This window comes from Podarcis muralis, chromosome 1, assembly GCF_964188315.1.
Source record: "Podarcis muralis chromosome 1, rPodMur119.hap1.1, whole genome shotgun sequence".
Lineage (NCBI taxonomy): Eukaryota > Metazoa > Chordata > Lepidosauria > Squamata > Lacertidae > Podarcis > Podarcis muralis.
In genome coordinates, this window is record NC_135655.1 from 72359576 (window position 1) to 72461775 (window position 102200).

The following is a 102200-nucleotide window of genomic DNA, read 5'->3' on the forward strand; positions in this document are numbered from 1 at the left end:
GCTACATCCGTGTGCTGCTTCAGGGAATTGAGAGCCCACCAGTGCCTAATGGCACTTGCTAAGGAAGCAGGTACTCCGCTCCATACGGATGGTGCTCCAAGCTCTAGATGGCTGACAATGTCAACCTGACTTTGGCCAGAAAGAAAAGCTGGAAGGCTCCTGTGCACGAGTTCCTTCAGGGCTGCAAATTCAGAGGACGTGACTGTGATGACTCACTATGTGTTTTCCCAGTTTACTGCACTGGCCTTCTGTTGGTTCCACCTGCTGCTTGTTTTTCACTCCACTCCTTTTCATTTGAATTTGTACAAAAGTATCAGATGATCCCCACGCTTACTTAGATCTATATATGAGCTATATATCTATATATGGCATCTCGGAAGCAAGCCACGTTGCGTTTCAGCAGGGTTTGCTCCCAAGGAAGTGGGAACAGCCCTCAGTAAGCTTTACTGGCAACTTAAGCCCTGTTGGATCAGACCAAATGCCCATCTAGTCCAGCATCCAGTTCTCAAAGGGACCAACCAGCTTCCTCTGGGAACCCCACAAGTAGGATCTGAGCCCAAGAGCACTCAACCCAATTGTGTTCTCCAGCAATTGGTATTTAGAGACATGCATACTCTGATAGTGGAGGTAGTACACAGCCATCATGGCTGGTAGCTATTGATAGCCTTATGCTCCACAAATAAGGTCTGCTTCTGCAGATAAAGACATGAGCTTCAGAGGTGTCCATGTTTAATTAGAACTGTAGAATTCAAAAACCGATGTAGGAAGGAGGCTGCAGGCAGAGGTATAGTATGAAGTACATTCCAGAGGCCATAAAGATGGCTGCTGTGTTCTGCTTTTCACCATCAGATCCTGAGGGTGAATTTGGCTACAGAAATCTGATCCCCTTTCTTTAGTACCCTTTACCAGGCTATGAGGTGCTGAATAAAGGGCACCATTGTTCCTTTTGTATATTCCTCCTCTATTATTCAGGACCTTTATTCATACCACCTTTCTGAAAGGAACTCAAAGACCTTTTCTTGCGTATAGGACTCTATGGGGCAGATTAGGGTATACAGTGGTACCTCGGGTTAAGAACTTAATTCGTTCTGGAGGTCCGTTCTTAACCTGAAACTGTTCTTAATCTGAAGCACCACTTTAGCTAATGGGGCCTCCCGCTGCCACCGCGCCGCCGGAGCACGATTTCTGTTCTCAACCTGAAGCAAAGTTCTTAACCCGAGGTACTATTTCTGGGTTAGCGGAGTCTGTAACCTGAAGCGTCTGTAACCTGAGGTACCACTGTAATGTAACCTATTGCCCTGCAGGTTTTTCATTCCAAGACTGTTTCTATAAGTATGCCACCTATTTGACGGCTTCTGTGGCATCGCAGGACTTTCACCAGCTGCAATCCTTCCTGGACAGAGTTCGTGGGCCACTCTTGTCTGTGCTCTTCACTCTCGTAACCTCTACATTAAGAGTACTACAGTGCATTGCGTGCCTTTGGAAGACTTATTGGGAACTTCAGTTAGTTTAAAATTCAGCAGCTAGGTTATTAACTGGGCCAGCTGTATGAAACAAACAAACAAACACTACTGGCCACTCATCTGTTTCTGGGAACAATCCAGAGTGATGGTGCTTTCCATGGAAGCCAACTTACCACAGAAAAGCCTAAGCTGCTTGGGATCTGGGTACCTAAGGACCACCTTTTGTCACATCAGCCTGGCTGACCACTTTGTTATCAGAGACTGTCCTCTCAATTCCCCCACCTGCATCTGAAATTAGCTGTGGTAAGAGAGGAGGCTAGGACCTAAACCAATGGCTTCAGGTTACAAGAAAGAAGATTGCGATTAAACATCAGGAAGAACTTAGTGACAGCAAGAGCTATTTCAACAGTGGAACAGATTCCTATGAGAGGGGGTGGACTCTCCTTCCTTGGAGGTTTTTAAGCAGAGGTCGGATAGCTACCTGTCATGGATGCTTTAGTTGAGATTCCTGTGCTGCACGAGGTTGGACTAGATGACCCTTGGGGTCCCTTCCAACTCTACAATTCTACGATTCTCAGTCTTCTTCTTCTTTTTAAAAAACCTTTTTATTTAATTAAGAACATATAATTTAATATGAAAATAAAGAAGAAAAACCAATACAATAGAATAAAAATGAAAAGTAAGTGCGCGCACACACAGAGAGAAACAAATACAAATTTGGGTTATTTCAGTCACAATCTCTGAGATAAACAACAATAATTATTAAGGTAGTAACATATTAGATAGATAGATATAGATATAGATATGCTTTATTCAAAAATATCAGGATCTTGTCCTTGAGGTGATATTCGCAGTTGAAGCTGAAAATTTACTAATAATTCCAAATAGTAGCATATTTCACAGGAGGCATTTAAACATTGTTTTCATCATATGTATCTGCAAGGGCAGGGAGGAGTGAAGTGGCTGCTGTCTCCACTCCATGACATGCGAACCACTATGCATTGCACGATTAACATATGTAGCGCAATTCTATTAATAGCTTTTATCATTGTTAGTATTCTATAAATGAGTGTGCATTTCACATGGAATGCAAACCACCCCATCATGCCATTATCACAGTGGCCTTTCTACAATGATTACATATATGAATATAATTGAATATAATTGAAAAACCATTTATTATTATTTTTAAAAATGAAGTGCTCCTTTTTTAGGTACAGGTCCACTTAACTGGTAATTTTGACTAAAGTTCAGCTCTTGAAAGCTTCAATGTAGGATCACCCCCCCCCCCCCCACCTTTTACCGCATCAAGGAACATGCACTCCATAGATAAATCAGGCAACTTTATAGGACAGAAAATATTCTGCACCAATGAAGGGAAACCTCTGGCCCTCCAGGAGTTTGAACTCCAATTCCCACCCACCCCAGCATGGCCAATGGTCCGGGATGCTGAGAGTTGCAGAGCCACAACATCATCCTTCCTGTTTGACAATGTATCAGTGTCCTTCCAGTATTATTTCATGGCCTGAGTTCATGTGATCCAGATGGTAAACTGTCATGGCATTAGTACAGCCACATCCTCACTGCCAATGCTAGTGTTAGAGCACTGCATGGTTCTCCTACATTAGGGATGGAGGAATCTTTGGCCCTCTAGATGATGCTAGGTGTTGTACAACTCCCATCAGCCCCAGCAACCATGGCCAATGGTCAGGGATGATGGGAGTTGTAGTTATGGAATATCTGAAGGGCCAAAGATTCCCCACACTTGCCCTAACTTGCCCTTCCTCCTCTTTGAGGAACCCTGTGGAGTCCTCCCACTCTCTGGATCAGCTGAAAGCCCTGATATGTGGACATTCACACATCAGTTCACCAAGGAGTTAAAACACCTGAAATTGTTAGCAGCACACTGACATTTATACCTCTTCATGTTCAGCCATTTGGCCCTGATCAGACTGGACAGCTGAATATAAATAGGAGGCAATCCCCTTCGGTGTAATTAATTGCATCCACAGCAATAATTTCATAACCAAAGGAGGATGAAAGCAGATTGATTATTGATTCACTTTCTGTAATTGTTGTTTTGGCTTGTACATTTTCAGCGATGCTATTAGCATAGATGTTGTGTTCTGTGTTTATGATAAAACATCTTCTATGCTGATGTAATCCGCTCTTTTTCCTATGCTTATGAATAGAAAAAAAGTGGACTCTCAAATTCTATCAAAAATGATCAATATTACCCCAAAGATGTTAAGCATTACAAATATAGGGATCTCTAGGTGGGACAGCAGAGGAGAAGAATGTTCCACTGTGAAAGCAGAAACCCATGCGCTGATGCAACGTTCGCCTTAGCGCTATGTTTGATTTAATGGCAGTGTAATTGCACAGAAAATGAGTCTTTTCTTGTAGGTAATTCTCACATATCATGGTTAACACAGGTGACTTAGTTTTTGGGATGTGAGACATTTTCTATAGGGAGCAACTGTAGCAGTTTCACATCTGAACCTTTAAGTCAAGGGCTCTAGTTTGTTACTTTTTTTTGCCAAATTAATTTATTATGCCTTTGTAGCATGATCACATTTTAGGTGGCTCTGCCACAAAGCTTTAACTTGACTGGGCCCTCCATTCTGGATCAAGTGCAAAGGAATCCCCACATAGAGCACATTGCAGTAATACAATCTTGAAGTAAACAACACATAAACTACTGTAGCCAAGTTTTCTCAGTCCAGGAACCATTGTAGCATTGTCGCAGCTGGTAAAAGGCGCTTTAAGCCATTGAAGTGACCTGGGCCTCCAGAGACAAAACTGGATTCAGAAGCACCCCCAAACTTTTGAGGCACCTCCAAGCACTTGACCTTTTTTCAGACACGGGAACCACTCACCCACAGAGCCTCTGACTTGCCAGGATTCAAGCTCAGCTTGTCTTTCCTCTTCCATTTCACCACTGTGTCCTCTCCTGATTCAGATGTTGTGAAGAAACACAGGTGAATGTTCTCAGCAGACTATTGGCACCTTGCCCCAAAGCTCCTAATGACTACTTCCAGCGGCTTCACATGGATATTAAAGAGCATGGAATGTTCTCTTACAGATAGCAAATTCCATAATCCGACTTGTTCTGGTGTGGCAAGAGCCTCAGTTAAGTGCTTCCACCCAAGGTATCTCAGGTATTGATCCACCCTAGGTATCTCAGCTGGTGAAGTCTGCTAAGTTAATGTGAAATGGTTGGAGACAGACTTTATTAAAGCTCCACAATGGTGCCACAGTTCTCTGTTGCTATGGAAACCAAGCTGTGGGAATTCAAAAAAATAAAATAATAAATGGAGACCCAAAGCATCAGCTCTCTTCTTCTTTCTCTTTTTCATGTGATGTTCCCATGGGGACGGCTGAAAGCCTCATGGATGTATAACCATGAGAAAAGTCTAGCAAGGCTCCACGGAAAAGAGCAAGTCTCGGATCTCTTTGTCAGTCACCCACAGCTGAACAATCAGCAGTATTCTTTGATGACAGTGAGGGGGGGGGGAGAGAAGTGTCACACAAAAGCCATTAAGTCAGGCGGGACAGACTTTGTGTGCTGAAATGATACTAATAACGACAGAATGGCTTCTAATAAGACTAGCTTCACCATAGCCCTAAAGAAGCTTGGTGCAGTTTGTTCCTGCATCAATTATCATATCTGGCAAGAAGTCCTGATCTTAGCAGATTTATGGCTAGTTCCTGGAATGTTGCTGGAGCAGCATTAAGTTAGAAGAAATGCAAAGGAAGTTGGTAGCTCTGCTAGGCTTGTTTTGTATTGTGCCATCATGGAGTGCCAAGGGACAGACACAAAGGAAGGGCAGATTAGATTTCAAGTCAAAGAAATGGAAATAGTAAATAATAATAATAATTAATGATAGCTCTTTTTGAAAGCCTAGGTGAGCTGCTCCTGGAAACCTATATTCATGCACATGTGCTTTGAGCAGACCTTGAAAGGCCATTTCAGATCCAGCCAAAGCTAAAGAAATCAAGAGTCTTTTCCTCCTGACTGCATGGCAGTAAAAGGCCCTCTTCAAAACGGCTCTGTTTCTCTCTGTCTCAAAAACACCCCTATCCCTGCACAGCTGAAAGGATTTTGATGCTGAGCACAGACTCTGGCAAAGAGCCTGAAGCTCATCTTCTATCGCCACTCTTTTCTAAAAAGTGCTCCTCCCCGATATTTCCTTTCCCCTCAAAAAGCCCAGTGACTGAGGCAGAGTTATATACCAGGCTCTGGAAGGCCACATAAAGATGTCAACTCAGGCAGTTTCAAAAGAAGATCAGACCAATTCATGGAGGCCAAGGCTCCTGTTGGAGGCAATATATGCTTCTGAATGCCAGTTGGTGGAAACTGCAGGAAGGGGAGAGCACTGCTGGCACTCAGGTCTTTGCTTGTGGGTTTCCCATGGGCATCTGGTTGGGCACACTGAGAACAGGATGCCGGACTAGATGGGCCATTGGCTTGATGCAGCTGGGCTCTTCTGACATTCACAGAGAGCCAGTGTGGTGTAGTGGTTAAGAGTGGTAGTCTCGTAACCCGGGGAACCGGGTTCGCATCTCCGTTCCTCCACATGCAGCTGCTGGGTGACCTTGGGCCAGTCACACTTCTCTGAAGTCTCTCAGCCCCACTCACCTCACAGAGTGTTTGTTGTGGGGGAGGAAGGGAAAAGGAGAATGTTAGCCGCTTTGAGACTCCTTCGGGTAGGATAAAGCGGAATATCAAATCCAAACTCTTCTTCTTTTTCTTCACAGAAGGAGCCAGTTGGTACCCCTGTTCTCTCCCTCCTCCCATCCCACAAAGTGTATGGCATTTTAACATTACACTGAAAGTGAGGGCTGAGCTGGTGCGGTGGCACTGGGAGGCCCCATTAGCGGTACCTCAGGTTAAGAACAGTTTCAGGTTAAGAACAAACCTCCAGAATGAATTAAGTTCTTAACCTGAGGTACCACTGTATAATGGGAGTGGGCATTATGATCTTGGAAGATGTTCATGAGGGCCAGTTCTGGGGTGAGTCCTAGTACCTGTTTAGTTATTTTGCATATATCTTATAGGACTGCTGTCCAGAAGGGTTGAAGGGCATTCCCACCACATGTGGAGGTATGTGCCTGTGGAGGTGCAGACTTTCTAACATCTTGGTGAGGTTCCTGGGTGCATCAGCGCCAGTTTCCATGGTGTTAAGGAGCACCTGTAGGTAAGTTTCAGAGTGAGTTCCCTTCTTTTGGCTAATACGGACTTAAAGGGAGGTTTGGAACACATTCTAGTCCACTGAGTGGGGTGAATTGCAAAGCCTATGCTCCCATTGTTCTTTGATTGTGTCAAAGGGGTTTGTGGGATTTTGGAACAGTATTTTCTATATTGTGGATACCATCCCTTTACCGTGTCCCTTTGCTGTCAAGAAAAGGTTTTCAAGGTGGACAAGGGCCTAGTGGCTGCTGATTTTACTGCTGGATTGTTTAAGAAGGCATGTAGTTGAATGGTGTGTTAGCCAAGGTATTTGGGTGTCCCCTAGTTTGTGTTGTATTTCTTGTTTGTTGTTTTTATAGAAGTCTTTTAGACAGTGTAGGCCTTTAGCTTGCCAGGTTTTTACCTGGATATTTTGTGCTGCGTGTTGGAATAGTGGGTGATAGGTCAGGAGGGTTAGCGGGGAGGGGGATAGGTTGCCTACTTTTCCCTTCTGTGTGAACCTGTTCAGTGTTTAGTTTGTTTTGGAGAAATGGGTGTGCTGTTGAGGGGATGTTTTTGATGGTTTCTCTCTCCCAGTGGACCCATTGTTTCATCTCATCTTCTCGAGCATAGGGAGTTATGTGGAGTACTTGGTTGGCGATGTCATATGATCCTATGTTGAGGATTCCCCATCCTCCTTCTGAGGAGGGGAGGTGCAGGTATTTGGGGCTCATTCCTGGCTTTTTGTGTGAGCAAATAAACAAGTATAGTTTTTTCTGCCACTTCTGGAGTTGGGTTGGGGGGATCCAGATTGGGGTTGGGAGTTTGGAATAAATAGGTTAGTTTTGGAAGGGGTATCATTTTGAACACAGCATACTTTTGTGATTATGATGATGAAGTCTAATTGCATCACAAAGGGCTGCCACCTTTGGCTCTAGAAAAGGGAATAATTATATCCACAATTAATCATTTACATGACGTAGGAGGATGATTAGACAAGTTCATGAAGGATCAGGCTGTCGTTGACTGTTGGCCATTATGGCCAAGCTCTGCCTCCACAGCTGGAAGCAGAAATGCTTCTGAATGCCAGTTGCTGGAAACTGCCAGAAGGGGGCGTGTTCTTGTGCTTGGACCCTTCATCTATGTTTCCCACAGACATCTGTTGGGACACTATGATAACAGGATTCACTGGCCTGATCCAGCAGGATCTTATGTTTTTAGATTGGAGGATGGGTGAACATATTTGCTTGGGTGACTCCTAGATCTGTCAGTCATGGAGGAAGTTAAAAGGCTGTGCCTCAATTGGCCAATTAAGTTCTCCTCACTCAAGAGCTTCAGAAGAAGGAATATGTGTCCAAAAGAGGAAATATGTGATTTAACATTCAAGGGCTGATTTTACATTTGTCACTTGTATTTTATTCTAACTTCACAACGTTCATGGCTAATACATTTTGCATCTTGCACCAAATACATTAAATATGATGTAAATATCAAACATCCAGATAAGTTCTAGAGAGGTAGCCCTGTTAGTTAGTTGCAACAAAAGCAAGACAGAGTCTTGTGGTACATTAAGGACTATCACATATTATTTCATAAGGTTTAGTGGGTGCTTCCAGACAGGGCTTTTTTGCCACAAATGGAACATTCAGGTCCAGTTCTTCTGTGAGCATGACTGGCACACAATCATCCTTCCACTTTGTTTTTTCAGCTTTAGATTATTATTTCCCCCCATAGGTATTCCACTGTTTCCCTCCCATACTAGTGGGAGGTCCTTTTCTTTCTGTGCTCAATTTTCTGGCCCTTCCCCCCAGTCCAGTGGCGTAGCGTGGGGGGTGCAGGGGGGGCCGGCCGCACTGGGCGCAACATCTGGGGTTAGGGCAAATGCACGGGTTAGGGGGCGCAAAACCACGGGTTAGGGGGCGCAAATTACTTGCCTTGCCCCGGGTGCTGACAACCCACGCTACGCCACTGCCCCAGTCATTACTCTTCCACCCTCCACTACCTGTTCCTGGTCTGGGCATGCATGCAGGTAATTCTGTATCTGTGCACATAGACATTTATTTCCCACAAAAAGTTGGCAAGAGCAAATATTTCAAGCTTCTTGGCTATCATGTTTCACAATGGGCAAAATGGAATCTTGTACTTTTGTGGGAGGGGGGCAACACCCATTTCCATTGTAATAATACAGAAGTCTTGCACAAGACTGATGTTGACCTATACTGAAATCCTGATCAAAGTGCCTTGCGCACGAACTCTATATTAATTTTTTCTAAGTCTCTATGTACTGCTTTTACAGCCTCTAAGCTAATCCTCCCTGTGTGCTGAGATATTGCACGAATAGGTCCTCTGAACTGGGGCAGCATCCACAACATGCCTTAAAAGCATGTTTAAAGCAAACGCCTTCCTGCAAAGAACCCCGGGACCTGTAACTTGCTTAGGGTCCTGGGGATTGTAGCTCATTGAGTAAACTACAGTTCACATGATTACTTGGGAGGTGAAGCTATGACTATTAAAATTGTATAAATGTGGTTTAACTGTATGGTGCAGATGCACCTTTAGGTACCAGGTGAAAATGTTCCTATTCATCCAGGCCTTTGGCTGATTAGCATCTGATACCCTTGTGTGTGTGTGTGTGGGGGGGAATTATTGGTTTGTTTTTGTTCTTCTTCTTATATACAGTGGTACCTCGCAAGGCGAATGCCTTGCAAGACGGAAAACTCGCAAGACGAAAGGGTTTTTTGTTTTTTTAGCTGTTTCGCAAGACGATTTTCCCTATGGGCTTGCTTCGCAAGACGGAAACGTCTTGCAAGTTTGTTTCCTTTTTCTTAACACCGTTAATATAGTTGCGACTTGACTTCGAGGAGCAACTCATAGAACGCGGTGTGGTAGCCTTTTTTGAGGTTTTTAAAGACTTTGGTGATTTTTGAAGCTTTTCCAAAACTTTCCTGACACCGTGCTTCGCAAGACGAAAAAAATCGCAAGACAACAAAACTCGCGGAACAAATTAATTTCGTCTTGCGAGGCACCACTGTATTTTGTGTTTTTTATATTGTATTTTTGTGAACCGTCCTGAGATCTAGATGTGAAGGGTGGTATACAAATTTAATTAATAATCAATAATAATAATAATACTAGTAATAATAATAATAATAATACTGGTGTGCCTTCAGCATATGGCATTTGGTGGGAATAGGCAGACTCATGCTGTTTGGGTTGCCAGAAGCACAATAGCTAAGTTGTGTGTTCACGTGAGGAGTAAATGGATGCATGGGCATGGCCAAGGGGGTGGGGCAGGGAGGGGCAGCGGGCCCCCCATCAATAAAAATACATAGCTAACTGAGGTTCTGCCACCACCCAACAAAAGACCTGCCCTCCCAACAAAAGGCCTGCCCACCCCCACCCCCACCCCCCGCAAAAAAATCCTGGCTAAGCCCATGAATGGAAGTAGGGATAATGTCGCTAGGTACTGCCCATCAAAATGTCACACCACCCTGCAAAAAATGTGATAATGAGCTTCAACAAACTAATAACTGTGGATGTGTAAAGGGTTATTACTTAGCTAATTTTCCAAAGTAAGAGAAAATCTGTATGAAATGTAAAAAAAAGAAGAAAAAGTAAAAGATGGCCTTCTGATGCTGACAGTGCAAAAAGCTTGTGTGCCTGAGCAGCACTGATTTCACAATAAACCTCCACCTGGAAGCACCCTCTGTTGTAACCAATGCCAGAAACTTAGAGATATCAATCACAACAGAGTTGCTGAAACCTAATGCCACAATGAAGGGACGCGGGTGGCGCTGTGGGTAAAAGCCTCAGCGCCTAGGGCTTGCCAATCGAAAGGTCAGCGGTTCGAATCCCTGCGCTCCCGTTGCTCGGTCCCAGCGCCTGCCAACCTAGCAGTTCGAAAGCACCCCTGGGTGCAAGTAGATAAATAGGAACCGCTTACTGGCGGGAAGGTAAAGGGCATTTCCGTGTGCTGCGCTGGCTCGCCAGATGCAGCTTTGTCTCCGGAAGTGTCTTCCGGAAGTGTCTCCGGACAGCGCTGGCCCCCGGCCTCTTAAGTGAGATGGGCGTACAACCCTAGAGTCTGTCAAGACTGGCCCGTACGGGCAGGGGTACCTTTACCTTTACTTTTTAATGCCACAATGAATCTGTGAGTCTTGAAGATGCCAGATATGAATTCATATCAGGACATGAATGCAAACAAAGCAGATAGCTATAGACACCTAGAACAATCTGGATACTACAGCTCAGCACAGGACCATAGCACATGTATGATTATGATTTATTGGAAGCAATTCTGAGTTCAATAGGACAAACTCTTCAGAAGGCATGCATAGGGTTACAGCTTTAATACAGCACTTGCTATGTGACATGTTGCACCATTCCTAAATGTATTCCCAGTACTGGGTCAGATGAAAGCATAAGAAGCAAACAATTAGTAGATTATGGAAATTGTCAGGGAAAATGTGCAATTGTAACGCCAACTTTCTGAAATTTAATTTGGGAGCGAGCTCCTCGATCTCAGAGGAGCGTGAGTAAACATGCTGAGTTGGGAAATGAAGATGGGGAGACAAAATATTATTCTCTCTCTGCCCCCAAGTTTATCCTAGGATTTAGTACGGATACGTACTAAACAGCATACAGATAGGCGCCGTTCCATCGTGACCCTCACTCGTGGATCAGACCTCAGTGACTGTTGCATTTTCCAAACTCGTAGATTGACTTTCCTTCCCCACAGCCTGTCACCTGCTTGTTCTGTTGCTGATTTTGTCATGGTACTCGCCAACTTTGGATAAATTTAGGACATACACTGCCGCTGAAGGGACGATGGGAGAAATTTGGAGCCAGTGAAAAAGAAAGTCGATTTTGCTGGGTATGTGTGTGTATGTGTGAGAGAGAGGGGGGGGGAGAGGCGGGTTTCACATAGGGACAGCCCCCTGCCCGGGGTCTGCTCACCAGCAAGTTATCTCTCCGGAGGAGGGGAGGGAACGCGCACGCTGAGGTGCCGCCCCCAGCTCCCTTCTCTCCGCGCATTCGCTCCAGCTATTGCGACGTCACTGCGTTCTAAAAAAGAACCGAGAAAACAATCTGCATTGAGAGAAATAGATACAGTCCGGGTCCTATTTAAAGGGGAAGCTCTGGGCACCCCGGAGTCAGATCCAGCTTCATAAACAAAGGCGAAGGAAGGATTGCGGGAGAAGCCTCCTCAGCAAATATGGTGTCGCCGGTGACAGTGGTGAGTTCCAACAGCCAGCTTTTTAGTAACTGCAAGGCGGGTGGGGAGAGCAAAGGGGGACCACACACACACACACACACACACACACACACAGCAAGTATAAAATCAAGTGTCAAGATTGCAATAATTGCTGCCTCGGGAAGCGAGCCCTGCAGATTCGCGGCTGACGACTTCACAATCGCTTCGGGGTTTTTATTTGGACAGGTAGCCGCTGCCAGAGAGCATCTGACCTACGCTGGGAATCCTGTCCCCATCATCTGTGCCGGCTCCTAGAGTGGTCCCCCGCCACCCCGTAGGACTTCCATCTCCTTGCCCTTTTTCTTTTTTACTCTCTCCTCCCGCCTCCCTCCGTTGCTGGTAGCAAAATGTGGCTGTGATGGCGGTGGAAGAAGGGGGGGGGGGTAGAGATTGGAAAGGGGGAAGAGAGACATCACGACCGGATCGGTCGTTGCTTTACATAGCAAGCGGTGTGGGGGCGTGGGGAAGAGGAGGAAACCCTGCCAAAAGTCAATAGGATGAAAACATTGGGCATGTGACTAGGAAGCGTGACTTTGTTGATTTCTCTCCTTGGGGCTTGCCGGCAAGGCACCGTTTGATTGATGGAGAAGATTGCGGGTGGGAGGGATTCCAGTTCACCTCCCCCTTTCTCTGGCGCTTTCCCCCCTCGCCGCCCCCCCCCCCCCGACTTGCTTTGCTCCGGAATTGCTGGAGGATGGCACCATGCTGCCAATCTGCCTGCCTGTGTGTGCTTGCATGGCCCATATATATGCGCGTGTGTAAGGCATGTGCCCTTCCCATTACGGATTTCTGATCCCCGGGTGGGTGCCCTCTGGGATCGAGGAACAACAGTGCAGAGAAATCAGCAAGCTTTATTTTTGCTTCTCCCCGCCCCCTGCCCACTCCGCAGCTAATAAACATCTTTGTCCGAATGCCATTTAGACTGCTGAAGATGTTTTGAAAATAAAATAAAAATAGGTAGATCTGTAGGTATATCTAAATCTTTCTCTCTCACTCACTCACTCTCTCTACATATATATATGTGTGTGTGTGTGTGTGTGTGTGTATATATATATATATATATATGTAGCAGAATTTTAATCTGGAATGAACGCAGCTATGACTGACTGATAGATAGGTTGCTGAAGCAGAGTGATGTAGTCAAAAGCATGCTAGAAGGACGCAGGAGACCTGGGTTCAAATCCATTGCTACCCATGATGCTTACTGGATTTCTAGTACACACAGCTGTTGTGAGGATAAAATAGAATAATCCTTTGCAGTGCTATTATTCTAGAAAAAAAGGTGCCAGAGCTCACCATGAACACCTCCCTTGTTCTCTTATAATGGCAATAGTGCCCACCATGGGTGTAGCCAAGGGGAGGCAGCTGCTCCCCTCGAATCAATAAAAATACATAGCAAACTGAGGTTCTGTCCCCCCCCCAAATCCTGGCTACGCCCATGGTACCCACCTGGAGCAGAGTTCCATTGAGTTCCAGCTGAAAAAAACCCTGATCCTATGTAGGAACATAGGAAGCATCAAGAGCAGTATTTCCTACACTGACCACCAGCATCTCTCCAAGGTGTTAGGCAAGAGCCTCTCCCAGCCTTATCTGGGACCTTCTGCATGCATCCACCTAGTTTGTCTGTCCTAACCGCAATACGGGACACAGGTGGCGCTGTGGGTTAAACCACAGAACCTAGGACTTGCCGATCAGAAGGTTGGCAGTTCGAATCCCTGTGACGGGGTGAGCTCCCGTTGCCCAGTCCCTGCTCCTGCCAACCTAGCAGTTCGAAAGCACATCAAAGTGCAAGTAGATAAATAGGTACCACTCCGGCGGGAAGGTAAACGGCATTTCCGTGTGCTGCTCTGGTTCGCCAGAAGTGGCTTAGTCATGCTGGCCACATGACCCGGAAGCTGTACGCCGGCTCCCTCGGCCAATAAAGCGAGATGAGCGCCACAATCCCAGAGTCGGCCACCACTGGACCTAATGGTCAGGGGTCCCTTTACCTTTACCTAACCGCAATACAACAGGCATTTCATTCCAAATGAAATTAAAACAGGTATTGTAGTGACTTCACTCATTGGGCACTTGAGGATGTGTGCTGTTGTGGTGAGAGCAGACTTTCCCAACCCTGGATCACCAGATGTTGTGGGACTACAACTCCCATCATCCATGACCAGCAGGGGAATGATGGAAATAGTAGTCCAACAACATCTGGGAGCACAAGGTTGAGAAAGGCTGAGCTAGAGTGTTGGGCCTTGGGAGACCAGGGTTCAATTCTCTGCTTAGCCACGAAGTTCACTGGCTTGATATTGGGCCAGTCACTGCCCTTCAGACCAGCCTACCTCACAGGGTTGCCCTGAGGATAAAATGAGAGCAGGAGAACCATGTACACTTCCTTGAGGTTCTTGGAGGAAAAGTGGGATAGGAATGAAATAAAATTGTGATTAATACCTTCTTCAAAGTCACGTGCCTCACTTTCTGATCTTGATGCTCTTTAATTCCAGATGAGTGGTTTGGAGGTCAGCAGGGAAATGTTCTCCGCGTGTGAAAGACTTTATTTTTATTACTTTATATATTCAAGGGCTGATCTTTGCCACAAAAGCAGGTTGTGGGACTGAGATCTGGTGAAGTTACTGCAGGGGGTTGCACAGGGATAATATTTATCTCTGCAAAGAAACAAAGTGTTACCTCTTTGTCCTTGGGTACTGGTAAGAAGATCGAAAGATAATGTTGTTTTCATGTTACCTTGATTAATTTAATTATAAGACTCAGTGATTATCATCTGCATTACTTTTATACCAGGAGGACAAAAGTGACAAATTTAAAATTTAGGAAGATTTTGAAAATTAGGAAAGTATTTTTACTGTTGGGATAGTGTAACATATAAGTAAACGTTTTAAGCACAATTTGGTGTTTCCTTCACTGGAGTATTTCAAGGAAAAGCTGAACAGGTGTTTGCCTTAATTATAAGGCTTGTTTTGTTCACTTCAGCAGCACATATACTAAAATTGGAACGATACAGAGAAGATAAGGCAATTTATTTATTTATTTATTTATTTATTTATTATGCCGCCCTTTGTCCAAATATCTCAGGGCAGCTCACAATATAAAAATACAAAATGAGAACACAAAATACATAATAAAACAAAAACTAACCAATGACCCCCCTCCCCCAAAACACATTTAATAGGCCACAAATATTAATCAGCCAAAGGCTTGGTTATAGAGAAACATTTTTGCCTGTTGCCTAAAGAGATGTAATGAAGGCACCAGGCGAGACTCTCTGGGGAGAGCATTTCACAAATGAGGAATGAGGAGCCGCTGCAGAAAAGGCCTATTCTCATGTTGCCACCCTCCAGACGCCTTGTGAAGGAGGAACACGAGGAAAGGCCTTAGATGATGATCACAAGGTCTGGGTCTGTTCATATGTAGAGGGGTAGTCCTAGTGGTATTGCAGTCCTTAAATGAACTTTTGTTGTTGTACAAACTGAAGCACATACATAGCTCCTACTTTAACGTCCCCCCCCCCCCCATTCAGCACTGCCAAAACCTGATATTATGAAAATCATGGGCCAGACTGCTGACTGGCCCCTTTAATTGGGTTTGTTTTAAAGGGAAAGATAAATAGACAGCACCCGTCCTGTATTATGAAACTGTATTATGAAATTGGGAACCCTAACCAGATCCTTCTGGTTAGTTTAATGCCCTCTATTCCGTCTGTGTATTGGAAGGAGATAATACTTTTTCTTTAACTGAATACACGGTGATGTTTTTTAATGTGGGAATGAAGTGAAATGCAGCCTATTTTACTGGTGAAGCTTCAGGCCAATATTTGGCCCTTGTGAGCCTGAAAAGCCTTTTCTGTGTCTTTACCTCATTGCCAATCTTCTTTTAGAACCAATAGAAGATTGTGCCAAAAAAAATACTGTCTGGTAAAGGAAAGGTACAGATTATCTCTATTTGACCTTTCACTTGCCTGAAGCAGCTTGAATTCTTTTTTCTCTTTTCCTCTGGACATGAAACACCTGGTTATAAAACATTCTATTCTGTGAACATGACTTATGTAGGCTGGAACTGGAGTTTTTTGCAGGTAGATTTTTGTGGCCGTCTTAGGTATCTATTCTTGTCCCTAATTTTTTCTTCTGTTAGATCTTTTGCTCCTTTTACTGACCAACTTTTAGACCACAAAGACATTTACTAGCTACAGAGCTGGCATCACTGAGCATAAAAGTATGACTTATTTTCGAATAAAGCATACAGAGGACCGCACTGCATATTTTCTGGTAAAACAGATTTGGCAACTGTAATGTCCAAAAGTCCTTGAAGGCTTATTTAATCGTTCATTTTTATTAGGTGTCTGAAAACTGTGCTCAGTACCCCAAATATCTCTAGGGACAGTAGATAGTTAAAATAACTTTTTAGAAAAGCCCTGCTGGAACAATCTAGCCAAACTAAGATACTTTGAAATGTAATGGGACTTACCTCTGGCACTTTGAAAAAAGATAAATATACCTTGTACCATTTTGTGAAGACTAGGGTTGCTTTGAGACTTTGAGTCTTGGGAGGCTATACTATTTTTATAGTATAAAAATACTCTTGATAGTGCTGTATCCTGCCATAGTTCTTTATATCTCAGACCTTGGGCTTTAGTGTGCTGGCACCTGCCCTTCCAATGAACACCAGGCAGGTACCTACACCATTGACATTTAGATACCTGCTTATAATAATAATAATAATAATTTATTATTTATACCCCGCCCATCTGGCTGGGTTTCCCCAGCCACTCTGGGCGGCTTCCAAAAGAATATTAAAATACTGTGATACATCAAACATTAAAAGCTTCCCTAAACAGGGCTGCCTTCAGATGTCTTCTAAAAGTCTGGTAGTTGTTGTTCTCTTTGACATCTGGTGGGAGGGCGTTCCACAGGGAGGGCGCCACTACCGAGAAGGCCCTCTGCCTGGTTTCCTGTAACTTGGCTTCTCGCAGTGAGGGAACCGCCAGAAGGCCCTCGGTGCTGGACCTCAGTGTCCGGGTAGAACGATGGAGGTGGAGACGCTCCTTCAGGTATACTGGACCGAGGCCGTTTAGGGCTTTAAAGGTCAGCACCAACACTTTGAATTGTGCTCGGAAACGTACTGGGAGCCAATGTAGGTCTTTCAAGACCGGTGTTATATGGTCTCGGCGGCCGTTCCCAGTCACCAGTCTGGCTGCTGCATTCTGGATTAGTTGTAGTTTCCGGGTCACCTTCAAAGGTAGCCCCACGTAGAGCGCATTGCAGTAGTCCAAGCGGGAGATAACCAGAGCATGCACCACTCTGGCGAGGCAGTCCGCGGGCAGATAGGGTCTCAGCCTACGTACCAGATGGAGCTGGTACACAGCTGCCCTGGACACGGATTTAACCTGTGCCTCCATGGACAGCTGTGAGTCCAAAATGACTCCCAGGCTGCGCACCTGGTCCTTCAGGGGCACGGTTACCCCATTCAGGACCAGGGAATCCTCCACACCTGCCCGCCTCCTGTCCCCCAGAAACAGTACTTCTGTCTTGTCAGGATTCAATCTCAATCTGTTTGCCGCCATCCATCCTCCAACCGCCTCCAGACACTCACACAGGACCGTCACCGCCTTCACTGGTTCTGATTTGAAAGAAAGGTAGAGCTGGGTATCATCTGCATACTGATGAACACCCAGCCCAAACCCCCTGATGATCTCTCCCAGCGGCTGCATGTAGATGTTGAAAAGCATAGGGGAGAGGACAGAACCCTGAGGCACCCCACAAGTGAGAGCCCAGGGGTCTGAACACTCATCCCCCACCACCACTTTCTGAACACGGCCCAGGAGGAAGGAGCGGAACCACTGTATGACAGTACCCCCAGCTCCCAGCCCCTCAAGACAGTCCAGAAGGATGTTATGGTCGATGGTATCAAATGCCGCTGAGAGATCCAGCAGAACTAGGAAACAGCTCTCACCTTTGTCCCTAGCCCGCCGGAGATCATCAACCAGTGCGACCAAGGCAGTTTCAGTCCTGTGATGAGGCCTGAATCCCGATTGGAAGGGATCCAAATGGTCCGCTTCTTCCAGGCGTGCCTGGAGTTGTTCAGCAACCACTCGCTCAATCACCTTGCCCAAGAATGGAAGATTTGAGACTGGGCGATAGTTGGCCATCGTGGCCGCATCTAAAGATGGTTTTTTAAGAAGCGGTTTAATAACCGCCTCTTTCAACGGGTCTGGGAAGGTTCCCTCACGGAGGGAAGCATTCACCACCCCACGAAGCCCATCGCCCAGCCCTTCCCGGCTAGCTTTTATAAGCCAGGATGGGCAAGGATCCAGGAGACAGGTGGTTGGTTTCACTCGTCCAAGCAGCCTGTCCACATCCTCGGAGGTAACAGATTGGAATTGATCCCACGCAATTTGACTAGACAGGACTCTAGCACTCTCCCGCCCTGGCCCTGCTCCCACGGTGGCGTCTACCTCTTCCCGAATCTGAGCGACTTTATCTGCAAAAAACTTTGCAAAATCATTGCAGGAGATCATGTGGCCCGTACTGGGCCCCGATGTAGCAGGTGGTTCCGCTAAATTGCGGACCACCTGAAAAAGTCTCCTGCTGCTGTTTTCTGCAGATGCAATAGAGGCGGCGAAGAAGGCCTTCTTCGCCGTCGCTACCGCCACTTGGTAGGCTCGACACTGAGCTCTAACCTGTGTCCGGTCAGCTTCAGAATGGGTCATCCGCCACCGGCGCTCTAGCCGTCTCAACGATTGTTTCATTGCCCTCAGATCCGTGGAAAACCACGGGGCTGTCCGGGCTCCATGCAATCGGAGAGGGCGCTTCGGAGCCAAACAGTCAATAGCCCTGGTTAACTCCACATTCCAGCAGGCCACCAGGGAATCAGCTGAAAGGCCATCAACATGGGATAAAGCATCCCCTACCACTCTCTGGAAGCCATTTGGATCCATTAAGTGGCGGGGGCGGACCATCCGAATCGGTCCCACCTCCCTGCAGAGGGGAAGGGTCGCGGAGAAGTCAAGTTGCACCAGGAAGTGGTCTGACCATGGCACTTCTTTTGTTTCGCTTTTATTTAGTGTCAGAACACCAACATCCATGGAGGTAAACACCAGGTCCAAGGCATGTCCGCGGCTATGGGTTGGGCCAAAGTTATTCAGGGACAGCCCCATGGAGGCCATGCTTTCCACGAAGTCCCGAGCGGCCCCTTGTAAGGTCGTGTCGGCATGGATATTAAAATCCCCTAGGACAACCAAACTAGGTGTCTCCAGGAGAACATCCGCCACGACCTGAAGCAGCTCGGGCAGGGAATCCTTGGTGCAGCGGGGAGGTCGGTACACCAAAAGGAATCCTGTACTGCCCCTATTGCCCAACTTCCAGAACATGCACTCAGAGAACTGGGTCTTCCTAACAGGACGCCTGGTGCAAACTAATGACTTCCTAAAAATCACTGCAACCCCCCCTCCCCGCCCACAAGGCCTGGGTTGCTGTGCGTAAGAGAAACCCGGTGGACAAGCAGCGGCAAGAACAGGCCCATCTGCTTCATCCAACCAAGTCTCTGTTACACAAGCCAGGTCAAATCCTCCATCCATGATCAAGTCATGGATGGCAGTGGTCTTATGAATCATTGACCTGGCATTGCACAGCAGCACCTTCAGGCTATGTGGGTATCCCTTGCTGATTCTAGTATCCGTCCGGACAGGACCAGACCCGGAGGCAGGGATAGTCCTCAGACAACAACTAAACCTGCCTCCTCTGTAATGACATGGTCTGGTCTTAGCGTAACTCCTCCTCCTACCCGTGATCACTGAGATCGGTTGTCCCAGTGCATCCCCCTCTGTGGAACATACCCCAGCCATTTTGTTGGCTGGGACCCACTCCTCGGCAGCCCTGACCCTTCCCCTTAAGAACAAAATAAGACCTTAAAACAATAAAAACAAAAACAAACAAACAAACAAAATTCAGAAAACAAAAAGCAATACAAATGAAAAACTATAAAAATTACAAATCCATTAAAATCAAACAAATTCCCAACTAAACATCCATCCCACCCCCATCCCCGTCCCCACATATACAAAAAAATAAAAGGAAAAGGAAAAGGAAAATTTTAAAACATTTTAAAAGGAACTCTGCGCCCCACTGGATCCCCCTGGGCCGCAGCAGCAGTGACAGCAACCGTCCCTGTGAGTCCTTCAGGCCCTGCCCTGGGCCAGATGGTGAGTGGCAGGAAGGAGCAGGGCCCTCAGACACTCACACAGGAGAGTCCTCCTGGGCAGCAGAACGCAGCAGTCCCTGTGAGTCCTTCAGGCCCCGCCCTGGGCCAGATGGTGAGTGGCAGGAAGGAGCAGGGCCCTCAGACACTCACACAGGAGAGTCCTCCTGGGCAGCAGAACGCAGCAGTCCCTGTGAGTCCTTCAGGCCCCGCCCTGGGCCAGATGGTGAGTGGCAGGAAGGAGCAGGGCCCTCAGACACTCACACAGGAGAGTCCTCCTGGGCAGCAGAACGCAGCAGTCCCTGTGAGTCCTTCAGGCCCCGCCCTGGGCCAGATGCTTAAAACTCACCTGTTAAGCCTGGTTTTCCCTGAGACATTGTGTTTCTTTTATGGATGTAATTTTCTTGTTGCGTTTATGTGTGAGTATCTGGAGGCGGTTGGAGGCTGGATGGCAGTTAACAGATTGAGGTTGAATCCTGACAAGACAGAAGTACTGTTTTTGGGGGACAGGGGGAGGGCAGGTGTGGAGGACTCCCTGGTCCTGAATTGGGGAACTGTGCCCCTGAAGGACCAGGTGCACAGCCTGGGAATCATTCTGGAGGTCAATTCTGTGTCCAGGGCAGCTGTCTACCACCTCCATCTAGTACGCAGGCTGAGACCCTACCTACCAGTCTGTCTCACCAGAGTGGTGCATGCTCTGGTTTTCTCCCACATGGACTACTGCAATGCACTCTACATTGGGGCTACCTTTGAAGGTGGCCCGGAAACTACAATTAATCCAGAATGTGGTAGCTAGACTGGTGACTGGGAGTGGCTTCTGAGACCATATAACACTGATCCTGAAAGACCAACATTGGCTCCCAATATGTTTCCGAGCACAGTTGGTGCTGACCTTTAAAGCCCTAAACAGCCTCGGTCCAGTATACCTGAAGGAGCGTCTCCACCCCCATTGTTCAGCCCAAACACTGAGGTCCAGCGCTGAGGGCCTTCTGGCGGTTCCCTCACTGCGAGAAGTGAGGCTACAGGGAACCAGGCAGAGGGCCTTCTTGGTAGTGGCACCTGCCCTGTGGAACGCCCTCCCACCAGATGACAAGGAAATAAACAACTATCTGACTTTTAGAAGACATCTGAAGGCAGCCCTGTTTAGGGAAGCTTTTAATGTTTGATGTTTTACTGTGTTTTCAATATTCTGTTGGGAGCAGCCCAGAGCAGCTGGGGAGGCCTGGCTAGACGGGTGGGGTATAAGTAATAAATGTTGATGATGCTGTTCATGATTTTTTCTATTAGTGTTGGGTGTATAGAAATGTTTGAAACCAGCTAAATAAATAAAACCCTGGCAATACCTTCCCCCTCTTACTATAGGTTTACTCAGGAGTAAGTTATGTTACAGCAAAGTTCCTGCTTATTTCTGCTGCTCTCCATGGTTGTCCTCACCCCCTTTCTTTCAAAGCAATTTCTTCTGCTGCAATAAGTTTCTGGCTGTTCACAATTTCACAACTGCACTCATAACACCCCCCACAAAAATTACAGAACAATCATAACTCCCAGCTGCAGAACAGAATGTAATGGAAGATCCAGCACCGGCTACAAAGTGTGTCCTGTACAGAGCAGGAATGCCAACATCATACTGGTGAACAGCAACAACTAATTTCAGGGGCAGATGTAGCTATATAAGAAATGGGAAAAGAGGGAGCTTTCAACTAAAGGGGCAGTGGCCCCCAAAAGCCATAATGCTTCTTTGCTAATCCACACTGCACTATACATTTATTTTTCAAGACAACAAAATATTCACAAGTTGAGTCCAGAAAAATTGCACATAGACACATTGGAAAGTACAGGAATACAAGAGTTTGTTATCAGGATTCTCCATACAAATGAAAGTAAACAGATTTTGTTCATTCTGAGGATCACAGAAACCTTTGTCTGATGGGTTCCTACATTGTAAGAGAAAGTTCAGAGATGTCCATGCCTTCCCACCTATTCTGCTGCACACTTAATGGAAACCTTTGATCTACTGCAGGAGTTTCAGAAAATGCCTGAGGAAGTAGTAAGCTTCAAGGTCCTTTGAGAAGAGTTAGCTTTATTTTATTTAAAATGAAGTGTGTGTGTGTGTGTGTTTGCTTGCACATTTGGAGTCTGTAGTTTCAGTTCTCCATGTTCTCTAATTCTCAGTAAGCTGACAGTTCCCTTCCTTCCCCAGCAGACGCTAGTGAGGGTTCCCTGTACAAGAAATGCTGCAGTCAGATCTTAGACTGATTCTTCTGGCTCAGAGTATCTCCTTTCATAAGAGGCTAGAGGAGCCAGTCAGAGCATTCAGCAGCACTGCAGGGTTTGGAGCCTAAATCACCATGCTTGTTATTTATACAATTGATGTGAATGTGAATGTACCTTTATAGTATTTTTTAAAACAACAACAACATGAAAGGCTATTATTATCGTAGACTGTGCAGTTTATGACTAGCAGTGCATTTGAAATGCCCAATTCTGCTATTAGAAGAATTGCATTTTGTAAAAATAAGATGTTTATGCATATTTATGTCATTTCCTTTATTTATCCTTTAATAACATATGCTTTAATTCTTCTAATAATGCAGGAAAGCTAAACACTTTAAATTTCCACTAATTTCAACGGGGGGGGATTTTTCCAGAAGCAATTCTATTCATAGAATCATAGAGTTGTAGAATTGGAAGGGATCCCAAGGGTCATCTAGTCCAGCCCCCTGCAATGCATGAATCTCAGCTAAAGCATCCATGACAGATGGCCATCCAACCTCTGCTTAAACCCCCCCCCCCCCAGGAATCAGTCTACCACCTTCCAAGGGAGTCTGTTCTACTGACAAACAGCTCTTACCAACAGAAAGTTCTTCCTCATGTTGAGTTGGAACCTCCTTTAACTAGAATCCACTGGTTCTGGTTTTCCCCTCTGGAGCAAGAGAAAACAAGCTTGCTCCCTCTTCCATGTGACAAACCTTTAGCTGTTTGAAGATGGCTATAATATCTCCTCACAGTCTTCTAAACATATCCAACTCCCTGAACTGTTTTTCGTAAGGCGCAGTTTCCAGACCCATTATCATATTGATCACTCTCCTTTGCGCATGTTCTAGCTTGTCAATCTCCATCTTAAATTGTGGCACCCAGAACACAGGAGTCCAGGCAGAATAGAGCGGTACTATTTCTTCACTTGATCTGGACAATAGACTTCTGTTGATGCAGCCTAGAGTAGCATTAGATTTTTTGTGTTGCTTCATCACACCGTTGACTCATTTTAAGCTTGTGGTCTACTAAGACCCCTAGGTCCTTTTTGCATGTACCTTGGAAGCAGAATGGAATCCGTTGCCTCTTGTACAGTTTTTGCCCATATACTCTCAAATCTGCCTTCCATGCTCTGGGTCATAGATCTCTTCACAAGTGTACACATTCTTTACATATAATGCTATTCCTCTTCTCTCCCTGTTTGGTCTATTCCTTTTGAGCAGGTTGTATACTCCTCAATTTCTACATTCCAGTCATGAGACTCATCCCACTCATCCTACATACCTACTTGGGAATAAGTCCCACTGGACTCAATACTTCTGAGTCAGCATGCGTTGGATTGCACTGTTAAGCATGTGGTTTGTTGCAATAGCAGTTACAAGTAGGATTAGATTAGCATGGAGTCTAATTACTTCTGTGCTATACTCAGACAAAATTGAAGGATATGTGGATCATTGCTCCCTGGCATTAATAACTAAAGATACATCCTGCAGTGTAACATATATATTCTTTCTAACTGTTTATAGCTGGGATGGAGAACCCAAGGCACTCTGAATGTTGTTGACCTGCAGCCCCCATCATCCCTCACCAGTGACTATGTCAGCTGGGATGGATAGAAGTTGGGAGTCGGACAACACCTGGAAGACCACAGGTTCCCCGTCCCTGCTCTCATTAGCTCTCATTTATGCTACAAAAATCTCCAGGCTATTTCTGGCAAGTGTGCAAGTTAAAGCGCAAACAGATACTGTAATTTGTCTCCATAACTTTCCTTTCCGGGTGGGCGGGGGGGGGGGATTTGGGTTTGTTTTTCTGCAAGCAAACCATGAAGAGTAACCAAGCCCTGTTCTTGACTTACTGCTCATGATTTGTTGGGGGAAAGAAATCATGAGCTGGGTTCAGATATCACACGGTGCCAGACCACTGCATTGGGTTGGACTAGATGCCCCTTTGGGGACCCTCCATCTCCACAATTCTTTGATTCTGTGTTTCCCAGCAGTGCTTCAGCATCGAGGCAGGAGCAAAGCACCCTCAATTTCAGAATGCACCAGAATACTGCAAATTCACATTTAACCACAGTTATGGTAATTTGACCAAAGGTTTAATGTGATGTGCAAATGAGGCCACTGAGTGACAAACAGAAGCTGAAATGTGAAAGGAGTTCTGGTGTCATAGCACCCTGCAAGTATCAGGCATTGATTACTACCCAGAGATTTCAAAACCATCAACTAGCCTTTATTGGTGTTGACACTAAATCCATATCTGTTTTTGGTGCATTATGCTGCTTGCTTTTTAGATGATTTCCGTTCAGTGAAAAAGATGGAAGGAAAGTAGATTTCCTTTGAGAGAGGGTTTCAGAAATTCCTTGGGACACAGATTGGGAACAAAGCTGCCCAAAGGCCCCTCTGCTAGAAAGCAGAAAGCAAGGCATCACCACTCAAAGGACACTGGAGAACATCTTTTTAGTGAATAGTTGATGCTTAATTCTATCCTTTCTCAGTAGGCACTGCCTTAAGGTTTCATCACCAGCTGAGTGGCACTGAAAAGGGATTACCCTGCCGGCCTAACCACTTTGTGAAAGGAACTTTTGCTGAAAACAACTGTCCCTTCATATTGTCCTGCTGCTAATTCAGGGGACATGGCTTTAGCTGATTGTAACTAGGGCAGATTTGTTTTTTTGCTTGCAAAAATACATGAGAACAACGAGAGTATCAGTGCTGCACTGCTTCTGCTGCAGTAGGGCAACAGTGTGTTGACACCAAAGAGCTGGCATTCCTACCTGTTATTCCATGGCTAAAGGTGGTGGAATAGTTGGCACACAGGAATGGCTAGTTGGCCTGAGAAAGGAGGTGTGATCTTGTTTAGGTCATCTTAAGATGCTTATCTCCCTGTTACAAAGCACACTGCTTCTCCCATGGTTCTTAGTTTAACTTAAGAGGGGGAAAATACTCTGAAGAATATGGGAACATGTACGTGATGTCCCTAAGTAAAGGGAGTTGAGTGAGAACATAGGCCATTCATCAAGGCCAAAAATGTTGGTTTTTTACTCCCAGCTACTCCAACCCACAGCAGCTCTTGGTGGTTTCAGGCAGAGATCTTCCCCAGCCTTATTTTATTTAATTTATTCTATTTCCTTTACATTCCACCTTCTCCAAGGAGTTCAAGGTGATGGCATACATGGTTCTCTTCCTCCCCCATTTCATCCTCACAACAAACCTGAGAGGTAGGTTAGGCAGTAGCTGGCTTAAGGTCATCCAGTAAGTTTCATGACTGAGGGGGGATTTGAACCCTGGTCTCCCGCGTCCTAGTCTGACACACTAACCACTACACCACACTGGCTCCTGCTATCTGAGCCTCTTCACCTGGAGCACCCAAGGTTGTGGAGCCCGGAATCTTGCACATATAAAACGTGCTGATCTAGGGGGAGACAGCTATGGCATTTGTACCTTCCCTGCCTCGGCAGAACTAATGGCAGCTTCATGCTATTGCTAAGGCTGTTTACACACTAAATCATTAAAGCACATTCAAGTGCACATTCTTCCCCTCAGAGAATTCTGGGTAATGTAGTTTACCCCTCACAGAGTTACAACTCCCAGTGATCCTTAACAACTGGGCCGGCCCACCCATGAGGCAAGCTGAGGCATTGGATGGCAGGACCCACAGGGCAGATCCTGATGCATATATTTATCCCCCACCCCTTATTCCTGGTGATCTTCACTCCTTCCCTGAGAGGAATGGGAGTGCCATTTTGTGGTTTGCCTCAGGTGCCAAAATGTCTTGGGCCAGCCCTGGTTAACAAACAGCAGTGCCCTGAATTCTTGGGGAGAGAATGCACTTCAAATGTGTGTTATAGTGCGCACATAGCCTTAGGCTGGGGAAGGGGACAAGGGAAATCAAGGTTAAACTTCCTCTCTGAAATATACTCAGAGTTGCAAAGTGATTTCATGCTCTTTATTCAGCTCATAGTGGTGAGGAGGAATGAATGAATGTCCCCTCAGAGTATCTGCTTTATATACATTATTTACACAATGGGCTGCACATGATTGGCTAATTCCGGAATTCTACTGTAAGCCAATCAGGTTGTGGATTCACTTCTATCTGGAGCATGATTGGGTGGTTCCTGCCAACCAATCATACTGCTGCATCCTGAATCCTATTGTTCTAGGACCAATCAGACTGCTGCCTTTTGGATCCTATTGTTCTAGGACCAATCAGACTGCTGCAGTTTGGATCCTATTCAACTCAGTACATAACACCCCTCCCCTCTAAGTTCCAGTCCTGCCCGGGAGGTCGCATTCATAGTCCTCAAGGTATGCCGGCGGCCTACGTGTGCGTTGCGGCCTGGGGTGTTCCCTGGTCCGGGGTTCAGGTTCTGGCTCGTGTTCCAAGGATGCTGGCTGTGATGGGGCTGTTTGGTCTGGCGCAACCGGCTCGTTCAGTCGTGGTTCTGGCTCCGGTGTCCTTTCGGCCTCACGGGTCCTCTCTGTATTTACTGATTCTGCCTCTCCTACTTGCCCCTGCTGCTCTATGGGCCTCACTGCCCCCCTGTTCCCTTGGGACTCCTCTGACCTGTCCTCCTCCTCCTGGTTTTCTCCCGGGAATCGTCGCCGTATCTGGTCGCAGTGGCGGCGCCAGCATTGCCCCCCATCTGTTAGCACCTCGTACGACACAGGGCCAGTGACCCTGGTGACTGTGGCGGGTACCCATGCAGGGCCTGCCCCAAAATTCTTTGCGTACACTGGGTCCTGGGCCTCGAAGGTCCGGGGGTTCCTGCCTTCCCCCACCACTACCTCATCCTGAGCTCTATCGGGGTGAAGGCGGTCCAATCTGATTGCAAGGCGCCGACCCATTAGTAGTTCAGCGGGGCTCCGGCCAGTCGTTGAGCTGGGGGTGCTGTGCTGTGCTAGAAGGAATGTGGCAAGGCGGTACTCCCAATCCCCTTGCGTCATGCGGCGAAGGGTGTCCTTGGTGGTCCGCACCATGCGTTCTGCTTGGCCATTGGTGGCAGGGTGGAATGGCGCCGAACGGATGTGGCGGATGGCGTTCTGCGCTGTAAAGGTTTGGAATTCTCCTGACGTAAATGCAGTCCCGTTGTCTGAGACGAGAGTGTCAGGGAGCCCGTGGGTTGCAAACAGCCTGCGTAGTACCCGGATGGCTGCGGACGTAGAAGTGGACGGTACCAGTGCGACTTCCAGCCATTTGGTGTAGGAGTCCACCACTATGAAGAATGTTTTCCCCTGAAAGGGGCCAGCGAAGTCCATATGCAGGCGTGACCATGGTGCTCGGGCGGACTCCCAGGACTGGACTGGGGCCCTTGGGGGATCTGGGCGGGATTCTTGGCAGGCCTGGCAGTGTTTGACCCAGGCCTCTATCTCTCCGTCGATCCCCGGCCACCACACATAACTCCTGGCAAGGGCCTTCATTCTTACTACCCCTGGGTGTGTCTCGTGTAGGGCTGTGAGGACCCTTTTGCGGAGGGGCTGGGGAACAACGACCCTGCTTCCCCATAACAGGCACCCCTTGTGGGCCGACAGTTCATGCTTGCGGGTTGTGTAGCCAGCGAATTCTGGCCCGGGGCTGCTGCTGGGCCATCCCCTCCACACCCAGTCCAGGACCCGGGAGATGACCCTATCTTTCTTGGAATGGTCTGCAACTTCTTGTGCCTGAATGGGGCGGTCGGGAAGCAGCTCCAGGCTCATAACCTCTTGTGCAGGTGCTGGGTCGGGGCCTGTTTCCGGTAGTGGTAGCCTGCTGAGGGCGTCCGCATGGCCCATCGCCTTCCCCGGACGGTGAATCAGTGCATACTGGTAGCTGGCAAGGAAAATTGACCACCTGAGGACGCGAGGAGACAGCACTTGGGGGGTCTGCTTTAGTTTGGGACCCCCAGTAGGACACAGTTTCCTTAAGGTCCTTGCCGAGATTATGGATAGAGTTGAACCCGTGTCAAGCTCCATGCGGCATGGGGCCCCCTCTATCTGTACCTCTACATAAATTTTCTCTACGTTGGGGTGGGGCAACTGGTATACCTGGAAGTCCGTGAGCTCCGTCGAGTTGCCTTGGTGCGTTGGGCCCCGGGACCTGGGGCTCTTGGATTGGTCATCTGATGCCTGGCGTCGGGTGGGCCGAGCCCGACACACCCGGGCGATGTGTCCCAACTTTCTGCACTGCCTGCACTCCGCGTTGCGGAAACGGCAGGTCCTCCTCTCGTGACTTTCTCCACAGCTTGCGCAGTTCCCTCCTTCTCGTCGAGGCAGCTGTGGTATGTGGGCTGCTTGAGTGCGCTGCTGTACTCGGTGCACCTCCTCCCTGTTGGATCCTGAGTCGTTGGTGAGGTCTTCATGGTGGACCCTCGGTTGGGATGGCTGGCTCGGCCGTGCCTCTTGCGTCGACCTTTCGGCAGCTTCCGTTGCCAGGGCCTCCTCCAGAGCGACCTGGAACGTTAGGTTCTTCTTAGCGTAGAGGCGTCGTTGCAGCTTCTCATCCTTCAGGCCACCGACGAGGCGGTCACGAAGCATGTTCTCCAGCTCTGAGAAGTTGCAGAACCGGGCAGCTTGGCGGAGAGAGGTCACAAACCCAGTTATGGTTTCCCCAGGGGCTTGCCGCTTTGCGTAGAAGGCATTTCGACGAGCCACCACTGAGGGCTGTGGCGAAAAGTGCCCCTTCAGCTGTTCCATTATTGTTTTGTATGGAACAGTAGCAACGTCTTCAGGTGCAAGGAGAGCCCGGGCAATTTCAAACGTCTCCTCTCCGCAGACGCTGAAGAATATTGCCCTCTTCTTGGCGTCTTCTTCATCGGTGACCCCTTTGGCTTCTAGGAGGAAGGTGAAACGGGAGGCGTACGCTTCCCAGTCTCCAGATGCTGGGTTGAACGGCGAGAAGCTGCTGTCGGTTGCCATTCTGAGTTCCTTGTGTCCCGGAGCTGAAGCCTGGATACACGGTGCGAGGCAGCGGTGCGGCAGGTGGCGGTGCTGCGGTGCTGTGTGTGGCAGTCAGCTCAGCGGGATCCCACCTTCGTCGCCAGTGAAATATACTCAGAGTTGCAAAGTGATTTCATGCTCTTTATTCAGCTCATAGTGGTGAGGAGGAATGAATGAATGTCCCCTCAGAGTATCTGCTTTATATACATTATTTACACAATGGGCTGCACATGATTGGCTAATTCCGGAATTCTACTGTAAGCCAATCAGGTTGTGGATTCACTTCTATCTGGAGCATGATTGGGTGGTTCCTGCCAACCAATCATACTGCTGCATCCTGAATCCTATTGTTCTAGGACCAATCAGACTGCTGCCTTTTGGATCCTATTGTTCTAGGACCAATCAGACTGCTGCAGTTTGGATCCTATTCAACTCAGTACATAACACTCTCCCAGAGAGTGCTACTTTGCTGATCCTCAAAGCAGCCACATGGGTTTGCAATTTAGTAAGAAAACAAACAAAGCAAGCTCACAGGAAATCTTAATCATGGCTCTTCTGTGTCACACCTAATTTGGCCCTGCAAAACTGCTTAAGCGCAGATGAGCCATCATTGCCCTTGTCAGAATCACAGAACTTTGTTTTTCTTCCTGGAATTGACCAAAGTAGAAAGTATGTTATAAGTTAATTGACACAAGAGATATTTGTGATACAGGTCAACCATAGTCTTGGAACCCTATAACATCTTAAGGGTTCTTGGAGTCATTCAGGTTTTGCATGCCAACTGCGTATCCTGTGCAACTGTATATTAGAGCCCCAGCACTTTTGGTGTTATTTTAATTTTAAAGGAAAACAACTTTGAGAGGAGATAATTTGGAGTAGTTGAGCAGCTGGGTTCTAAGTGATCTCAAACACATGCTTATAATATTAGAAGATCATTCAATGTGTGACTTCAGGTTTAATTCTGATATATAATTCTTATATCTCACTGATAGTATATAAACACTACTTGAAAAGCTCACTTTAAATAACCTCTCTAACAGAATAAGTAACAATCAGTAAGCCAACTAACCAAGAGGGTGGTGGAGGAGGACTTGCTTAGTAACCAGGCAGAGTGACATGATGTTCCTTGAGCTAGCACATGCTCTGGTTGGCTGTGTAGTTCTGAGGAAGTTTTTCCTCTGTATACTTGGTTGTATGTCTCCCTACTATGTACAAGGCTTAAAGTAAGAAAAACAAAAGCTTTGTTTATCTCCCCCCCATGATACAATGGAACCTCATGTTGCGTACCATCCCCCTTGTGAACGCTGTGGGTTACGAGCTCCGCTAACCCGGAAGTAGGTGCTCCCGGTTGCGACCTTTGCCCCGGGATGCGAGTGGCAGTCGCGTGCCGGCAGCAGCGGGAGGTGCCATTAGCAAAAGTGCACCTCATTTTACGAGCGGTTTTGGGTTGAGAACGGACCTCCGGAACAAATTAAGGTCGTAACCGGAGGTACCACTATATACCATTTTGTTCTGTTTCCAGGGGCGCCGACTTATAAAAAATATTGGGGGGGCCCATACCGGGGTCCTGCCCCGGGAAGTTTTCTAAGTTCCAATGTCAGCGGCGCCCGGCAGAGCAGCCCTCTCGGCCACGGCAGCCTGGCTCTCCCAGCCCCCGGGGGCCGCCCTCCTCCCTCGTGCACCCGCAGCGTTCCCGCCCGGGGAGGCGGCGCCCCCAAGGACTCAGGTTCGGTTGTACCTGAGAAGCCGAGCACCTTGGCTCCCAAACAAATCGGCTTCTGAACAATCGAAACCCGGAAGTGAGTGTTCTGGTTTTCAAATGATTTTTGGAGGGCGAACATCCGGTGCGGCTTCCGATTGGCTGCAGGGGGCTCCTCTGGCAGAAGCCGCACTCTGGTTTTCAAATGGTTCCAGGAGTCCAATGGACTCCCGGAACGCATTCTGTTCGAGAACCAAGGTACAGTGGACGCTCGGGTTGCGAACGTGATCCATGTGGGAGGCACGTTCGCAACCTGCAGTGTTCGCAACTCACATTGCTGCGTCTGCGCACACACAGGTTGTGATTTAGCGCTTCTGCTCATGCACAAGTGCCGAAACCTGGAAGTAACCCATTCCGGTACTTCTGGGTTTCAGTGCATCCATAACCTGAAAATGCTTAAGCTGAAGCATCTGTAACCCGAGGTATGACTGTATGTACCAGTCCTAAGGAACTGGCCAAGTAAGGCAATCAGCATCTGCAGGTCCCTTGACAGACAGGAGAGAAGCCACACTCTTGGATTTCTGTTGGTAGATGCCTCTTCCTGAGATGCTTGTATTATGCTAATCATAGAATCATAGAGACAGAAGGGACCCCAAGGTCATCTAGTCCAGCCCCCTGCAATGCAGGAATCTTAGCTCAAGCATCCCTGACAGATGGCCACCTAGCCTCTCCCAGGGAGCAGAGACCGTCTGAACAGCTCTTATTGTCAGAAAGCTCTTCCTGATGTTGAGCCGGAAAAGTCTTTCAAAGCTGCTGCACACCTTTGTTTGGGGTCCTCCCCTCCTTGCAAATGTCAGTGGGAAGGAGGGCTCTGTTTCAACAGAAAAATAAAGATTCCCCCTTTCTTCCAGCTTCCACTCATTCGTCTCCGACTGATAATGGACTTGGGAGGCTTTGAGCCCCTTGGGGAGCTGAGCTGTAAAGGACAACCTCCAATGTTCATGCATCAGAAGGAGCCCAGGAGCCCCATCGGGGCTTACCCTGTGCAGGCTGGTCCCCCCCCCCCCACAAACACACAAACTGGGTTGCAATTTTGTGGGTCAGCTTTGGCTGGGAGAGGCAGCCCCCGTTAAGTCTCTGCCAGCCCAATAGCACAGCCCCCCCCCGCCAAGTCCATGGCAGGAGACAGGCAGCGGCACCCAGACCCCAGAGGCTGCCCTTGGGACTGGCGTTCCCACACTGTCGCCTCCGCAACAAAGGCCAGCGGCCAAGTTCCGCCCCCCCCCCAGCCGCTTCCTTGGTCCCACAGGAAAGCCAGGCAGGGGCTGCACATCCTGCCCTCCGCCTCTTCCTGCTGCCCCCAACAGACAACCAGGCCTGCAAGCTTCCTCTTCTGACATCGCCCAGGCCCCACACAGCCCCCCACCAGCAAAACGCCCAGGAGTTTGAAGGGACCCGAGGGCCACGCAGCCAAGGGGTCTAACTCTGCAGGGAAAAGCTTCCTGTCTTTCCTCTGCCCCCTCCCCACCGAAAAGGGATGGTGGCTGCAGGCTCTGCCCCCCCCTTAACATCTGCAAAATGATTAAGGCTGATACATTGTGTTACAGGATTTTATCTAGGTAACTTCCCTGAGCTGTCAAGTTGAAAGGGTACATTCAGGCATAATATTTGCAACATTTAACAACTTTAAAGATGCCCCCCCCCTGTAATTTCCATAACAGTTGGAAGGACAAAAATATAACCTCCTATGACAACTCCTGCAACCCATGAGCTTTCAGACAAAGATCATGCATGGACAAATGTAAAGATCTTTGGAAAGTATTGATCGAAACCACAGTAACAAACAAATCAATGTATCTTCAAGGGAAAGAATAAGTAGATCCATTTGCATATATAGCTCTGTAGGCTTAATGAGATTCCCACAAAACATTAGGAAGGCCTTTCTGGTGGTGAGAGCAGTCAGACAGGGGAAGGGGCTTTTAGGGAGAGGTCGGGGGGGGGCATCTGCCAGGGATGCTTTAGCTGTGAGTCCTGAATTGCTGGGGGTTGGACTGGATGACCTTTGGGTCCCTTCCACCTCTATGATTCCATGACCTTTAAGGGAAGTCACCTCCATCTTCGTCTCAGAGCAGATGCCCACAAGCCCTGGGCGGGAAGAGCCCGAGAGAGAGAGAGAGAGCCCGAGAGAGAGAGAGAGAGAGAGAGAGAGAGAGAGCCCGAGAGAGAGAGCCCGAGAGAGCCCGAGAGAGAGAGAGAGAGAGAGCCCGAGAGAGAGAGAGAGAAAGAGAGAGAGCGAGAGAGAGAGAGAGCCCGAGAGAGAGAGAGAGAGAGAGAGAGCCCGAGAGAGAGAGAGAGAGCCCGAGAGAGAGAGAGCGAGAGAGAGAGAGAGCCCGAGAGAGAGAGCGAGAGAGAGAGCCCGAGAGAGAGAGAGAGACCGAGAGAGAGAGCCCGAGAGAGAGCGAGCGAGAGAGAGAGAGAGCGCAGCCAAGCCCCCTTCACCGCCTGCCCCCCCCCAGCCCCCTCTCCCCTCCTCCCTAGGCGGCAGCTCCGCCATGACCACAAACGGCGGCGGCAGCAGCAGCAGCCGCGCGCGGCCCGGGCTCCCCTCGCCGGCCGCGGGAGCCAAGGCGCGCGATAATTTGCTTAAATTATGTCAGCGGCGCCCGGCAGAGCAGCCCTCTCGGCCACGGCAGCCCGGCTCTCCCAGCCCCCGGGGGCCGCCCTCCTCCCTCGCGCAACCGCAGCGTTCCCGCCCGGGGAGGCGGCGCCCCCAGGAGAGGCGGCAGCAGCAGCCGCGCGCGGCCCGGGCTCCCCTCGCCGGCCGCGGGAGCCAAGGCGCGCGATAATTTTTTAAATTATTGGGGGGGCGGAGCCCCCCCAATAAAATTTTTGAGGGGGCTCGGGCCCCCTCAGGCCCCATGGGGTCGGCGCCTATGTCTGTTTCTTAAGTAAAGTATTAGAAGGATTTCTTTTTTCTTTGGACTTCTTCTGTATTATTTAAGTGACTTTGCTAACACTGAACCCCATGGCGGTTAAGCTACCTAATCCTGCTGCCTTTCTGCTTCAGGTTTTTCCTTCCTGAAGCTGCTTTTATAAAACCCAAACCAAACCCATGGCTCTGTTTTAGGTTTCCAATTCTAATAAAAAGTTTCAACTGGATAAGATTCCCCCCCCCCAATAAAATAAAATAAATTCCCTAAGGAAACTATTTAACACCTTACATGTTTTGAAACAGTTAAATATAAATTAGAAATAAAACAAATTAACAACTACATTGACTCCAAAGAAGAAACCAGTAATTAAAGTCACCTAAAGCAGAGGACAAGAACTGACTGAATGCCTTGGTCAGGAGGGTGAAGAGGAAGAAATCAATTTAGGAGGGGAAAATCTAAGAAGCAGAACCCACTTCAAGAGAACTGGATAGAGGGGAAACGTCTAATTAAAAGGGCAGTTGCAAGGATAACCTTCAGTCCATCCTGGGAAGGCTGGCACTACAACTTTATTTTTAAGTAAAATCAGGGATGAATATAGCAGTAATGGGAGGGAAACACGGAGAACACTGGAATGCAATGGGTTGAAATAGTAGCACTATCCTGTTGCATGATGTTTTCATGATGGCTTTAATTGCTGCAGATCATTTTATGAGGTTGCTTCGGTTTTTTACTCTGTACCTCACTCTGGGATAGGGGAAATGAAGAAGGGCAGAATATGAATTGAAATAATAAATGACGTAAAAGAAGATTGTAAATGGCCTGGGGAAAGTAGGCATGATGATTGTGTTTTTGTCTACCTTGCTTGCTACGAGTCACCTTGGAGATTGGTGGTGGTCCATAACTGATGGTTCTTTTGAAGAAGAAACACCTGTCAGATGATGCAGACTTATCCAGCACTGAGATGAAAATACAAGAGGCATGATATTCCTTTTCTTTTCTTCATTGCTTATGTCTTGAAAGATACAGTACTGGGCAGGGGGGGGGGAATTCCCCCTCCCCAAACAAACATTTTCTCCATAAACAATAACTGTAAGTTTTTTAAGCAGATGGCTGAGTCCTGAGTTTCCCTTCCTCATAGGAGTTAAGCAATCAAGGAAGTATCCTTGGAAGTGCCTTGTAAATCTTTTATGGGAACGTCATTGCTATATGGTTGGGAGCGATGTAGCCTTGCAGCTGAAACATTCTGTTTGCTTTTGTTGTGCTTTTGTGAGCATGCAGGACAGAAGGGAAGGGGAGAGAATAAATAACATAGCACAGGGCAGGAGGGAGAGCGACTGGGATCTTTCTAAACTGAAAAACACAATCAGATGAAGTACTCCATAGTCTTTTCTTTCAGCTTCCTGTATCATTAAACTCTGACATTTTCTTGGAAGAATGTATCAGAGCCTAAATGAATTCATTACCTTGTGTTTTCCTTATGAATGTGGAACGGCAGAAGGAATGTTTTACCTGGTTATCTTTTCAGCGTTCCATTTTCTTCTCTGCTATAGTTTCCCTTCTCCATCTTTCTGGGTCTAAGCTTTACCCAGTCCCTGTGGTCTCAGTTCCATACCTGGAACATGGAGCGTGTGAGGGTCATGCGTTTATTTTAGGTGCTGATTGCTCTGAACATGGAGAATAAGCAGATACCTGGCAAGGGCATAGTCTGATGCCAGGACCCAGCTATGGTGCATAGAGAGTGTCTCTGAGTCATGCTTTTTCTCACCACTGAAGATACAACTAAACATCACTGGAAAATGCAGGGCCATCACTGAAATGTTCCTCTGTAATGTCTAGGAGCCCACCTCCTTGGCTGGGGTCTGCAGAACCATTTTGAGGAGAATGTGAGACGTTTCACGACATCAATGTAGCTGAAGTAGGAACATTGGGTTAGCTACAGTGCAGTCATGCACAAGTTTATTCTGAAGTAAGGATATAGGGAGGCAACAAATTCCACCCCATCATGTGTTCCTCAAAGTCAGCCATTTTCACACACACCACTGAGGTTTTCACTGAGCTATCCACCATGTTGAACTATTCGCTGTGACCCCAATATCTCTTTCCTTTGGCTCCTAGGCTGTATTTCCTATGGGAGTGTTGTGAGAGTATCATCCATGCCAAAAATGTCTGCCATACTCTTCTAGTGTGAAGTTATTACTGAGCATATTAGAGCTGAATGGGAGGATTTGAATCTCAAATGTGCTTGCTAATTCATTCTCACAACACTGCTGCTAGCGAGTAGTTAACTATTTCTGCTTTGTGGAAGATCCTCCACAAGATCCTCAGTACAAATCTATATTTAGGAAACAAATAGCATTGTGGGTCAAACTGTGGAGAAAAGCAAGGATATCACCAACCTTCCAGCAGCCCTCAGCATGGGGCTGTCAGTGGGCCCAGCATCTGTGTCCCCAATAGCCACAATGATACCATGTTTAATTTTTTTTTATTCAACTGCAATCACCATTACACTACTCGCCACCCTACCTGGTGAGTCTCCAGACAGCCGTTTAGTCACGGGCATGGATCTGTAGGCTAGGTGTTACTGATGTATAAGTAGGCACATTGCATTTGGGGCAAATTACAATACTGGGGAGCCACCATGGATGAGAGTTGAGTTTTGCTCTCATTCAAAAACAGCACCTGCACCCGCCCTCTGCTAAGACAGTGGGAAGGGTAATGACTTGGGGTTTGGCTGGGTCATTCGGGTGAGGGGCCTTTTTGAGCCCTTGAGGACTTCTACTAGTGCCCAGCTGCTGGCACTGAGCATAGTGGAAAGGAAACTGAGAATGCATGCAGGCTGGCATAAGAACTCATGCTACTTTATGTGTTCTAGTAGCAAAGCATGCAAAATGATGTCAAGGGCAATAATAAATGCATTTATTACTTATTAGTATTTATGTTTTATCATTCTTTTATATTTGTAGGAAGCATCCTAGAGTGGTTGGCACAACACAGTCAAATGGGCGGGGTACAAATAATAAAATGGTTCATTTGTTTGTTTATACTGAAATGCTTCAATCCACTGGGAGGAAGTCACCTTAGCTAAGTCCCATTGAACCCATTGCCAAAAGATAGTTGCACTAAACTGAATCCTCTCTGTTTTCAGTGGAGTGTTAATGTTTACTTAGAACTGACTTCTGCTGAATTCCGTAGAAGCCCCTCCAGGCAATAGGCAGAGATAATAGACTCATTCTTCTCCAAGGACTGAAGCCTTGGTCATTACTAATTTTTGCTTGTTGACAAGTGTACACATGGCTTGAGAGTTTATTTATTAGATAAATTTCTATACCACTTTTCATTTGGCCTGTAGCAGTGCTCTGAAACAGCTATTTGAGCAGCTTTGCAGAAGCCCCTCCAGGCAATTCACAGAGATAATAGACTCGTGTCTTCTCCAAGGGAAAGGAGCCTGGCTGGAATCTTAAACAGAACCATCATTTCCTGTTTGCAACGGAGTAGGGTTGCTATTTTTAGTTTTTATGGTCTTATGCAGTTTTCATGCATGCTGGAGCTATCAGAAGCAAAAATCAATTTGCAGTCTGTTAATAATGGCTCTCCTAGATCACCTTGGAAACCCCCATTGATCCTGATGTTAACCTTCACTCCTTCAGTGAATGTACACAAGCAGTTTTGTTGTGTGGTAAGGTATGGTTGCTCACTTATCAGTATTACTACCCATATGGTGTAAATGTTCTTTACTTGATCATTCTCATGCCTGGTGAATTTTGGCATCTTTACCATATAGGAAGCTGTCTGTCTGGAGTCACTCCTGATCTCCAGCTGAAATAACACACCGGATTGCTTTTGCTTCACATCTGTCCCTTGTTGTCCTCCCTCCTCCCACCTTGTTGCCCTTCTCCCTCATCAAAATTTAGAGGGCAAGAGCTTTGGGGGCAAGGTGCTGGTTTCTGTTACTGATAGCCTGTAGAACACTATGTTGTTAATAATAATAAGCCAGAATCAGGGTCTTCTCTAGACCTCCATATTTCTGGACAGAAGTGCTTTTGAAGTTCAGGAGATCCTCTAGAGTAGCTTGTGATGCGTGATAGGAGGAGAACTCCTGATCAGCAGTGTGCAAATGGAAGCACTTCTCATGTGTATTCGGGACTTCTTGGAGGACACAATATTTGCAAAGGACCAAGGTGCATACTCTGTGAGAATGAGCTTTCAAAAACCATCCAACACAACCCATGACTAAGGGTTCACTGTTACTGAAATTTGAGAGGGGATGTGATGTTTGGGAATGAATCTGGGACAGATTAGGCTGTGGCTAGTGAAGTGGATAATTTGTTGCTGGACTAATTTCTCATCTTGATCAGCTAGGACCTGCTGTGACAGATCTGGCAGCTGACCTATTAAGAAGAGTGCATCAGGACGGAGTGAGCAGCTCACAAGACATTTTTCTTGGGTTAGCTGTAGCATGTTCAAGGAAATAGGTGTCTGATTTATCTACCACTAATTAATTCCAGGCGTCTTGGAGTTTCATGATGTAAGAGAGATGTGAGACAGAATAAGGAAGTTTGAGGACCACCTCTTCTTTTTAACAACTCAAGGAATCATTTGTCTCACTAACACTTTATGTGGTGTGGACACCATTTTACAGGGTAGGTACCTTCAACCTCTTCAGACCCAGGATCCACTTTTAACCTAAATGTGCACCTGGGGACCCATTTCTTAATTGTTTAACACACATTTGCGTGGTGGTGGTGCTCCTTTTGCAACTCAACTTGGATCAGGCCACATCCTACTAGTGGGTCTGGACCCAGCAGTTGAACCCACCCAATTATCAAGCCCTCACTTGCCTCTCTAATTCACAGACAGGTAGAAGAAAATTTCGCAAAGGCCAAAGCTGGTACCCTTGTTGCATAAGTAGCTCTTCCCTGAAACTTTTCTCAGCCCAGTTGTTAATGCTCCAGAGTGTGATACGAAACCCAGGGACACAAGGAGATTAAGGAGGTGGTTGTTTTTATGGTCACAGTGTGTAGGCAGGTTAATAAGATAATTGGTACATTTTGACATGTTTCTACACCTAGTAGACCGAAGTCTGTGGATCATTTTGCTTAATGAAATTATTTAAAGTCATACTTACTGGGTCAACCATTCTGTTGTGAGGAAACTGACCCACAGATATAAGCAACCTGTGTTTCGGCCTAATGAAAGTAGTTGCAGGAGGAACAACCAACATGTTCCCTTTAACATTGAATTTGCCGCTTCACCTTTCTGGTTTTCCTGCAGAGCTGGTTTTCTCATAGAGCTGCTGCTGTTTCATGAAGGGCCTGCAGCTGGCTTGAACCGATGGGCTATGTTGTTCAACAACATCTGAAGGACATCACATTGGCAGAGTCAGCTCATCCAGTAGGCAAATTTGAGGTGGCTGCCTCAGCGGTGGCAGCCCCCAATACGGCAGCTTCGCGGGCACCCCGACACCTCTGCAGAAGGGGTGCCGGTATTGGTTGAACTTGTGCCTGAAATTGCTCAAGCATGAGAGATCTCATGCGATTTGGGTGAGATCTCACCCAAATTGGGTGAGTTCTTGCCTGAAATTGTCGCTGATACTGCTGCTGCTTCTCTGCCCATGGCAGAGGCAGCAGGGGGAGTGGAAAGCAGTGTTGGCAGTAGCAGGTATGGCACCAGCGGCAGGAGTGGCAGGGCAGGCAAAGGCGGCACTTTCCATTTTGCCTTAGGTGGTGAAACGGGACGCACTGCCTCTGTGCATTGATTGTCCCTCCTCTATAATAATGGTCTGTACACAATCCTGGTATCTCTACACAGACAAGAATCATGGTCACTTTTCCACAACTCATTTTCCTGCTCATCCAGTGCAAAATGTTCTTGAATTTTTAGCTGTAGTTCCGAGAGATGCCACACTCAGGGTGTTTTTGTATCCAGCTGACTATATTTATATTATATACTGTGCCAAAAAAGTTGTGCTTCTATTCAGCCCGTCTTCTGCGTTATTCAGTTTGGCATAAAGTCTGCCAATGAACCCTTCACGCGAGGATTGCCGATGCACTGTTAAATATATCTATTTGTTACATGTATTTTAAGACCGACACCTCTTGGTGTCGGAGCTTGTTCAAAGGCTGAGTCAGAGCTTTCTGCAGAGGCCTTATCACACCACTGCCTGCTGTTACTCCTGAGCTGCCCCCACAGCACCACTCTGCCTTAATTTGGCTTTAGGCATAACTTAATGGCAACTCTGAGATTCTTTGGATGCCAAATTTGATCATGTGTCATATTATGCACTGGTGCAAGAAACAGTCAGCCTGATATATATTGCGGTTTTGACATGGCCTGTGCTCTTCAAGGGCATAGAGATCATATTGGTCCTCCACCTCATTACCCCTCCGGTTGCTCCCCACCACAAAAGTTCAATATCAGACTAATTGAAGCTGTGGCCTTGAATCTCTGTATCTCATTACCCATTCCTTCAGCCTGCTAGTCTCAGCAAGGCAAAATTTAGAATGTCATGAAACCTGATAAAACAGTGCCTTTTCCTTTTTTTCCTTTGGTAATGTACAATCTGTGTTCTTTTCACAGGAGATTGTGATATAAATAATGAACTGTCTCTGGAGAATATGTGCTGTGAAGCTTGAAAGTCTTCATTAGGTCTCAGTCCCAGAGTCTTCCTTTCGCATTAGAACTTTTCTGTGCTAGCTTGGTTTTCTGGGGAAAAGGACACCGGAGGTGGCTCAATAAGTTTTGGGGCCTGGGGCAGAAAATCAAAATGTGGCAAAGATATAATAATGTTGTGGTAAATAATGAACAAGCTGCTGTTGATGGGCAGCCTCAGCTTTGAGGTGATGGTGTGTGGCCTACTTTACAGAGGACAGTCCTCTATTTGAAGGGCTAACTGCTGAATCTGTTTCAAAGATTTGTTGTTGTTGTTTAGTCGTTTAGTTGTGTCCATGGACCAGAGCACGCCAGGCACGCCTGTCTGCCACTGCCTCCCGCAGTTTGGTCAAACTCATGCTGGTAGCTTCGAGAACACTGTCCAACCATCTCGTCCTCTGCCGTCCCCTTCTCCTTGTGCCCTCCATCTTTCCCAACATCAGGGTCTTTTCTAGGGAGTCTTCTCTTCTCATGAGGTGGCCAAAGTATTGGAGCCTCAGCTTCAGGATCTGTCCTTCCAGTGAGCACTCAGGGCTGATTTCCTTAAGAATGGATAGGTTTGATCTTCTTGCAGTCCACGGGACTCTCAAGAGTCTCCTCCAGCATGCTTTGACTAAATGTGATCCACCTGGAGCAGGAACTGGCAAGCCACTCCAGTATCCCTGCCAAGAAAACTCCATGGACTAAAACAACAGGCATATAAAAGTTTCAAAGATAAGGAACCATAAAAAAACAAGATGGAGGGCCTTGAAGCTGCCCATCAACAGCTTTTGAACACCACAACGCACACGTAACTAGCTGCAAAGTAACATAACATGATATGTAATAAAACTGTAATTTTAATCGTCATATCAAAAAGCACAGTTCCTGATGGCAACATATCATATCTTCTATATGTATTGGTATTGTAAAGTCCAAGGATTGTCAAGTCCAAAGATTACAATGCACAGGTGTACACAAGGGTGTATCCTGAGAACTATTCTACCATTAGCTGCCTTTTGTTACTAATTAGTTTGTTTGTCACACTTTCAGACATAGGACGATGCAGAAGGTGGTTTCGCTTGTTGCATGTTTAAGATGTAGGACGATGCAGAAGGAAGATATCAGCATGAAATGGCATTGCCAACAGAAACTGTGCATTGTAATGTTTAGACTTGACAATCCTTGCACGTTACGATACCAATACATATTGAAGATATTATATGTTGCCATCAGGAACTGTGCTTTTTGATATGATGATTAAAATTACATTTTTATTACATATCATGTTATGTTAAAAAGGTAAAGGGACCCCTGACCATTAGGTCCAGTCGTGGACGACTCTGGGGTTGCAGCGCTCATCTTGCTTTACTGGCCGAGGGAGCCGGCGTACAGCTTCCGGGTCATGTAGCCAGCATGACTAAGCTGCTTCCGGCGAATCAGAGCAGCACACGGAAACGCCGTTTACCTTCCCACCGGAGCGGTACCTATTTATCTACTTGCTCTTTGACGTTCTTTCAAACTGCTAGGTTGGCAGGAGCTGGGACCGAGCAACGGGAGCTCACCCTGTCGCAGGGATTCGAACCACCGACCTTCTGATCGGCAAGTCCTAGGCTCTGTGGTTTAACCCACAGCGCCACCCGCATCCATATCTACTTTACAGCTATTTACGTGTGTGTTGTGGTGTTCAAAAGATGCTTCACGTAATGAGGCAATAGTGGTGTTTGTTGCCCATCAACATCTGGCAGCACCCAGTCAGCAGACTGGGCATCCACACAAATATCCTGGTGGTGCCTTCCACGCCATGGTGAGGTGTGTTTAATTATGCTAATTATTTCTACATTTAATTTAATTATGCTATTTTCCCTACAGGTCTAAAAGCATGCCCAAAATTACAACAACAACAACAACAACAACAACAATTTATTATTTGTACCCTACCCATCTGCAAACTTCATACAAATTAGCACCCTCTTTTGTCCTGTTTTTGGGTGATGCAAACCCTCTTTTTTGGAAATGCAAAACAGTCTACCCTACTTGGCTTGCTTAATTGGTAGGGCTGGGTCTGAGCAGAACAGACTGTGCACAAATAGGAAATGATAGTATGCTAACTTGTTATGGTACTCTCCTTGCTTCGTAATAATTTCAAAAGGTATTGCTAAGTGCAGATATAGTTATGCTGATACCATATTATCTTCCATCCTGATGATGCCCTAAGGAATGCTAGGCAGCAAAGGCATTTATTCCTCATCCTGTTCATATCTCACTGGTGTGATTAACTTCCTGTGAGAAACACTTTTGCTTGCATAACAGTGCATGATCAGATTAATAACTAGAACATGCCCACATTTAGTGCAGGGAAATTGGATCTCAGGAAGAGAATGAGTTCGTTTTTTGTCTCTTTTCATGTTGCTTCCTACATCATCACCAGCCATGAAATCAGGGTTTTAATGCTAATTCAAGCTAAGCAACACCTGAAGCCCATCTATCCATAGTTGCATCTATGACATAGTGACTAAATAAGTGGCAGGGCATAATTTTGTTATCTGGGTTGTTAAATATTTTGAGATGATATGTAGGGATAGATGAATCAGTCAATCTGGGTTCCCCCCCAGTTTCTATTTTTTTCAAGTCTTAATGCAGTTCTGCAGCAATTTGCTTTTTTAAAAATAAAAACAACACTAAAAATCGATCAGTATTCTAATTTCTTCTTATATATACATTTTTGCAAACAATTTTCCCTCAAATTTTGTGTTATTTTCACTAACATATGTCTTTTTACGCACAAATCTCCTAATATATACAGTTTTGAACACATTTTCTGGTTGGAAAACTTCATTGTGAAATTTGGAGGCCTGCAAACTTTGAAGGATGGTGGTGTTTTGATTTATCTCTTGGTTCGCAAAGTGTAAATTGGGTAGTTTCTCATTAAAATGCAAACAACATCAAATTTCTCCCTTGTTCCTAATTATATCTAAGTTGTATGATGAGTTGAAATCTGCCTTTATTGTTGCATAAAGATCCTCTGCAATTGTGGTCATGATCTTTCCTGCATTTTAAGCAGTTTCCTCAATCAATTCAAATCTTTTTTTAGAATCCAGATGGACAGCTAGACAGAGACAACATTTGGTTGTTGCTGCTATACAGCAATATATAAAAAAATAAGGCTCGTTCCAGGGATATCCTTAACCTGCACAACTTGCTAAGGAGTAGGTTATAACAGGTTCTGTGTTAGAGCATTAGAATTTTCTCCACCTTCTTATGACAGACAATGACCATTCTTAGTAGGAAAATGCTGGAGATTTTGAATAATAGCGTTGACAGTTAATTGAATTGTGTGTATGATTTTGCGCAGTTCATATTTGCTTTAGAGTGACTTACCTGGAAATAAATCTCATTGAACTTATTTCTGAGTAGATAGCATCATGCAGTTAAGGCAGTATCCAGATCGCCAGTTTTACACAAATTGCATTAACAGCAGTGCTGACCTAATAATAATAATAATAATAATAATAATAATAATAATAATGTATTATTTTATACCCCGCCCATCTGGCCGGGTTTCCCCAGCTGCTCTGGGCGGCTCCCAACAAAATATTAAAAACACGATAAAACATCAGTCATTAAAAACATCCCTAAACAGGGATGTCAGATGTCTTCTAAAAGTCAGATAGTTGTTTATTTCCTTGGCATCTGATGGGAGGGCGTTCCACAGGGTGGGAGCCACTACCAAGAAGGCCCTCTGCCTGGTTCCCTGTAGCCTCACTTCTCACAGGAAGGGAACCGCCAGAAGGCCCTTAGAGCTGGACCTCAGTGTTCAGGCTGAACGATGCAGGTAGAGATGCTCCTTCAGGTATACTGGGCCGAGGCCATTTAGGGCTTTAAAGGTCAGCACCAACACTTTGAATTGTGCTCGGAAACGTACTGGGAGCCAATATAGGTCTCACTGCTGCTCTGCCACAGCCCCCCTCAGATAAGCAGCAGCAATCCTGGGACTAGGGGTGGGGTGGCTGCATCCCACCCATTGCATCACTACTGATAGATCACTTATCTCCTAGTTCTCCATAGGGACTAAGTTCCGAGAGCAATAACAGCTCCCACCTTTTCTAAACAAGTGCCTCCTTAAACCGCAGAATCCTCTAATAATGATATCCAGCTATTTAAATAATACCCTACTTCATAATATTTTTTCAATAGTCTTTTCATTAAAGCATCTGGGTGCAAAGACTTATTGCAGTGCACAGCTACAAAGGAATTTCTCGCTCCCTTTGATAAGCAGCCACCCCTTTTTAATGCCACTTTGATTAATTCCCTTTCCCTTTCTCTGCACCTCCACTGCAGTACCAGCCCCCCCCCTCCCGGGCCAGTGCCAAATAAACTAAAGCACTAATACATTCAAGTCCAGAATCTCAAGGCCAATTGCCAAGGGTTTAATTATATTCTTCTGGCAAATGACCATTGTTTGCTCTTTAAAAAGTCAAGCCTTACTGGCTGCCAACTCTGCCGCTCCAGTCAGCTGAGGAGGGAGGCTTTGAAGTGTTGCAAAAGTCTTTTATTTTTGCAGAACCAGGAGGTAAGCGTAGAGCTACTTGTAGGCTGTGAGCACGAACAGATCTCGGAGGTAAGGGAGGCATGACTTGTGACCTCATCTAACTGACTGGAAGACTTCAAATGAAATTTGCACACAGTCCAACAGGACACTAAAAAAACCAACAACCGAAAAACCCACCCGTCTTTTGGCAACATTGTTCTGGGGAAAGTTACCTCAGATTATCAAATCCTCTGCAAGTTTTGATGTCTGTCCTTGTTCTCAGTGACAGAGAAGTTAGAGGGAGGATGTTACAGATTGCTCTTTAGAGAGGGGTATAGTCATACCTCATGTTACGTTTGCTTCAGGATACAGTGGTGCCCCGCAAGACGAATGCCTCGCAAGACGGAAAACCCGCTAGACGAAAGGGTTTTCCGTCGCGGAGGCGCTTCACAAGACGAATTTCCCTATGGGCTTGCTTCGCAAGACGAAAACGTCTCGCGAGTCTCGCCATTTCCCCCCCGCTTTCCCCCCCTTTTCAAAGCGGCTAAGCTGTTAATAGCCTTTTAACAGCTTAGCCGCTAAGCCCGCTAAGCCGCTAATAGCGCTAAATCGCTAATAGCGCTAATCCGCTTAGCCGCCAATGGGGTTGCTTCGCAAGACAAAAAAACCGCTAGAAGAAAAGAATCGCGGAACGGATTTTTTTCGTCTTGCGAGGCACCACTGTACGTTTTTTCAGGTTGCGTCCCGCAATGGCCCAGAAGTACCGGAAAGGGTTACTTCTGGGTTTCGCCACTCGCACATGCGCAGAAGCAGCAAATCGCGACCCACGCGTCCACAGACGCACTGCTGCAGGTTGTGTTCTATTCATGTTGCAAACACGCCTCTGGAACGGATCCCGTTCGCAACCAGAGGTACCATTGTATTCCTCCTTCTAACAGAAGACTTTGATGGTGAGTGCTGCTGGGATTTTGCAGCCAAAATGGGGCCATTAAGAAACAAGAGAGAGGCCAAGGCATGCTGTGGGATTCAAGGTTTACAGAAGAGTAGCGAAGTGTGTAAAGTTATGCATACATATTATTGAGAAAGTGGGCAGAGAGAAGTTTTAGCTCAGGGATATCTGATGAAGCTGAATGTCTGAAGAGTCAGAACAGACAAAAGGAATATTTCTTCACACAGGGCCTAGTTAAACTGTGGAATTTGTACTCACAGGAGGCAGTAATGGCAACAACTTTAGAAGAGGTTTAGAAGAGGATTAGACAAATTTATGGAGAATAAGGCTATCTGTGGCTGCTGGCCAGTGCTCTGCCTCCATTGTCAGAGGTAGCATCCTTCTGAATAGTGGGGTGCAGGTGGCACTGCGGTCTAAACCACTGAGCCTCTTGGGCTTGCCGATCAGCGGTTCGAATCCCCATGACGGGGTGAGCTCCTGTTGCTCTGTCCCAGCTCCTGCCAACCTAGCAGTTCGAAAGCATGCCAGTGCAAGTAGATGAAGTAGATGGTACCGCTGCAGCAGGCAGGTAAACGCCGTTTCCATGCTTTCTGGTTTCTGTCACGATGTTCTGTTGTGCCAGAAGCGGTTCAGTCATGCTGGCCACATGACCCAGGAAGCTGTCTGTGGACAAACCGTTAACTCCCTCCTACTAACACACTTAAAAGACCATAGAGTGACACGGGAACTGAGGCCATTGTCTCTGAACTGGATCTTGTGCCAATGAGACATTGCCAATTTGCACCTGCAGCTCAAACATGAGACAAAAAACTGCATTGTATCTCATCTCAATAGCTGTGTTGTTTCATTGAACCCAAGGATCTCCCACCACACTGAAAAGAGCTGGTCAGTTAAACCTTTGCCAATAACCCACCCTTGAATGACAATAGTTACCACTGCTGGGGGGGGGACACGTGTCCAACATTGCATTTTAGTGGGTATTTAAGTGCCATTTAAAATATAGGTTAGATTGCTGTAAATATGTGGGGCTGCCTCTGAAGATGTTTCGGAAACTTCGGCTGGTAAAGAATTTGGCAGCCAGATTGCTCACCAGGACATATGATCCTTGGATGAAGGGGGGGGGGTATATAAATATAATAAATAAATGAAATGAAATATATTGCTTTTGTCATGTCAAGCTTGTGCTTATTTAAGCAGATGCATGGGAAAGGTGAGAAATTCCCAGAGCTCTATTGCTTTTCACAGGGAGCTTTGTCCAGTTCAAACTTTTCCCTCCATGTGATATTTATGGCAGCTTTTCCTGGAAAGCAATTGTTTTCAGTCCATAAAGCCTGGGCCACATGCTTTCTCTCAACATTGAATTGGCTCCTGCCCAGTGTGTGGCTGATAGAAAAACCATTCTGTGGGTGTGCCCCATGTAAGCAAATTAAGTCTGATTCTCTGTGTGCTTTCTCAGAAATTAATCCCACTCCCTATCTATCGAAGGTTGGAATTGAAGTTGGTAGTGAGGCTGACAGCTAAGAAGCAAAATATAATGGGCTAATACAATAGGAGATTAAATATGGTCCTGGGCAGCATGTTTAATGTTATTTCTGAAAGCTTTGTGATGGCATCTGCCAAGCTCCTCTGGTCTGCAACCTTCATTTGTTGTGTTGGGACTTGGACAGAATGATCCCAGGATTTGAATAGCATGTTACAGTGATATAGTTGCCACCTGAAAGCCAAAACCTTATTTGAGTGTGTTGAGTCATTTAAATGTATGCAGGCCTATGTTTATTGACTAAGATTGAGGCCAAGCTAAAAACTAGTGCTTGACCTTGAACTTGGCCTGGAATCTTTTGAATGAGCATAGCTCCGTCAGTAGAGCATGAGATTTTAAATCTCAGGGTCGCAGGTTTGAGCGCCATGCTGGGGAAAAGATTCCTGCATTGTAAGGGGTTGGACTAGAATGGCTGTCATGGTCCCTTCCAATGCTATGATTCTTTGAATGTGCATTGCATGCTCTGAGAATCACCTGTGGCCCCTCGACGGCATGCACCACCACTGGGAGAGCGCACATGGCAGCAGTTCCCAACATATGCACGCAGCAGAATGGGTGTGTGAAATCTTCAAAAAGTGCACTGGGTCTTCCATAAGGGCAGGGCTGGGGCAACATTGGAAACAGCCCTAAGCAGCATTATTCTTTAAAGTCACTTTAATGAATAAGATTGATTTCCAGGGCTTTTGTACTTTACGGGGAATGAACAAAATCTCTTAAGCCCTTATTTTTGGCATGGAGCAGTTTGGAGACTGTGCAGCTGATGACAATGGGGGGGAAAAGAACTATGGTAAAGTTCAAGAAGCCTTTGTTCTTGGAATTGCTGTTGGTCAGCAGGAATCTTGAACGAAAGGGAAGCAGCGAGGGGAGCAATTTGGTAATGTTTACAGGTTCTGTGTAGTCTCTGCGGAATGATTTGATGGATTTCAGGTGGTTGGGGTTTTTTTTAAGCAAACAAACTCACAGCCCATCATCTTGTGTGTGTGTATGTCTTTCCCCACCCCAGGTGAAGAGTGAAGGCCCGAAACTTGTCCCCTTCTTCAAAGCCACTTGCGTCTATTTTGTCCTCTGGCTGCCCACCTCCAGCCCCTCCTGGTTCAGTGCCCTCATCAAGTGTCTGCCCATCTTCTGCTTATGGGTTTTCCTGCTGGCGCACGGGATCAATTTCTTGACGGCCCATCGCAGCGCCTGCAGAATCCTGGCCGGTTTGATATTCTCATCCATAGGAGATGCTTTCCTCATCTGGCAAGAGCAAGGCTACTTCGTTCACGGTCAGTGGGGGACCAGGGTGTGGGCCTGGGCAACTAAGCTTCTGGAGCACGTGTCATGTACTGTCAATGATGAAGTGTGGAAGTAATACAGATGTCTGCCCATGTGTGCTCCTGCACTGGAGCTTTAGCACATAACTGGAAATGCAGGAATCAGCACCAGAAAAGCCTGTCATTTCTCTTGTTGGGGTTAGGTGGCTGAAGTAATATAGCCATGATCTTCATACACTATGAGGCAAATTTACACATCTTTGCTGGTGCAACCCAGTCAGATGGGGGGGGATAATAATAATAATAATAATAATAATAATAAGAAGAAGAAGTTTTAAAAGATATTTTAACACACATATAGGGCTGGCTGGCTATCGGTCTATATTTCAATACCTTAGTGTACAATAATTATTTCTTTTCATGAATATTATTAATATGCTGATTTAAATTTCTCTCCTGCCCTTCCTCTCAAAGGAGCCCAGGATGGCAAACACCAAAATATAAACACAAAGCAAATAAAAATAAAATAAAAACACATGTAGAATGTTTAAAACCATCTAAAAACATTAAGAACATCTAAAAATATTAGCACACCCTCACAGCTAATTATTTCAAGGTTGCTAGGATCAGCATCTTTTAGCTATCAAATGCCTGGAATGTTTTAATTTCCCCCTGAATGTTGTTAATGAGGTGACAGATGCACCTCATCAGGAAGCGCATTGCACAAATGGCAAGCCACCACCGAGAAGGCCCTGTCATGGGTCAATATGTTCCACACTTCTTAGACATCACTTTTAGCCTGTTTTATTTGATTCTCTCATGCAACCCATTACTCTTAATAATGGCAACATGCCTTAGGCTGAGCAATAGTTTAAAGAAGGTCATACAACAGATTTACAAATCTACAAACGGTGTGCATGGAGGGCCAGTCTAGACACTGCTCAAGTTCCAGGGCAGCCCCTAAAAATGACATTCCTCAGGTCTCGTTCTCACCCTCTCCTTATACTGTCTAATATAAGTCATTGCCGATGCAGCATAATCGCAGTGAGTTTTGCCACATGCTCTGGTGCAGGAGGGGAATTTATTTGTGTGTTTATTACAATTAAATACCCTATTTTCTCCAGGAAGCTCAAGGTGCTATGCTTGATTCCCCCTCCCATTCTGTTCTCACCTCTGTGAGGTAGGTGAAGCTGAGAGATGGTGACGGGGTCACCCAGTGAGTTTCGTGACTTAGTGAGGATTTGAACCTGGTTCTTCCCAGTCCTAGTCCAACATTCTAATCACTAAACCAGGAAATTCTTAGTCTGGCGATAATCTCTGGTGAGTTTCACTAGAGATTATGGGGGAGAGAAGAAGAGCTACAAAGAAGTAGATTATCTCATTCTGTCCAGAGACAACAGCGGTGATGATGGTCCAATCATACTATATTTTTTAAAATCAAAGCCATTGCCTGCCTCCAGCCTAGTGTATAAACCAATGCCTCTAAATCTAGATTAGCACATTTAGCTTTCTGCAAATGGAGGAACCACACCTTTAAAAGCAGCATTAGTGAAACTTGGACAGTGTGGATGTATTGGACGGGGGAGAAATTTATTGCCAGAAAAATCAAAAAGCCACATAGGTTCCTTTGTGCCCCTGAAGAAGCAGGAGCTACCTTCTGTCTGACTCCACCTTCTCTCTTGCTGGAGCCCTGATGTTTCCTCCTGCAATCTTCCTTTGAAAGGAGATGGATTGTGACATGTAGCCTGAGGCACAGCATGATTCAGAGAACAAGGGAAGGAGATCCTTTCTGTACTCTTGACAGAGGCACACTTCTTCACCTTGTAGGCAGAGGAGCGAGATGAGATAAGCAGGTGGTCTTTGGGGCTTTGGCTGCCGTAGATGTGCTGACACAGAGCACAGGGTTGACTGTCATGGGAAGAGAGAGTGGTTTGGCAAGCTGTGCCGAGGCTGGGAAGGGAGCACAAGTCCTAAGAAGTCACATTCTGCTGTCTAAGGGGAGCCATCATCTGTGGCTTAATTTGCAGAGGGAAGAAATCTTCCTGCCAATTAAGCCTTTCCGCTTTTTAAAAAAAAAGGTATATGGCCTTGTGTCAATGCTTTGGGCATTTATTTCACCTGCCCCTTAGTTTTCTGTAAAACAGTTCTCTCTGACCTGATGATCTTAAAATGACTTGCAGATAGCTGCTGCTGCAGAAGCAGCTCACACCAGAAAATGTAGGGAGAGCAGATGGCCTTTTCCTGTCAGAAGTGAAAGCTTTTTCACCCTGAACGTAGTCTCCCAGAAAGTCTATCCGTTGCTTGTCTCCATGTATGCCAGTGTTGGCATTCATTCACATTTTGTCTCTCCCCACCTTTCTGTAGGTTTGCTGATGTTTGCCATCACGCACATCTTGTATTCTTCCGCATTTGGGATGAAGCCTCTAGATCTGAAAGCTGGCCTGGTGATGGCTTTGGTGACCAGTTTCTCCTACACTTTCCTGTACTCCTACCTCTCGGGCCCCTTCACCTACCTAGTAGCCGTCTACACTGCCTTGATTGGCTTCATGGGCTGGCGGGCCATGGCCGGCGTGCAGCTGTGCAACGACCTGTGGACTTGGACCAAGCTCTCGGCTTGCATTGGCTCGGTGCTCTTCATGGTGTCCGACCTGACCATTGCCGTCAACAAGTTCTGCTTCCCTGTGCCCTACTCGCGGGTCATCATCATGGCCACGTACTATGCAGCTCAGATGCTCATTGCACTTTCTGCGGTGGAAAGCAGGGAGGAAGACATCTTCAGGAAGAGGAAGTAGACGGGGGTGCCTGTAGGCGCTCAAACTCTGCTGGGAGTGCTGTAACTGCAATTCATCCCGGAGGAGAGTTTTGACTCTAGGTGAACCGGGGATTGCAGATCTTGCTTCATTGAAGCATTACCTTTAGTGTTTAGCTGGCTCTTCTCCAGTCCAGTTTGCCGGAGCCTAGAAGCCACACTGGAAGTTTAGTTCACACAGAACCAACTATCTGACCTTTTCCTCTCTCTCTCTCTCTCTCTCTCTCTCTCTCTCTCTCTCTCTCTGCATCTTGGAAGTTTCGTGGGAGGGAGGGCCTCTCTAACTACTTCATTGTGTTTGTATAATACTGAGGCTGAGGCTGAACATTCCAGAAGGAGAAGATTCGTTTCAGGACGACGTTTCAAAAGAAGGAAAGGGTAGGCAGTGCATTGGCGTTTAAGAGCCTTGCCTTCAACACTCTGAATGTGCAAAAGTCATGTGAAAATGACCCTTGGTGCTGCCTGACCAAGCCCCGTTTTGCGTGCATTGCAGTACAACTGTGAAACAATTGTGTGTCTACACAAGGAACCCCCAGGGCCCAAACGCTACAACAGGACATGGGAGCACTTTGTGGGAGTTTATGTCGGCCGTAAAGCTTGGGCTGCCCCTGGGAGAAACCAGTCTGACGTCCAGATTCGTTACAACCATTTTATTTATGGGCCATTCAAAGCCTTTCTTCTGAATGTGAATCCTGCAGGGCCCATGTTGTTCTGCAGGCTTAAAAGCAACAACAAAATGCAACAGTTTTCTCAGGCGCGGGTGGGCAGGTGGGCGGGAACATGGGAAATGAAAAGATTGCTGTACATGTGCGTGTGAAACGCAGTTAACGGTATATGGTTCGTCAGTTTTTCTAGCAATTTCTAGCTTGCATAATCTCAGATTAGAGCACCAAACAGGAGAACATTGTGAGCGCTCTCAAAATCTAACTCACCAGCTGCTTCTTTGGCTGAATATTTTGGCCAAGGAAACCACCGGCTCATCAGACCTGCTGTCATAGCTACACGACGGGTCTGGGAGGAAAGACTTGGATTAGTGACGATGCGTGGAGCCAGCTTCTCCTTCCAGCCTCCACTCCAGAGTCCAGACAAAATCCCATGTATTGAAAGAGGAAGAATCAGCAGGGTTATATCCTGCGCATGCAGGTGGTCTGGTCACTGTGAACAAGCGCTGTGTGGCGGATCCCTGACAGGCATTAGCAAGTCATTGTTTCTATACAGTGGACTATCAGGGAACAATATTTATTTGAAACTAAGCCAATGGGCTTCCGTGTATTTGCGCATGTGTAATGTGCCTGTTTCCGTGTACATGTTGCACAATAAGAATTGTGTTACTTTCCCACCAACTGTCACCAGGACTGTAGAATCTGCAGGTGCCTTCAGACCAACAGCTGCAGTTGCGGGTCTTGCCGAGAGGTACAGCCTATCACCAAAGTGCTGAGAGACTAATCAATGCGCCACTCTCCTCTCATCCATCTTCACTGGACAGCACTGAGTCACTGTAGATCCAATTGGCAGGGAAGTGCAGTGGGGAAAAGTTATGTGTCAGCAGCTTCCTTGCTGTTTTGTTTCGGTGTCAAGTTGCAAAATGGGTTAGCTTGGCCTGCACTGCAGCGATTGGTGTGAAGACCCCTGGTTGTGTGTGCCCACCTAATTATTTGTGGGGACTTTGAGGGAAACAACATACTTACTGACCGCAATGTATTTTTCTTCGTACAAGCTAGTAAGTGGAGGTCATGGGTAGAGCAATCCTGCAGAGGTTGGAGGAGGAAGAATCTGTGTCAAAGGAGCCACCACTTTCAAAGCCCTGCTGGGTTCTTACCTATATTCTTTTTCCTGGCCCATTTCCTTTTCTCCTGTGAAGAGGGAGGTTTGCAGCCTCTCAGCTGCCTTTCCCGGGAGCTTAAGTGCTGATTTACTTTGAGTCTTTACAGTTAGAACATACAGCACTCCTTTAGGTTCCCTCTACTGTGTTCTTTCAGTAAAATTCTGCCCTTGCTTGCAAAATTACCTGTTCAGATAAGTACCTTTCCCCTTACTTTGCTTATCTGTGTTGTTGTTGTTTTTTTTAAAAAAAACACTATGAAAAGAGCATCCTTAGTCATTCTTAAACAGTGGCATCTTGCCAGAGGTGTACCACATATTCGAGATAGATTGCACACACCTACACCCGGTTAATATCCCAAGATAAAACTTCCACACAGACATTCTGTCATTCAGAAATGAACTACAGCGTATGCTGTTCCTCAGAGTCTAGCTCTGGGGTGCTCTCTCAATTCCCATAATCCCACTGTGTCAGGCACTTCAATTCCTACAATTGCTGGAGAAAGGGCCATAGCTCTGTGGTATCAGACTTAATCCCTGACACATCTTCAGGTGGGGCTAGGAAGGACCCTTGTTTGAAACCCTGGAGAGAGCTCCTCTTCCTTGTCAGTGCAGACAATGCTGAGCTGGATGGGCAAACTGGTCTGACTCAAGATGAGGCCTCTTCCTCTGCTCCTGTGGCTGACATCTTGTAATGGGCATTTCCTTATTACAAGCATTATTATTACAAAGTAATAATTATTACAAAGTACCTACCTTTCCCCAGGGATACTTCCAACATGTTGAATTGTTTGCTACTGGCTCAGTCATTAAGGTAGAAGCTGCTCATGTGACTTTCTGTAATAGTCAGTTCTGGCAACATCCAATCAGTGGAGGAAACTCTGTGTTACAAAAATATTGTTGGTCTTATAGCACTGAAACCATTGTGGCTTCTCCCAACGAATGCCACGTTCACCATATGTTGTGTAATCTTATACACCTTTATCATGTGTCTCCCCCACCACTCCCTTATTCGCCTAAAAAGCCCCAAATGTTGCATCCTTTCCTTACAGAGGAGTTGCTCCAACTCTTTGATCCTTTTGGTTGCCCCTTTCTGAACCTTCTTCAGCACTCCGGTGAGGTGAGGTGAGCAGAAATGTACACAGGGGGTTTGGGGTCCCATGAATCAACATACCCACAGAATCCCCACTTTGCAGTCCAGAAGCGGAAGCAGAAGCAGCAAAACAATGCTGGCAGGGCAGTTACACCTGCAGAGCCCCAGTGGAGAGAGTCCTGCCCTCTGGACGACCCTCCCAGGGAGCAGAATGGCAGCTGGGCTGCTACTTATGGCGCCTCAGCCAACCAAATGCTGGCTGTATGCCAGCTGTTGGATTGCACCCTGCGCTGATTACATCTAGGATTTAGTTGATTAAGTTTTATGTGTGGATGCTGGCTAACACGTGGAATATTTTGTTTTAGGGCAGCATGTTGGGGCAAGTTTCATCGGGAGGCTACTTTGCAATGTTGTACATATTATAAAACCGTAACTCTGTTCATGGAAGGATGATGATGATGACGTACCTGACCCAAGGAGGATTACTTGGCTGACCAATTGTTTTCCATTTGGAATTGGGGTTCTGCTGTCTGAGCCTGGTAAGGCACATAGTTTGAATTAACTTTTTCATATATGGCCTATGAATTTTGGCTTCCCTTGTGCTATTTATGTGAACAGCTAGTTATTGTTAAGGCAGATATGAAAGAGGAGGAGAGCATTTGAAATGTGAATGAGTATTCTGACCAAATGCAGGAATTGCTTTTATGAATGAAACAAGGGGAACTTTACGCCACCTGCGTGAATAAAACATCTGGGTAGGCAATTTGAGTCTGATGCATTCTCCACAATGAGATGCTGTCTTGAGCTCTATCTGTTGGTCGTCTGGAATCCACTATGCCTCTCTTCAATTCAGCACCATGCTTATTTTATGTAACTTAGAGTCATAGAGTTGGAAGGGACCACAAGGGTCATCTAGTCCAACCCCCTGCAATACGGGAATCTTTTTGCCCAACGTGAGGCCCAAACCCACAACCATGATGTTAAGAGACTCATGTTCTACCGGTTGAGCTATCCAAGTGGGCATGGCATGATATGTGGAGACTTCCAGAAGCAACAAATGGAAGACATAAAGTTAAAAGAATTCCTCTTAGCAGTATGAGTAACAGCGATCCTCTGAGAGCCAGTGTGGTGTAGTGGTTAAGAGCGGTAGTCTCGTAATCTGGTGAACCGGGTTCGCGTCTCCGCTCCTCCACATGCAGCTGCTGGGTGACCTTGGGCCACTCACACTTCTTTGAAGTCTCTCAGCCCCACTCACCTCACAGAGTGTTTGTTGGGGGGAGGAAGGGAAAGGAGAATGGTAGCCGCTTTGAGACTCCTGAAGGGGAGTGAAAGGCGGGATATCAAATCCAAACTCTTCTTCTTCTTCTTCCTTAATCCACAGGACTCGAGAGACAGTGGCTTGTTTCAGACTGGCTCTGAAACCACAGAGGCGAGTAAGAAGATTCTGAGCGTAAACACTCTGCTTTGCTCCCACCCCATGTGCTGCTACATTCTGATGACGGACCCCAAGGAACACAGGGTCTTTCCAGAGTGAGGCATTGTGGGAAAGGTGCCTTTGAAAAGGGCCTGCACCACTACTGCTTTGTTGCAGCATCCAGTTTTAGACTTGAGCAGTATACTACTTTTAAGCTTAGACAATATCTGCTGTGGCAAAGGAGCTGCAGCAGGGCTAGCCTGCCCATCAGCCTCAGCGAGGCAGCCACCTCAGGTGGCAAGCTGGGAACAGCTGGGAGGCCCCCAGGGAGCATGCCACCTGCTGCCTACACTTCTTGTCTGTGGCTGCTGCCTGGGAAGAGGGGGGCCACTGTTGCTGCCACCTGCTCCTCTCCAACCTCCTTTAGTCTTTCTTCTGCCTTCAGTGCACCAAGGCTTCCCTGAGGCGGCAGGGGTTGCAGGTGGCAGAGGAGATGGGAGGCGCCATTTTCTATTTTGCCTCAAGCGACAAAATGTCTTGGGCTGACAATCCCCCAAACCTTGAATGCCTTGATCTAAGGAAGGCGGCTTCTGCAGAGTGAGGCATTCTAGCATGGGCAACACTGGAGGAGCAGCACTGAGCATTTTGCTGAAGCAACCGAGTGGCAGGGGCACTTCAAGCGGACAAAGCAGGAGGGTGGGCAGGTGGGCAAGAGTGCACAATTCCCTCACCCGTCACGTTTTGCCACCTGAGGCAGAAGTCTCAGAGTGGCTAACTGGTGGAGCGGCCCTGTGAGGAAGGCTCTTGAGACAAGGGATGGCTGGAAAGTTCTCAGCCTCATTCCATTCCATTCTATTTAGGCTGAGGACTTTTCAGGGTGCCCATTGTAAATGGGCAACCAATGAGCCTTAAAGTCATTGTTAAAAGCCCCTTGGCTGTTCGCTGGCTAGCGCCATCCGCTTCTTTATCCAGACGCTAAGCAGATTTCATACCCGTCGCTTTCCTTGCATTCACTGGTGAAGAGGCTTTTCCTCCCCTTAGAGCAGCCAGACACCCTTACCTTTACTTTGATGGGTGTCTTTTGTTTAGAGAAGAACCAGAATAGAACAGATGGCCTCTTTTTCCCCCTTCATTTCAGGACACCACAATTTCACAAGCCTTGAAAAGTGCCTCCACCACCTCTTCTTCACAGTCTGAGATGGCAGCCAGAAAGGATCCTTGTGATAGATAGCTATCTACAATATAGGTGTGTGTGTATGCCATATATATACAGTGGTACCTCAGGTTACAAACTCCTTGGGTTACAGAAGCTTCAGGTTAGACTCCGCTATCCCACAAGTAGTACCTCGGGTTAAGAACTTTACCTCAGGATGAGGTAAAGGCGCGGTGGCAGTGGGAGGCCCCATTAGCTAAAGTGGTACCTCAGGTTAAAAACAGTTTCACGTTAAGAACGGACCTCCGGAACGAATTAAGTTTGTAACCAGAGGTACCACTGTACACCCATGTTGGCTTTAAATAGTCACTGTGTATATATAAATATTGCCTCCAGTCTTTAGGAATGTCCTGCTGCTGTTAAGACCACAATCAGAAAGAATTTGTTTTATTTCTGTTTGTATTTATGATTGTTTACATTCCTTGAAGCACTGGTTAAAAAGAAAGAAAGAAAAGAAAGCAAGCCTGGGAAGAAATAATGGTAAAACAGGAAAACATGGATAGCATTTTTAGGTATGCTACATTAAAATGGGATACAGAACGATATGTGCAGAAAACTTAAATGTATTCTTATTGGAAACAGCTGTTCTTGAGTTCTAGAGCTAGAGGAGGCATTGGAGATCACATGTCCAAAGTCCGCTTCGGGGGCCTAATTCGGCCCGCTGGCCGGTTTAATCCCCTGTGGCAGTTTATTTCCTGGGGTAAGATCCTAAAAAAAACCCCTCAACAACTTTGGTTTGCCCTTTGGCAATCTGGCCCTCTTTGAAAAAAGTTTGGACACCACTGATTGCAGGATCTGCAGGGCAGGGCACAATTACAGTGTCACTGACAGATGGCTATTCAGATTCTGGATACTTAAATACTCCTCCCAAGCTAGATTGTTCCATTCTTAAGCAGCTCTTACCATTAAGCTTCTCCTAATATTTCCTACAATCTGCTATAAGTCTAGACAGGCATTTGCAATGCATTATATTTCATTAAATTAAAAATTAAAAAATATATGCAGAATATTAAAAAATGTACCGAACTTTTAATTAGAGAAAGGATATGTCTAGGAGCAGAATTATATTTTTTGTGATGTTATAACTCCTGTGACTTTACTATCTGTTGAATTTTTGCCTGTTGTGTTGCTGTCAAAAGGCACCAGGAGCCCTGAGAGGGCAGAAAAAAGGGAGTGATCCAAAAAACCAACATCAAAACACTTGGGGAAACTTGGGCAGTGGTATTGGGAAGCTCTGGTGGTCTTGAAAGAAAGATCTGGTTTAAAAAAACACAGGAGGTATAATCTCTTGCCTTTAATGCTGTTGCATAATATTATCAGCATTTCCTTCATGAGAAAAATTGTGTCTGGTTAGGGTGAAAGAGCAGTAAGGGGATTTAATCAGTTGGCATCTTCATTCATTCAGCCTGCTTAACTTCTAGCTCCACCATGAACCTGCTGCCCTAGAGAATCGCAGGGTGTGACCTGCAATTCTGTGCCTGCACTTTTTGCAAACTTTCCCCTACTTGCAAAATCTAGTTTGGAAGATATATTAACATGTGCTGTTTTGCAGGGTAGGGAGGGATGTAGGAAGATGACTAAAACATTATTTTTTTAAAAAATGTAAGAAGTTTTTATTAGTTTTCAATTACAGTCCAATAACAGCCTCATTATAACAATACTGATTTATAATACAATTATTCATACCAATCATTCAAATACTGAATTATGTAATTTAGTTAATGTGGCCCCCCGCGTGCTAGATTTGATGGTTTGATGGTTTTCTTTATTTCTGCGTTCCAAAATCATCTTAGTTTCAATTGCATTCCTGTCATAATAATAATCCCTTATACAACAACTGCAATATTAGTGACCTATCTGTGTTGACACATTAAATGATTTATAAAACTGCAAGTGAGGAACTCAAACTATATCCTTGTTCTTCTGTGGCAATCATTCTGTCTATGGTGTTTCTTCTTGTCCTTGTAAGATGTCTTTCTTTCCCCCAACTGTTGCTGTTATCCGTCATGCCTTGGGCAGAGCTGATATCCCATTGTTGTTCCGGAAATTTCTGCATCGCTTCGTCCCGCGCTTTGTTGTTTTGCATCCAGAACTTTAACAACAGCTGCAGAAGTCGCTTTGTCTCAGTAAATAAACTGTTGTCACCATTTTTCTTCTCAACCTGGGAGGAAGAGTGGTCTGTCGAACTGCAGATGACTCACTAAAGAACCTTATCAGATCCTTGGCAGTTCACAGACTCCTTTCATCCTTCCTTCCAGCTGAAGATATACTACTAATTAAATTAAATTCCAAGTTCTCTTAGCGTTATTCAGCTTACTTCGTAAATAATAAAGGATGGGGAAGAGTCAGATCTAACCATCCATCATAAACCTTTTGCAAAATAGAGCTTCCCTCCCTTTTTCCTTTTTTTACACACACAGTTCCGTTTGATGTTATATTCCATATTTATAATCCTATTTCTTCTATACTTGCTTGTACAAATATAATTTGAACTAACAGAGGAGGGCTGACGAATCGTAAATGTAGAGAAGAAAACTTTAAATAAAGAAGCCGTAGGCTCCCCTCCCCCGTCTTTTGCACCAAATGAAATCTTATCTCAAGTTCAAACCTCAAAGTCCTTGCAGTTGGTTTGTTCCGCAGTTTACAATCTCATCTCTTCTAGGATTTGGCTGTACTTTAGTTCAATTAAGCTCTAATTAACAGGAGAACCTCTGCTTCTTAATGGCAGTGTAGGAGGGTTTTCGCCAGGTGAAGTGTTTTTGCACTCAGCGCCTCCCTGTCTCCCACATTCCATGCTGGAGCGAGAGCCAGGTACTGAGACAAACTGCGAGTGAAGCCCATTCCTCCCGTCCCTGGGGGGAATTTGCAAGGATGATTTATCCTCTGTCATCCTTGTATTTCCTTTGCCAATGATCTCCCGATGTCATGGGGGCTGCCTATATTAAGGCAGAGTAGAACCAAAATCACATTATTTTAAAATTCTTTGGAATATAGTATTATTTCTTCTTCACCGAATAGTATTATTTCTTCTTCTCTGAACAGAGTTCAGAAAAGCAATTTGCTGCTAGCAGATGGTGAGTTCAAATGGGTTGGCTCTGAGTATTGTACAATTACACTTTCCCTTTTGTGCACAGATATATGTTTCCTTGATTGTTTCTTGTTTTGTGTTTTCATTTTGTTTGTATCATGGAGGGATACTGGGGAGAAAGTGAGCAAGATAGTGCTTTGTTTGTACCCTGGTCATTAGGGAAGAACCAATTTAATGAGAAGCATTACCATCATCCATTTTCAGATTGTGGCAATTTAATTTGGTAGTAGTGTTATCATGGCTCTCTTAAAAGTATAGGCAGTCTTGATAAATGTGCTTGTCAGTTGCTTTTGGGTAAAAGAGTTAGTTACCTTTTTGTTTTTAAAATATTTTTTTAGAAGAAAGCAATCCTCAATAAAAGATTTGTTTTTGTGCATTACTCTATGTCCAGAACCCTCGCTATGGTTCCCAACCTCCTTTGAGGTAGATTAGTTTCTTGCATCTTTACAGATATTGTTATGCATAGCTTGCCTGTTTTAGCGCGCGCGCGCGCGCACACACACACACACACACACACACACACATATCAGACTGTTAGGCGTTTAAGATGAGGTAGGCAATCATTTCTGGCCATTCAGCCATTGTCGTGGAGTTGAAATAAACATGAGAAAAAAGTTCTCAGGCAAAACTCCCCAAGCTCTAAGCTCTATTTAGTTGATGGAATTTGAAGCCCTTCCCCCAAGATTACTATTTAATGACAGTCTTGGATTTGGGATTCAAGGAGAAATCTGGTGGGAAGACAGTCGCTCACTAACACCTTTTTGTCTTACGATTCAATTGTCAGAAATTAACATTCCACAAACTTGTTTCTGCTTGCAAAGCACCCTTTTGGATTGAATCCTAATATGTTCAAAAGGGTGGGCTGGGTAGGTGAGGAAAGGAACGTGTGTGTTTGTGCGCTGTGCACCAGACATTGCTTGTCCTGTGTTTAGGCTGTGCAGGAAACTACTTCCAGGCATGCTTTCCGTTCCCCTTCCTCATCAACAAAACGATTAGAACAGGCAGAGCTGAGACTCTTCAGCATCATTGATGCTTTCCCCCATCTGAACGTATATAACCTCATCCTGGAGACACAAATCTCTCAGCTTAAGATCTGTTTTTACTGTTATTGGTAGGTTAGGAAGTGAATGTGGGGTGGTGGGTGCATGTCAGCTGAAGAAATCATGCCTAAAAAATGTAGATATTTTTAAACCCTCAGGAAAGAAGCAGGTTTCTCTCCTCTTTCATTACTCCTCCTGCCATTTACATGAGCGCTGTTGGGCTCTTAAGTGGTTATGTGTCCTGGGCATCATGGCCATTTGTAAAGTGACCGCTGGCATCTAAGGAGAAAGAGAATTATCTCCATTGTGGAAAGGCACAATGTGAAAAGTGTGCTCAGATCTAGGGTGATCTAATCTCTAGAATGATCAGATCTAATCTTCATTGCCTGAAATCTCCAAAGCTGGCTTTTATTGCTGTTGTTGGCTTGGGCTCTAGTTTGCCTCTGTCTAGTTCCAGCCTTACTGCAGACATTGTGACATCACCCAGCCCTACTCTAGTTGTACACAATGACTTCTGTGTTCCCTGGAGCATGAGAAGACACATTTAGCTGGTTTGATGGGGCTTGAATATTGCAATGGGAATGTGCAGATTTGTACCAACATTTGCACTTGTTAGGCGTGGGGAAGGCTGCTTCTGCTCATTGATTACTGTGACTGGAGTGCCGCTTCAGAAAACTTCATTCATGCCTTTAAATTTAAAGGAACTGTAGTGGCTTGCATCAGTGGAAGACCTGGGTTCTGCGCCCTTTCCTCGGTTAGCAAACACTGAATTAATTGCAATGCTTCTCTACCTCACCGGGGTGGTGTGAGGAAAATTTAATGTTTTTGAATCCCTCGCAAATGGAGCACATTTTCATAAGCACTATTATTATTATATATTAAACCACAGTGTTACTTAAAAGTCACTTTTAGGAGCTTGCATAGTTGTTTTTAAAACCAGCATCAGTGAATACCACTTTGTTTTAGACTGGCGTTTTTTGTTTTGTTTTTGTTCTAAATGAATGTAATGGTCAGTATATAAAAATGTAATGTGTGAATAGGCCCTTGAATATATAATTCAGTGCCTCTGGATTTTGATCAGAGCTGCAAAACTAGTACACCCAGAACACTATACCACAATGGCCAAATACCATAGGAGTTCTATCTCATGCCATTTTAATTTTTTGGTGCATTTTAGTAGGAATATTTACAATTACACTGCATCTCAAGCAGATGAGTAATAGCGGCACTTCCACCCCCACCCCCCAGATTTAGCTGCGTAGACCCTGCAAATTGGACACCCATCATATTGAATTTCAAACCAAAATTGATCTACAGCAGCAAACCCTGAACAATGTGTTCAGAATTATGCTGTTGAAAACTTTGGGGAAAGAGGTAGGGTTGCATTGAATTTATCTGTTACATGAACATGTTATCTAGAAAAGGAAGTTGCAATGGATAACGCTCCACTGGGCTATACAGTGGTACCTCGGGTTACATATGCTTCAGGTTACAGACTCTGCTAATCCACAAACAGTACCTCGGGTTAAGAACTTTGCTTCAGGATGAGAACAGAAATCGTACTCCGGTGGAGCAGCGGCAGCGGGAGGCCCCATTAGCTAAAGTGGTGCTTCAGGTTAAGAACAGTTTCAGGTTAAGAATGGACCTCCGGAACGAATTAAGTACTTAACCCGAGGTACCACTGTATAATTAAGATGAAATATTCTTATGACAGCATTTCTCCAACTTTGAGACAATCCTCTCAAAGGTAGTGCACAAAAGCCAGAAAAACCAGGGACTCTTTCCTTACAGCAGCAGACCAAAACAGCCATGTCGACTATCAAAGCTGCAGAGAAGCAGGGACATAAGGGAGCTTCTCCATATCGTAGCTTCTCCCTTTCCTGATTTCTCATCTGGTTGCAGGCGGGAGACACTCTAATTCTGGTCTATTTTTAATGACAGTGTTTGATTAGCAACACTCCCATCCACAGATTTCCATGCACGTGGCAGCGGACTGTGTGTGTGTGTGTGCACCTGGTTGCGAAAGAGATGGCTGTTGCTGGACTGGAAGTGCAGAGTAGGTTTAGGAAAGGGCCAGAGTCCAACAGACGGAGCAGCATTGCCTTGTGACATCGTGCAGGGCCTTTGGTAATGGCTTGACACCTGTGTACTCTCAAGGGCATTGTAAAGTAGGCACAGGTTGAATGAAAAGCCTCCACAGAATAATATGGAGTGGCATGCGACTGAGGGTGGATGCATATGAATAATTAGAGGTTTTGGATAACAGAAATTGTACATTCTTTAGCATTTATGTGTGGTAATGTAACAGAGGTTGCATGAGGTGCATTTGTACTATTTTATAGAAACCTTCCCCAATAGAATTTTGGCTTCAGAGGGTTACTACTTCCCAGTATCGATCAAGTTGGGCTTGATATACATCAAACTTCATCTGGTGAGTTGCAAATTATTGTTTCCCCCACATGCTAACAATGTTTTCACCATTATGCAAACACAACTCAAATCATTTTATACTAGCTTCAACTGTTTACGCAAAAAAAACAACATAAAAATAGACCGTAGGTTCCAAATAGCTGCAATGAAACCTAAATTGAGCTGAACTCAGAAGCAGATACAATGCAAACACTGGTGTTTTTCTTTTCATGTTCAAATTTATTTTATTTTCAGTTTGTTTCATTGTGTTCTATTGTGTGCATCCCCCCCCCTTAATGTAAAATGCTCTGCGCATATAGATGTACTAAAAGTAAAATAAAAAATCCTCACTGGCCTGAAAGGCTAATATATTTGTGTTTTGTTTGTTTGTTAATTGACATGCTCCTGCTAAAACCATAGAGGCAGAGGAAGTCCAACTTTAATGAAAAACAGCTCATAGTTATGGCTGGCAGGGTGATGCAGCCACCTCTGTCTATTTTGAGTGTCATGAAAGAGCAGCAAATTGTTAATTTGTTTATTGCATTCCTATTGTATATTTCCTTTTGGGGAGTGGCTTTCCTTCCTCAGGTGCCAAGATAACTAGGGCTTTATCTACCTTCATTTGAGGAGGTGTATAATTTGCTCTTCTGCCTCAGGCAGCAAAATGCTATGCATAAGCCCTGCTCACCAGTGGCGTAGCATGGGTTGTCAGCACCCGGGGCAAGGTAAGTAATTTGCGCCCCCTAACCCATGGATTTGCGCCCCCTAACCTGTGGATTTGCCCTAACCCCAGATGTTGCGCCCGGTGCGGCCGGGCCCCCCCTGCACCCCCCACGCTACGCCACTGCTGCTCACAAATGTGGCGCTGTAAAACTGTAAAGTGGGGCTGGAGAACCTCAAGCCTGGAAGCCAATTCTGGCCCTCCAGTCTTCTCTATGTGGCCCTCAGGACTCTTTCCCAGGCCATAACCCTCACCGGCCCCATTCTGGACCCCTCTTGAGTGCTTTGCCAGGCTGGCATTTGTCATTGAACTCTGATAATGCCTTTTGCTTGCCTGGATAGAGCAGGTTTTCCGTGTGTGTGTAAAACTAGCCGCCTATGCAAAGGTGAAATGTAAATTCATTACTCCACTCATTTTCCTCTCTTGCCCCATCAACCACTGTCAAGTTTCCCCACCCCAGGGTTGTCCAGAAGGGAAATATAACTCTCTGAAAGTTTTTTTCTCACCCCTGGTATAAAGGTTTCACCTGCTTTCACCTGCAATTCCCAAGAGCAAGTATATGGTTAGAAGGAAAACTGAGAGAACTGCACAAAGTCGCTGCCTGTCGGGATATTTGTTTACATGGCGCCTGATTAAAAGCTAATCTCTCTGGTCAGCAAGAGATTGAGATAGTTAGCGATTGCTGGGGACACAAGCAGCCTACACTGGCAAGTAAAAGCTTCGTGCCTGACTTCTCTGTTCTGTGCACCTGCAGGAGTCAGACTGGTGTCACATTTTCCCAATATTAGGAAGCTGCAAAATTTGTTCCTGAAGTAGAATAATTCACCTCAGTGACCTTATCCACTGCAGCTTAAAAACCATCAATTTTATTATTGATCCATTGCCCATTTGACTGGGCTCTTGCCCTCCCAGAACAATCTTCACCTCAGAGGGAAAGAGGCAAAGCTGCAAGTCCCAGTCCATCAGCTCAGCTGGGATTTACTGCCATTTGGCTTCTGCTGCTCCCAAAACTGCCTCATAGTTGCTCCTCCAAGGAGAGTTTCATATACAGTCATTGAGGGGAGATCTGTACCCTGCACTGTGTAGCACATATATGCCCAGGCCATTTGGGGAGTGTGGGTGAGTGTGTGAACCAGCCTCAAGACTTTAATGCATACAAATGCTCCACTCAGCAATACTCTACCAGTTCACAGGCATGGTCTGATGTCCATTCTGATTTATGGAAAGCATGTGAAGTGTATGCTAACAAAATGTGCACATTTGCTCTGATTTGCCAGCTCCCATGTCTCCATGGCAACACTCAATGCTCTGCATTTTGTGTATGTGGTTTAATGCACAATGAAGTGAATAGGACTCAGGAGATTAACATTCAGTTCCTGATCTTCCTTTGGACCACTATTAAACCTTTCTCAATCAATTCACTGGCTGGTAAGTGCCTAGTCATCACTAGTTGGCTATCAGTAGTATTGCTATGTGAGAAAAGGTTTATAACTGCAGCTTGGTGTGCTTAAAAGGCAAGGCCATTCAAGTTCTTAAAGAATCTGCTTCAAACATAATTTAAATCAATATGCCCAGACCCTCATACTGTAAGTTAACGATGTCAAGAATTTCATTTAGCTTGGTCCACAAACAAGATAAATTGGTTTGCTATCAGGAATAAGTATTTGGTACTAAATTGGCTCCAATTGCTTAAGCTTAATTTTTTAAATAACAATTATGCAGACACTCTATTTATTCAGATTTGCTTGCACAAAGCTTACACAGAGGTTAGATTAGACATGGTCTTTAATGAGTGTTCATCCTGATTTGTTTGTGAGATGGGTGGGGTGGGAATAAAGAAAAGCAAGCAGTTCTATTGGGATCTTCTTTATTTCCAAGTTCTCTGAAAGGCACTGGCAACCATATCTGCCATCATGAAGCTTTGAAGGCAGCCTTTAATGAATCCTGCAGCAGCATCTTCAGGCTAATGACTACAAGTGATAACACAGTTGTGGTACTTAAAGCCATGCACAGCAACTATAATTATTCCGAGCACTCAGCCGACTTTAAAATTGGGTTTTGTGTGTTGCTCACATGAGGTGTTTTGACTTCTGCAGGCTCTCAGTCACTGATTCCAGGAGGCTTCTATCATCTTTATCTAAAAGAGAAAGGCCGTCAGATATTAACAACTAGTGGATTTTTTGTTACTGAGCTCATGGAAAATTCTGTTCAGGGTTGTGAGGTCAAGAGCTTGTAGCAGGTGTGTACTCCTCCTGAATGTTTATTTAAGAACAGTGCTTGTACTGGAGGGTGGGGGGGCTTAATGAGAGCCACAAGCCCCTCAACCTGGCTTTCTTCTGTTTTAAGCAAATAATCCCCCCCCCAGTCCCCCAGTAACCTTCTAAAATTAATAGCTAAAGAGACTTTGACAAAAGTTAAGGGGAACTCGGCCTCTTATAATTTTAACACCATTTAAATTGACACGTATCAACTGGTGTCAGTATGCACAGATTTTGGAAGGTGAAGTCATGCACATTTGTGAGCTGAAGCAAATCAAAATCAGTCACTCCCATATTTCAGCATGTGCTTGTGACTGATGCTATCACACAATCTTATCTGTCTGAAACTTATTACCTAGTGACTCACCAGCAGGCAGGCTGTCTATTAAACTTTCTGAATTCCATTCATGCCTACTTCTACAGTAAGTTTCAAGTAGCATGGTAAGTTTATCATCATGCAGATAGGTAATTTTACTGTTTAGTCTGAAAATATATTCCTGTTTCTTCCAGATGGTGAGAAATTCGCACTTCCCAACATGATACATGAGCCAAAAAAACAGCTATCCTTCAAAATTGGCACTTCCCCAAATTTTGCAGTGCGGTTCTCTAACCAAAAAATGTGTGCCAAAAATGCATATTAGGAAAACTTATAGGAAAAAAAGCATACAAAGAGTCATTATGTTAGAGGAAATTCCTTGCAAAAAATGTGCGCATCGGTCAAAATTGTACACACAATGTGTGTATTAGGAGAAATCCACATGGAAATGCAGATGGATTGAAACTGATGTGGAGAATTGAAGATAGGACAAATGAGAAATCTGTTCACCCCTAGGTTCCAGAGGTTTAAAAAGTTGGTGGGAGGCAGTTTCACAGGGTGACTTCCAATGAACCATTGTTTTCGCTGAAGTAATGCTGCAGACTGCAGGCTGAAGCTGGATGACTTCTCCATTCTCCAGATGATACTGAACTGAAACTGCAGGCTGTTACTGACTCTCATCAGCCTGTTTTGCTGAAGTAGTAGCCACAGATACAAAAATAAAGCTGAGCAGTATCAGCCAAATATAGATCCCTTCTATTGGTGCTGTATCAGTTTCTTTCTGAGCCGTGCCTGGAAACATCACTCTCAGCTTTCACTTAAAAAGAACAAGCCAGGGATCCTGACCCATGGGGAGGAGAGGAGCAAAGGGGCAGAAGGCAGGCAGGCAGAATAGGCAAGGGCAGGAGATAGGTAGCAAGGACTCCCGACATAGATCACCTGTCCTATATGCCACTTATCTCCCCCTCTCTCCCTTCAACCTGCTCTGTGAAATTTTGACTTAATAATCCCCAAAAGGAAAACTGGGGGGTGATGTTATTCAAGTTTTTATTCCCAGCATGAATGATCTGGCCCAGGCTAGATCAGGGCTAGTACGAGAAAATACCAACTTGGGGAAATTAATTCTTTTAAACACATGTTGGGGTCCTCCAGATGTCCTTTTTATTGCACATTCATGATGATTTGTGCTAGTGATGCTATCAGAACCGTCACATGCAATTCTCTTTTGAATGCTAATTGCTCCAGCCAAAGTTTTGGGGTGGCCATTCTGCTTCATGTCCAATCACATCCTGGGTGAAATCCCATAACTTTTCGTGTCACAAATGTTCTCTTTTTTTTTTTTTTGCCCTCCTTCTGTTGCATCATAGCCCTTCTGGACAGCTAGAATGCCACAGCATTATAGAAACATTGCTGAACAATGAAAAAAATCCACCATGAATTCACTATTATTGTGTGAAGAACATGTTGCAGAGCACACCCGCAATAGAACATCATTCTGGAGGGGGCCTGTCCTGTTTGGCTTTCTCATGCTCAATATAGTTACATTAATAAGCTGGTGCTGTTAACTACACCAACATTCACCAAGAAAGGAATTCAACTTACCATACACCGTCAGTGTGCAACTGCATTTTTCCTGCCCAAGCTCATTCTCAATCTCTATGGTGTACTCTCCCGTGTCCTTGGCAGTGCAAGTGGGGATCATCAGGGTGCAGACGCCACTAGTTGAGTTGTACCAGAACTTGGAATTGGCTGTGATGTTGATTTGACCCTTGTACAACGTAACCACAGGGCGGGGGTTTCCCAGGAAAGCGCAGCTCATGGTGCAATCATGCCCCCGGCGCACGGCATGATTCTTCAGTGGAGTAATGAAACGGGGGGCATGGCGCCAGTCTCGCTCATGATATTCTTTTATCTTGGCATGGAAAAGTTCTGTTGAAGGAATGGCATAATCAATACTGGTTCCAAAGGGGTTTTCTCCTATTCAGATATCCATGTTTGGCTGTCTGTGCCTCCATGGTATGATGATACAAACCTCAAATATTTGATATGGCCTTATGACTTCGCTTTCAGGCCATGGAATTCCTCAAAAGCTGCATGGCATTTATTTGTCACAACTATTCATTTCTTACTGATCTCTTTTATTTACTCATTTGATAAATTTCTATACTGCCCTTCCTGCCAAAGGAGCTCAGGGCAGCAAACATACAAATGATTAAGCAATGGATGGATCTGAAATCAATTCTAATACAGATGCAGAGTGGGAAAAGATCTCTACCTAAAAGACTTGCTGGAATAATAAATGACATTGGAAAGGGGGGTTGGAACAACTGGAGACAACTCAACTCAGCCTCACTTTTAGCAACTGAGATACTTGGGCCAGAAAACAGTAGTTACAAAACTCCATAGACATGTGGATATGAATCAAACTGTCTTCTGTTGTTCTAACCCTATTCTCCAATGCCCATTTACCCTATTTTTTGGAAGGCCATTGAATTCAATGGCTAACTTTCTCCAAGGTAGTTCTGGTAAACTTAATTTTTTGCATGGGATTAAGTGGAAGAAGTTTTTCTTCATTTGTACATTGATGTGACTATGTCACAGGATTTCTAAGTGGTCCTAGGCCTCATTCTTTCAGCATTTATACAACAGAAAAGGGAGGCATGATGTCGTTTGCTTGGGTATTTGCTGACCTGCAATGTGCTTAAGTTGTCAGCATATACATTATATATACCGGTAGCTCTTTTGGGAAAGGAGTACGGCAAGGCTGTATATTGACTCCCTGGTTATTTAACTTATATGCAGAATTCATCATGCGAAAGGCTGGACTGGATGAATCCCAAGCCGGAAGAAAGATTGCCGGAAGAAAGATCAACAACCTCAGATATGCAGATGACACAACCTTGATGGCAGAAAGTGAGGAGGAATTAAAGAACCTTTTAATGAGGGTGAAAGAGGAGAGCACAAAATATGGTCTGAAGCTCAACATAAAAAAAACGAAGATCATGGCCACTGGTCCCATCACCTCATGGCAAATAGAAAAGGGGAGAAATGGAGGCAGTGAGAGATTTTACTTTTTGGGGCTCCATGATCACTGCAGATGGTGACAGCAGTCACGAAATTAAAAGACGCCTGCTTCTTGGGAGAAAGTCGATGGTAAACCTAGACAGCATCTTAAAAAGCAGAGACATCACCTTGTCAACAAAAGGTCCATATAGTTAAAGCCATGATTTTCCCAGTAGTGATGTATGGAAGTGAGAGCTGGACCATCAAGAAGGCTGATCGCCGAAGAATTGATGCTTTTGAATTATGGTGCTGGAGGAGACTCTTGAGAGTCCCATGGACTGCAAGAAGATCAAACGCATCCATTCTTAAGGAAATCGGCCCTGAGTGCTCACTGGAAGGACAGATCGTGAAAGCTGAGGCTCCAATACTTTGGCCACCTCATGAGAAGAGAAGACTCCCTGGAAAAGACCCTGATGTTGGGAAAGATGGAGGGCACAAGGAGAAGGGGACAACAGAGGACGAGATGGTTGGACAGTGTTCTTGAAGCTACAAACATGAGCCTGACCAAACTGCAGGAGGCAGTGGAAGACAGGAGTGCCTGGCGTGCTCTGGTCCATGGGGTCACGAAGAGTCGGACACGACTAAACGACTAAACAACAACATAGCTCTTTTGGAAGGAGCTTTTCCTGAACACAGCTAACAGCTATCATTAAGATAGATTAACTAGTGTGGTTCAGTGACATGGGAGGCACACAAGATATAATTAATATATTAATGGAATTTGCTAAGCCACTGGCTTAGATGGTTTTAAAAGATTAGGCAAATGAATGGAGGGTAGGCCTATGAATGGTTGTTAGCTATAATAGCTGTGTGGAGCTTTTAGGTTTAGGGACAGTGTCTGTGAACCTCAGTTGATAGGGAGTAACAGTGGGTAAGAGGTGTCATGTTTATGTACTACAGATGGGCTTCTTGGAAACATCTGTCCAGCCCTTGTGGGAGAAAGAATGCTGGACTAGATGGGTCTACAGAGAAGCTGTAGCTCTGCATGAAACATATGCAAGAAACAGCTGGAAGTGCTATTTAAAATAGGGAAGTTGCTCTCCAGAGAAAAGGCTGCTTGGCTGGCTCATAGACAGCTGTCTATGACTTAAGAAGAATGGGGCAACTTTAAGGACTTTTGCTCATGTGCCTATAAAGCAGCTACCTCTGTAGTTCACTTACTTTCAGTGCCCAGGGAGGGTTTCCATGGAAAAACTTTTGTGCTTGCACATATAAGGTGCTGTGGCCACCTGAAATACATGACAGCACCTATGAGGAATCTTATTCTACATGCTGAAATGGAGGAGAACTTCCTGGGGAAAAACAACCCTTGTTTCATAAGACATCTAGGCATTTTGAGCTGGACAGATTCTTATTCCAAACCACATAATAATGAACTTTGGCAACACCTACTTTCTGTCCATTTCCAGCTTCAGAAAGCAGGGCAAAATTGCAAACTGAGCCTCAATCTGCTGAGACACAACAAAAACACTATTTGGCTACTTATGCAGACATAGATGCTTACCTTTGTCTTTGTTGATATGCCAGGAATCCTTTGAATCTAGAGGATCACTGTCACCAACTTCATTGCGGGCAATAACCCGGAAGAAATATTTCCTGCCAGGAAGCAGGCCCGTGACAGTGTACTTGTTGCTGTAAACTTTCTCTGCGGCCGTGAACCAGGTGGCTGTGCTAGTGTCACGTTTCAAGATGACGTAATGGGCACCTCCATCCTCCTTTATGTCTGGAGAGTGATCCCATTTCAGTGACACAGTGTTTGGCACCTCTTCATACAGGTTCAGGTTAGTAGGAGGCCTTGGGAAATCTAAGGCAGAAATACTGAGTATGAACCAGTGTTTCATCTTTCTCTGTTTGCGGTCTTCTATCATTTATTTGGAGGGCAGCATCTCCCTCTGGAATGATAGACAGAGTCATGCTATTTCAGCATACACATGATGGTCTTAAGCTTGAAAAGCTAATCTAAGAATGGCTAACATTGCCTGTACTCTGTGATCTGGCAATCAACTGCCTGCATTAGAACCTCTTCTCAAATTGTTGATCGGCTCAGCAATTGTCAAGAGGCTGGCATTCATTCCTCATCTAGTTTCACAGGCTCGCCCCACCCCAAGCCCTTACCACACACTCTTGTACCTGTCACTCGCACATGAATGTCGTAGTGGGCTTCTCCATAGTCATTGCTGAGTACAATACGGTAGAGTCCAGTATCCATGCGTTTGGTGCTGCTGATGAGGAACTGGGAGTGGTTCTTGCCTTTAGTGATGCTCTCTCTTCCCCTTGTGGTATTACCATCCTTTTGCCACACCACATTTGGCGGAGGGGAACCCTGCCAGAAGCAAAACTTGCTGAATATGTCAAACCTAAGCAGGAGACATAGCTTTTGCCATTTGCTCTTCACCCTGGCTCTTAATCTGGCTCTGTTTCATCTGCCATGGGTGGTGCATTTGTTTTTTACTACTTACTTAATTACTACTGTAGCTGCTAAGGCAAGGAGCAGATTAAAGGAATGGGGAAGAAATGGGCAGGAGAAACCATGGCTGATGCTTCGTCTCTCAAGTAATGGTCAGCTTTAGGTCCTCCAGATATTGTAGGACTCCAACTCCCATCAGCCCCAACCAGCATGACCTGTGGGCAGGGATGATGGAAGATGGAGTCTGACAACACATGGAGGGCACCATGAAGGGCTACCCCAGACTTCAAGGGAACTCTCTCGGTTGCAAGCTGTCAACACTAAAAGCTGTAGGAAGGTGGGAACTCTTGAGACAGTGGCAAAAAAATGGGCATGGGAAGCCATGGAAGGAGATAGCTTTTTTTGCTAAGTTATTTATTCCAGTCCCGTGATTCTGTAAGCACTGGCAACAGCTGAAAGATGTGCATGCATGCACACAAACCGGGACAACTTCTTAGACATAAAATCACCCAGAATTAAACCTGAGAATCTTAATGAACCCGCATTCAATAAGCCACTCTTCTTAGCAGCACTGCCTGATCCCCCTTGATAAAGCTTCATGGCACAGATTTGAGCAAAGAGGAGGAGATTATAGGGTTTGCAAAGCCCTGATTAGTCTGGCATCCCAATCAGTATTATTCTGCATTACTGTGAGTACTTTAACAGAGAAGTATACATGTTCCAAATGCTACCTCTCTCCTAGTCATACCTAATTATTCCTAGCCTGGGAAGGTTACCTATGTGATCTCTTAGGGGCAAAGTGTTTTATGTGTCTGATATTTGCTTTGTTTTAAAACCTTTTCCTCCATGAAAAACTGGAGGCCCTTTTAGAAGGTTATAATAGATTTAATAAGAATTATAATAATGTTTTAGACAGTGTCCAGACATCAATGGGATGAACAAGGTTTGTGAGCAAAGAGGAAGTGCAATTAAAGAAATAAGGAAATTCTTGGGACCATAACTTCCCGTTACTGGAAGTCTGGAGCAACCATAACTGATCTGGCAAGGAAATAGATTATTATTACTGATTATGTGTGAGTACAGATTACATATAGAAACTACAGCACATAAACGGAGTACCCAAACAAAAACACAAGCATATCAGAAACTTAAGCCAAACAATAAAAATAAACAAATTCCTTCCAGTAGCACCTTAGAGACCAACTAAGTTTGTTACTGGTATGAGCTTTTGTGTGCATGCACACTTTTTCAGATACACTGAAACAAAAACAGTGCAACAGGTGTATCTGAAGAAGTGTGCATTCACACGAAAGCTCATACCAATAACAAACTTAGTTGGTCTCTAAGGTGCTACTGGAAGGAATTTTTTAACTTTGTTTGGACTACGGCAGATCAACATGGCTACCTACCTGTAATGAAAATAAAATTAAGCAATCAAATTAAATGCCAAAAGTGTGGCATACTTTACCTAGCACCTAAGAGATAACAAGGAAGGAACATCAATGTCATTATGATTATTGCTTCAGCAAACTTGGCACTGGGTATAGTTGCCTAGTGTTGCTGTTTACTTAGATCAAGGTGCCCTGAGTACTACGGCATATGAGTTTGTTAAATAGAATCAATAAACTAAACTTTATTTATTGAAATCCATTTATAAACCAATAGTTTACAAAATCCTTAAGCAGTTAATGTACTATTACAGATATGAAGTAACAGGCTCTTTTGGGGAATAGAAGAAATTAATAAATAGTAGAATTTTAATTATTTGGGATATGAATGAAAAATACAAGCTGCAGAGGAATTCCTGGGCTAGCCTATGCAAAGGAAACAAATTAAGAAACAATACAGGGCCATTGGCAATGCAATAAAACTGTCCTTCATCCCCTGCCTTGAGCTGTGGGGCAGAGACAGGAGATTTGGAAGGCTGCCAGGGTAACCGGGCATGATGTCCCAGGAAGAGTTTGGGGCCTTTGGCACTAGGCTTGGAATACCTGAAAAATGGGTAGAAAGATCTAGGCTGGCTGGCTGAAGAGGTGGGAGAGGTGCCTTCGACTCCAATGCTGCACTGCTATGGGGAATAAGCCCCTCTTGAGATGGCCACACTGTAAGAGCTAGACTCCCTCCATCCAAATTCAGGATGGAGTACATATGTGAATAAATCATATTTTGATCATCTTGATCCTCAAAGGAACACAGACCCTGGGTGAGCGCTGGGAAACCACCACCAAATCTTGCCACAGGTCGGCAGAGATTGGAGGTGGCATCCAACTTTTGTAGCAGTACTTTACTAAGCAATCTAACCAAAACACAGGTCCTTGCTCTTGAAATCTTATAATACAGACATAGATAGAGCGAGTCACACCCACACCATACATTTAAAGCACATGGCTTTCCCCCAGAGCATCCCGGGATCTGCGGTTTGTTATGGGTGCTGGAAAGCTCTACTAGTGAAAAGGCCATTGCAAGTGGGATATAAAAAGCATTCACTGCAATTTTAAGGCAAACGTTCCCTGATGAAATAGCAAGAGCAGCTTACAGTGAAAGAGGCATGAATGCAGAGGGCAGTCCCAGCGCGAACAACCATGTGACTCTTCAGCCTGGCACTCAGATCAAACTTCGGAGCAGCTATAAGACACACCAGGACAACAACAGAGAAATATGGGTGGGAGTGAGTAGTCAAAACTATTAATCAGAAAGCACACATTTCCCTGTTACCTATATTGTCACTTTGGCTCTGTACAGTTAAATTTACAGTGGTACCTCAGGCTATGAACTTAATTCATTCCAGAGGTCCGTTCTTAACCCGAAACCTTTTTTAACCACTAATGGGGCCTCCCGCTGCCGCCGTGCCACCAGTGTGCGATTTCCGTTCTCATCCTGGGGCAAAGTTCTCAACCCACAAAACATACACCAGATGATCCTGCTAGCATTCCTTCCACTTTGGGGGAAAGGGAGCTGAAGGCAAATGCGGGCCCCATGAAGTTGGAGTCTATGCACACTGACTTACCTGGAGGAGGCATGGCCAGAACTCCATCCTTTAACTCAATTGGTTCTCCCACTCCAGCTTCATTCACGGCTCGAATCCGGAAGAAATATTTCTGCCTCTCCTGCAGTCCTCCCACTGTATAGTTGGTGCCAGAAATTGGGATCTTGGTGCACTTGGACCATTCCTTGGTGTCTTCAGCTCGCATCTCCAGGATGTATCCTGACGGCGGATCACCTTCCTCTGGCTGCTGCCAGGCCAAGGAAATGCTGGAGTTGGAAGAATCAGCTACATGCAAACCTCTCACCAGTCCAGGAGGCTCTGGGAGAAATAGCAAAACATCCACTTTAAAGGCACAGCTGCATATACCGTTTTAAACACATTTGCTCTGCCTTGGTGCAACATTCAGTCCCAGCCTTCCAAGGGTGAGCAATGGATGCTTTGGCACCTTAAAGACTAATCATGTGTTGCTGTCTGCATTCATTTAACGATTATTTATTAGATTTATATACCACCTTTCATCACAAGATCTCAGGGTGGTTCACAGGATAAAATACAAGCTAAAACACAAGAAAGAAGTTACGACAAAAACGACAAAACAATAACCCTCTCCTTCCCACAATGTTTTTCGATGCTGGTGATTCCTGAGACTTTGTCCATCCTTAATAATTCTGGATTCTTCTTTTCTAAAATTCAGATATATTATTGGATCTTCTTCTTAAGTTATAGGCCATCTCATGAGGGCTATCCATGTGGGTGTGTGCATGCGCATGGGCTATTGGTTCCAAGAGAAGTCTTTTCCCCCAAGCCAAATTGCACTGGGGGGGGGGCAGCTTAGATTAGACTGAATGTGTGACTGTGGAAAAGAGAGAACATGTCTGAGCACATGTGTGCACAATTTTATGGAACAGATTGGTGTTTTCTTAAACAGTGGGTTGGGATCCACCAGTGGGCCTTGGGCCACTTTTGGGTGGGCCTCAGTGCCACAACCAGCCTGCCCCATGCCTTCTCACTTGCCCATCTCATCCCATAGCTGTTCCATAGCCTTTGGGTTGGACCAGGGCAAGCTCTGGTTAGGCCTTTCATGCTAAATAAAGGTGACCAGGAGACAGAAAAGTTTGGGGGGTGGGGAGAAGGAAGGTCAACCTCCCTACTATGAAAGCACCAGAGTAGGTGTTAAAGGAAACGGGAAAGTGACATAGAAGGTTAAAAATAATAATCAGGGAAAAGAAAGGAAAGGGAGGAAAAAGAAGTCCTGTTTAGAAGACAGAACTGAATGTAAAAGGAGCAGGGAGGAGGGATGAAAGAAACTGGCAGTAGGTTGTGGTGGGTGAAAGGAACATGGAAGACGAAATTGCAGGAGATGGGTAAAAATTACTTTGAGACATGCAAGGTTGGGAAGGGAAACCATAAAACAAGAAGTCTCCACTTACAGCCTCTGAATCAGCAAATTCTGCCCCAAATAATGAGACTGAGTCACAATACCACCAGAGCAAATGCTTGTACTTAGCTTGCGGAAAGCTGAGCTGTGACACTCCTTGTCACAATGAAAACGCCATGGTGAAGAATTTAGCAATTTTCAAAGATGGATCAGATATCAGCAGAGAGTGTTATCAGCTGCTTATATACCAAACTCTGCCTCTGTCTGCCACCGTTTTGTGACTGACTGTGCCCGTGAACCACCATTTTGAAATGCATAGGCTTCAGTAATGACCAGCCATTTCAAGCGGGCAGAAATTAGGTTTGAGAACCTGTGTAATAGATAGTACATGGAAGATCATGGTCCTAATCCATGATATGTGTTGGTCTAATAATTCATAAACAAATGGCAGCAGCTGTGCCTGCTCAGTATTATTTGAAAAAGGGCCACCTTGCTACCTGCTGAAATTGTTATTGAAACTGCTTATGGAAACAAACAGCCAGATAGGGAATGGTTGTTGCAGGAGTCTACCCTGTTTCACTGCATGCACAGCAAACCTTTTGTTTTTTAAACATATTTATGGAACACTAGGAACAGATCAATGTTAGGGACATACTGATGGGATCTCTTGCCACAACTGAGTTTGAAGCACTGCTAGGTTGCCCGGGCCCTGCTCGGTTCACAGCTATGACACGGAACTCGTATTCTGTATCTTCCAATAAGCCATCCACTTTGCATTTCGTATCTAAAGAGAATGCAGAAGAACACAGGTATCATAATTACTAGAGAGGAGGTGTTTTCCAGACAGAAGAATGTTCAAGTGATCATCACCCTTTAGGACTCAAGGGAGACACGATGTTTCTCATTTTACATAACTGGGGGCATCTTGCAGCTTTTTGCTGCCACCTTCTGGCCACAAACACAGCTTCCAGCCGACAAAGAGAAGTCTGCAGTAGTTTCACACTTGGAGCACTTCCCCACCACAGATTTTCAAGCTGACATGCAGCAAATGCATTGGTAACAAAAGCAGGAAATACAGAGCAGTTGTGCACAGAAGAGTCATATTATAAACAAAACAAAACAGGAGCAAATTCAGGAACACAGTAATTGTACACTGTATTTATTTGCCCAACTATTTTACTGCTGCCGTTTGGCTTCAAGGAACCTCCAAGACAGCTTATTAAGCAGAACAACATCATTGGCAAACGAACAATGCCCTCTTCACTTCAGGAACATCCCAAATGCCGTTAAGTTAGTTTGCATATCTGTATTTAGCTTAGATGCATTCTGGATTTCCAAATGGGTAACAGAAGAGGAAAAGAGCTAATCAAGGCCATGCCGTCTTTCGGGAACAGAGGACAAATCAGGTAGTGAGATCAACATTCAGGTGGTTTCCAAGACCAATTGTGTGGCTCAGTTACCATTCGAAAGTTAAGACGAAATGGTTAACTGTGAGCCATCTGTAAAAAAGGAAGTGGGATTGGACAGAGTAAATGTATATACAGGAGATAAACCATTTTGCATGAGGGGTTCCGTTCCCAGCCCCCATGTGCTTCAGTGGAGCATGCATAAGTGTGCCCCCCATTATGCCCCCATTTCCCCCTCTTCCTGGTCCAAAAGGACCTGCATGTTGACAATGACACATCATTTGGACATGCCTAAAATGGTCGCTGCCTGTATTTGGTGAAGTATCTACTGGCAGGTGCTTTGCGCTTAGTAAAAACATAATAGACAGGTATTCTGAGTCCCTAGATTGTGCTCCAGGTTGTGTTTATACTGAACTACATGAATCTTGGTCTGACTGAGCAAGGCCATTTTTTTTTTACACTTTGTTCTTGAGAGACTAATACACCACATCTTGCTTTACATTCTTGACAGTTGCAATTGTGTGTGTGTGTGTGTGTGTGTGTGTGTGTGTCAGTTGGGATACATTTCTGACCTTGAATGAGTTCTTTGGACACTGGGACCCAAAGGTTGCTGCCTTTCTTCCTCCTTTCCACAACATACCCCATTACTGGAGAGCCACCATCTTTAGCTGGAGGACTCCAGGTAATAGTAATTGCGTCTTTGGTAACATCAGTAACTTGAGGTTGAGATGCCTGACCTGGGGGATCTGAAAAGAATTTGAGGACAGAGGAAATCAGAACTACAGTGGAAGCCTTTTCTTTCTTAGCTGCTTTTTTCTATGAAATTATAATCAAGGAAACAGTCACTTCTACTGTTCCCGCCAATTTTGCCTCTGTGCCTACACCCGCCCATGGCAACCACTGGTACGCAGTCCCCAGAAAGTTGTCAATAAGGCTTTCAGGCTGAAAAATGGGTTCTTACCCCCACCAAGGGGAGTTCTAGAAATCGAAGTGACTCAGGCAGGACCATCTCTACCTAGTAAGTCCAAACATACTATCCCATGATATACAGACCAGACGTAGCATTAAGTAGATAAAGGGGCAGGTGATTAAAGTTAAATCAACTTTAAAAACCCCAATGGACAATGGCAAACATCATCATTCAACGCTCTAAGCATGCAACCAGATGGCAATATATCTAACAGAATCAGGCCAGGTACTTACCAATAGGATCCCCAGCGAAGATTTCTTCTGACTCTAGTGGCTCACTCACACCCTCAGAGTTGACAGCCAGGATCCGAAACTGATAGGGTTTCCCCTCTTCTACCTTATCTGTGGCAAAAGTGGTGTGTTTGCTGTCAATCTCTCCAATCTTGGTCCAGGATTTTTTCCCAACCATCTTCCGCTCAATAATGAAGTGGGTCACCTGCTTGCCCCCATTGTCCTTGGGTGCTTTCCACTTCATTTTGACACACTTCCCAGTCTTCTCCAGGAATTCAACTTTCCCTTGTGGTGGTTTTGGTTTGTCTGAAGCACACAGAGAAATTGCAAAGAGAGTGGCAATGGTCACAACCGTTTGGAACTCATCAAGACTTTCTTGAGAGGTGTTTGACAAGCCTGGCCTCATATTCAAAGCAGCCTTAAGTCACTTTACTAATTTCATCTACCAGCAGAAACTAAAGAACTATGGTCCTCAAAAACGGCCACCTGATGATCCTTGAGAAACTAGGAATCTGGAACGCATCTCAAGGTCCCGTCACCTGTTCTATGACACTGTAGCAAATTTCTGAAACTGAGCCTCCAATTCCTGAAGGGTAAGCATGGGTACAGTGAGTGTGGTTATCTCTAAAATAATGGACAAAAATGAAACTCAGCAAAAGCAGAGTTAAGGCTGCAGTCCTACACACACTTGAGACCAAGCCCCTCTGAACATGGTAGGATTTTATTTCCAGGCAGAAGAACACAAGATCAGGTTGTGACAGGCAACTGTCTTTTTAGTGCAGGAAGATTCAGTTCCTTACATTTTGTCTACTCTTTAAGATACCGAAGTGTGATCACACACATACTTACTTTGGACTAAGCCCCATGGTCAACACTACAATCCTAAGTACACTTACTAGGAAGCACCTCCCATTGAGCTCAATGGGACTTCCTCCTGAGAAAATATGTTTAGGATTATAGGCTAAATATGCTTCAGATTGTACTGTGAACTGCCCTAGAGGATCATCCCAGGACCTACCAATAACATTGAGGTGCAGTTGAGCAGTGGCTGTTCCACAATCGCTTTTCAGCCTCAGCAAGATAGCACCGCTGTCTTCCCTCACACAGTTCTTGATTGTGAGCAATGCTTGGTCATTGGTCCTTTCGAATTCTATTCTGTCTTCTTCGGTCACCTCAATGCCATCCTTGAACCAGGTGACTTTGGGCAGGGGCTTGGCCCTGAATGGTACTTTGATGTTGGCTGTCTGCCCTGCTTTCACCGTCACTGGGTGAGCAGCTAAAGCTTCCAGCACAGATGGATCAATAAAAGGGGGATCTGGAGTGGGGAGAGAATGGAAAAATAGGTCTGAAAACTGCAGTCAAAAGGACACGTTAGCAACATTCATACACTTTTATGCCTCATTGTATGGTCTTCATCAATGACAGTTTAAGTCCCTGCAGCCATGCATTCCATTAGCCATAGAATTCCAAGTTTAAGGTGGGCTCAGAAGAGATGTGATACATGTACATATACATACACAGACACACAGACATATGATTTGGGTGTGAAAAACCCTAAATTCCTGGGTCCAATAAAAGTTAGAATTAATCAAGGTTTGGAGAGTTAACTGTGCCTGAACCCTTGGATTCAGAAATGCAAGTCTAGATTCTCAGGAAGCTGAATTCTGTGCCAGCCACTACATTCGGTGTCTTTCTACACACTTGCAGAACTGCAATACACTCACAGCCCTGGTCATGACATCAGGTTGATGTCTAGGATGCCCGGTGTGTTACTGAAATTAAGGCCTAGGGCAGGAGGAGGGAGTGGTCAAAGGAAACGGACAAGCTGAAATTACATGGGTGGGGGTGGGGGGACAGGAGTACTGTACCTGCAATACTGACAGTGGCCTCACTCTCTGCCCCTTTTGCTCTGAAAGTGTACTTTCCTTCAGTGTCCTCTCCCAGCTTGTCAATGATCAGCTTGTGGACAGCCCCTTGCTTGACAATTTGGATTCCTCTCATATCTGTAATCTGAAGGACAGGTTAAAAAGAAAGGTCCTGTTAAAAGTTCAAACGGCAAACAGGAACTCGCATGCTAGTTTAATAGGTAAGAGTCAAGTTCTAAAGCTTCTAAAGGAAGCCTTTTCCTTTTTAAGCAGAGAGTGGATGGCCATTTGTCATAGATGCTTGACCTTTACACTTCTATTATGCTATGACTCCACATATAAGGGGTGTGCTTTTGGGTCTGTATGCATGCACAAGGACCTGCTGTGCTGCAATAGCTGTTCTACCATTGCTGTCTTCATTTAATTTCTTTTTTAAAAAGGGACACACCTGTACTGCTGCATGGTAGAAGGAGGGTGCACAGCCTTCAAATAACCAAATAAAACCTAACAACAACGGAAGATTCAAACGTTTATCACAGCTATAGAGGAAAGCATTGCTAGTGTTTGCCACTTTTAAAGAAAGTAAAATAAGCATGGGTGTGACATAGCAGAAGGGGACTCCAGAGCATGTTTTTCAAAATTCCCTTGAGCCACAATACGCTGTGGCATCGGGAGGAGAGGGAATAGGCAGTCGGTGCATTGACCCCTGCACAATCACATTCTATAAAGCAATGGCATCAAGGATGGAGAATCACATTTTCCTAGGTAGTCACAGGGAGGGATCCAGCATTGTATTCTTCTTCTGATCATTCCATCAGTGCAAGCATTTCGGCTTGCCAGACAGAATGCTCCCTCCCCAAGTTGTCTCCCAACCACTCAGAGTCAATTTCAAGGGGGGCGCATTGGGGAGGAGAGGGTGTCCCCCCTCTCCTCCCCAATGCGCCTTCTGCAGGACTGTCACTGACAAAGAGTCAGTAGTTGAATCCCGCTTGTAGTCACTTTATTTACAAAACATAGCACACCTGCTATTGACAAAATGCAATATCCCTGCATGAGAAATATCAGAAGGGAAGACAGTTGGGACTACAGAAAACAATTGTCTACAACTGCTAAGGCCAGCCTTAGTTTCTTCACTGTCCAAGGAGAAAATGCTGAAGTGACTACACTGTGATGATTGGCTTCCTTGGTCTCTTCCATACTCCCAGCTTCCTATGACTGATATGTTAATGAGAAAACGGCTGCTAATTCTTCTGTGGCTCTACAAACGGTCACAACAATTAACTGGCGTAGATGTGCAGGGGTAGATGTGCAAGTCTCTCTGCTTACACCATAGAAACATACCTCTTTACCATCCTTCAGCCAAACGCCTTCCACCTTCTCATCATTCAGGACAACAGAAAGCTCTACTGGATCCCCTGTTGGAGCCTGGACATCCGATAAGCCACTCTTTACTGTGGCAAATCTCTCTGAAGGGAGAGGAAACACCCTCACTTACAGCAAGCAGGGAACGATGCTGAGCAGATAATGCCAAACAAGATAAGCAGGAACACTTGTTGCAGATTTTGTTAGCTAACTATTCCATAGGAACAAACAAATGTAGGAAGCTGCCTAATTCAAAGTCAGACCCTTGGTCCTAACACAGTATTCTCTACACTGGCTGGCAGAGTTTCAGGCAGGTGATATTCCCAGCCCTACCTGGAGATGCTGGGGATTGAGCATGAGACCTCCTGCATGCTAAGCAGATGCTTTACTGCTGAGCTACAGCACTCTCCCCTTTTTGTTGTAGGGGCACTTGCACCCCCCACCACAACAGATCAGCCTGGAAACTTTTGTCTAGAATCTGCAAGCTGCCGAGTGTGTGTGCTTCTGTGCTTCCTCACCCAGAGATACAAAGTTCCATTCTCATGGGTCTTTAAAGCCAGAAGGGGGCAGCCCCTGCTGCAGCAGTGCTCCTCCAGGTTTTCTTCAACAGTTGCTCACTTCCCCATTCATTTCATTTTAACTACAAGAGAATTTATGTCCTTCCCTTCACCATATGATCTCAGGGCAGGTTGCAAACTTGCAATAAAAGAGTAAAGCAACATTACAATAAGGCCGATTCAGGACAGCTTATAAAGAGAGATAAAAGCACAGCATGTCCTTATTAACATCCAGCGAGTGACAACTTGGGCTCCTCATGTGCAGCAGCATTTGAAATGCAAGTCTACAAACTGAAAAATACAAGGTGCAGATTTGCACCCCTGATCACATGGAAGCCATGTGTGGCTGGAGTTCAGAAACCATGTGATGCCATCTGACAATGCCGCTGAAACTTGCTGTACTAAACTCTCTGGCCACCCTTACCTTCTACAGTAACAACACAAGTGCTGTAGTACTCTGTGGGGTCATTTTCTTGCGTGGCAACCACCATGTAGTCTCCTGAGTCACCAAACTGACAATCATCAATGATCAGCTCTGCCGTCTTCCCTTCATGGGTCATGTTATGCTTGTTAGTCCTTGCAATCACCTGTCCATTCCTCAGCCACTTCAAGGTAACATCTTTAGTGGTCAGCTCACATTCCAAGCAAGCTTTGCCCTTCTCCTTGACTCGAACATTCTTCAAGTTTCTGACGAACTTAATTGGTGTTCCTTGAGAGGAAAGAGGAGATAGAAATTGGACTGTATGGAGTTCGACAGGAAGCAAACCAGATTTCGAGAAGTGAAGGCCAACAACAGTGTGTTGATAGGGGGCTAAGTAAGCTAAAGGAGAGATAACCAAAGCCTGGAATTTTGTGAATGTACTCTGTGGAGGTACAGTACCATTCTCACAAAAAAAAAAAAAAAAAAAAAAAAAGAGGATGAAAATTCAAATTGATTTGCAGTCTAAAAATACCCATATTTCTAACAGTAGGGTATTTACAAAGCCTGGGCTCCAAACAAACCAGGAGCTGTAACCGAGCTTTGTTCTTGGCTTACCATTTGCTCTTTGCTTGGGGGACTCAAACCATGAGCCCAGATTTGGATGCAGCACTAAGCCAGACCATGGCTTTGTCCCCAGCAGCATGGCAGCAACAGGAGGAGGATGGGGTGAGGGAATGAAGCAGCCATGATTTTAGTTCTATACACCAACATGTTACATATTGACCTTTAAACTATAAGTTAAGCTAAAATGTGGATTAAAGTGATGTGGGAACCAACCTAGCCAACACAGTGACAATTCCATCATATGTTAGAACAAATCAAATCTGGGTTGTACAAATGATTTTGCCTCCCTTCGTCGGCCATTTTTCTTCAAACCACCAAACAGCACAGTTAACAGAACATTCTTCTTTTCCATAGCAAAAATCCCTTCAAGTTCTTCCTTTCACATTTTAGATTGAATTTAATTAAGATGAATCAGTAAAGCCAATAGGCTATTTAGTATTTTAGACATAATACTGGAATAGGAATCCAAGACGATGGCAGCAGAGGAAAGCACAATAATTTTTTGCAGCAATAAAAAAAATGTGATGCCTGACTCCAGTTCTTTGTTTGTTTTTTAAAAAATTGGATACCTTGAGCAATAGTTAACATACAGTTTCAGCATCACTTACTCTGAATGGAAAGATCAGCCTTAGTAGCGATATCTCCAGCTTCGAAAGTGACAGCACCCACGTCACTTGGACGGACATCCTTAATTTTCAGTGTGTGAGTTAAGCCATCCTCTGACGAGATGATCTCATACTTGTCATCGCGCTTCAGCTCTCTCCCATTGAACTTCCAAGCAAAGTTGGGTACCTTTTTGGAAAGGCGGATCTCAAACACAGCAGTCTGCCGCTCAGTTACTGTCAAAGGTTTCAGGTCTGCCAAAAACTTCAGGGGTTCATCTGTTAAAAAAAAAACATGACGAGGCTTCACTGTTTGCTTATATGTGTGCTCAGCCACAGAGATGTCTCCACAGTACAGGCCAGATTCTCAGCCTGAGTTCATCAGTGCAACTCTACACAAATAACAAAGACTACTGTGACTTGTACACACTATAAGCATATGATTTATCTTATGCAATTAAAGATCAGATTTACCTATTACTTTCAATCGTGCAGAGAGATGCTTATCTCCCACCTGAAAACTGTATGTGCCCATGTCGGCTTCAGTCACATTACTGATGCACAGCATATACTTAGTGCCCATCTGCTTTGCTTCGTATTTTCCTAGGGAATACTGAAGACGCAAAGGTTCATCACCCTGTAAAAAGGAAATATGGAAAGCTTTGAATGATGAAGTGAAAAGCTACATGCACCCAAAATGCAAATATGGGTTGGGCACTGTATTAAATATGCATTCTGTACTTGGCCTCCTTTGGTAATATTTTATCTTGAATTTTTTTAAGATAGTATATTAGTTTCCTATCAATTATGTTGCTTTGAATGTATACTTTATAGTTGAAGAATATCTGAAGAAATGTGCATGCACACGAAAGCTTATACCTAGAACAAACTTAGTTGGTTTCTAAGGTGGTGGCGCTGTGGGTTAAACCACAGAGCCTAGGGCTTGCCAATCAGAAGAAGAAGAAGAAGAAGAAGAAGAAGAAGAAGAAGAAGAAGAAGAAGAAGAAGAAGAAGAGGAGGAATTTGGATTTTATATCTCGCTTTATCACTCCCCTTCAGGAGTCTCAAAGCGGCTAACAATCTCCTTTCCCTTCCTCCCCCACAACAAAAACTCTGTGGGGTGAGTGAGGCTGAGAGACCTCAAAGAAGTGTGACTAGCCCAAGATCAACCCAAGCAGCTGCATGTGGAGGAACGGGGATGCACACCTGGTTCACCAGATTACGAGTCCACTGCTCTTAACCACTACACCTCAGAAGGTCGGCGGTTTGAATCCCCGTGATGGGGTGAGCTCCCGTTGCTCGGTCCCTGCTCTTGCTAACCTAGCAGTTTGAAATCATGCCAAAGTGCAAGTAGGTACTGCTCCAGCAGGAAGGTAAACAGCGTTTCCGGGCGCTGCTCTGGTTCGCCAGAAAGCAGCTTAGTCATGCTGGCCACATGACCCAGAAGCTGTACGCCGGCTCCCTCAGCCAGTAAAGCGAATTGAGCGCCACAACCCCAGAGTCGGCCACGACTAGACTGAACCATCAGGGGTCCCTTTACCTTTACCTTTAAGGTGCTACTGGACTATTTTTTAGTACTTTATATTTGATATTATTCTATGTTTTATTCTGGATTGTTTTATTTGATGTTTTAATGTTGGTTGTAAATCGCTTTGAGATTTTTTTCCTTAAAAATATAAAGCGGTAGATAAAAGAAACTACTACTACTACTAATAATAATAATAATAATGGAATCATATGTGACAGTGTCAATAGTATCATAGGAACACATCAGGAATACACAATTAAAAAGATATATGGAGGGGCCTACTATTTGTGACATTTATGTACACATGCCAGTCATTAAGTGATAACTACACATTCAAGAACTGGCTGCAACTGTAACAATGGGAAAACAATGCTACAAAGCAGTCAGCATGTATTCATGAATGCATGGATTCAACTGGACATCATAGTGATGTTATGAAATTATTGGAAGTGTGCCATAGCTGGCATATTGGTAGGTAAATGAGGATTAGGAAAATAAATGTATGCAATTTCCTTTTGTCATACATTAATGTGTGGCTAAATTAACAACCCTTCTTTTCTCTCTTGGAATATAAAATGTATTGCATTGAATTAAATGGGCTTATAGAAGTAGCTAGCCAAAAAGACAGCTTTAGAGGAAAACCTGTGACAGATACCCCTCAATTCATTAGTCTGAAAATCTCACACACCGCCTTCCTTTGTTTCAGCCAATATAAAGAAAGGTGTTTACCTACCTTGATCCACGTCCTCTTTGTATTGGCATCCCTCAGTTCTAAAATACAATCAAATACTGCTGTAGAGTCCACCTTAGCAGAAACATCCTCCAGAGGCTTCAGAATTTTTACGGCCTGAATAGAAATTAACCAAAGAAAATCTTTAATAATTTCTTTTAAAAAAGAGAATGAATCACAATTCCAAATGACTTCCTATGCCCTAACCTTATTTTTTTATTATTAAGGATTCTATGTTTTTATGCTGTAACTGCCCTGACCAGCAGGTATAGGGCAGTATACAAATTTAATAAATAAAAATAACAAAAAATATTTTAGCATTCTTCTTAAAAGTCCAATTTTCATTAGTAAATAGGATTGCTGATACCTTCTGCTTCTATCCTTTAGCCGCTGTTTAACTCAACTTTGAATTCTGTTCATTACAATGCTCTCTTGTTGTAGCCTATTATTCATTTTGTTTGTGTGTGTTGAATATTTGTATCTTTTCCAACTCACGTGTTCAGCATGCTCCTCTGCGTACTTCACTCTGCGCAGTGTTGTCAAGCCTTTTGTGGAGACAATCACCAATGCAATAAACTCACTTCACACCCACGGTTCAGACAATAAGGTTTATTGCCGGTTTACAGCTTAATGGTTCTGTACATCAGTAGCCCATGAATCAGTCACTAGCATGCTGCTAGGACAGTTTGCATCTAGATATGGTTCTCATCACCTTCTAAATCCAGCCCACGGATGGTCCAGGTATCAGTGTGTTTTTACATGAGTAGAATGTGTGCTTTTATTTAAAATGCATCTCTGGGTTATTTGTGGGGCATAAGAATTCATTCATCCCCCCCCCCCCAAATAAAATAGTCTGCCCCCCCACAAGGTCTGAGGGACAGTGGACCGGCCTCTGCTGAAAAAGTTTGCTGACCCTTGTTCTAGACTGTTTACATTACACTGCATAGATAAGGAATGACTACTAGTTTCAGTTTCACATATACCAACAGTGTGGAGGTTTGAGTTTGCATGTTTAGGAAGTAGAACCAAGAGTTCTGTGGCATCATAAAGTATCACAAATATACCAAGGCTTATGCCACCCAAAAGTGGTTAGTCATTAAATGGAACAGGACTCTTCAAACTGGATACATAGTTCTGTGAGGGTACTCTTGGCTCTTTTTCCCCACTCCGCCCTCTGAAATCTGCTGTGGAGGTTTGGTCCACCCTCTGGAACAGTGTGGGGTGGAAGTGGAAATAAGTCAAGATTGACACCCTCATCCCAACTTCTGTTTGCAGAAGGCTTCACTGACTCAAAGATTTTTCTGATCATGGAAGGGCACCATTGGATCCAATCTTTTGTTTTTGCATCAACAAACTTTGCATACAAGTGTATCATGGCAATATTTTTCAAGAGGCAGGATTAAAACACACACACACTGTTGTTACTATTATTACTATTTTTCTGTTTTTTTAATGCTCAGAGTCTGAATTCTACTTTTCTTGGATCCAATATTTTCCCCATGACATATAGATAAGACAACACACACCTGAATAAAATAACTGCAGCCGAACTGAAACCGAAGACTTCTTTATGATATACATGGGGGCAGAGATGGAATGTCATTTCAGTGTTCAAAAGCATCACTAACCTCAACTTCTACTTTTTTCTTCATCTCCTTCAGCTTTTTAAGAAGTCCTCGGAAATCTGTGAAGCCATATTCCATGCAGACCTTCTCAAAGTCCTTCTTGGGCACCTTGGAGAGAATCTCCAGCATTTCTTTCTCATTAACCACCCTCTTCTCTTTTTTCTTTTGAGCCGGAGGCCCCCTGTGTGAGCACACACAACAGGTCATGTGGCAGTCATGTGCCATTTATTCATCTACTTCTAACAGGAAATAATCAGTGTCTTTGCAAAACTATAATTCCCAGGGCTCTTGAGAGGGAAACCAGGATAATTAAACCAGCTTGGAGGTCTTAAGACAAATCTTTCCCAAACTATTTTCCTCTATCCATGGGTATGTTTTTCTTCTTCTCCCAGAGAACATTCTGATCTATGTGGTTGGCCTATTTCCTCACTGAGCTCCCTGAGGAAATGTAACAGATTGTTTCTTGGCTCAGATTTAGCTGCTCACTGTGTTTTCTGGCTGACAGGCCACTCCCCACCCATGGCCTGAGACAGAGACAATGAAACAGCTACTTTGGGACTCCTTTTCCCTCCCTGCACCACTCATAATTGTTGTTTAGTCGTGTCCAACTCTTTGTGACCCCATGGACCAGAGCACACCAGGCACTCCTGTCTTCCACTGCCTCCCACAGTTTGGTAAAAAAACTGTGGGAGGCAGTGGAAGACAGGAGTATGTTAGAGAAGTGGCATAAAAAGTTTAAAGCTAACAAACTAACAGAAAAAATGATCTGTACATGGTTTGCAATCCACAGGGACAGCCATGCTCTGGCCTCTCTCATTGCCATGGCCTTTCACTCATGCAAGAGCAGTGCTCATACTGCTTCTTGCTTGGTCACTAGCCCAGCAACCAACCAACCAACCAACCAACCAACCCACAATGATGTTGTAACCAGGACCAGCCCTACCATGAGGCAGTGAGGCAGCTGCCTCAGGAGGCAAATATTGAGGCAGAGAGTGGATGTGCATGTGCTATGCAGCCTATCCTGCATCCACTGATCTAGGCCACTGCCCTTGGGATGCAATGGAGGCTGCTGAGATAAGATTCAGCAGTCTGCTGGGCTTTTGTACATGGAACAGGAGTGGGAGGAGGAAACTTCTTGCCCTTTGCTTCAGGCAGCAAAACTCCTTGGGCTGGTCCTCTTTGTAACCCATGCAGGCGAAAGATCTGGAAACTGACCACAGGTGTATTGGGGGAGGGGGGAAAGAATCTCACCTTTTCTTCAACATTTTTTTGAAATCCAGCTTTTCTTCACCTTTTGGTTCAAAAACGTGAAAGAAAATTAAAAGAAGAGAGTTAGTGCAGACAGTTAAGGTTCTGGAGTGACTGGTCGTGGACCAGATCCAAGTGTTTTTGGAAGAAACTGATTTTCTAGATCTATTTCAATTGGGGTTTAGGCCTGGTTTTGGCACATAAACTGCTTTGGTCATCCTGTATGATGACCTCTGTCAAGAGACAAGGGAAACATGTCCCTGTTAATTTTCCTCAACCTCCCAGGAGTTTTTTTATACCATTGACCTTCTGGAGCGGCTGTCCAAACTGGGGGGGGAGACTGCTCTGTGGTGGTTCCAGTCATACTTGGATGGTTGTTCACAGAGGGTGTTGTTTAGAGTATGCTTTTCAGCCCCATGGAGCCTTCAATGTGGGGTTCCACAGGGCTCGATCCTAACCCCTATGCTGTTTAACATCTACATGAAACCGCTTGGTGGGGTTATCTGGAGGTTTGGAGTATGTTGTCAGTAGTATGTCGATGACACTCAGCTTTATTTCTCCTTTACAGCTGCAGGTGAGGCAGTGGGAATGCTGGACTGGTTTCTTGCCTCAATAATGGACTAGATGAGGGCCAACAAACTGAAGCTCAATCCAGATAAGACTGAGGCACTGTTAGCGGGTGGTTTCCTAGACCAGATGGGTAGGAGATTGCCTGTTCTTGATAGAGTTACACATCCTCTGAAGGAGCAGGTTCATAGCTTCAGGGTACTCCTGGATCCTTTGTTGTCACTTGAGGCTCAGGTGGTCTCAGTGGCGTGGAGTGCCTTCCACCAGCTTTGGCTGGTGGCCCAGCTATGCCCCTATCTGGACAGGGATAGCCTAACTACTGTTGTTGATACTCTGGAAACCTCAAGGTTAGATTACTGCAATGCGTTATACATACAGCTGCCTCTGAAGATGGTTCAGAAATTTCAGCTGGTGCAAAATTCAGCCTGGTTGCTCATCAGGTCGATAAAGTTTGAGCATATTACACCCAACCTGGTTTGACTGCACTGGCTACCAATTAGTTTCTGTGCCTAATTCAAAATGCTGGTTTTGACCTATAAAGCTTTGAATAGCTCAGGACTGCAATACCTCAAGGACCGCCTCTTTCCATAAGAACCTACCCAGACCCTGAGATCATCTTCTCAGGCTCTTCTTCGTGTGCCTCCTCCACCAGAGGTCTGGAGGGTGGCAACACGAGAACCGGCATTTTCTGCAGTGGCTCCCCATCTGTGGAATGCTCTCCCCAGGGAGGTTCACCTGGCACCTTCATTATACACCTTTAAGCGCCAGGCAAAAACATTCCTCTTTAACCAGGCCTTTGGTTGACTGACATCCTATACCCTATTAAAATGTGTGTGTGGGGGGGTTATTGGGTTAGTTTTGCTTTTATTATGATCCTATATTTTGTGGTCTTATATTCTGATTTTATCCTATGTATCGCTCTCAGACCTGCAGGTACAGGGTGGTATATAAATTTAATAAATATAAATAAATAAATTAGGAACAAGGAACCAGTTTACAGCGTAGCTTAGGAGACCCACCCGTATATCTTATTACACATTTATCAAAGGGCTTCCACCCCCTCATTCCATATTCCACTTTGGTAAAAGTTCCAAAGGCCTTTCTTTCCCCCCTATAATGCGGTGTCTCTCCCCTATGAACTCAGATTAGGTATGTGTTTGGTACTTACTTTCACTGATGGTCAAGGACACAGTACAGATGAGGTCAGCATGGTCATTGGAAACAACACACTTGTAATTGTCTGCATCATCTGCATGGAGGTTTTCCATCTGCAAAGAAGACATGGCACCCAGACAAAACAGGCAGTGAGGGGCACTTGCAGACTTTACACAACCAGCATAACTCTCTCCTTAAACACTGAGGCATCTGGAGTCAATTTCATGCTGATTTGAATCAATTGCCTCTTGCTAAAGATAGGGCTTCTCCAGATAGGGCTATTCTCACACATGGCTCTCCAGATGTTGTTGAACTGTAACTCCCATCATCTCTGGTGATTGGCCATGCTGGCTGAGGCAGATGGGAGTTGCAATCCAACAATATATAGAGAATCACAGATTTCTCACTCCTGGCCTTGGCTCCATACTTGTCTGGAGCCACTTCTCAGGGTTGAACTAGCAAGAAGACTGAAGAGAGCTCTTTGGAGAGATTTTAGCTCTTCTCTTTGACTTCCTCTCCCTATAATGACATCACATGAGCCAATAAGTCATTTCAAAGGCTCTGTGCATGTTCTTCTTTCATAGAAGAACAGCTTAATAAATGCAAGTCTCTGTTACCACAGCTGATGGCCCAACAAGAGTGTGAGTATTTCAAACTGCAACGCTGAATATCGCTGTTGAAAAATACTGCAATCAGCTTGATGTAGAGCAGAAATTCATTTCAGTTCACTTTTTAATGCGAACCCGCCTAATTCACACTTCCTGAGCCAGTACGTGAAACAAAACACAGCTAACCTTCAAAAGTTGCACCTCTCCAAATTTTGTGATGCAGCTCACCAGCAAAAAACTGAGTACAAAAATGCATATATTGGGGAAAGTGTGCAGATAAACATACGGTGCAAAAATGCATTATATAAGGGAAAAATGCAGCTTTGTGTACAAAATGGAAATATTTGGGGAAATGTGCATGGACAATGCATACAAATTTTCATTCTTTTAAAAAATTGCAAGCTGATGCAGAAATGGAAAGATTGGAACTGAAGACTGGAAAAGCAAAATATGAGAGAAATCGAAATCAAGATTTTTCCCTCTCTACACTTCAGAGAAGTAGGTTATAGTAAGAAAATGGATTTTCAAAGCAACTCATATTACCTTAAGGACATATTCCTTATTGATGCTGTCGTAAAACATCTTTGATCCTTCTTTGATTGGTATCCCACTTTCTCTTTTCCAGACGACACTGGGTTTGGGGTTCCCTTTCACTTTGGCTCGAAATACAGCTTTGTCTCCTGTAGGCAAATGTGAAGCAGCATCAAGTGAAATTCGAGTGATATTCTATTTTGCAACAACCTACCTTTTCTGTGCCAAAATTAACCATTCCATCTGCTGCTGCTCAAACTAATGCTAGAGGAAGAGCAGCTGCATGCAGAGTTTCTGTCTGGCTAGCTCTGGTTTCCGTGTCTTTGGATAGTGCCTGTGATGCCTTGAAGGTGAAGTGGCTTACAGACTAGATGAATGCTACTTCTGCTCACCTTCAGGGGCTGTTAGCGGATGAGGTTTCTCCACAAATTCTGGGATGCTTTCCCCTGCAGGTATCTCGACGGAGTGGGTGATCATGCTGAAAGACTCCACAGAAGAAGAAGAGCTCTTGCTAGTTGAAATGGTCTCCTCTGCCAGGCAGAAACTTACAATTATTCATATAAAATGGTTCCCCAGTTTTCAACTCCCCCTCCCAAAAGAACGTAGTATGTGGACAGTTATTTCATTAACATATTTTGAGAATTAAATCCACATTTTTGTCTCTGAGGGTCCACATAGCAAGTCGTGGAAAATAACAACTTGTGCCATTTTAGTGTCTTCCTAAAGATAAATGCTGCTTTCTGTGGTTGGTGGGGTTGGGTGCGCATGAGAGTTACACACCCAAACTAAGCAGAATCAGCTGATGCATGGGGGCTCAATCATGCTTTTTGTTGTGAAAGTAGCCACATCTCTACCTGCCTTACACCTGATGTCAGATATGGTTTCAGGAAAACAGATTTGGCCCCCAGGTCGCAGGTTGCCCTCCTCTGACATAAGCAATGGCACCAGAGGGATGAGCAATGGATGGAATGTGTTTCGTTGATCTGCTTATCTCCTGTCTTCACTATGAGGATGCTCCTAGTTTATATAGACATTTGAAAAGATCTGATGTAATGTGTGGACGGTAATGAATATAAGCAGCTAAGTAATATAAAATGTGACGGACGCTTCAGGTTAATTGATTAATCTGTCTTTATCAGTGCACCCAGTGCTGTACAGAGTAATGAAAACAAAGGTAGTCCTCTAAACCAAGGAACTTACAAGATAAATTGTGATGGGTGGGAGTGGAAAGGAAGGGTAATAAGTGTTGAGTGGCAATAGAGGGGTTAATACAAAAGCTTTATGGAAGAGGTTGATTTGGGGCTGCAATGTGGAAGAAGATAGAAAGGGGAGGGGCTATCTAGGTATTCATGAAGGAGGAAGTGCTATGCATTAGGATAACCAGGAAGGATGGACAAACTAAATGTTTATTCTGTATTTTGTGTTTTTATCTGGTATTTTTATGTTATGAACTGTCCTGGATGAAGGGTGGTATATAAATTTAATAAATAAACAATAAATATAATAAATAATGGAGCAAGAGACCTCAAGGAAGTTGAGGGTGGTAAAATAAGAAGTGGCATTCGCAGGCAATGATATATTGAGATATAAAGAGAGATGATGGATGGACAAGGTTGCAGAAAACTCTAAATCGAAGGGCAAGGAATTAATGCTGGGTGCAGAAAAGAATGGGAGACTATGGCAGGGATTTGAGGGGAGCATCACACCTCTCACACCCACCAATGTCTCAGACATTCTCTAGTTCTTGGTAATAACACAGGAGGTTAGTTCCAGCTAAGACTTAAAATAATGCTCTGCTATCTACCAGCTGCATATATCTGGTATAAGTTGTCTGCAAGATGGGAAGAGCTCAGCATAATGGAGTCAGGGCACAAGGTGAGTTGCACTACATGTTGCTACAGTGGTACCTCAGGTTAAGTACTTAATTCGTTGCAGAGGTCCGTACTTAACCTGAAACTGTTCTTAACCCGAAGCACCACTTTAGCTAATGGGGCTTCCTGCTGCCGCCGCGCCACCGGAACCCGATTTCTGTTCTCATCCTGAAGCACTATTTCTGGGTTAGCGGAGTCTGTAACCTGAGGTACCACTGTACTTCCTTATCTGCCCATCCCTGCTGTGACAAATTTTGACAGGTGGGCAGGGCTGACACCTGAGATGTCAGGTTAGGACCCGCATTATTTTTTGTGCTTGTATGCTGTTTGAAACAGTTTTTAATATTGTGTTTAAAGTGTGGCCCATTTTGGATAGAAGGGAAGGTAATGCCAGCCTAAGCATGTCTATTCAGAAGTTATGTTCCATTTAGTTCAATGGGACTTAATAGTTAGATAAGTGTGGACAGAATTATTCATTAATTCAGTCATTATTTCTGAAATCATCCTTTATTGTAAAAAATTACCAGGGTAAAAACTACAGCCAACATAAACTCAATAAAAAATTATAACTAATAGGGATAGAGATAGTAGCCTTTCTCACAGCTGACTTTAGCTGGATTGAGTCCAACAGATTTAGTTCCTTATTGACCAACAACATTATTTGATGCTCTGAGCTTCTGGAGATTGTCACAATACTTGCCTCCCACAATTGTGGTAGTCTGAGACATGTGCTGCACTGAGCTGGAGCTAGAGCTGGAGACCATGGAGTGAGATTCCATATGCATGACGGCGGTTGCCATAATGGCGTTCTGCAGATTACAGTATTTTCAGGGGCTGTAAGAATAAAAAGCTTGATCATTTTACTCAGTCAAAGCAAGTCTAGTGTTCACTCCCATATCTCATGACCATGAAACAACATGCAAGATTGGGGTAAGGTGATATAGCAGTTGGGAAAAGCAGAGAGGAGCCAGTCTGGTGTCAATGGCTGGAGTGAGCAGGAACAGGGAGAAGGGTTGGCCCTCATCCCCCAAGAACTCCTATTGATTTTCTCCCATTAAATTATTGTCATCCACTCTTGTCAAGATTAGTAATGTTCCACATCTGGGGAAACCAGGTAACACCCAACTGTGTGTTTCTGCTTGTGGAAAGGGCTTGTGATCCCGTATATGCTTTCACAAATGGAGGCAATTTTGCACCAGCTCCTTCTTTCCTCTTGTGACTCCTTGCATTGCAATCCATGCTGTGCTGGAGGGTCTTGCAACTGTGAGAAGCAATTATTTTGGGGGCAGGGGTGGGGGTGCTGGAGGGAGGAAGAATAAGTGAAAATCTCTTTCAGTTGTCTTTAATTAGCTGAGGAATCCATGGGATTAAAAAAAGGCTTTCCCACAAGCAGAGGGAAATGCCACACACTGGCATTATACTTATTTACTAATAACTAGGTGCACCTTCCACAACCTTTAACCCAAAGCCAATCCTATCTAGCAATATATAATAAATATGGAAGAGCCATATTTTTGTACTGCTTCTTAAAGGATCGAAAAGATTTATAAGCTTAGGAGAAAGGTCCACGTGGGGCCCAAATGATAATAGCAATAAGGACCTAGTCAGCCTCCCTATGGAGGGCATTCCAAAGCCAGGAACCACAACCCCTGGCAGCCTGTTTCTGGTCACCATCAGTACCCAAGAAGGTGGGGGTCAACCATGAGGGAAGCTTCAGATAATCACAGTGATCGTGCAGACTGTGAGGAAAGACAAGATGGTCCAGTAAGCAACTGCATCCTAATCCTTAGGACTAGGAGTTTAGGAGCTCAGGAAAACCCAGGGGCCATTGAAGCTTTTTAGAGACTGCTCAGATATGCCCTCACCATCTGAACTGCCTGGTTTGGTATGGCATCTTGATGCAGGACAGCCTGGTCCTCGTTGCTTGGATAATAGGTTGGTACATGGGGATGGGGCTTCATTGGGTGGAACTGCCAACAGCAATGAGGTTTGGTGTCATATGGTTTTCAGACAACAGGCTGGCTGGCTTGTTTTATATCAAACCTCTAAATCACATTTCTACTGAGAGCCACCCACCAAACATATCTGTCACTCAGATCATGGAGAGAGTTTCCATGACAACACTGCACATTATTGATGGAGCCTGCCACTAGTGTGAAGATGGTCTGCATCTTTTCAGATCCAGGACTCATCTTCAACCTAAACATGCAGTTGAGGAGGCCCCATTTCTTCATGCGGTTTCCCATATATTTGTATTGTGCTACTTTCTGCTGCTGTGACCCTCCTTAGATCAGGCTGTCCTGCCATTGGGAGCAAGCCCAGAGAGTAATGCTGGGAGAGTGCTCTTTGCCCCCTGATGGCTAGGTTATGGGGAGCCTCAGGTACTCTTTTATCTCCAATACTATTTAATATCTATCTGAAGACACGGGGAGAAGTGATTAGGAGTTTGGGGGCAAGGTGCCATCAGTACGTTGATGACACTCAGCTTTATTTCTCCGTAACATCTGAATCAGGAGAGGCTTTACAGTCCCTGAGCTAGTGACTGGATGCAGCGTTGAGGCGGGTGAGGAAAAACAAGCTTGAATCCTGGCCAGATGGATGCACTGTGGGTGAGTAGTTCCCATGCCCGAGAAATCGGGCCATTGTCTACCTTGGATGGGGAGCAGGTTCACAGTCTGGGGCTGCTTCTGGATCCAGCTTTTCTCACTGGAAGACCAGTTGCCCTCAGTGGTTAGACTTTTGCAATCCCTGGACTGGGAAGACCTTGCCACACTAGTTCATGCATTGGTTACTTCAAGAATGGATTGTTGCAATGTTCTCTCCATGGGGCTTCCCTTATACTTGATCCAGAAGCTGCAGTTAGTGCAGAATACTGAAAGGAGTGAGATCTTATTAGCATATAACAACTGTGCTCAGAGATCTGCACAGGTTGCTGGTTTGCTACCAAGCTGAGTTCAAGGCGTTACTATTAGTATTTAAAGCCCCCTAACAACTTGGGACCAGTTTACCATTGAGATTGCCTTATTCCATATAAATCAGTCTTTTGGTGTGGCAGCACTTACACTGTGGGACTCCTTGGCTGTTGATACAAGGCAGGTACTTTCATTGTATACTTTTCAGTGCCCTGCTAAAAACCTATTTTTTAAATACAAGCCTACCCAGATTTTTTAATGTTTTAAGCTAGTCATTTTTATCAATAATTTTATTGTTTTATTCATTTTGCAAACTTCTTTGAGGGTTTGTTTGTTTTACAATCAAGAGATATATAAATCTTATGAAATAAATGAATAAATAAAAATTTCAAAATGCCAGTAACCTGAGAATATTATTAATTTGACACATCTAGTTTTATATATATATATATATATATATAAAATTCCCTCCTGGAATTTTTTAGAAATAAAACACAAGCAAAAGAACAGCAGCAGCAGCAACAGCAGCAGCAGCAACATATTAGAATCCAAACAAATAAAAGAGGCAAACTAAATTATTTGTAAACAGTACCTTTTCTTCTGGCGACCAAGATTCTTGGTGGTCTCTATTACGAAGCAGAACTTTAAGGGAGCATCAGTTAGTTCTTCCGAGTCCTGCAGCAGATGTGAAATGGCTAAAGAGTCTTGGCAGACTCTGGAAGACAGCTGGGTCCCACAGCATATTTCAAATATGGCTCTGTGTAGTTCAAACTTTAAATAAACACTGTCCCCCTGTGGGCTATGTGGTTACATCCATTTCTGCAGCTTCAACAGTTTCACATAGTTAGAATAAGAAGACAGACCCTTAAGGTTAAAGAGTGAGGATGTACAGCAAAACCATTAAATATAGCATGTTATCAAAGAAAGAAGCCTAGCAAATTATTTTAAGTGGTTTAAAAAACAACACTTTACATATGACTGAAAAGGGGTCCTTACTAGGACTTACATTTAAAAATGGCTTTCGCCTATGTTCTGTCCCATATTAACATTTGTACAAACAGAAAAATATTGTATAAAGTGTGGCTCATGATGATTATTTTGCCTCTCCTTTTGTGTAATATGGTGGCAGGGCATTATCAAAATGTGCTTCATCCAGTTTTGCAAAGTGTCATGTGAAATGCTAGTGATCTGTATCAGAGGCTCTTTTGTGCATGATTCCAGGGGTGGTAGCCTATTAAGTTCTACTCATGGCAAGTTAACGGACCTCACTTAGCCATGTTCATTCATTTCAGCATGTCTACTCTGAGGAACTCTTCATTGAATACCATCCCAAGTCGCTCAGTACAGTTATACTGTTCACATGAAGGTTAGAAGGAGAGACTCTATGATGCTTTCCTGGTACTTAGGGATGGAATTTGTATTCTGAACCCCATTCATGTTATCCAAAAACTGTATGCATACCAAAGTTCACCAACCAAATTTCATGCACAAAAATAGTATATTTGGGGAAATGTTCCTAAAAATGCATGTTTTAGTGGAAGTAACATAAGAAATTAATTTTATGAAGGGAAACTACTTGCAAAACTGTGTTTATTCGGCAAAATGGCATATAAAAATGTATCAATTATGAAAAATGCACACTAAAATAATAGAATTGGAAGGGACCATAAGGGTCATCTAGTCCAACCCTATGCAATGCAGAAACCTAAGCTGAAGCATTCACAGCAGATGGCCATCCAACCTCTGCTTAAAAACCTTCAAGGAATGGAAGTCCACCACCTTCTCCACTGTCAAACAGCTCTTACTGCCAGAAAATTCTTTCTGATGTTTTGTCAGAATCTTTCTTGTAACTTGAAAATGCTGGTGAATTTTCATGGAGACTTAGATTTCCTCCCAACCTACAAATTGATGCTGAAATATGGAAAACTGAAGTATGGAAAAACAAGAGTGACAGAGTGATTCATGCCTATTGCTCTCTGCTGCCATTCTGAGTGGCTCAGCTATTAAATGTGAGGTATTGTATAAAATGGGACACTAGTAAATTACAGTATGTCCAGGCGTCGTTTAGAACCATGCATTTAGTACCAGGAAATACCACGTGACCCAAACTTTTTTGTATAATGTGTTCCAGTTTGTTCCCTATTTTGGGATTTCATCATGTGAAAGTTGCTGCAGTGGATGTTAAAGATGTTCCATATTCTTCTGGTCGTCACAATGTGAGTGTAATGCCCAAAGGGGAAAATGCATTGGAAGAATTAGCAGGCTGGATATGTAGCAGGTTCTTTCATGCTCAAGTTCCCAGGACAATACCCAGACGCGCAAGGCACTTGTAAGCTCATTTGGAGTTGCTTCAATACACCTCACTTAAACAAATTTATCAGCTTCCTGAGGGGTTTTATATTCTCACAAATGTCTCAACATGTCATTTATCATGGCCATTGTTTTAGCTAGCCCTCTCAGTTTTCATTATGGAAGCAATTGAAAGCATTGCAAACTGTGAAGAGCTCTAGCATGGATCCATGCTAAGGCAGAAAAATTAATTTTCCTACTGAAAAATGTCACTCTTAATCACAAAATGTCTGCCATTTCCAAAGCCAAACTCCAGTAGGTGGCTGACAAGAAGGTCAGCTAATGTGTGTAGTTTGCCTGCTTCTAAGCAGTTACGTAGGGCCTCTAGGGGCAGAACAATAAGTTTCTCTTGCGATGTAGAGCTCCACCCATAACTTAAAACTTATCATTGTATTTCCATATTGTATAGCTCCATATCATCACGACATTATACAGTTCCCTAGCCTCACTGTACTTCATTGGCTGCCAGAGTTGGGGGAGGCACAGAAATGACATCACAACATGGGGTAAGTATGGAGGGAGTGATACCATACTTGGCACAGAGACACCATTTCTGGTGGTGCCTCAGTGCCATTCATACTCGGTAATTCTGGCCCAAGTTCTAGAGATGCTCCATTTTTAAAAAATAAAGAATTGGCCCCCCCATCAAGACTTCCCTAATATAACCAAATAAGAAGCTATCTGACCACCCCCTTTCCTTTTCACTGGAAACATTCATCGCTTCTCGCTTTTATATTGGAGCTTTTTTTTAGCTCCTGCAGCACATTTCCCTCATGCTTGTTTTCGCGGGAAGAGCAGATGACTATGCAAAGCAGGAAGAGCTGCTGTTCCAAGGGCTCTTCGTCAGATCCCTGGGGGAGAGATCGCCGCAGAAAGACGTTACCTTATAAGAGTAGAGAAGAAGTCTTGGAGCTGCCACTGGGACTTCAACTGGGGTCAGACATAATAATAAAACCTTGACTCAAGCAAGTGCTGAAACTTCTCATATATATAAGGCATACATGCAGCTACAGAAATTGCCTCTCCCTCAGGTTCTTAGCTGTGTTCATTTTAAAAGATAGGACCTGGAAGCAAATTGTATTCAACACACACACACACAAAATTTGTAGGATGCCCTTGAATGGAACTCTGGAATTGGAAGGATCTATAGAAACAGCAGAAAAAAACATGTCATGTGAAAAGCAAAATCTTTCTCTCTGCCACACTAGGTTTTTATTGCATATGGAGGGTTTTGGTTTTTTCAAAAAAGGGGAGCAATTTAACACACACAAAAACAGCCCAATTTGCAACTCTAAGTATTTTAGTCTAAATGCCATCTGCTAAATTTTTTCTGACTGTATACCGTAAACTGGCACCAAAGGAACAATGCCCAAGGCCTGCAGATGAACAACAACAGGCTCAGAGTAGTTCTTTTACAGGCCCCATGGAAAGGAATGGAAATTATCCAGTGTTTAGTGGAATGTTCCCCTGCTAGATTTCTTGTGGTTTCAGCTACAGTCCTCAACCTTTAGGCCTGCTTAAGCCATTTTAATGCAATCACTCCCTACAGAATGCAAAGCAGTCTAAGTTAATGCACATCCCTACATTTTATGGAAGCAAATTCCACAGTTCTTCCTTTTGTCTATTTGAATCTCTTGCTATCCAGCTTATCCCCCTACTTGCCTTTTCCCTAAACTAAACATTGCAACTTTCCTCCAGTCCTCCACTATCCGCCACAACCTGAGCATCCATTTCCTAGCCCTTCACTTCCAGCTGAGACCCCATCAGAGTATAGGTTAAGGTTCCAACCCCCTACCTCAAATGTGCATTACTTACACTTACTTATCTAAAATGGCAAATGCAGTTGAATTGCTCATTCACCCAGTTTGGAGAGAACAGTTTGAAGCTTTTCACAATCTTTTTGATTTTTTTGAATAATTTGCTGAAGACACCAAACTTGGAGACTTCACTGTCAACCCCTAATACCAGATCATTGATAAGAAAGCTATAGCGATGCTCCCACATCAGACCCTTGGAGGATCCTAGTTCTTACTTACCTCTGTTGTGAGAACTTTCATTATACCTGTTTCCTGTTCTTGAACTACGTACATAAAGAGACATCCTATCACAGCTAAGTTTACCCAGGAATCTTTGCTAAGAGACATGGTCACAAGTTTTTTGAACGCCCAAGTACCACATATATATGGATCAGTTAAGAGGACTAATCCACAAATCTAACTTCTTTTGATATGGTTT

At 44.8% G+C, this 102200-nt stretch overlaps 2 protein-coding genes across 3 annotated transcripts; one reads left to right on the forward strand and one right to left on the reverse strand.

Moving 5' to 3' along the window:
* The first annotated feature begins 11645 nt into the window (after positions 1-11645).
* TMEM86A (transmembrane protein 86A) lies at positions 11646-64044 on the forward strand. Of its 2 annotated transcripts, XR_003707179.2 has the most exons (4): positions 11646-11872; positions 48536-48800; positions 51153-55050; positions 55893-64044. XR_003707179.2 is itself a non-coding variant. In XM_028733118.2 (3 exons), exons 1-3 carry the CDS (start codon positions 11852-11854, stop codon positions 51578-51580), a joined length of 714 nt encoding a protein of 237 aa, XP_028588951.2. In that variant the 5' UTR covers positions 11646-11851; the 3' UTR covers positions 51581-64044. The 2 variants fall into 2 exon arrangements, 1 of the variants encoding a protein (XP_028588951.2); XM_028733118.2 differs by having other exon boundaries at positions 51153-64044.
* A 2202-nt stretch (positions 64045-66246) lies between these two features.
* IGSF22 (immunoglobulin superfamily member 22) lies at positions 66247-96160 on the reverse strand. The gene is made up of 22 exons (XM_077931230.1): positions 95405-96160; positions 93226-93363; positions 92846-92982; positions 91708-91807; positions 89976-90015; positions 88728-88905; positions 87103-87216; positions 85316-85478; positions 84848-85120; positions 83619-83903; positions 82617-82741; positions 81279-81420; positions 80429-80725; positions 79414-79716; positions 78783-78956; positions 77460-77588; positions 75448-75744; positions 74977-75065; positions 72164-72356; positions 71538-71837; positions 68573-68899; positions 66247-66533 (listed from the first exon to the last, which is right to left on the reverse strand). The coding sequence occupies exons 1-22, from the start codon at positions 95502-95504 to the stop codon at positions 66466-66468; spliced, it is 3972 nt and encodes a 1323-aa protein (XP_077787356.1). The 5' UTR covers positions 95505-96160; the 3' UTR covers positions 66247-66465.
* Positions 96161-102200: the final 6040 nt, after the last annotated feature.

Excerpts from the sequence above, each read along its gene's own strand:
- IGSF22 (XM_077931230.1), bottom strand. The coding sequence starts at position 95,504 with ATGGCAACCGCCGTCATGCATATGGAATCTCACTCCATGGTCTCCAGC. Across the intron at positions 83,904-84,847 it reads GGCTGATCTTTCCATTCAGA|GAACACCAATTAAGTTCGTC; the intron begins GTAAGTGATGCT and ends TTTCCTCTCAAG. Across the intron at positions 75,745-77,459 it reads TGTGGCAAGAGATCCCATCA|AGCCTCCTGGACTGGTGAGA; the intron begins GTATGTCCCTAA and ends TATTTCTCCCAG.
- TMEM86A (XM_028733118.2), top strand. The coding sequence starts at position 11,852 with ATGGTGTCGCCGGTGACAGTG. Across the intron at positions 11,873-48,535 it reads TGGTGTCGCCGGTGACAGTG|GTGAAGAGTGAAGGCCCGAA; the intron begins GTGAGTTCCAAC and ends TCCCCACCCCAG. Across the intron at positions 48,801-51,152 it reads GCAAGGCTACTTCGTTCACG|GTTTGCTGATGTTTGCCATC; the intron begins GTCAGTGGGGGA and ends ACCTTTCTGTAG.